This window comes from Myotis daubentonii, chromosome 17 (genome assembly GCF_963259705.1).
Source record: "Myotis daubentonii chromosome 17, mMyoDau2.1, whole genome shotgun sequence".
Lineage (NCBI taxonomy): Eukaryota > Metazoa > Chordata > Mammalia > Chiroptera > Vespertilionidae > Myotis > Myotis daubentonii.
Genome location: NC_081856.1, coordinates 50921882 through 51036629, shown reverse-complemented (window position 1 = coordinate 51036629; position 114748 = coordinate 50921882). Strand labels below are relative to the sequence as shown.

General features: G+C 46.2%; 3 protein-coding genes across 16 annotated transcripts in view; 1 reads left to right on the top strand and 2 right to left on the bottom strand.

Annotated features, from left to right (window-relative positions):
- Window positions 1-22055, bottom strand: part of TG (thyroglobulin) — a 153734-nt gene extending 131679 nt beyond the window's left edge. The window contains exons 1-14 of the mRNA XM_059672358.1: window positions 21989-22055; window positions 20671-20779; window positions 20283-20380; window positions 18696-18899; window positions 17512-17671; window positions 11864-11970; window positions 11007-11150; window positions 10330-10515; window positions 7976-9058; window positions 6752-7339; window positions 5377-5616; window positions 1883-2017; window positions 1476-1553; window positions 842-954 (exon numbers count right to left, since the gene is read on the bottom strand). Coding sequence (XP_059528341.1) covers window positions 842-954; window positions 1476-1553; window positions 1883-2017; window positions 5377-5616; window positions 6752-7339; window positions 7976-9058; window positions 10330-10515; window positions 11007-11150; window positions 11864-11970; window positions 17512-17671; window positions 18696-18899; window positions 20283-20380; window positions 20671-20779; window positions 21989-22055 — 3312 coding nt within the window. The remainder of the gene's footprint in view (window positions 1-841; window positions 955-1475; window positions 1554-1882; window positions 2018-5376; window positions 5617-6751; window positions 7340-7975; window positions 9059-10329; window positions 10516-11006; window positions 11151-11863; window positions 11971-17511; window positions 17672-18695; window positions 18900-20282; window positions 20381-20670; window positions 20780-21988) is intronic.
- Window positions 22056-28142: 6087 nt separating this feature from the next.
- PHF20L1 (PHD finger protein 20 like 1) lies at window positions 28143-83918 on the bottom strand. Of its 12 annotated transcripts, none has more exons than XM_059672330.1 (21): window positions 83625-83918; window positions 80998-81117; window positions 65966-66137; window positions 65740-65824; window positions 60770-60858; window positions 60477-60566; window positions 56196-56409; window positions 55502-55630; window positions 50310-50392; window positions 46606-46858; window positions 44472-44660; window positions 44002-44208; window positions 39028-39084; window positions 37767-37874; window positions 37083-37247; window positions 36291-36472; window positions 35293-35392; window positions 33839-34034; window positions 32478-32844; window positions 31080-31242; window positions 28143-29862 (listed from the first exon to the last, which is right to left on the bottom strand). In XM_059672330.1, exons 2-21 carry the CDS (start codon window positions 81078-81080, stop codon window positions 29720-29722), a joined length of 3075 nt encoding a protein of 1024 aa, XP_059528313.1. In that variant the 5' UTR covers window positions 81081-81117; window positions 83625-83918; the 3' UTR covers window positions 28143-29719. The 12 variants fall into 12 exon arrangements, with proteins under 12 accessions (XP_059528313.1, XP_059528312.1, XP_059528314.1 ...); XM_059672329.1 differs by having other exon boundaries at window positions 80998-81113; XM_059672331.1 differs by having other exon boundaries at window positions 55502-55627; window positions 80998-81113.
- Window positions 83919-90696: 6778 nt separating this feature from the next.
- On the top strand, window positions 90697-112808 carry TMEM71 (transmembrane protein 71). 3 transcript variants are annotated; one of them, XM_059672327.1, is made up of 12 exons: window positions 90697-90823; window positions 94733-94952; window positions 96431-96512; window positions 98152-98212; window positions 98511-98723; window positions 100452-100624; window positions 103741-103926; window positions 105942-106017; window positions 107875-107936; window positions 108025-108085; window positions 110195-110284; window positions 111655-112808. In XM_059672327.1, exons 3-11 carry the CDS (start codon window positions 96467-96469, stop codon window positions 110277-110279), a joined length of 963 nt encoding a protein of 320 aa, XP_059528310.1. In that variant the 5' UTR covers window positions 90697-90823; window positions 94733-94952; window positions 96431-96466; the 3' UTR covers window positions 110280-110284; window positions 111655-112808. The 3 variants fall into 3 exon arrangements, with proteins under 3 accessions (XP_059528310.1, XP_059528309.1, XP_059528311.1); XM_059672326.1 differs by lacking the exon at window positions 90697-90823 and having other exon boundaries at window positions 94644-94952; XM_059672328.1 differs by lacking the exons at window positions 90697-90823; window positions 110195-110284 and having other exon boundaries at window positions 94645-94952.
- Window positions 112809-114748: the final 1940 nt, after the last annotated feature.

Here is a 114748-nt window from a genome sequence, read left to right as displayed (position 1 = left end):
AACGACTTTGCAAAACGACTTTGCCCCGGTGCCTTTAGGAAAAGCACAGACACGTGTAAGTGACTTTTAAAGAGTTTTCATGAGTGATATTTCCTTGGGCCCTCAAAACAGCCTAGCACCGGGTAGGATAAAAACGTGGTCCAGTCCTATGATAAAAAACAAACAAAACAAAACAAAATAAAACTAAGGCCTAGAGAAGGTGGGTAAATGGCCCAAGGTCACCCAGCCAGACTCGGCCAGGACTCTAGCAACAATGCAGATCTAGAACTCCCTACAAGTTTTAAACAAAAATAAATGTATTTCCTGACTGATATGACTCAGTTGTTGAGCGTCAACCCAGGAATTAAGGGATCAAGGTTCGATTCCCGGTCAGGGCACATGCCCGGGTTGTGGGCTCGATCCCCCAGTGGGGAGCATGCAGGAGGCAGCCGATCAATAATTCCCTCTCATCATTGATGTTTCTATCTCCCTCTCTAAAAATCAATTTTAAAAAACAACATTAAAAACACACATACGCTGAAACCGGTTTGGCTCAGTGGATAGAGCGTCGGCCTGTGGACTGAAAGGTCCCAGGTTTGATTCCGGGCAAGGGCATGTACCTGGGTTGCAAGCATATCCCCAGTAGGAGATGTGCAGGAGGCAGCTGATCGATGTTTCTCTCTCATCGATGTTTCTAACTCTCTATCTCTCTCCCTTCTTCCTCTCTGTAAAAAATCAATAAAATATATTTAAAAAAAAAAAAAAAAACACACATACAAATGCATTGAACACTAGGAAAGCCACCCCCGGTCTGCAGAGAAGGCCTGCTCCTCCTCGGCCTCCCCAACTCACGGAGCCTCACCTCCAGGCAGGTTGGGATGAAGAGGTCGTCGGGGGAAGGGTCTCCCTGGGACCCGGCCTGTTTCCAGCTGGAGAGCAGCCCGCTGGCTCGCGCTCTCTCACAGGCGGAGGGGCCTGCGGGGAGAGAAAGGCTCTTTACAGGCTGCGTGGGCCCAAGGAGGGCGAGCAGAGAGCCCAGGCCCAGGCCGGCCGATGTCAGGGCCAGGGTCTGGGGGAGGGAGGCCGGCACAGAGAGCTGGAGTCTCGGCCGGCCGAGGAGCAGGCTGGGGCTCAGGGACAAAGGCCCAGGCGGAGACAGCATGGTCGAGGTGGAAAGTGGGCGGCTGATTTCCCGGGTCAGAAACTGGGGAGAGGCTGGGCTGCAGAACAGACGGGAGGTGGCTGTTGAAACCATGGAAGGAGGTGACACTGCACAGGGAGGGTGTGGGGGAGCCCAGGGCCCCGGCCTCTCCCTGCCCCTCTCCACCTGGGAAACTAGGCAGGGCCGAGGCCTGTGAGAGTCTTCCAGACGCAGGCGGGGACTTGGGAAACCGCGGGCTGGCTGCCCTCGGGGGCCGGCCCTCGGAACTCCCCTGATTGGGGCCCTGAGTGCCCACCACCAGGGTCAGGCAGGGGGATCCGTGGGCTCCACTTACACTGGGGGGCCTGGGAGGAGCGGGCAGTCAGCGAGGCCGGCACGTACTGTCCCTTCCCATCCACACACCAGCAGTTCCCTGGGAGAGACCACGGCCAGCGCTCAGGAGGCGCACAGGGCTCGCCTGCGGGTGTCTCACCAACAACCATCCATCTTTACGCTGCTGATGGCGCCAGAGGGTCCCCCACCGGTCCCCCTGCCCGACCTCGCTCACCACACGGGCCTTAGCACCCTAACCCCCCTGGCTCTCTGGCTGGCAGAGTCACCACTCCCATTTTATGGGTGAGTCCACCGGAGGCCAGGGAAAGAGGGCCCGGGAGTCCTGCTCACCTGCCCCCAGGGGGGCTCTTCCCACTAAATGAAAAGGGGGGTGCCCCTCGGCCTCCCACGGGGGCCCATCCCCCTCACCGGTCCCCGCGTGGCACTGCACGGGCTCCCAATTTCCAAACGCGTCACACTGGGGCACGTAGGGGCTGGACCGCAGGCGGGACGCTCCGGAGGAGGCAGCAGGGGAAGAGCGGCGACTCTGATAGAAGTCGAAGGCTGCGGGGGGGTTGGGGGGGGCGCAGAGGGTGAGGCCCCGCCTGGAAACGCCCGCAGCATGGGCGCTGCCACCGAGAAGGGGCATACGTCCCTGTTCCAACACAGGAGGCCTCCTTATCCACGTGACATACACGCCCACCCAAAACGAGACAGGGGCGCCTCCAACAGGGGGAGGCACTCGCCAGACTGTTCTTTACAAATAAAAATGCAATAAAAATGCAGGCCCGACTGGTGTGGCTCAGTGGTTGAGGGTTGACCTCTAAACCAAGAGGTCACGGTTCAATTCCCGGTCCGGGCACATGCCCAGGTTGCAAGCTCAATCCCCAGTGGAGGCATGCAAGAGGCAGCCAATTAATGACTCTCTCTCGTCATTGATGTGTGTGTGTGTGTATGTCTCTCTCTCTCCTTTCCTCTCTGAAATCAATTAAAAAAATTTCTTTTTAATTTAAAAAATAAAAATGCAGGCCCTGGCTAGTGTGACTCAGTTGGTTGGGCATCGTCTCATGAACCAAAAGGTCACCAGTTTGATCCCCAGTCAGGGCACAGGCCCGGGTTGCAGGCTCAATCCCCGGAAGAGGGCATGCAGGAAGCCATCGATCGATGTTCTGCTCTCACATCGATGTATCTCCCCCTCTCGCCCTCTCCCTTCTTCCGTCTCCAAAAATGAATAAAAATATTTGAAAACAAAAACACAGGCTGAAGTTTGAAGGAGTCTGCAATGCTCCTGCAATAACGTGCGTGTAATGTCAGTCAGGTCAATGAAGTGTCTTCTGTCATGAGAAAACAGCGGTAACAGATACATTGATTTCACATGTGCGGTGGCCCAGGCACAACCTCCGTGCATGCTTTCGTGGACTGAACCCTCACTCAGCCCTGGAAGAGAGGTCATGGTATTCCACTTCCGTGACCTGCAGATGGCCGCCCTGCCCATCGAGCCGCCCCAAGCTCAGCCTTCCTGCCCCTGCCTGCTGGCTCCCACAGCACCCCGCCAGGGCACCAGGCACTGTGCTTGTCATTGGGTGCAGGTCTGTCTCTCTCAAGGTAGAATGTACCCCCTTCCGTGCAAGGACTCAAGTTTATTTTGTACGTGGAGCAGTGCCTCCCTCATAGTAGGCACTCAAAAACTTGGTGAGTGAAAAAGAAGGAAATGCATGCATGAGAGAGGGAGGGGGGGAAGGGAGGTAAAGAGGGAAGAGAACAGCCGCCAGCCAGGGCAAGTGCAGCCCCAGGAGCAGAGACCGGCCTCACATGGGGGGAGGACCTTCTCCTGACTCGCCACCTTCAGAGATGGGCCATGGCTCCCCGAGCAGAACCTAACAGTCCTCAGGACACCACCCCCCATGGTCGGAACCCACTGGGAGACCGGGACCGCTCTGGTGCAGCGGACGGGACCCAGGAGTCTCCTAAGCTTCTGCCTCATTCCTGGCCGGCACCTCATGGCTGTGTGATCATGAGCCACTTGCCAACCTCTCTGAGCCTCAGTGTCCCCATCTGCGAAATGGGTCTAATACTTGACAGGGCAAGTGTGATATTTATATCAAAAGAGCTTCAGCACCCAGCTCATGCCAGGCACAGCTGTGGACCTTTCCTCCTACTGCCCTTCACTGAGGACACTGCTCTGCGGCCCTCCATCCCTCCTTGTCCTGGTTCTCCCAGCCTCACTCTTCAGGACCTGGAGGTCTGCACACACACACACACACACACACACACACGGAGCTCCCTCCCCTCTGCAGCAGGCCAGCCGCCTCTCCTCATCCGGAGGGATTCAGGGGAATGAGCAGCCCTGCCCCTTCCCGGGGACACTTCCTCTGTCTGAGCACCAGACACGAGAACGAAGATGCAGAGGGTGCGCTGCGTGGAGGGGATCCCCCTTAGCCCAGCTTCGGGAGAAAATGGCATCATCGCCATTCAAGGAACCAACAGCTTCCGAGCCCCTGCCTCCACTTCCCTCCCTGCCCAGAGTGGTCCCAGCTCCGGGCGAAGTCCCACTCCTCCACTCTCATTGCGTCAGATCCCAGGCCACAAAACGCTAAACGCTAAACGACTGGTTTCTTGGCCAAAGCAGAAGTCCTCGCGCCTCCACCTCTGAGGAACAGAGAAAGGAAGTGCAGGGCTTGGGGGCGGGAGGGGACCGAAGAGGAAGGAGGAGTGGGCAGAAGCAGGAAGGATGGTGAACCTGCACTAACGGGGCTCCTGCCATCTGCCAGGCAGTGTGCCAGGCCCATGATCGAAGGAAGAATAAGAGGAGACCTGTGCCTGGTCCTCCAAAGGAGAGGGCAGGGGCGGGGGAGCAGGAAACAGATGGACCATGGGAGGTTCTCGCCTCCTGTGGGGTCAGGAGAACGGAGGCAGCAGGCAGCCCAGGCTGGGCAGGCAGGAGTGGGTGCGCTCTGTCTCCCTCAGAGACTCGGATAGTGTCGGGGTGACCACTTTGCTGTGTGTGACCCAAGACCAGAAAACCCCAGACGGGGCGTCAGCTGAGTAATATGACCAGAGATGGGGGCTTAGGAGAGGCTTGGAGACGGGAACCTTTTGTCCCACTGAGGATGGCGTGGAGTCAGTGAGAGAGCGGGGGGGGGGGGGGCAGGGGACCCCACCAAGCTGGCTGCAGGGGGTGGAGGGCGAACAGGGGCTCTAGGATGAGACAGGGCTGCCTGGGGACCGGCTGGCGGGGCAAGAGGCGCAGGGCCAGACCCGCTGCTACACATCCAGGCTCTGCTAGTTATTCACGGGGGAGCCTGGGCCTGTGGCTTAACCTCGGACTCCGCATTTGAGAACATCGCAGATGGTGACTGCAGCGCCATTCTCACAGAACTGCTGGGGGGTCAGATGCAAGACTTAGCTGTCCACCGAGCACAGCACGTGCCTGACCAGGCAGGGGGAGTGTCTGGGAACCCTGAGCTGTTGCCAGGGGCGAGAGCACTACGGATGCTCTGAGCTTCTTTCTCGGTCACAGGCAGGTCACAGGCAGGTCACCGGCAGGGTCTGAGGGGCTCATAGGGGAAGGAGCCGACACCGGTAATGTTTCAGTGATGAGGGTGCCTCTCCTTCCCCCGTGGGGTGCTCCTAGATTCTTAGAAACGGAGGGGACTTGGAGCCGGCTAGGAGGGGAGCCTGAGTATGGGGGCTGGAGCCCCTCACCTTTAGCAAGAGCGCTTGGCTTCACGGGGCCTGCCGGTGGCGCTGGAGGGTGTGGGAGCATCTTGGAGAGTATGCACATCTGGCTTGGAAGGGCACCTCACAACCACCGCCTCTCCTTTCCCAGGAACCCACTGGCCTGGGGAAACCGAGGCCGCAAAGCCCACTCCAGCTCCTGCTCCCCCAAGAGATGGAACAAGAAACCATAGCGCGCCACTCACTGGACTGCGCTGCCAGGCGAAGGGCGTCCTCGCTGCCGCGCAGAAACTGCTGGGAGAAGGCCTCCCGGGGTGGGGAGCCGGGGGGCAGGCCGAGCTCCTCGTTGCTCAGCCGGATTCCTGTGGCCGCCAGCAAACTCTCCCCCAGAGGGAACCAGGAGCTGTTGGAAGCCAAGACCACCTCCTCCGAGTCTGCGATGAACTGCAGAGCACGCAGCTGAGCGTCGGCGCAGGAGCCGGGACCTGGGGAATGAAGACACTGCAGGTGGGTGTGCCCCACCTCTGGCTCCCTTGACCCCTCTGCAGTGTGCACACACACGTGCACGCACACACATGGATGCCTCAGCTGTTTCCTTCCCACCAGCTCCTTCCACAACCTGGAATGTTCTTTCCGTTTTGTCTCCACAATCTCATTCGCTCAGCATTGATGGGGGACCCACTATGGATGGAGGTGAATCATCGCTGGTGTCTGCTCCCCTCCAGGCTATGGACTAGGCGCAGGCCCTCAGACCAGCTCATTTAACCTAAGCCGCAGCCGACAGTGACGTGTTGACTTCGAGGGTTGGCCTTTCTCTAGAACTTGACATGTGAATGCCCAGGCAGGGCAGCTCTCGTCCACATCTCTGTTACCAAACCTTCTACAAGCCTAACTTCGGCCGACATCCAATATTCGGCTTTTCACGCTCCCCAGGAAGGTCTGGGCGATGCTGAGCGTTGCCTCAGGGACCGGAGAGACTGGATTGGACTTGAGCGGCTAGAACTACCTGTACCAGCAGCAAGGCTGGCTGGAGATTCTGCTTGGACAATAGCAGCGATGACACTGCCTGGGCGTTGCCTCCAGCTGCTGCTGGTAGGTCCATCGGGCAAAAGGCCTTTGGGTTTGACACTGACTCCGCCTTGTTCTGCTTGTGCCTCACACACACACGGCAGGCAGCTCTCTCCCAGGGCCCTGTCGTCGGCCTGGACCTACAGGCCTCGGCCAGCAGCTCTCCTATCGGTCCTCTCATTCACTCCCTCAAGCCCATTAAAAGCGCTGGAAGGCAGAAGCACCTGCTGAGGTCCCGAGCACCCAGCAGTGTCCTTGCAAGTAACAAGTCCATCATAAGAGGAGTTGGTTGGCCCTAGCCTGTTTGGCTCAGTGGGTAGAGCGTTGGCCTGAGGACTAAAGGGTCCTGGGTTTGATTCCAGTCAAGGGCACATGCCTGGGTCGCAGGCTGATCCCCAGTGCTGGGCTTGCAGGAGGCAGCCAGTCAATAATTCTTTCTCATCATTGATGTTTCTGTCGTTCTCTCCCTCTCCCTTTCTCTCTCTAAAATCAATTAAAAAATATATATTTTTTTAAAAGTACAAATTCAGTTCCTCCCAGGGTTGAACTCACATGCGGGGGCCTCGCCTGGCTCGGTCCGGGTGCCCTCCCGTTCTTGACCGGCTTCGTCCACACACCAGCAGGTCCGCAGGTCCAAGTGCGCCAGCGGGGCGCTGAAGTCCGAGTAGGGCCCTGGGTACCGGCGGAGCTGGCCGCGTAGGATCTGCCAGAAGAGGTAGGGCTCCAGGAGGACGTTGCCCCCGGGCCGGGTCCGGTTCCCGTCCAGCACGGCCGGTGGGACCTCGCCGAGGGAGGAGTACCTGGCCAGCCCGGGGAAGACGCCCTGCTGGCCGGCCTCGTACAGACTTTGCAGGAAGCGACGGAAGCTGCCGGAGGCTGCGTCTCTGTAGCTCAGGACCTTCGTGAGCAGTTCGGCCACCGTCGGCTCCCGGCCACTGCTGTCCCGGGCCTTCCACCGTTCGTACCACTCGAAGGCCTGCTCGGGGGGCCCGTCACACTGCACGGGACGCCACTGCCCGCGGGCGCTGCACTGCGGGATGTAGATGCTGGAGAGAGCGGGCGGCAAGCTGGAGCTGGAGACCAGGGTCCTCGCGGCCCCGAGGAAGGCGCGCTCGGCCCGCAGCTGACAGGGTGTGGGGCCTGGGGAGGAAAAGGAGCACAGTGTCAGGCGAAGGAGCCTGGTCAGCACAGGAGACCAAGGCAGAGCCCTTAAGTGTCCAGACTCCGTCTGAGCCCTTACACGGCCACAGGTCCCACCACCTGTGGACAGAGAGCACCCCCATCACTGCTCGGGGACTGTGGAGACCAGCTGTTGTCAACACTGGAGACAGCTATGGGGCAATTCCTTAAGGCCAAGGAAGTCTCCCTATTCATTTAATTGGTTAATGTTATCCAGAGTTTTCTGGCCCGGCCGGCGGGGCTCAGTGGTTGAGCATCAATCTTATGAACCAGGAGATCACAGTTCGATTCCCGGTCAGGACACATGTCTGGGTTGTGGGCTTGATCCCCAATGTGGGGTGTGCAGGAGGCAGCCTATCCGTGATTCTCTCTCAACATTGATGCTCCTATCTCTCTCTCCTTCTCCCAAATCAGTAAAAATATATATTTAAACAACAACAAACAGAGTTTTCTGGGCAATTTTTAAATTAACCAGGAAATTTGGCCTCTAACAGAGTGTGAGGCTTCGCTGTGACTGCATTCCTTTTTCTGCAATGCACTGTGTCAGGGCCCCCAGAGAGAACCGGAGACTATAGACGGAACACCCGACGGACTTACACTGCTGGGGTCGCCCCGGTGCACTTTGAGTTCCAGGAATGGCCTGACCCTCCTCGTCCACACAGTAGCATTCAGAGTCGAAGCACTGAACGGGTAAGAAGTGCCCCTGGCGGGTACAGGAAGGCACGGACAGACTGGAGCCTGCGGGCTGGCTGCCCACGAGGCTTAGCCTCCGAGCCCTTTGCTTCTCACACTCCGTGGGGCACCGTGGCCGTCCACCTCTCACCCTGGAGCTGGGCAGTTCTGTGCCCTGGGAGTCCACACACCAGCACTCTCCGGCCAAGCACTGGACATCCTCGTAGCTTCCTTCCGCCGTGCATGACGGGACAAAAAGGCCGCCGGGTGTCAGCTCACAGCCCTGGGAGTTGAGCACCATTCCCATCACGTCACCCAAGTCCCTGGCTATGTCTTCCGGCACGGACACCGCGTGCTGCAGGAACAGAAGGAATTCCGGAAGGTCCAGGAGAGAAGCGAGGGATTTCAGGGCATTTTGGTTCTCTTGCACATTGACCTCAAAGCCAAAGCTGCCCACAATTGTCTTATTCATAGCCCTGCCTTCCTTCGCGGGTCCGGGCGTTTCCACAGCAGGATTCGAATCCAGTCCCGCAGAGAGGAGTTTGGCTTGATTGACAAGTCCTCCTCCGCCCTGGAAGCCTGGGAGGCCGAGTCGCTGGAAAAACTGACTGAAGTTAAAGCTGCCTCTTGTGCCAAGGGCTCCCGACAAGTTAAACTGGCCGACGTTCGCCAAAAATCTCCCCCCAAAGAGGTTCTGCTGCAGGCGCTTTGGGTTGGCGGTAAACTGAAGGGCAAGACGAGCCAGCTCGCGGGAGGGGAAAAGCCCTCGGACGGCTTCTGGGAGGAGACTCCCTGCGGCGGGAAACGGTGGGTTCTGCCCCTCGATGAGGGAGCGGAGGATCCCCGAGTCCACAAAGAGCTGCTTGATGGCGGGCAGGCAGGGCAGGGCCCCTCCGGCTCCTCTCCGGGGGGTCACGAAGGAGCCCTGCAGGCTGAGGTCGCCCGAGGGCCAGAAGCGGAGCCTGGACAGGGCCCGCCGCCTCTCGGAGGAGCAGGACCCGGCGCCAGCTGCACGGGGCGAGCAGAGGAAACGGGGTTAGCATCACCAGCCCCTGGGCAGCCCCTCGGAGCCCCCCGCTAGCACAATGTCAGAACATTCAGCCCAGGACGCCTACCCCTTTTCCCCTCCGTCCTTTTATTTTTAGCTTTCGCTCCGAGCCGCGTCCAGGGAGGCCCCTTTGGGGAACGAGTTTTGCAGCGGACACGCCTTCCTCTCCTGGCCCTCCCTGGCGGGCGACCCCCCGCTGAGGGAAGTCTCTAGGCATCGGCCCACTTTCCGAAAACCCGCCGCACACATGCACCAGCATCCTGGGCTGGAACGTCTCCCTCCTCCCTCGCCCCTCATTCACGTCCACCTGGAGCCGTGGAACTTGATCTCGTGGGGAGAGAGGGTGTTGGGGATGTGATTAGTTGAGATGAAGTCCCACAGGATTAGAGAGGGCCCTGCATCAATGGCTGGTCTCCTGCCCAGAAGGACACGTGATGAGATGGACAGACACACAGGAAGAAGCCACGCGAGGGCAGAGACTGGGAGAGCGCAGCCGGCTGGGGCTGAGGCCTCACGAGGACGGGCAGGAAGGATGCTTCCTGGGCACCGTTAGCGAGAGCGCAGCCCTGCCGACCCCTGGGTCTCCGCCTTCCAGCCTCCAGGACTGAGAGAGAGTAAGTGTCTGTTGTTTAAGCCCCCCAGTGTGTGGTCAATGGGGGCAGCAGCCCTAGGCGGCAGGTACACCAACCAATTCCTATTTTTAATGCAGCCGGTTTCCGGCACACTCGTGCTGGAACCCTGCGTGGACTGAGCGCTTCATTATCTGCTCTTCGTGCGGCCGCCTAATTCTTCTCTGTGGGTAGCCTCGTCTCGGCTGGCTAGCATATAGTCTCTTTGAGGATAAAAAGCCTATTTAAGTGCTGTTAGTATTCCCTACAATAAACATTTTTCTACGCTGCAATATGTACTATTATGCGATGTCGTAGGAGAGATGATCGGTCCTGTAATGTAATAGAACGATGCACGCTTGGCAAACCCACTTCGCACACCTTCTTCTAGGTTTCTTGACCTTCCTTCGAAATTACTCATTAAATAGTGATCAACTCAGGCAACACCGTGCGTGGCCGGTCATTCTATCTGAATACCCTAGGATGACCGCAATCATGTTTAGAAGAGTTAGTGTAAATTCGAATTCCAGTGTCTCGGTTACGTCCTGGAGCGGGTGGTCTGGAGAAATGAAGTAGTAGGACCCGAGGAGACCCCAACAGGGCACCCTCGATGGGAGACCCACCGCAAGGCAGCGCCGCGTCCTGCCGCCGAGTCCCCGGGACCTCCTTGCCCTGGGCATCCGCACACCAGCACGGGCCTCCCCTCTGGCACTGCGCCGCCTCGAAGTCCCCGTTTCGGTGGCAGCTCGGGACGTAGGCGTGACCGAAGTCGGTCGCTGTGAACCGCTCCACTTCACACTTTGTGGGGCCTGGAGGAAATCCACGGGGGAGAGAAGACAGGCAACAGCCCCTGGTGGGCGCACAGCACGCATTCTGCTTGCTGGTGACATTCACACCTCCCATACTCTGCAGGAACAGCCATGTGACTACAGCCACGGAGACCACAGCCACGGAGACCTCAGCCACAGGGACTGCAGCCACAGAGACCTCGGCCACAGAAACTGCAGCCACGGGGACCTCAGCCACAGGGACTATAGCCACGGAGACCTCAGCCACAGGGACTGCAGCCACAGGGGCCATAGCCATGGAGGCCTCAGCCACAGGGACCACAGCAACAGGGAGCACAGCCACAGAAATTGCAGCCACAGGGACCACAGCCACAGAGACCTAGGCCACAGGGACCACAGCCACGGAGACCTCAGCCACAGAAACTGCAGCCAGGGAGACCGCAGCCACTTTCAGACCCCAGAGCTTCCCTTCCAGCAGCAGCGGGGGCATCTGTCGCCTGCTGGTGACTCACATCGGAACCTGCCAGAAAGGACGAGCTGAAGGGCGAGGAAGCGTCTCTGCAGGATCCGGTACAGGGTGGTGTCCGTGAAGGTGGGCGCGAGGGCCAGGCCGGCGAAAACGGTGTCGTAAATGTCATCGAGCAGCAGCTCCAGACCTGAGCAGAGACAGTGTCAAGGTGCAGCTTCCTTCCCAGAAGGGGTCCTGATCTCGCCACGTACATGGGTAGGAAGAGGACCTGAGCTGCCCTGGCCGGTCGCTCAGTGGTTAGAGAGTCGCCTGCAGACCGAAGGGTCGCAAGTTCGATTCCCGGTCAAGGGCGCATTCCTTGAGTTACAGGCCCGATCCTTGGCCTGCCCGGTCAGGCCCATGCGGGAGGCAACCAATGGATGGGTGTTTCTTTCTCCCCCTCCTCTCTCTCCCTTCCATTCTCTCTAAAATCCGGGTGAGGATTTAAAAAAAAAAAAGAGGACCAGACTAGAGCCTTCATCGGCATCAAGTGGGCACCAGACCTGAACCAGCCCTTACTGGTTCCTAAGCCAGGGCTGTGGGTACCACTGTGCAGGCTGCTCACACCCAAGGAGCCTGATGCGAGAGAGGAGAGGGCAGCCCATCTGCTCCTCCACTGGCCCCGCGCAGAGCTGCCTCTGCCAGGAGGGGGCGCCTCTCCCGTGCCCACAACGGGCCCCGCGGGCCAGAGCAGCGTGCTCAGAGCACCATGCCGGAAGGCTTGCTAGCCGTGCCCCTCGGACACAGGGCAGCCTGGCCGGGGCGCAGGCCGCACGGCTCCCTCCGCTCTGCCGGTAAGGAGGTGGAGGCCTCGGGCCTGGCGATGCCACCCGCCCCTGGGATGGCCTGAGGCGCGCTCACCTGTCTCAGCCAGTTCCCGCCCTTGACTGTCGGCGCAGTAACAGTACCCGGACACCTCCGGGAACCTCCTCCGGAAGGCGCTGAACGTCAGGAAAGCATCTGGAAACCTGAAGGGGCAGGACATGGACGGTCACCGTTTCTTAAAAGGCAACGCATGGCGAACAGATGCGGGAAAAGGCGCCTCTGATCATTCATCTCGTGCCATGGGCTCCGGGCTTCCTGCGGGAGTGTGTGTCTTTCCTAAATCGGTGTTACCGGCCTGAGCTGTGCCTAGCTGTCCTCTACCCACTGGCCGTCTTCCTCACTCGTGGCACTCGACCGATTTACACCCGAGCCCGTGTCTCGCAGCATCGGGCGGAACACAGGTAACGCACGTGGCCTGAACGCGTCCCCTCCTAGAACATAACTCTAGAGGCACAAGGCCCAGCTGCCGTGCACACATGTGGCACAGGGCGATGACATCATCTGGGAGATCAAACAGCCTCAGGCCTTCAGGGTCTGTCGAGAGCTTGTCAGGGAGCCAGATCCCCCCACAGGAAGTTCCTGAGCAGGCCATTTCCCAGGCCCGCAGTTTGCAAAAACGCAAAATCAATCTGACATCACTCACGAGGGCAAGACGACCCTTTCCGAAGGCTGAGGAAAAGCGTACGTAACTCACGTCTGACCTGGCGACTGCTACGGGGCTAACTGGCTGCGTTCCCACCGGGACGTCATCTGAGACGCCGGTGATGCAAAGCCACAGGCAGGGGTCCCTCCCATAGTCAGTGACTTAGCAACCGGAGGGCTTGCTGCTAGGCAATGCTGAGGGGTTCGTCGTACATCCCAGGGAGCGGGTCCCCGAGGCCCGAGTCTGATGTGCTTCCACCTGTGCCTGGGAATCTATCCCTAAACCGTCAGCACCCAGAGCCTGCAGCTGTGGCTTCAGCCTAGCAATCTACTGAAGCCACATCCGTGCCCGGGGATCGGAAAATGACGAGTAAATCGGAGTCAACCCCCTCAATGGATGTGTACGTAACATCGCGTGAAAAGGGTAGAGTGCGCAGTGGCCTGTACATACACCCGCTGGGATGGGCATGGAAACGAGCCAGGCCTGGGAGGCGATGTATTGTGCAGAATCTGCTCGCAGCCTGGACGGTAATTTGAATGGATAGGAATATGCAAAAAAAGCCTAGGAAAGTGCTACAGAATTATGGATTTGTTCCATGTTGTCGGTCTGTGATTGTGCGTGTGTTATAGACATCATAGAAGTTAGAAACAAAAGACTGCTACAGTTCGTGAGTTATGCTTAATAGAAACTGAACGCTCACTTTGCCCAGCTGGAGGTGTATAATAAAAGCTCATTCTTTGGAACCTGGGACGATTCCATTCTCAAAGGGCTTTTCGTAGCATAAGCATGACTTGCGTTCATTCAGCCACTGCTCTGTAAAAAATGATCTGCAAAACGTCAAATACATCAACTTGCTCATACGCGAGGATATTGGGATTCAGAGTAAAGAAGGATCGGTTCAAGGTCACCCGGCCACGACCAGGGGCCACGGACCCTCGTCCACTGCTAAGGCTTGTTCAACAACGGCAGCGCATCGGATGGAGAGCTGCCACTGCGACAGGGCAGGGTCCTGAGGGCGCCCTGCCTGCTCTGCATTCGTGTCCGAATGTAAGTTCAAGTAAGTGCAAGCTCTGAATCTTCCCTGAGTTCCTTCTCCTGAAATCCGATTGGATAGGCAACCCGATGTCAGAACCGGTACCACCATCTGTGAATGTGGGACTCCTCCTGCAGCACAATCATCGTCACTATTGGCTGCTTCTGCCAGTGTCACTGGCAGGGTCTTTGAGCCATCTTCATCCCACCCAGGGCCCCAGGGCCTCGGCCACGCGTTCACCTCCCTCTCACGGATCCCCCACCCTTCTCTGCCACCCCAAAGAAAAGCCAAACTCACCCTGCACTGGCCCTCGCCCTCGCCCTCCCTCTCTCTTCCTCCACCAAGTCCTGTGGCTTTCACCTAGTAAACACTCCTCCAAACACGCTGCGTCTCTCCACCCTCCTCTCTGTCAGCCCCTCTAGCCCAAGTCATCCCCGCTCTCCTGGTCCAGTCCCCGAGCCCCCAAACTCCCAGAGTCGCCTCCCAGCACCCACTCTGCTTTGCCCCAATCCCAGTCCATTTTTTTCTAAGTCCAACTACAATGGTTATTAAGATATTCCCACCCGCCACCCCAGGCTCAAAATCCGTGGTGCAATAGTGGGGAGGAGCATATTTATACGGCAGAAAGCGCCCCCTGCTTATCTGAATTGAGGTATAACTGGCCATCTGTGCTTTTTTATCTGGCAACCCTGGGTGCCAAGTCTAGACTTTCCATGTGGCCTCCCTGGCTCCTGCCACTGAGCCCTGGGGAGTCGCTGGGCCCAGGGCGGCTTATCAGAAAATTCCTGAATATGGCTGGGCTTCCAGTAACCAACTACCTGACCCTTCCCATGACCTTCCTAAATCAAACGCACTCTGAGACTACATGCTTGCTTACAAAAAAGAACGGATCCCATTTCAGGAGTACGTTTTGTTTTGTTTGTCTTAAACAATGGCTGCTTAGTCCTGAACTTTTGCATTTAACTCGACTGCCCTCTTGTGGAAGGAGCTGTGAATTGCGCCTCAAAGTGGCACCAGCGAAGTTCTCGGATGCAGGGAGTGTAAACCTACATTGTAAGCCTACTGTGTGCCAGGCTCTATGCCACGCCCTGTAGGGGAAATAGATGGATCGAGGTTGTGTGGGAGAGTAAAAGAAGCCAGACTGGCCGTGCTTCTTAGAGGGAGTTCCTGAACCTCTGGTGTTTCAATTCCTCATGTGTACGCTAGAGACCATGAACATCCGTCCGATTTTCCTTGTAAGGATTAAAGCGGGCTGAAGGATGTCAATTCCCTGTGTGAGGCAAGCACCCACTTGAACTTGAACTGAGCACGCACTGGTTTGCACCAATGAGCATCACTAAATCAGACTCTGTGGAGATGCTTACATGCGCACAGGCAGGCCACTCCCTGGGCCTGCGTGGGGGTGGGAACCTAATCTACATTTGCTGAAGTTGGCTTATACACTATTAATTCCCTAGAAAGGCATCATATGTATAGTTTCCCAGTGGTTTCACAGACGAGGCTTCATGGGGTCTTCGCCGCGCCCGAGGAAGCAGGGAGCTGTCCCCATTTTACAGATGGGGAGACTGAGGCTCCGAGAGGGTGAGGGACTAGGTCACTTTGCCAAACACTGTCAGAGTCCGAAGGAGGGTCACCAGGACAAATGCTACGGGGCCAGGCAGGCATTGCAGGCGGATGGGGCAGGCAGCGCGAACACCGGGAGCCCCGGAGGGTGCGTGCTCCGTCCAAAAGCAGCGTTTCCGGGCCGTTTCCCGGTGCCGCGGGAGAACGCACACAGCCCCCCCCACCTTGTGCCTCAGAATCAGGAACTCGGAATTTCGCATGTCAGGTTGAACAAGTGAAACTGCTGGTGTTCAGCTATTTTTACCTACACGAACAGAAACTTGAGGGTTCAACTTAAAACTCCCCAGTTCTTCAATTACCCTGCAGCTCCCACAAGCCCAGCCCGTGGGGCAGCTCCCACCACAGCACAGCCCGAGGCCCCCCCTCTCACACAGGGAAAGAAACGGGGTGTTTGGAGGACAGCCACATAGAGGCTCGCTCCTCCAAGAGAATTCCCACCAGTATTCTCAGCCTAATATGCTGTTATTTTTACTCTAGTCCCCCCTGATCGCTGGGGGCTACGTCCCAAGACCTCCAGGGGATGCCTGAAACCACAGAGTGGCAAACCCTATCTCTATACCATTTAGACTGCTTTTTCCTACACAGACACACCTGTGATAAAGTTTAAATGCTGAAGCAGGCACAGAAAGCAGCGAGTAATGAAGTGGGACAACTGTACCGATACACTGCGGTCACCTTCTCCTTCAAGGGAGCCCTTGCCGACCTCTCCGGGGCGGGCCTGGACCGCCAGCATCACTGCTCTTACGCTTTGGGACCGTTAATAAATAAAATCGGGGTGACTTGCCACCAGCCACCAGGACACCACGACAGGGTATCGATCTGATAGCCAATGTGGCTCCTAGGTGCCCGCGGGCAGAGCAGCAACGGCGCGGCGACGCTGGACGCAGGGCTGAGTCACGTCCGAGTGGACTGCGAGACTTCCTCACGTGACCCAGAGCGCCCTGCAATTTGCAACGTGTGAATTGTTGACTTCTGGAATTCCGCATTTCATATTTTTTGGACTGTGGTGGACCGAGAGTTATTGTTTTGTTTTGTGTTAATCCTCCCCTGAGGATATTTTCCCATTGATTTTTAGAGAGTGGAAGGGAGGGGGAGAGACAGAGAGAAACATCCATGTGAGAGAGACACATTGATTGGTTGCCTCCCCATGGAGCCTGCCACCGAGGTATGTGCCCTTGCCCAGAATCGAACCCAGGACCCTTCAGTCCATGGGCCCACACTCTACCCACTGAGCCAAACTGGCCAGGGCGGACCTCGAGTAACTGAGACCTCAGAAAGCAAAGCTTCGGATAAGGAGGGTTGGCGGCATTCAGAACGGCCCAACTCTCCCCCCTCGGCCCTCCTCCCCCCCCCCCCCCCCCGCCGGGGCCTTCACAAGAATGGGCAGGTGATCTGATGACTTGGCCGAGAGCCACCCTGCGCCTCCCTTTTGAGGTTGGCTATTTACGTCTTTAAACTTACTTGTAAGCACATGCATAGACAATTCACAGAAAAGCATAGGCATGACCATGCCCGTGCTTCTCACAGCACCGTCTGCCGTGGCTGCTGATCCCTCCCCACGGGAGCCGGCCCGCCGTGCCTGTGTCTCCACCCAGCTCGCGCCCATTCACATCACGCCCTGTGCCGCCCGGTGCTCCACAGCCACAGGAAAACCATCCATGCAGAGGTGCCCATGAAAGGAACTGAATCAGCCTGGTCAGCGACTCAGCGGTGGAGCGTGGACCTATGAACCAGGACGGCACAGTTCGGTTCCAGGTCAGGGCGCACGACCGGGTTGCGGGCTCCATCCCCAGTAGGGGGTGTGCAGGAGGCAGCCGGTCAATGATTCTCTCTTCATTGATGTTTCTATCTCTCTCTCTCTCTCTCTCTCTCTCTCTCTCTCTCCCCCTTCATCTCTGAAATCAATAAAAAAAATAAATATAAATAAATAAATAAAAACTAAGTCCTACCCTGCAATCCGTACCCTGTACCTTGTAGCGTGCGCATGCTACTCTGCAGAACCCTCAACCCTTGAGCTGGCGCAGTTCCGATGCGTTCTGCTCAACGCCGCATAAACATTTACGGTGGGGACCGCGGGGGGCTCAGTCACTTTGTTCCCAGGTTTCTGCTCCGATGGAAACAGATGCAGGAGACCTCCTAGTACCTGTGTCCTCACCTTCTGGTGTTTTTACTCCCGCGGGCTGGCTGGGCCCAAGGGTTCATGCGTTTTAATTGGCATAGCGGCTGCCAGCTTGCTTTGTCACAATGCGGCCGCCCTTCAGATGTCCTTCCACAGCGCAGGAACCCCGGCCTGCCTCTCTGATTCCCACCAGGCCGAGTGCACGACACCGCGCAGCACCGGCAACCAGGTGAGCGACGGGCGCGCCCGAGGCCGGCTCCCCTTACCTGTTGTAACCGTGGACCAGGTTGAAGACCATCATGTCCGTGGTGTTGACAAACTTGCACTGCACGGGCAGAAACCCGCCGTCCGAAGAACACTGCGGGGGCGACTTGTCCCCCACTCCGTGCAGAAGGCGGCGGTTCCTGATCTCACAGCTCCTGGGACCTAGACGTTTCCAAGGAGAAATGCTCATGTCTCCTGTATGAGCAGGTGCATGTGCCTCTGCAGTCCACAGGCCCAGAGTCACGCACCCACGTGCCAGCTGAGACCCAGACAGGGACCCAGGTCACCGAGATCCCCCGATGCTCCTGAGCACCCGCCAGGGGGTACTGATCCCCCACCACCACGTGAAACATTAGACCAGCGGTTCTCAACCTTCTGGCCCTTTAAATACAGTTCCTCATGTTGTGACCCAACCATAAAATTATTTTCGTTGCTACTTCATAGCTGTCATGTTGCTACTGTGATGAATCGTCATGTAAATATCTGATATGCAGGATGGTCTTAGGCGACCCCTGTGAAAGGGTCGTTCGACCGCCAAAGGGGTCGCGACCCACAGGTTGAGAACCGCTGCCTTAGACAGAATCAGCAGGGCCCGGCTGGTGGGCTCCGCGGTTGAGCATCAACCTAGGAACCAAGAGGTGGCTGGTTCCACCCCCAGTCAGGGCCCGTGCCCAGGTTGCGGCTCGATCCCCGTGGGGGATGTGCAGGAGGCAGCCGATGATGTTGCTCTCTCATCGTTGTTTCTGTCTCTCTAACCCTCTCCCTTCTTCTCTCTATACACATCAATAAAAACATATTTTAACAAAATAAAATTATAAGCGTGGAACAGACTCGAACCTCAGAGGGAAGGTGGCGGAGGTGTTTGGGTGGGAAGTGATCAACCGAAAACCTTGGATGCTTACATGCAGAGCCCACGGACTCAGACAATCGGGTGGTGAAGGCCTGGGGCATGGGCAGGGCAGGCTAGAAAAGGTCAATAGGAGTGGAGGGAGAGGAGGCATATGTAATACTTTCAACAATAAAGATTTTAAAAGATAATAATAAATAAAGGCCATTAGACATTTTATAAAAATAAGAAGTCGTAAGAGCGTCCCTAAATGCTTTCATCTCTGCACCGAGGGCCGGGCCCTCTGCCCTTGTCCCGTGGGGAGAGCACACCCCCTCCCCGGGGAGCCTGGGGACTTACATCTCGTGGGCCTGCCCCGCTGGCGGGTCCCGTACACCTCCATGCCCTCCGTGTCCACACACCAGCACTGCTCCCGCCGCACGTCACACTGCACCGGCGCGTACTCCCCCGAACCCTGGCACTGAGGGAGGGAGGAGGCGGCCGTGCCGTTGAGGTAGCCGCTCAGCAAGACCTGCTGCCGGTGCAGCTGGCAGAAGGACAGGCCTGTGGGCGAGGCCAGCGTCAGGTCTCAGCCCAGACTTCCCGGCCTCCCAGAGGTGGCACAGGCCGTGGATGCTCAGCGTGCTGGGGGCAGGCTCAGGACCAGCGTGTCCACCTCTGTCCCGGGATTCCTTCCAGCATCCTGCGGCCGAGGCCGGGAAGGGCAGGCTGCCCCCTGCCCGTCGGTCTCCCGGACACCCCGCCGCCTGGTGCTGCAGAGGTGGGTGTGGATGGGGTACAGGCCTGGCTGTGGACAGGGCTTGTCTCCGTCTGAATCGCCCCGCGTGCTTGCTGTGCAGCCTGGGGGCAGCCGCTTCCCACTCTGTGCCTCCCTCTCCTCATCGATAGACTTATCAGAAAGTCCGTGTGCCTTCCTCAGCGAGAGGAGGAGGAGTGACAGAACGATGCCTGCCCCTACCGACCATCCCTGTGCGCCGGGGGTTGTACACGTGTGTTAACCCTCACACCCCCGTGAGGCTGATCCTAGGTTCCCGTGGGGCGTGGGGCGTGGGGCCTGGCCAGTGCCATCCAGGGAGTGTCAGGAGCCAGCCTGCTCCCCAGCCAGCGGGCCGGCCCCGAAAGGCCAGCGCCCGAGTCCCAGCTCTCCTCCCCGACAGGATCGCTGGTCCTAGACTCAATCTCACCGTTTAAAGATGACCTCAAAAGACTGTTTAATTAAATTTAAAGAAGAAAAAACAAACCCCTAGCTGTTTTGGCTCAGTGGATAAAGCATCAGCCCACCAGATGAAGGGCTGTGGGTTCAGTTCCGGTCAAGGGCACGTACCTGGGTCGCAGGCTCAATCCCCAGCCCTGATCCCTTGATGTGCGGGAGGCAACCCATCGATGTGTCGCTCTCACATCGATGTTTCTCTCTGTCTCTCCCCCTTCCTTCTACTCTCTCTAAAAATTAACGGAAAAATATCCTTGGGCGAGGACTAGCTAACGAACTAACTAAATGTGGCCAGCTTAAGCTGATCTTTGTTTTAGGCTTAACTCAGTCATGCCCCAACGGGGGCTGTTAATTTGAGTTCTCATCGTAGTCGCTATTTTAACAGGGAAGCTGTTCCCCGAGCCTCAAATCTCAGAAACACTCAGTGAGGCGCGTTTGGGCTGCCCGAGCTGCTCTCGGGGTCACAGCCTGGAATGTCTGTGCACAGCGGGTCCCAGGCCCAGGCCCTGGCACAGGGGGACTCCGCACCCACTTGCTCACCCAGTGCTTTGATGGTCCCACATGATGCACAGGAGGCCTCACGCCAGGAGCACCAGCAGCCCAGAGGGACACGGGCCTGGTCACCTGCCACGCCCAGAGCTCTTTCCCAGGTGTGTGTGGCCCTAGCCAGGCCCCCCCTTCCCATCGGACACCCCGTCACCCCCTTGCACACTTACACGCCACGGGCCGCCCGGGCTGCCTGCTGCCAGCCACCTCCCTGCCGTCGGCGCCCACACACCAGCAGGAGCGGCCGTCACTCCGGCACTGGACGGTCCTGAGGCGGGAGACACCGGCATGGACACATGAGGGCTCCCGAAGCCGCACCCAGCTCCCTTCCCTCGGCCTCCCATCTCCCCGGCTGTGATGAGTGTGATGAGGGAGAGAGGGAGTGGGGGTGAGTAGGGAGCGGGGGTCGGGGGGTGATGGGAAGGCAAGTTCTCCTCTCCTGGCTCGCTGACCCCTGCAGCCTCGTCACCCATGCTCTAGCCCCAGGAGGAGGAGGAGGTGGTTTTTAAGGCCCTCTGGACCCTGCGCGTCCACGCGGCGGAGGGAGGGAGCCCTTACTGGAAGCTGCCGTCCTCGGCGCACTGGGGCACGTGGTCAGCTCGCTCCCCGAAGGCCCTGGCCCTCTGCAGCTCGCAGGGACGGAGCGGCTGGGCGTCCACCTGGTACTCTGCGGAGAGGGGCGCGTCAGCGCGTGGCCTGGACTCCGGAACCAGGACAGGTCCCGTAGGCACAGGGTCTTATTTCTGGCATCACCACCAACCATGAGGTCCCAACCCACAATTTTTCAACTGATCACACTTTTCCAAGTATGACAGGAGCTCATTTAATTCTCAACATAAACCTGGGAGGGGCGGAGGGGGTGGAATCTCCATTCTGTCCATGTGACACTAAGGCCGGGCGGGGAAAGGGACCTGCTCAGGGCCACAGAGCTGCCGAGAGAAGGGTTCAGGGCAAACCGTGGACTGCACTCTCCCCCCCACCCCCCAGCCGGGGTCAGGTTTGGCGGAACACCAGCGAGGGGGTGCCGTCGAATTATCAAGGCCTCCCTGCAGACAGAGCACCCCGGGCACAGAGTAGAAATAGGAATTAGTGGATGAGTCTCGCGTGTCTTGTTTGCATTGAGACACATGAAACATGCAAGGCCTCACTCGGAAATCGCATCAGGAGGCAAGTGCCACCTCTTCCTTTCCGGCGAGGAAACGGGAGCCTAGACGCACCCAGAGTCACACAGGAAGTGGCGGAGCCTCGCCCAGGACGCAGGTGCATGCCCCCCACGGGTAGGTTTCACACTCCCTGCTGACTGCCCCACACCTGATGACCTGGCCCTCGAGACAGCTAAGAAATAAAACGCTGTCCCTGTCGAAAGCTTGCTAACGGCGGCTCGGCCGGCGTGGCTCAGGGGCTGAGCATCAGCCTATGAACCAGGAGGTTATGGTTCCATTCCTGGTCAGGGCACCTGCCCGGGTTGCGAGCTCAATCCACTGTGTGGGGTGTGCAGGAGGCAGCCGATCCATGATTCTCTCTCACTACTGCTGTTTCTATCTCTGTCTCCCTCTCCCTTCCTCTCTGAAATCATAAAAATACATTTTTACAAAATTCGCTAACAGCGTGGGGTGCGGGGAGTTAGAATTAGATTAGGAAGATGGCGTTTCCCATCTCCTGGGCACCAATCATGAGCTAAGTGACCTTAGACAGTTGAGACCTCCTCTCAGAACCCCTGTCTCTTCATCTAGAAAGGAAAAAGCAAATAAGTGACCTGGGGACACTGCAGGGATTAATGAGACCAAGGATGTGCAAAGGCCCTGGGGCAGAGCCTGGCTGGCTGAGGGGCTCTGGCCTCCTCCTGCTGCTCCATGGCCTCGGGTGGGGAACTCACCAAAGATGTTGGCTGACACCAGGCAGGCGGAGGCCAGCAGGCCGAAGATCCACAGGGCCAGCGCCATCCTGGGCCCTTCAGGGGGTGAAGGGGGAGAGGCGCTCTGCCCCAGGGCTCTGGCCAGGGAGCCTTTATGGAGCTGCTGTGCCCACTGCCCCGCCCACGGGCACTCAGGAGAGCAGCGCCACCCTGTCTCCTCTGCTGCGCACAAGGGCTCCTCCACCCGCGTCTGCTCCCCGAGGACACTCGTGTGGCCAGTCGGGGGTGAGAGTCTTGCTGAGGACATGGGGGTGCAGAAGAGGGTTGGGTGGCTTCCAAGTTCATCTTTACACAGAAAAGACGAAGCTCGGGGCTTTGTTGGCCACAGGCTCAGGCCCACAGGGAGAAAGCAATCCCCCTTCCTTGCTTCCATCCCCCATCCTTCCTTCCTTCCCTCCTTCCCTCCTTCCCTCCTTCCCTCCTTCCCTCCTTCTCTCCTTCCCTCCTTCCCTCTTCCCTCCTTCCCTCCTTCCCTCTTCCCTCCTTCCCTCCTTCCCTCCTTCCCTCCTTCCCTCCTTCCCTCTTCCCTCCTTCCCTCTTCCCTCTTCCCTCCTTCCCTCCTTCCCTCTTCCCTCCTTCCCTCCTTCCCTCCTTCCCTCCTTCCCTCTTCCCTCCTTCCCTCCTTCCCTCTTCCCTCCTTCCCTCCTTCCCTCTTCCCTCCTTCCCTCCTTCCCTCTTCCCTCCTTCCCTCTTCCCTCTTCCCTCCTTCCCTCCTTCCCTCTTCCCTCCTTCCCTCCTTCCCTCCTTCCCTCCTTCCCTCCTTCCCTCCTTCCCTCCTTCCCTCTTCCCTCCTTCCCTCCTTCCCTCCTTCCCTCCTTCCCTCCTTCCCTCTTCCCTCTTCCCTCCTTCCCTCCTTCCCTCTTCCCTCCTTCCCTCCTTCCCTCTTCCCTCCTTCCCTCCTTCCCTCTTCCCTCCTTCCCTCTTCCCTCTTCCCTCCTTCCCTCCTTCCCTCTTCCCTCCTTCCCTCCTTCCCTCCTTCCCTCCTTCCCTCTTCCCTCCTTCCCTCCTTCCCTCCTTCCCTCCTTCCCTCCTTCCCTCCTTCCCTCCTTCCCTCCTTCCCTCCTTCCCTCCTTCCCTCTACCAGTGTTTGTTTAGAGCCCATCAGTAGCAGACAGGAGCCAGGCAGTGAGGGGATGGCAGAGAACAAAACAGGCACAATCAGTAGCATAGGATGACCCGCCGGCGTGGCTCAGTGGTTGAGCGTTTACCTATGAACCAGGAGGCCATGGTCCGATTCCTGGTCACAGTCAGGGCACAGGCCCGGGTTGTGGGCTCGATCCCCAGTGTGGGGTGTGCAGGAGGCAGCCGATCAATGACCCTCTCTCACCATTCATGTTTCTATCTCTCGCTCCCTCTACCTGCCTCTCTGAAATCTATAAAAATATGTATTTTTTTTAAAAACACAGTATTTGTATATATAACTACTCAGTGTTGGTTACTATCTCATTTTTGTGTTTGTGATACAAACCACGGAAAGTAAAACTCAACAGTTATTTTAACTGACAGCGTGTGGCCTTAAAAACAGGTGAGAAGCCCTGCTCTGCACATCCTGCCTGAGGAATCGCACCAGCCCACGGCTCCAACATCTCTGGCTCCAGCTCCAGCTCCAGCTCCAGCTCCAGCTCCAGCCCCAGCCCCAGCCCCAGCTCCAGCCCCAGCTCCAGCTCCAGCTCCAGCCCCAGCTCCAGCACCAGCTCCAGCACCAGCTCCAGCACCAGCACCAGCACCAGCTCCAGCTCCAGCACCAGCACCAGCACCAGCACCAGCTCCAGCTCCAGCTCCAGCCCCAGCACCACCAGCCCCAGCTCCAGCTCCAGCCCCAGCCCCAGCACCAGCTCCAGCCCCAGCACCACCAGCCCCAGCTCCAGCTCCAGCCCCAGCCCCAGCACCAGCTCCAGCACCAACGCCAGCGCCAGCTCCAGCACCAACGCCAGCACCAGCACCAGCACCAGCTCCAGCCAGACTTGTCTGTCAAGCTTCTGGCCCACGCCACCTGGATGCTCCACAGATACCTGACATCCCACCTGTCCCACATGCTCCTCCTCGACATGCTACTGCTGTCCAGTAGCAAACCTGAGCGCGTCCTGAACCTCCGCCCTCCCCCTCATCAGCCTCCGATCCTACAGCGAGCCCGCACTCCATCCCTCGGGCACGGGCCCTCTCCTACACCCTCGCTGCCCCTGCCTCCTCGGCCCCCCAGCCTGACCAGCTGACCAGCACAGCCTCCCCCTGTCCTCCCCACGCCCGCCCTAGCCCTGGCCAGGCTGCTTCTCAGCTGTAGGGGTGGCGGATAGAGACACACGTCTTGTGAGTCAGAAGCACGGATGGGTCTTGGCGACCACTCCACCTGGGGAGTGGGCATAGTAAAGAATGAGGCATGGACTTAGATCAGCGGTTCTCAAACCCCCTTTGGGGGTTGAACGACCCTTTCACAGGGGTCGCCTAAAACCATCAGAAAACACATATATAATTACATATTGTTTTTGTGATTAATCACTATGCTTTAATTATGTTCAATTTGTAACAATGAAAATACATCCTGCATATCAGATATTTACGTGACGATTCATAACAGTAGCAAAATTACAGTGATGACGTAGCAACAAAAATAATTTTATGGTTGGGGGTCACCACAACATGAGGAACTGTACTAAAGGGTCGCGGCATGAGGAAGGTTGAGAACCACTGACTTAGATGGCTGGAGAGGCTGTAAAGAAGGCGCATGAGGAAGGGCCCCCCCCCCGCCCCCCGCCCCAGCGGCCCCTGCCGCCCCTGTATGGGAAGTTAGCCCCGGGCTGTGGGAGCAGCGCTGTCCTCACTGTCAGGACGGAGCATCACAGCTGATGGGACAGCCTCCCAGGGCGCACGTGCAGAGCGGGCCCCGCCTGTGCCCAGTCATCCTCGCTGGCCCGGCCCGGGAAGCGACAATGGCGTCAGCGCCTCCTGCCGGGCCAGGCGCTCCGCTCCACCGGGTTTGGTGCCTGGGGGACCCTGGAACTGGGGGCAGTGAGCTGAGGCCACTGCAGACCCCCCTGGAGAGGGCGAGGCCCAGGGGGCTGTGAAGGTGAGCCCTCGGGGCCGGAGCTGCGGGCAGACTGGGCACAAGGGCACGAGGAGAGGTGCTTCTCTCCGCCCAGGCAGCAGAGCGTGAGCCGGAGCCACGCCAGCACGGCCTCCGCACCCCGAGACCTCGCTCATCGTGACTCAGCTCCTTGTCCCCAGTGCCCGCTGCTGGGCAGGCTCCCCACCGACCCTGCCACCTCCCCTCTCCTTGGCCCCAAACACAACCACTCAACCTCCTCTCCCACCCCCTTCCTTCCCCAAGACTGGGGGCTGTGCCTAAGGGGCGCCTCCTGGAGATGGGGGGCGGGGGGTTACTGGAGAGCCAGTGGGACACAGGGGAGGAGATGCTTTGAGACATCAGGTGTCACTGTCTCTGACCCCATCGGCCGTCACCCACCCGAGACCCACCGAGCCTCCTGCCCTCGCAGCCCAGCCAGGCCCTGCGAGACGGTGTCTCCCCAAGTCCCACCCGGGAACTCACGGCCACACACACTCTCCTTGTCTGGGTTGTGGGCAACCATGGCCGTCCTGGTGCTGGACTCTGCTTCCAGAAGGTGGACACACACTCCCCTCTGCCTGCCGAGCACAGCGGGACCCCGGACACTGCAGACAAAGAGACAGAGGCTGAGCAGTGGAGACCAGAGCAACCACGTGGCAGCAAGTGCCCTGGACTTCGTTTTGCCTCGTGTGTCTCAGACCGGGCACTGGAGAAACAGCAATCTAGAAAATTCCAAAAAGCTTAGGTCCCGAGCCCTGCGCCAGGGTGGCGACCGGCTGCGTGAGGAGAGGAGCTGTCACATGGCTGGGCAGCCCCTCTCGCTGTGGGGTCCTGGAGGCCCAGTGGGGAGCCTGGACGTCCACCCCTCCTGGTGGTGACAATAGGTGCCTCTCTCCCTTCCTAGCGGGTGGTGTCTGGAGGGGCCTGGGGACAGGCAGGACAGCCACCACGTCCCAGCAGTCACTAAAGGTCACATGGGAGCCTAAACCCCACCCCAACCAGCGGGAACCAGGGCCTGTCCCCTCCAGGTGTCAGCAGAGGCGGGGCTAGAACCTGGATTCCTACCTCCCTCCCGCCCCCCGCAGCAATGAGGGGGTGCCCTTCCCGCACCGCAGTGCGCTGTCAGTTCTATGGAAACGGAGGGTTTAAATGAGAACCAGGATTTCTTAGCACAACACCCACGTCCAGGCTGTGACGAAATCACTCACCTTACCAAGAAGCAGGAGAACAGCACCTTGAAGCGCCAGCTAAGTCAGAGGCCGTGGGTAACACGCACGATACACAGCACGGAGCGGGCCGCGGTCAGTGGCCAGGTAATCCTCTAGCCTGGAAGAGGCTGTTTTCGTTTTGTTGGTTTTTCTTCCAGAATCAACTGGACTTATTTTTTTAATTATTTTTATTGTTGATAATATTACAGATTATCTCCCGTTTTCCCTCCCCTTGCCCCCCTCCTCCCAGCCCTTAACCCCCCCGCCTCCCCCCGGCTTCACCACCTTATGTGTCCATGGGCTATGCCGTGTATAAGGGGTTTGGTTTGTCTCTTCTCATCCCCCAACCCCACATCGAGGTGTCAGTCTGTCCCATGCCTCCCCGCTTCCGGTCTTATTTTGTGGGTCAGTTCATTGTGTTCACTAGATTCCACAGGTAAGTGAGCGCGGGCTAGGTCTTTCTCAGACTGGCTTGTTTCACTCGGCATCATATTGGAAGGGGCCGTTTTGATGAATGAGAATGAACAGTTAACATGCCAGTAGTGATACTTCCGTGACCCGGTTTTTATGAAGAACGGTGGACACCGTGGGACTGGGAAGCAGAAAGACACCGGCCCGTTTTGAGGGCCGGGCACACCCAGTGATGAAACGGAGACGGGGAAGAGAGAGTTTCAAGCGGGCGCTGGGGTGACTGTCAGCAGAGAGGTCGGCAGATCCGGGGGCTGCGGGGAACGGGCCGCGAGTGGAACATGCGGAACAGGAGCATCCGAGAGGAAGCGTGTGCGAATGAGTGTGGAAAAGGGGACTTGGCCTGAGATGACGAGAACCAAGAGCCGCGGAGAAAGAGGGCACTGCCCGGGTGTGAAGAGAGCAGCTCAGCAGGCCCACACACCAGGGTGAGGAGGCACGGGCTGGTTCTCAGCCTCACACCGAGGATGGCCGCTCCCCGCGAGGCTCACCCCTTCCTGGCTGGGTCGCAGTGAAACGTTGCCGGGCCAGTATTTAAGCAGATGTGCTTTTTACAAGACTGAACACCAGTTCATCTGGAACTTCTCACAAGAGACTTACACCCTCCTAACCAAGGAACGCTCAGCCACTACTTGCTGAAAGGCTTCCATCAATCCTTGATACGCTGCATCGAATGGATATGTATACAGAAGTGATTTGACATATTGACTTCAAAAAGTCTAAATTTAAAAATTCATTCTTCCAATCCACTTACACAGAAGCAGAGCAAAATTTCAGCCACCTAATTATCTATCAATGGAACTTCCAGTTTGCTGGCTGCTGACAAACCAAGTGGTCTCATTTGAAGACACCACAAGAACAAGACGCATTAACACAGCCAGGCACTGAGAGGGTGCGTTAGGCACACAAGGGTTTCTCTGACTGGGACAAGAATCCAGGGGCCACCCCAGGCACTCATAGGCTAAGGAGGCTTTGCACCATTGTTGAGAAAAAGGATATAAATTCACTGTCCAGGATGTACCCATAAAAGGGAAAAGATGAGAGCTCTTGTTTTTAAGCACAAATGAAAGGTACAGTATCAATCTTGAAATACATTCGCAAATTTACCCCACACATGGAATACAGGCACGTTATTTTTACTTTAATATGCAAGTTTAAGCAACTCTCCACAGTGTCACCTCTACGGAAGCTGCCACCTCAGTGGGTCTGATGAAGCTACTGTCGCAGGGACACCCAGGACTGTGTTGTCTGCTGGACTTGGCGCCTGTGTCAGGCTCAGAACCTCAAGGGCAAGACAGTGCTAATGACTGCGCCGCAAGTTCTTCTCGTCTTCACATCAAAACACAGGCCGCAAAGAGGCGAGCGGGAGCCGCCAGGTATGTGGCATCGTTTTAATAAAGTGTTTTACATACAGTACCTTACATATAGAACAGTGTGTTTGCAAATTTAAATAACATCTGAATGTACAGTGGCATGAATTCTTATCAAAGATAAATTCAAGTTTCCTGTCTCTCAGTTCTGAATGCACGTATACAGACCGCGAGAACTGATCCACAGAACGAGGCATAAAATATTCAAGTGTCATGTCATCAAACAGCCTCCTCTGAACAGCCTTTCCCCCCCTTTTTAAAAGAGTTTCAAAACCTGTACATACATATTTAATTTTTAAAAACAGTCTGTTAAAAGGTAACATTTCATGTTAACCACCAACCCTTATAGTCTATGGTAATAAAACTAGATATGCGTAGATATAAATATGTGTGGGCTATGTACATATGTACGCCGAGGGTTTGCTTCAAACAAGCGTCCACGCGGCCGCATCCCTGCGCGAGCGAGTGCAGGCGCACAGAGCACTGCGGGCAGGACCGGGCTCGGAGCCCAGCAAGAGCTGACACAGCAACTTAGTTGCCTTTGGTTTCCGAAACGGGTCCATCTGTGATCAAAGTGAAAAGTTCTGAGTGCGCATGTATTTTTTAAAAATAAAATTCATCTTCAGAAACGCAGCTTCTCCAGGATCCCACTACCAGCAGTCGGGAGCCCCTGCCAGGCCGTCCGGGTCGCTCCCTGCCTCGGTCCGCGGAGGGTATTCCCGTTGCTTTTCTGAAGGAAACACTGAGCAGTCGGATGAGTCGGTGCGAAGCCTGCACGCTGCAATCGCCTGTATGTGTCACAGGCAGGGCAGTGGCACGCACGCTTCCGAAGGCCTGATGGCACCTGTAAGACTTGGGGGGCAACCCCCATGACACCTAAAATCCTCCTTGCGGCCACATCATCCGCATTTGGCACACGGACCCTTCTGCAACCCTTTTGTTTTCAATGAGCTTAGTGCCCGCCATAGACTCCAGTTCCCTGGTGTTTGCCTTTAGAAGTCCATTGGAGTGAGGTGCGAATTCCACACCTGTCCTCCCGTCAGTTTTCCGATCAAGGACATTCCTCACCTAAGAAACAGCTCATGATCCTAAAAGTAGAAACACTCTGTTTCCAGGCAGCTGGGTCAACTGCAGAGAAGACAGCTCTCACGGCAACTTACAGAACTTGGGTTTCCTCTACATTTTTTTTTTTTTTTGGCCAAATGCTGGTTTATAAACAAGGATCTTCCTACTACAAACTATATAGATACACCATATCTCTTTCTACGGTGTCTTGAGTTTTATGTAATCAACTACTCAAAAACCCTGCCCATTCAATTCCCTCAGTAGAGCCCATTCCACTTCCACTGATCTTGGCAATATCATTGTAGCTTGCTCATAAATTGATTTTCACATTAGCATCCTTGATAAAGTTGTTCTCCATTCCCTTTTCAAGGTGCCAGGCTATGATGTCACAAATCAGGAAGTGACCAAACAGCCCTGTGCTGTTACTATCTACCCAGCAGCCACGTGGGCAGTGAACACCACCCCACTGGAGAGCGCCCCGCCCTCTCCCCCAGGCTTGGCGGTCACAGGGAGCGCAGCGTCATACGGAGCACAGCGTGGCTATCTGCTGCACCTTGCCCATGTCCATCAGCAGCTGCTTGAGGTGGCGCTTCAGTTGGGGCAATCTTGTGAGAGGGTCGGGCGGCTCCAGCTCCCCTGTGAAATCCAGCCAGCTCTCCAGAACTGAAAGAGAGAACCAACACATGTGAATGCAACTAGAAGAACAGCCAGAACTGGTATCATGAGAAGGCTGCAAACGTGATGGAGACGGTTCACTTCCCTTTTCGAGGAGGCCGATATGCACAGCCACTCAGCAGCCTTTATATCTTACCCCACAAGGGCTCAAGCCTCTCTTGGTAAGCTTAAACTACTGCGATTTTAGGTAATTTCTCTCTTTATATATGTTTAAATTAACTATTTTTTTATAAAAATATATTTTTGATTTCAGAAAGAAAGGGAGAGGGAGAGAGAGGTAGAAACATCAATGATGGGAGAGAATCACTGATTGGCTGCTTCCTGCATGTCCCCATCTGGGGAGGAGCCTGCAACTCAAGTATGTGTCCTTGACCAGAATCAAACCCGGGACCCTTCAGTCCCCAGGCAGATGCTCTATCCACTGAGCAAAACCGGCTAGGGCAAATTACCTCCATCTTGAATGTCTCTTTTTACTCTCTCATGGAATAGAGAGAAAAAAGAAAATGTGACACTTTCCCTTATTATTATTAATAAAAATTGTAGAATGCAAATTCATTGCATTCTGCCTGGATGCTTAGTATGTTTATGTGTTTTTAAAAAGTAATGACAACATAGAATTGAAAAGGACACAGAAATTGCCACCTTCTTTCCTTTGTTAAAAACGAACTTCTGATTAGAGTAGCTGAGTTTCCCTTAAAATGAAGTAGAGACAGTTTAAGCCTAAATGAATAGTTACTGTGAGCAGGCACAGGGCAATATTTCATAAACATCCACCTGAAGAAAACAGAACACAAACCCTAAGATTATACAGTCACATTGTCCCAAGCTTGGAGACTGCCCACGCCAGCTGTGTAAGCACATGTAGAGGGAGTGAGGGAGTCCCCTCAGCATGGCCAGCACCTGCAGTCTCCACCCCACAATTTGAGAAGCTTTAAACAGCTCTAGCTCTCAGTGATTAGAGCATCGGCCCAAGGCCTGCAGGGTCCTGGGTTCGATTCCGGTCAAAGGGCATGTACCTCAGTGGCGGGCTCTCTCTCACATCAATGTTTCTCTCTCTCTCTCTCTCTGTCTCTCCCTCTCCCTTCTACTCTCTTTAAAAAAATAGAATATTCTCAAATGAGGATTAACAACAACAAAAAAGCCTAAAACAACGTCTTCATAATTACATACTGTAGTAACTGCATTTTAGTTCTTCCTTAAATTACCATCAACTTCTTTTTCTATGAGATCCATCCTGCTGGTGACTTCATTCTGCACGTTCTCGATGTGCGTAAGGAGGTTGAGCTGCCACTGCAGATGTGCGTCTCCTGGGTCTTCGGAGCCCTTTTTATCATTATAAACAAATACCATATTCTTTTCGGCTGGATTCTTCACCAAAACACCATTGAAAAAAACAAAGAGTTGGATGTAATGTACCATCATAAAGAAAAAGATAGATTAAAAACCTCATCACCCACAAAGGTCAGCGAAATCCAATCAAACTCCTAGACTATTCTTAAGGAATTCTAGCCCATAATCAAATGACAGCTGATGGTCCATAAGAGCAGACATGTCTGCTCCATCTCCCCACAATGCCTAGCAGCACAGTGCTACACAGGATCAAAGGTACTAAAACTCGATAAACAAATGAACTCGCTAAGACAGTCTATAATTAGAATGTCCAGCTAATTCAGACTGACCCCTCCCTCAATTCATCTTAACTGATGACACACACAGATGGCCGGCAAAAAGCAATGATGGAAAAATCAAGAAAGTTGGCAAAGACCAGTATAAAGTCTAATTAACTGCAGGCGGGACTGGACTGATGCAGTGAAATCAATGAGGCAAGGGAAAGAGAAAACTCTTAAAAACTTAAGTGCAAACTGCTTGGTGCACACACACCAAACCTGAACTCAGAAATAACCCATTTCACAAACGGGATATTAATTTGACAACATAATTTAGCAAAAGTTTTATGAAACGCAAGCTTCCCAAATTCAGTCAAATATGTATTTATGGTGATTACTTGATAAAGGGAGCCAGACAATGAAGCACTAACTTGAAAGTGGCATTGCGAATTAAAACTTGATTTTGTAAAGATGAAGACACATCCCTGACAATCCCCATCAATAGAAGGTTTATAGACGTTCACTGGACACAGAGCTCTAGGAATTCAACTTACCGCATTAATGGAGCTGATATGTCTATACAAATATGCTAACATTTTTAAAAAGAGGATTAAAGTGCCACCCTTTATCTTACACATAAAAAAGACAAATTCTATTAAAATATATACACACCCATGTGCATGTTCCTGTTCTCACACAGACATTTCCATTGGGAATAGAATGTGGTTCATGTTTTTGTGGGTATCTAGGTGTGCTTATAAAACTGAAACTTTCGTTAGGGCAAAAGTTTACTGAAATAGTACAATTCTGAATTCGGGGATAATTAAGCGTCCAAAAGGCCCGTGTTTTCTCGTAGAGAAAGCGGAACTTGTCTTTCCCCTCAGGAGGCACTGCGGCCTCGGAACTGTGAGCGAGCTCTGGGACTCAGGCGGGCCTTTTCTTTCCCTGTGCTGACCGAGCACATGCTCCATCACAGACACGGGGGACTAGCCCTACCTGTGCAGGTGCCCCATCTGCTCTCCCCGGGCACTGCGCACGGCGTCTCTCCCTCAGGTACAGTTCCTGTTCTTCCTCACAACTGCTGACCTCATCCTCCTCGGAGCTCCCGGGGTCGGCGAGAGCTCTGCGGTCCGGGCCGGAGCTCGGCGGCTTCTGGTAGCTGTGCTCGCTGGTGATGTAGGTTCCTTCCACTTTCGGGGGCGCCTGGGGTGGCTCCTTGTGGTTCTGCACATGGTGTTTCTTTTCTTCAGGAGTAACTGTGTCTTGCACTATTACTTTTTTCTCTGCCCCTGCAACGACTTGATCTTGGTCTTTCCGCTTCCCAGAACAGGCCCAGAGATGAAGGTCAGGATGGTGTTTATTCCTTAAAACAAAGTGGAGAAACAGCAATTAAAAAAAAACACAACCTAGCAACAAGCACAATGCATAAGTTTCACCATCAGAATGACGCAGCCAGCCTGGTGATGCTGCCTTCTGTGCGCGGAGTGCCTCCCTCAGGCCGCCTGACTCCCGGCTAACCAACTAGGGAACCGGGTTAGGAGGAGGTCGGAACTCAAGACAAAAGCAACGATATTCTGTAGGTTGATCTGCCCCAGTATTTCACCCAAAATTTGAATTCTCACAATTAGATAGAAATAGTACTCAGGGGGAAAAGTAACAATGAATTTAATTCTGTTAATATATCGACTTCTTTTTCTACAGGATTTTCACTATACTATTTTTGCATTGTATGATATGAAAAACTTTTATGTGAGCATATTTTAAAATCTTTATTCAATCAAAAAGTGATACTTGCCCAGGATGAAATCTTCTGACTACGGCTGTGGACAGAGTGAAACCCTTGCCACACACTCCCATGTACCCAAGGTGCGGTCCCCCAGGCTTTCCCTGCACACACAGAATTCTTTCAAAACAGCCCAGCGTGCACCTTCTCTTCTTACACACGCAGAGCTCTCACCACCTGCCTTCCTCGAATGTCACATGCCTGGCCATCCTGCATGTCAGTACCTACAGGTTTCCTTATTTTCAGCCTAGCGGCTAAGCAGTACCACTGTACACGGTCTAATCACCCAGCCAACTCCCCACCGACAGGCGTGTGTATCTTTACACACGGGTGGGAATGTGTCAGCCAGACAACACTCTAGCTATGGACCTGCTGAGTACTATATGCACATCTTTACTTTGATAGGTACTGTCCACGTAACCACATCCAAGACGTTATTAATCTCTCCTCTTTTTAAGTTACAATTTATTCAGTAACGATTCTGCCTTCTGCTGGTCTGAACCTTCACAAGGCCACGCGGTGTGGTCTGCATTAGGCTTTCCACTAAACGGGGCCAGCCCGGTCAGCGACTCACTTGAGGATGCCGATCTTCAGCTGCAGGCCGTGCAGGACCTCCGTGACGCCGTAGACGTCAGCAAGCAGGTGGTGTGTGGACACGATCTTTTTGGCATTAAGGTGAGAATAATTCTCCTTCACGAACGACAGCCCGCACATCCTCCCATTGTTCAGCCAGTCCTTGTCGTGGCGGTACTTGGCGCTCCACCTCTGCCCTATAGAGGGAGCGGGCATTCATCACCAAAGGTCCCACGCCTCAGGTGTCTGTTCAGCTGCCACCCTCACATCCTCAGTGAGCAGGGCGAGCTCCAGAGTGAAGACAGACTGCAAAGGGCACGGGGCTCTGAGGGCGGGCCCGGGAGGACTCCCTGCCCCCTGAGGACAGGCTCCATTAGGAGTGGCGGCCGCAGAGGGCCCAGCGGAGGGACCCTGGCGTGCACTGCTTTCCACTTTGCATCATCTGCCATCTGCCCTCTGAAAAGGCTGAGGGCCGGACAGAAATGAGACAGGGACACCTGTTGTTCACTCACCTGTTGTGACCTGGATACGAGAGAGAGTCCTAGACAAGGACTAGGGACCCCTGCCCATGGCTGAGATCTGCAGAACCCTACGGAATCCTGTACTCTTGATGTCCACAGGAACTATACCCCACTATTAGTTGTGTGTCTGTGTCCCCACTACACTATAAGGAAGAGGAGGTGTCATTAGAATCAGTCAGCTGACCTCTCCCCGGTGCCTCACAGACAGAAGGCATGTGTAAATGCTGCTGAATGAATGGACAAATGTCTGCATTCATGTCCGCCTGCTTCTTCACTTACTGCATTTTTTTGATAGACATGAAAACAATTCATTAGCCTCCTTTTGAAGCATGCAGTGCGCTTCTGCCTGGGAAACGGAGAGCACAGACAGAGCAGAAGTGCTCCTCTGAGAGCCCGGAGGAGGAAGGCCTCTGTGGACAGCACCGAGCGGCTCCGGGGGAGCAGGTCTGCATCTCAGTCCTGCCACGTCTAGTCTGTCCTTGTGCCCAAGGATTCCACCTTCTGTGCCCAAGCTGCCTCCTCATGAAATAAAGGGACCACACGTGATCATCTGAGATCCCATCTGCTCTGAAAGTGGTTGGGTGTATAGCTCTACGAGGAACGTGACAAAACCAGGGCAGCAGAGTAAGTTCAGGACAGCCTCCACTTGAGAGCCAGGCGTGGCCTGCTCAGCAGTGCCCAGGAGCACAGGAAGGGGCATGTTCTGCTCCAGGAAAAAGGTGAACCGCCCTTCCAGCACGGCAGTACCATGTGGATGGACTTATGGAAATGTCTTTGCCTAAGTCATTCATATAAAAACTACTTGAAAATCTTATACAGAAGCAGAGTCTGAGTGGCAAGGAAGGAGCAGCGTCCTGTGCAGCTGTCTCCCTGTGGATTCATCACAAGACCTGTGGATGTGGGGAGTGTGGGGCGTCGTGGGTGGGTGTCTTACCGGGAGGGTCGCGGCAGACGTAGCAAGTGTACTGCTCCGGGATGCTCTCCTCCAGCAGCCCCAGGCACACGCTGTGCTGCCAGCACAGACACTCGTCGCACTGCGGGACAGAGGAGCCATCATGCGGGCCTGCCACCCACAAGGGTCCTCCCGCAGCCCTCCTCCACACAGCAAAGCCAGTGAGCGCTGAAGACGAATCTCATTTTGGAAACAGTCAACTATTTCAGGAACTTCCTCTGGTTGCACCCATTAAAATGTGCTCTGATAAATTACTTGATTCATTAAAAAGTCATAAACCTATTTCTCTCATCTATTTTCCACTGATTTTTAGGTAATTACATGTTTTAAACTCTTAAAAATAGCTTATTAAAGTGCAGAAAAAAATTTTTAAAGGCAGGTTTATAGCAATGCCTGTAACAATAATCTCTTAAAGTACCAACTGTAAATCTGTAGTTTTCTTATGTGAGAAAACTACTGAAAAGGGGGAGAAAAAAGGAGATTACTATTTTTATTCCTGAACTAACATCTCCAAATCTCCCGTGTCATCACAAAGCGTGTGCTATGCCTCTCTTTTCTCTTAAAGATGCTCTGCCCGCAGGGAGAGGCCATCTGTCCTCTAATCTTGAGGGCCAGTGGGATTTTGTTTCCACGGCTGCCTGGTGAAGGGAGACACACAATGTAGATCACAACAGGGATGCAGACCAGCAAGAGAAGGGCTAGGTCCGCCGTCAGTGTGGATGCTCACCCATCCGAATGGCTCCTGAAATGAACTGCAGCTTGAGGGCCGCGCACTAAACACCCTGGCAAAGGGGGAGAGTCTGTCTAAGAAAGTCTCTTCTCTGGGGAAGAGACGTCCCAGTCACTACTGCTGCGTGTGCACATCACGCTGCGTTAGACACCTCTGCCTCCCGCAGCACAGTGAGGAGAGAGAACACAGAAGTGCGGTGCACTGAGGAGCCCTGAAATCACTCACGCTTCCCGCGGGGAAGGCAGCTCACCTGGATCATGAAGCCATTCTCCTCGTCCATTTCACAAATGCATCGCACGATTTCATTAAGAGCATCGTCTTCATCCTGAGATTCCTCAAAGTTGGTGGAGTCGAAGTCCTGATTGTACTCATCCCCACTCAGAAGCAAGCTCTCTGTGGAAGAGTCATCTAGGAACTCCACGTCGGTCAAGTCTAGACACACAGAAAGGGATCTCAGCACAGGCTTCCAGTTCCGTGGGACGGGATCACGCTACTACACACTGAGCAAGCAATGCTTTTTCTCGTACACTGATGTGTTTCTCTCTCTTTTCCTTCCTCTCTCTAAAATTCTTTTACAAAAGAATTCAAAGTCCATTTTTAAGACTAATATAAACATTTGGAGAAAAAGCATGATCTTTGGAGTTAAGATCAACCTTGGTTGGAGTTTTAATTCTAACACCAACTAACCCAAAAATCTGCTTGATTTCCAAGTCTCTGCCTGTCTGCCTATGCAATGTGGATCAGAAAAGCTACTTTATAAGCTGGTAGTGAAGAATATGAAAATAGATGTAAAAACACCTGCAGAAAAGCAGAATATGATAGAAACTAATAGTTTCTTCCTACCATCTGACCTACTACTAAGTATAAAGTCAATTTTACTTTATATGCTTTAAAAAGTAGCTCAAACTTCCAATGTTGACATTTCCATTTAGTTTATAGAACTTTTCAAACTGTGCTCAGACAGGCCTTCAATAAAGAATGTTCTACCCTCAGATCTACATTTTAAGAACCTGAGACTTGTTTTAAGCATTAGTTCACATACTTTCACCGCTGAGATCCACTGACAGAATCGCCCTGGGGTACTGATACGTGGTGTTCTTCTCCGTAAACATGCTGCGCAGAGCCAGGGAGGGCCCCGAAGGCCGAGTCAGCGGGGAGCAGCACCTTTCTAGAAATTCTAGGGAGCTGTCTTCATAGTCTGAATAGTCTGCAATACAAGACACACAAAGGAACAGTAGTGCCCAGTAATCAGGAAGAGGTACTATAAAGATAATGAGGTCAGGTTTCAGACACATAATGATCACACCACCACTTCCTCTTCCCACCCACGCCTCGCTAGATGATTCTGCGTCTCATTGCCTGGGTTTGGCAGGCTACCCAGTAGACTGTCACTGGTTTTCTCACTGTTTTCTGAAAGCTGAATCAAGGCACTATGAGATTCTAGATTGAGAATAACTCCTTCAGTCCGCTCAAGGGTGCCTGTCAGGTTATCTAGTCCGCCATAAGGTGGGAATGGAAGTCTCCAACTGTTGCAAAGATTAATTTACAAACCACTTAATTTATAAACCTAGCTCCTATTTTCGAAATTATCTAGACAAAGGAAAGCTACAGGAACTTCTCAGTTCTCATCCACATAGGGATCTTGTCCTACCTCCATTTTGGTAAAAGAAGAGAGAAAAGTTGAAAAAAAAAAAAAAAAAGGCAACCGCCATTTTAATATACTTACCATGCTGCTTAGATTTCTTTTTCTTTTTCTTCTTCTTCTTCTGCTTTGGTTTGTAGTGATCTTTGTCTCTCTTCTCTCTTCTTTCTTTATCCTTTTCTTTTCTCTTACCTAAATGACAAGAGAGAGAGAGTCAGGAATCAGCCTGCTCCTGAGTGGTTCCTTTGCGGTTAACCTAAAAGCAGCATTTACGTTTGAATCAGCTATTCCAGTCACCTGCCCAGAGTGATGGGTTCAATTAAACTGTTCCTGTCCTGAGTCTGGAGCTCCTGATGAGCTTATTGGACTATAAGAGGGGGTCTTCATTAGCAGTGCTGAGAATCCCAACTCCTGACACCTTGAAGTTAACACAGACAGTAGTTAACATCTTTAAACGAGGAATATAACTCAGCTTCCTGATGTGGCAAGAAATAAGCTCCGCAATTTCAGACCGTCTGAGGAGACTCAGCATTTCCATGGATGATTTAATAAAAATATATTAGAAGATTAAAGAAAACTTGATGATCTCTTTACTTTGGAAAAATAAGAGAGATTAAACCAACCCATAAATAATTCCTTCAGTCTTCAATACTTCCCCAGTGTGTACAAGAATGAAAACTAAAAATCACACAAAAAAATGTATTTCATTAAACTTACTTTTCCTAAAATTTCCTTTTACCCAATCGTGTACTTTAAAGAAAATAAATGGAAGTTAAAGCAGTATCCTAGAATATTTTATTTAAAATTAATCCATCACAGATATTCAACTATTGTTCCAACTCAGAAAGGGTTAGTCTGCGATTTATCATCCAGGTTTAATCAACTCTCAGTGACCACAACCCAGTAGCTAAACTGTAGAGTATTTAAGACTGTCATCGTTATTCCAAAACTTTTAGACATTATAGCACAGCTGCTAGAAAAGACAGCATAAAACTTAGTAACTTTTTTATATGGTAGTTTAAAGAAGATAGCCTGGGAAAAATGACTATTTGATTTCAAAGTATCAACAACATTCAATGGCAGCTTATTTTTAAATAGCCACAGCTTTAAAGATGTTTAAACACACAGTTCTGAGAAAGCCTTAAAGTCCATTGACAAAAATACACACAATCTGTAAGATAGGCATGAAAGACATCCTGCACCTGGAGATGACCACCACCAGTAAAGGCCCAGACATCGCTCACGCCTTAAGGAGCACTACCGGGAAAGAGCCAGGGACACACCAAGTCCCCCCACTGCCAAGCCATTTAGTCTTTTGCGTAAAGATTTTACTTTCTGTTCATACCAAATGCTGTGGAGCTTTTTTCTTCCAATTTCACTTTTTTTTCTGTTTTCGATATTCCTGCAGGTTTAGGGGGAAAATACGTAAGTTTAGTCAGAGAGGGTTAAAAGTATAAAACAGTGTTTTAAATTACAATTGATCACCAAGAACTCTACATAAGACTCTTTTCCCCTGGAAGTCTCCATGATTTTAGTGCCTGAACTAGTAACAAAAACACAGGACTTCTTACTTTGAAGAACTGGTAAGTTAAGGGGGATTTTTGCTCCTCAGACTACCAGACTAAACTCGTGGTTCCACTGTTAGCTTCTGGCCTGGAGCCATTCATCCAGTCTCTGCACTTCAGCTCCTTACCTGCCTAACAGGAACCAGAGTATCTACTCTGTGTTGTTGCCAGGACTATGTGTCAAGTGTGTAATATGCTTAGACCACCCCCTCCTCTGTGGTGGGGTAATCATTGGAGCCTACGTCATTTCTAGAATAACTATGGGTCTAAATATGAAGAAATATGATAAGCTAACTGCACGAGGCAATCAGTGGAGATCCACTGCGGCCCAGCGCTGGGCAACTCAGATGCTGAAATGCGCCTGTGGCAGGTCCATGTGGCATCTCTGCTTCCGTGGCAGTTCTGACATAAGTACTAGTCAGCTCATCCAGGAAAACAGTAAACTTATTAAAGCATACTGGTTTTCAACAACCTATATGAAATTTCAACTAATATTTAAACTCCGTTGCCTACAAACCTGTCTTTGAATGTAATCATAAATGTGGTGTTACATAATGATAAAAGCCAAAGTGGAATTATTGTACAAGTTGTTTTTGGTCTTTATCTAAATGTAAATACAAAGGCTTATTGACACATAAAAATATTCAATCTTAATGACATTTCAGTTTTACTAATTGTTCAAAATACATTTAAACCAATATGCACCCCAATAATTGTAGCAGACACAGACACATTTACTCAACCTTCTAACTCACAGTCAACCATTCCCAGTGCTTACATGTGTCTGGATTAATCTAAGAAAAGTACAACAGTACATTTAAAATACAATTCCAGTTCATTAAATCACGCTTTAACATCATTACTTACAAGTTCTATTTTTGAATAATTTCAATACAGTATCAAAAAAGCTAGCATTTTATCTTCAACTATCTATAATAATAAAAGCATAATATGCTAATTAGACCAGATGTCCTTCCGGACAACCTTCCAGACGAAGTCAGGGCTGTGAGGGAAGCCAGGGCCGGCAGCCAGGGGAAGGAAGGCCCACTCTTACACGAATTTCATGCATCGGCGGGCCTCCAGTTTTATATAATTTAATTTAACACAATAAAAATATAAAAATACCACTCAACTTGAATTAATTTAATAAAGCTCTAATAAGTTAAGTTTCATATTAAGTCAGAATATTGACGATCTCCATGACAAAAAATAAAACGGTCATTAGAGCTAAGAGAAATACAATTAAATTTCCTTATTACCAAGACTGAACAAATGCATCACTTCCTTTCACTAATTACTGTTCGCTGACTACTAACAACAACACCATGAAAATTCTACAACTTTGATGCAGTCTTCTTAAAGTTGACGAGGCATGCGCAGTGCAAACCACAAGAGCTGTGCTTGCTAAGCCCCCTGGTCGCAGACACCTGCAGAAGCAGCCCTGGATCACGCCAGTGCCTGCAGCCCCTGGTTCCCTGAAGCATCGCCTCTGGGGTGAAAGGTGGGGCAGGGATGGCATCCCCTGGGCTGGTTCAAAGAGGAGGAACTACTGAGAGGGCTGCCTTTATGGGCTGCAACGTGCGAGATCCCTCAGGTACTTGGAAAACAAACCGGTTATGAACCGCTGCTCAGAACACAGGTCAGGACAGCATGCAAATCATTGAGGTTTTCATGCAAGTCACATGGCTCACAGGGTTTTTAATCAAAAGGTGTCCAATTAGAATGAGACCTGAATTCCATTACTTCCATCAAAAAATAAAAAATGAAAGGGGTAATAGAAATAAATTCGAATTCCTCCTACCCTGCATTCAAACACTGTGTTCAAACCTCTAATAAATGGACTTTCAGTCATTAGCATTTAAAACCATGCATAGCCTTGATTTAAACAACTAAATCACCAGCCATCGCCCATACGCAAAAGATCCTCACTTTTCAACAAATTTACAAATTCATTGTATTACAAACCTACACTCCTCTCTCCCTTTCACTTTTCTAGAAAACGGTCCTACTACTCTTTCTCAAACAGCTACTTATAATACTTAAAAAGTAGAAGAGTTACTATGCCTTTCCTCCATCCCAGTACATTTTAACCATCAGAAAAACAAGAACCACACTCCAATGGTAATTAGGCATATTTCCACAAATTTGTAAGACATTCTGGAAAAAAAAAAGATGAGGTCAATACTCCAATTAGAAGCTAAAGCACCTGAATCAAGGATGTGCATGCACAATCACTACTTAGACATTTCAGGACATTTAAGCTGGCTAACACACCTCTTAGTTATTGCAGAGCTATGTATACTGGTTTATCTTTCTGTCTTATTACTGTATCTATATAGATACTAGAGGCTCGGTGCACGAATTTGTGCACGGGTGGGGTCCCTCTGGGTGGCCTGCAGGGATCAGGCTGAAACCCGCAGTCCAACGCCACCTGCATGTGCCTGCTGCAGGCTCGCACCCAATCAGTCCCGATAGGGAGAGGCTTGCGCTGCCACAGCAGCACTTGCCAGCCATGAGCCCTGCATCAGGTGCTCTCCCAAGGGGAGTGGCCTATGGGATCAAGCTGAAACTGGCTCTCCAACATCCTCTGAGGGTCCCGGATTGTAAGAGGGCACAGGCCAGGCTTAGAGACCCCACCAGTGCACGATGCACGATTGGGCCAGGGAGGGACCGTAGGAGGGCTCTAGGGAGTATCCGGCCCATCTCACTCAGTCCCAATCAGCCAGATCCCAGCAGCAAGCTAACCTACCAGTTGGAGCATCTGCCCCCTGGTGGTCAGTGGACGTCATAGCAACTGGTTGATCAGACTGACCATCTGCCCCTTGGTGGTCAGTGCACATCATAGCAAGCAGTTGAGCAGCCTTAGCATATCATTAGCATATTATGCTTTGATTGGTTGTTCAGTTCTGCTGTTTGGCCTATTTGCATATTACCCTTTTATTACCCTATCTAATAAAGAGGGAATATGCTAATTGACTGCCCCACCCACAAAGATGGCAGCGCCCATAGCCAATAAGGAGGGAATATACTAATAGACTGCCACACCCTCAAAGATGGCAGGGCCTACAGCCACAAGATGGCCGGCAGGGGAGGGCAGTTGTGGGAGATGAAGCCACCAGGGGAGGGCAGTTAGGGGTGACCAGGCCAGCAGAAGAGGGCAATTGGGGGCAACCAGGCCAGCAGGGGAGGGCAATTGGGGGCAACCAGGCCTGCAGGGGAGGGCAGTTGGGGGGGACCAGGCCCCAGAAGCAACACACCCAGTGGCCTGCTTTAGATCACCCCCCATTTAGCTCCACAAAGGACACGCCCAAAGGGTAGACTCCTCAGGCACCAGAGTCCTGCTAAAGTAAATCCACTCCATGGGGCCAGCCCCTGCACACTAGCTAGAGTCACAGCCAGTCCTCACCGCCAGTCAGCCTGAGGGTCAATGTCACCCACGATATGCCAACAGCAATCAAGGCTCAACTAGGGCACACAACCCACACAAAGAACACCCTGGAGCACCAACTCAGGTGACTAGGGCGTCTGCACCACTGAACACACTGAGGTCCACACCAAGACACATCATAGTTAAAATGCCAAAGGTTAAAGACCAAGCAGCAGGAAAAAAGCAGTTGGTTATGTACAGAAACAAATTCCTAAGACTTCCGGCTGATTGGCCAACAGAAACTCTGTAGCCAGAGGAACTGGCAAGGAATATTCCAAGTGATGAAAAGCAAGGACCTGCCACCAAGATTACTCTACTCAGCAAAGCTACGTTTTAGAATTGAAGGAAAGATAAAGAGCTTCCAAAATAAGGAAAAGCAGATGGAGTCCATCACCATCAAACCAGTATTATAGGAAATTGTAAAGGTATTTATTTAAGAAGAAAAATAAAAATTAAAAATAGGAATAATAAAATGGAAATAACTACATTCCTACCAATAATTACTTTAAATGTAAATGGATTAAATGATCCAATCAAAAGACACTGGGTGGCTGAATGGATAAGAAAACAAGACCCAAGTGCCTACTATATAGATGACTGTATAAAGATGTGGTACATACATACAATGAAATATACTCAGCCATAAAAAATAAAATCTTACCATCTGCACTACATGAACAGACCTGGAGGGTATTATGTTAATTGAAATAAATCAGTCAGAGAAGACAAATACCATATGATTTTAGTAATAGTGGAAATCTAAAAAACAAAATAAATGAATAAATAAAACAGAAACACACTCATAGATATAGAGAACTGATGATTGCCAGTGGACAGGGGTTAGGAGGGGGTTAAAAAGGTGAAGGGATTAGAAGTTCCAATTGGCAATTACAAAACAGTCATGGGAATGTAAAGTACAACACAGGGGTATAAAGTCAATGATATTGTAATATTTATGCATGGTGCCAGGTAACTACTAGACTTACAGTGGGTATTGCTTCATAAGTTATATAAATGTCTAATCACTATTCTGTACACCTGAAACTAATATAAAATTGAATGTCAACTGTAATTGAAAAATTTTAAGAAAATTAAAATTAGAAAGAAAAAGAAATCGAGAGAGGCAGGGAGAAGCAGATTAAAGTGACAAAGTAAGAAATATGTCCGGGGCATATGATAGCATATGATGGCACAAAAGAACTTTAAACAGAGAGAGAGACCCTATCTCCCACAGACATTACATAAAAGTGTTTTTTAAGAGAATTACATATGCCAATGTTTACAGCCTATAAATGCAAGCCTAGCTGCTCATAAAATGAACTGTTACCTGAGGCTGTCGGGGCTCCTCTTCCGTCAGGTACTGCTCTGGAAGAAGGATTTGTGAGCATCTGCGTATCTTCCTTGTCTGCCCTGGCACACTCATTATGGTAAGAGGGATCTGGAGCTAGCGGTGCTGTGACTTCCAAACCACGACTTAAGTCAAGAGGGAGACAGGGTCCCAGCTTCTCAAGCGACAAATGTGCAACATCAGGCACTACACAAAATACAGAATGTGATAGAATATTAACACCGATAAACTGGCTCAGTTCATATCCACGTGGATTTAAATGTTACGTGAGCTAAACAATGCCTGGCACAAAGCAGCACTCCGTAACTATTTGTAGAATACACGAAGTTCTTAAAAGTCCAAAAGACGTAAGAAAGAAGAAGCAGAAACTTCTTCGTATTTTAAGTCTTTGTCTCTTAGTACTTTATCTTCCTTTACGTGTGGCTCTGTAGGAAATCAATATACATTACCCTCTGGTACTGAGGTCGCCTGCTGACTCTGAGCACTGATGGAGAAGACTCTGCCATCAGCGGCTGGAGAGGGAGGAGACACCTTTTCTCCTGAATCATCAGGCACGGGCAAGGTGGCCAGGCGCTGCGATCTTCTCCTCCGCTCGCTATGCTTGGAAGGTCTAGGGGGGCTCACAGACTGTGGAGAACCTAGAAAAAAATCTTCAATGTTCACGAAGCAGACACATGCCGGGTTCATCTTATAATATTTGAGATAAGTGGGAAAAGGCATTATATACTGCCCTCTGATGCTGTAAGGTATCCACAAGGAACGGCATGTTCCGAAGGTAATCAAAGGCAAAAAGTGTGCCCTCACAAAGAGTTCATCACAACTTCTAAAAGCAAAGCCTACTAGTATCAAAAGAAGAGAACAGGGAACATAAATTTCAGGTAGCGTCCCCACAGGACAGACTACAGTTAATTCTCTAATTGTAGATTGTCGTGTTAGTTGCCATTTTTCCTTTGGGAAAATCGTCTCTGTACAGCCAAAGATTAAAAAATATATATCCCTTCTGCTACATTACAAATCTAGAAACTCTATGGGGGAAAAGAGGCAGGGGCATGGGTGACAAATATCGGACATGCATCGTAGTTAGTGCTTTACTTGCCAAAGTAAAAAAAAAAAAAAAAATGTAAATAATTTCATCCCACCCTCATTCCCCTAAATGGATTTTTATAAGCATATATTTGGGCCTGATTCATTAAAAAAAATTGAACAGAGCTTTAATACCTCTTATGGGGAAATAATCAAGATCTTAAAATGACCCTACTCTTGCCCTTCTGTGTTTTGTTTTTAATAACTTGGTGAGTCATATAAGCAAGCATCTTCTAGCTAAATAACACAAGTTTGAAAATTCCTTTTTGCAACCTTTAATTTTCTTCCTTTGATATGGCATGTAAACGCTTGGTTATTTCCAACAGGCAGGATTACATAAGGCCAGTACAGTCACATTAATTTATGAGGAAATAAGTGGTCTAAAGAGGTTGATGCTTTGGGTATTCAAAAGTAATTTTACAAAAATTGAAATAAAAAAGGTGATAATTTAATAAAATTCAATTGCTGCCACATTGTGGTTATAATACCAAAATACAAAACAATTTCAAAATGAAATACTTAATGTCATGTGACATTGTTGCCACTACTAACATTATTTCATGCTAAGTGCTATAATGAGGAAACATTTGAGTTTTTCTGTTCCCATCCTTTCTACCCATTTATTAAAAAGAACAAAATCAAAACAAAAAAGTGTAAAAGATGGATAAATGTGGCTTAGTAGAAAATATGGCAACTGAATGGAAGAGGAGAGTAATGTATTTGGTTGAAACAGTCTTCTCAATGCCAACATTTTCAATTATTGCAGAAGAATCCGAAGGGAAGCATGTAATGCTCACTTACTAATCAGGGACTAATTCACTGGAAATGGTCCTTTACCAAGTGACTTCCCAGGGTAACTGGTTTTCATATTTTTCTAACTTCTAATACCAAACTCATATGAGCAAGAGTCAGCACAAATGTCTTACCTACAGCCAAACCCGTGTTGAAAGGCTATTTTTAAAAAGGCTAAATTAACTCTTGAACGATTAATGGTATTAGAACAGTAAAACCTTTAAAAATAAGATCAAAAACTATTCTTCTTTCATTAGTAATAACTGAAATTTGCACTCTAACTACTAGAATAAGAATGAACAAAATGAACTGCAGACGGGGACCCTGAAAGTGGGGACACCTACATCTATCCATAAGAATAGTCTTAGGACTTCAGGAAAAAGACTGGCCATGGGTCTTCTATGTTGTTTTTTGTAATGAATCAGGCCTCTCGTTGTACTTGGATTATTAGTTGAAGAGGATCAAGCTAGAGTGGAATTTGCGGTATTACAGGGTAAGGTTTCTCAACCAGCAGTAGTCTCTGAACAATACATCCGTCAGAAATGTCTACAGTTTGTGCCCCTGAAATAGTTGCAAGCTTCCCTATCATAGCCACTTAAGTCTGAATGTTTAAAAAGCAACCTCATAGAAATACAATATATCTACAACCAAACTGTTTTCCAGGTATCTTATAGGATAAGGAACTATTTCTTAAAAATCTGTGCTCACTAGTTTTATTTATCACTGAAGAAGAGAGCTGAGATACAAGCGTCAGATCCTCGACTTGTGTTAACTCTGGGGGAAGTGGTGATTTAGGGGGCTTTAGACACCCAGAAGGATCTCCAGATTCATGTTTGCATTTCTTGCTGCGAGCCTTCCCTGAAGACAAGGTTGAGGATAACAGTGCAGGTTTCTGAGTGTTGGCAGAACTGATAATGTCAGCTTCATTTTTTTTCTGACTTTGAGGTTTAGGTGAAATCGCCTGAATAAATAATAAAAAATTGATATTTTTATTTTGGTTTCTTCATTTTTGTTCTTGCACTCTATTTTGACTGTTAAGCAACTTTAGTATCCAAAAACATTGTTAAGCAACATATAACATTTCTATTACAAATGAAAAACCAAAAAGAACCCCACAAATTATTAACTAAAAGTTGAATAGGTTGTCTTTAAAGGGATGCTGTCAACTTTGTCTAAATTTGGCTTTAAAAAATGTATTATTCGTAATCTCAGAATATAAAAATGTGATCTTACTGGACAAATATTTTCAGTATTAAACTGAAATATACATCTTTTGAAGCCATAATTCCCAATGACATTCATAATAATTAAGTAAATAAACAGCATTTTCATGTCTTAGAGCATTAAAGAAATTCATTTAAACCTTTGACTTTCAGGTGTTTTCTTATAATTTCCTTTATTAAGTTGAATGTAGAAGTCTAAGTGGACAGTTTCCCTTTAAAGAAAGATCTCAACAGGAAAACAATGATCAAATTAACGAAACATTATCTTTAACTCATTTTAGTGCTGAAAGCTAGAGTTTCATAAGCATAATGCATCATGAAATCAAAGCCACCAGCAGTACAGAGTTAAAAGACTAAAAACAATACAAAACAAGCCAACAACAACAAAAAAAAACCAAGGAGTAAAACCAAGTGTAAGTTAAAAACATTGGATTTAAAAACAAAATACGTCGCATTCTTAGATGAGAGTTTTTACCTTCTTCCTGCCAACTGATACTTTTAAAAAAGAATTGGAACTTTGTCAGTTCTTTATTTGGCAATACAATGTCCTACCTGTGTAAAAATGTATGTGAATGTGTCCATTGATAACAGAAAATAGCCACATTGGATGGATTTGTAATCTGTGGTGTTAGAATGCTGTACTGTATTTCATTTTGATATTCTTATGAGAATATAAGATACACTTTTTAAATATCTACACTCAGATAGGCCTCTATAAAAAATCAAGTTGCTAGCACTCTGAACAATGTACTTGTCCCTCAGAAACTTTCAACTTCCATGTCTTTTGTGAGGGATGACCATCGGACCTGTGTCTGCAGTTTTCCAGAATATGAAAGATCATTGCTGGGGACCAAACAGCGTTCTGTTCCCATTAAAATACAAGGCACTCACATTTTGGTGGGAAAAAGTGTCTATTTGGCATTAAGTAGGACAGCTTTGAACGCTCTGGATGGCATGGTGGACAAACCACATAAAAGGGCTGGTGTCAAGTGTCCCATTTATTTGTCATCATTTCTACTCTTGAATTTACTCATTACACATGTGTGTAAGTGCACATGAATCATTTGCAAAGGTACTCCATAAATGGAAAGGGTCCCTAAGTTTATCATAAAAGGTGTTGCCAGAAAAGTAATTAGAGCCATTACTTGTAAATAAACAATTTTATTATTCATCTTCACATATGTGAGAGACATCACTACAGCATCCATTACTCTCGAGTTACAAAGTTATAAAACAAGATTTTAAAACTTAAATTAGTATCTTGATAAGGTGCTTAACTTCTAAACAAGGACAAATTAACATTTTAAAAACTTACTTAATTATGCATCTAATGCAGGTTTTATCCAAAAGTAAATATAACATAACAATTCCCTAATACAATTAAATAATCTGTAATTAATAATCTGAGAATTGGGGTTCAAGATCACAGAGTTTGAATGTTTTTAATGTAAATAAAATAAACCCATTATTAGCATAGTAAATTTTGACTGTAGGCCTGTTATAAGTTTATGTCATTGTGATACTATTTTACTCATTAGAAAAACAGAGGTTAGCGAGAATCAATGCCTCTCCTTTAGCCTGCTGTTGATACCAACTAAGACGTAATTGAGAATTTTATAACTCGGCTTTTTTACTTTGAAGCAGGACAAACAGCATAAAAAGAATTTGGTTCCAAATATTTTCACATTGAAACCAACCTGAATAACAAATTAAAAAATGAGGGAATAGTATTACGTTCCTTAAAAACCTTAAACAATGTACAATGTTCTCATTAATGATTATTGGTCTCTTTGTTACAAAACTGGCAAGAACTCTCAAAATTTTTTAAGTTATGCAACCAGAAACAGCCGAGTCACTCCATTTTTCTTTCTTTTTTTACTCAATTTCAAAATGTTGGTTTCTGTTCTTCCTTTTGAAATGGGCGCTGCCCTCTACACTAACCTCCACGTATAAGTGATTTTCACATTCACCTCAGCAGGACTGTGCATAACAAAAGATTGACATTGTAATGAATTTTCCAGAAACATTTTATTACCCAAATCCCTGATTTATTGCATTCTGAGAATACTATAAACAGTGGTGAAAATACAAAATGATGTTATATTTGGGATGTTGAATATAGTAATACACAGTAAAAAAAAGTCACTTAAAATTTGGTTGATATACTGACAATAACGGCAAAGACTTAACCGTTTGATGATCACAGAAAATCAGAAGGTGTAACTTGCTGACATATGAATCAATTTTAAAAACTGTTCATGTAATACAACATTAATGGAGGCACCAAAACAATGCATTGTTATCAAATCAGGCCTAAAATAACCCTGAAAAACTCAATACAATATCAATTAAATTTGGATTCTTTTTCTGAACAATAAGAGCAAAAGATACTCATTTTAAAGTCTTCTTTATTAGGCTACTAATAAAGAAAATTAAAGTAATACAAAAAGGACATATTAAAACTACATTAAGGCTCAGATTTTAAACCAGGAGAACCAAGGAGATCCAGTTATGGCTATGACTGTGTTCTGACAGTCTAACAGTGCCCAAGAAGTTAAGCCCTTGGAGGATGTAAGAGCATGCAGGTCATTATGTACAGGGACTGTGGGGACCTGAAGGCAGCCAAGGCAAAAATCTAGCAACCGCAACCTTCACTTTTAAATTCCTCTATTAGGTGGTTTAAAGACAGACCCATAATAGTTTTTTAAAATTCTTTTTTTGTAGTTATTAAAATATACATCCTAGCAAAAAAGATATGGCTCATTGATCAATTCGTAAAACACATAGTCAGTCTAACACCACCAATCGTTACAATATAAAAGAAACTTCTTACAAAAGAAGCTTTATTAGATGTCCGAAACCCTGTTTTAACTCACAAATGGAAAGTATTTGTGTAAGGGTCTTTTTGTAAGCTGGTCAAAGGGATCCAGCTGGAAACTTATACCCTGGGAGGCCTGTCTCCAGGCCTTCAAATGTTGGAGACAAAGGCTTTAATGTCAGTCTATAGAAAATAAACGTGAAGTCTGTAGTTTGTACGCCTCAGAGAAGGCAGAGTTAAAAATATAGCAATTAATTAGCTTCCTATTCCCTTATCTGACCGAAAGGGCAATTTCAATTACGTGGATATTATAGCTCCGTGATCATTCCAGTTGGGAACCTTGAAAAAAATCAAATGCTACCATTTCATACCTGCTCCAGCATTGGAGCCGTTTCACTGTAGTCTTCCTTTTTTTCAGCACCATCCACCCCAACAGCTTTGGATGCCAACAAACCTTGAGAAAAATTGTACAGAAATTGCTTATTAGAAAAAATGTTGACTTTCACCCTAATTAACTTCACAAAATTTTAGCAATTGTGAAATCCCCCATACTTTTCAATATATAGGAAGTATTCACAAAAGGTTACCTGTCAAAAATACAAACATCCTTAATAATGACTCAAAGGAATGAATCAGAATTTGAAAGTTGGTTACATAATTAGTTTTAGATATTACTCCTAAAGATACCCTTAAAGCACTACACACATACATTTATTCTGTAAAAAATGTCTTCCTCTGATATATGAACTTACCTAATATTACAGCCCCATTCTACAAATGATCAAATAATTTGGGAATTCCAATTTTCTCCAATGCATACCACTAAATCTCAATTTTGGAAGTCAGAATATTTTAACTGGAGTTAATATAATTAACTTTAAAAGGCAGTGAGCCCTAACTGGTTAGGCTCACTGGATAGAGTGTTGGCCTGCGGACTGAAGGGTCCCAGGTTCGATTCCGGTCAAGGGCATGTACCTTGGTTGCAGGCACATCCCCAGTAGGGGGGTGTGCAGGAGGCAGCTGGTCGATGTTTCTCTCTCATCGATGTTTCTAACTCTCTATCCCTCTCCCTTCCTCTCTGTAAAAAACCAATAAAATATATTTTTTAAAAAAAAAGACAGTGAAACTCTGCTTTTAATTTATAAATTAAAGGCATTTACTTGGCAAGTACCTTCAAGGAAGCCAAGTTTATGAAAAGCATGTATTTGTTTTTGCCTATGGCCACCAGATACAGAAAAGGTCACCAAAAATCATTTCTGTGTCACTTCAAAGTTGGCCACACAAAATCTTTGCTTCAAAGGATGTGCAACAATCAGAAACCTAATAGTAAGCTTACTACAACTGTACCACGTTTTACTGAAACTGTCTACGGCACACTGAACAGGAGGGAAAGATGCCCCCAAATGTCACAGAACTCAAGTTGGCCAGAAGGCAGCATTTCCTGACGTTTCCAGATAACTGCCAAAATGTTAGGAATCTAAGTAAGAATTCAAATGCTAAAATTGTATTCTTAAAGTAATACTGCAGCCAAGTGTTAAACTAGGCAAAAAAGCACCTTTTTTACTGGAAAGTTGAATATCTAGCACTCGGAATTGTACTTTAAAACAGAAAAGGCGAAATATAAAATTATGCTGTGGCTACATCAATGATTGGTGTCAGAACTGGTATTTGATCCAGTGTGATATAACAAACCATATAGCATTTGCTCAAGTCACACAATATCAGGTATAGATTTAAATGGGAGAAAACATAATATATAAATAATTTTATAAAAATAGTCTATGAACCATAAATTCAATCCTAATTATATTAATGTAACTTCTGAACATATTTTTAGGTTGCTGAAAAAGATGTAGCATGATGTAGTTCTTTAACATTTAAAACCACATTCACTAGGGGTTTCTTCTCTAGCTAGTATTTTTGAGAATCAATAATACTAAAAATAGAAATAATTAGAGACATGAGTTCTTATACTACTTCTTCGAAGGGCTGGTCAAACAGGATAGATATCTGCTACTCAATTTCTTAAATATATCTTACATTTTGCTTCCTTTCAGACCAGTGGTGGGAATACCTTTTTAAATCTTGTCAATAGATGGACTAGATCACAAACTACAAAATTAAAAATAAGGTACTACATGTTTAGAAAAACAAAATAATTCAGTCCCACTCTGTGAATTTAAGTTGCAATATTATAAACCCAATTAATGAAAAGCAATTCCCACTTAATGGTTTGTGAAGGAAAAATAAAGCTTTGTAATGTTCTTACAGAAAGCAATGGGGCACTTCATGAAAAAAACCTAAGATTAGATTAGAAAATATAATACTTGGTATCTAGTGAATTCAAGTCTCAAATATGATCAATAAAAAGTTTTTCATATTTATATCATGCCATCTTACAAAAGAGTGACAGCTATAAACAATAACGGGGACAAAAAATAAAATCTGTGCTTGAGGAGAGGACTCTGGCTACTGCTGCCAGAGATGAAGTCCACAATCCATTACCTGGCCCTAATGTTCTGGGGAGAAATGCAATCTCCTCAGGAAATGAGAACTGGAAGGACACGGATACAAATGAAATTAATTCTAGTTCTTTGTAGATGTGTATTATCAACATATTACTAATAGGGCCTCCCCCAGAAGAATGTATCTAGAGAGTATCTTAACAAAATGAATGCTTAAGAAATTATTTAAATATCAAATAGAAGCAGAATATCACACACTCATGAGAACTACATCATGCTACATTGTAACTCACAAAGTTACAATTTCTCAGTTCTCTGCACTTCATCTCTAAAGCACATAGTTGGTCTCTTGCTGCCACCAGGAATGAGCAGCAGAGACCAGAGATCCCGCAACAGCAAAGGGAAGGGCGAGAGCAGAGTACTCTCTAAGTGTGTGGCCCATGCTTCATCCAGGATTCCAAAACCCAATATCCTTCCTGGTAGTAAAAATCAAATATTGCTGATATTATTATCAATAATAACATATTACTGGCCAATTCAAACTTCTGGGTTTTTTAAATTCTTCGTAAGATTCCTTAAGTTGCCCAAACAAATCTAAGCTGGCTGAACTTCTAGGCACTCCTAGAACTATTAGAAACAGATACACCAACTGCTGACATTTCTTCTACTCTACTGACAACCTGTATTTTAAAATCTATTCAAATTTGCTGGCAGTTTGCTTGAAATTATGTCCGAAAGTCTGGACTCCTGATTCTTTCTGTAAAACTTTCTATTCCAGATCAGTATACATGAAGTCTGTAGTGTCCATATGGCACGTTACATAATGAAAAGCAAAACTCTAGAAAAACATCTATCACTGTGCAACCATCATTTCAAGGTTCTACTTATTTGGAAACTTACGAAAAAAGCCATCCTATACCATTCCCTACATAGAAATCAGGTTTAGAATCTCTGGAGGGTGTATATATGGGAAAGAATATGAGTGAATAAATAAATACATGAATTAAATGTATCCAGTGGCTGGTCCACTCAGTTCTAGCTTGGACTATTTTAAAAACAGTGGGGAAATCATCAGAACAGGCTGAGACGCTGCTATAGTCGCAGTCCTATTCCGCTCAGCAGCAAAGGGAAGAAGGACAAGTATAAGTGAGCTTGATAAATATAAATGCACCGTAATTCCATTGCAGAAATCGCCATTTTCCAATTAGTTTTCATCTGTTTTCATGGTCTACAAGCGAAACTTACTGTACAGAGGCAAGCTTGAGTTTTACTCTTCAAAGACAACCGTATAATGTCTATTGTCTGTTTGCATGATATAGCTGTACCGTGACTCAGAAATAGATGCAGAGAGATGAACTATTCAAAAGATCATCATACATTTCAATCCTCTGAATAAAAGGAAAAAATTATAATGGGTTCACATTCTAAAACCTTATGCTTTTCTACCGCTGCCAAACTATCACGTGCTCATCTGAGACTCTCAGGGGCAGAGAAGACAAATCCCTCCACAGAGGGCACGGGGGCTATTACACTCCGGTATTAGAATTCCTTGAGGCACATGGTGAACTGTTCCTCCCACTCCCCACTGTCTTTTCAAGGTCATGCAGAAGTAATGCATCATTGTGGAAGGAGCTGGTTTTGTTTTATTTTTTCTTTAAGTGTTGAGCTTGAACTTCTCAGTAAGGCACAGGCATGAGCACGCTGACTGAAAATCAAGTCAGGTCATCAGACTGTAGGAAAACTCGGCACTGGGAGGCTGGCGGCCGCATCAGCTCCGTGTCACTGCATCATCCTAGATCGTGGCTCCTCCGGCAGCGCTGCTCCCATCTCGGGGACCCACGGGTTGGAAGTATTATTCTACTTCGGCCCCGGTGCACAGCACTAGGGTCCGTTACTATAACGCAAAACTGAAGTCTCAAGTTGCCATCATAACCATCACCTGGATAACATTTTATTCTGGCTTTCTCCAAAGTTAATAGTTTCTAAAGAAAAGGTGGAATGAGTGAGCTTATTTTTAAATATTTCCTGTCCTGGGACCAAGTATACCCTTTATCAGAGAAAGGCTCAAAAATCATATTCACAATGGGAAGCCTAAGGAAGTCTCACCTGTTGAAGTCAATGATATTACTTCTATGTGCACTGTAACAAAACAGTGGTTCTAAAGACCCTCAGCTCCAGAGCCACCGAGGGCTTCCACTCTTCAGAGCATGGACAGATGTTACATTTATTCCTGAATCTGACAAGGAAACCCAGCTTCTTCAAATTATTTAAAAGAATATCAACAAATAAAGGTTAAAGAGCTTTATTAAGTCAAAGGCTCTAAAACCATTCTGTCCTTAAAATAAGAACATAAGACTGAATAAAGTATTTTAACTGCCTTTTAACAAATACCCACAAAAGTTACATATGTTTACAACCTCTTTTAAAGACGACAGTCATTGGGCTGAATGGGCCTCAGAAGGGATGGGGCCTAGCACGACTGGCCCCAATTCTAGGACTTAAATCCCTCCTTCTATGAACACTATCCAGGCCAGGTTTCCAGTATTTTTCATCGCTCTAACACTCCACTTCCTAAATTACAACAAAGCATGGAGAAATAGGACCAGATTCTAGAGACCAACCGGAACATAAGGATAGAAACCTTAAAAACGTACAGATACTTTTACATTGGAAATTAACAGCTTCAGTGTTCACCTTTCCAACCACATACGGTGCCATGTTTAATGAGACTGATGGAGTAAGAATGTAAAATATTTAGAACCTCAGACAGTATGTCACCACAGGCTGACAAAAGCAGGCAATTCAATTCTTATGGAACTACTCCTACCATCAAGGTGATCTGAAGACTGGGATTTGGTAACTTTGATCCTATGGACCCTCACAACACCCCTGTGAGGTAGGTAGAAGACAGGTGATCGCTTCACATTACACAACACAAAAAGCTGCCAGTTTTGAAAAAAGCTGACCTTGAAGAACCAGAGAGGAGCTGTCTTTCTAATTAACCAGTTATGTTACCCCAAAAGATACTCGGCTTTATTACAAACAAACCTCTGTAAGATCAAGCCCGCCAACCCCCCAAAAGAATCATTGTAGTTTACCAGTGATCTTGTTAAGCCGAGCTCTCTTTGCCTGAAACGAGTTGCCTTGATTATTTTTCCTCTTGTTTGACAATGTGCTCTCTGGCTGTGGAAAGACCATCTTTGGAACGTTCTCTACATGAAGTCCTACTTTTAACAGAACACATATATGAGGGTTTATATAGCATCCAAAGTTAAAACACACCATTTTTTAAAAATAAATAGCAAAAATGCTCTGCACTGAATTTTAATCTAATGCTTAACATAAAACTTAAAAAAAAAAAAACACCCACAAATCTCCACAGATTGACATATTAGAAATAAAAACTACTAAGCAGTTATTCTTCAGGAAAGACAAGCAGGAAGAGAATGACTGGCTGCATTTTCCATATTATATATTGAGATACTTGCAGAAGTATTTAAGATTTTTTAGAAACATAAAACAAATAAAAACCCAAACACCTACTACCAATAAGTTACAAATCAAAATCTTAACTCATTTCTATTCAAGAATATTGAGGGCATCCATTATCAAGTACCCATGTTAGACCACTAATTTTCAAATCTGTAAAATGCTAAAAGTTAACCACCATACTGTGCTGGGGGAAAGGCCTAATAATTTAACTATATGTTCAAATTATAGGTAGCCAAGGGGCTTGATTTGTTCATTATTCACTAGGTGACGAAGGACTAAATGTAAGAACATGTTTTATACCAAATGTATCACTAGACGTGGGCAGATCTTCCTTCTTCTCAACTTCTGGAGTGGCTACAGAAGCTGGAGTTTCTTCCTTCTTTGAAGGAACTTTAAACCATTTCCGCTCATCCTTCTCTTTCTCTTTATTGCTGTTAGCGCTCGTTCGAGGTTTGTTCCCTGTTTTATTCTTGGCTGCGGCTGCAGCAGCTGCTTTGACTAAAGCTATCCAATCCTCCAAAGGAAAAACACAAGACATGTGAAGCATTAAACATTAATCAAAATTTAATTACACTAATGAGTAAAAACATCTATCACATTTTCAAAGCTACCTTCACACGCAAATTTAAAAATCTACTTAACTGTATTTATAAGGTACATCAACATGGTAGATTACAGAATAATTGAACGGTTTAGTTGGGTTTACAACTTTATATAGAATAGCAAAATATTCAATAACAAAAAAAAAATGTTCCTTTGGTATATTTTCTCAGGAATAAAATCTAAAATAACAAGAAACCTATGACAAATATGGAATACTACATGACATTTTGCCTTAGTACTTCAGGGTTTAAACGTGAAATTACAATTCTTTTCTGTAATCTAACAGACCATAAAAGAAATGAGAAAAATGCTTAAGTGGCAATTCTGCAAAGATTAAAATAAATGTATTTTATTGAGTAGTGTTCCTTATTAAGACGAATGTTCCACTCAAAGTATGGTCAATTTCATAGCAATCAAGGTGTGATTTTATTAACGTTTAAAGCTTTCAAAGTTCAGACACCAACTTATTACAGCAGCTTTATATTACTAGTGAACTTTTTTAAAAGAGCTACTTGACTTGACCAAAGTAAAGTCCACACGCTCAGGCTCCAGATTCATTTCTCTTCCTCTACAACTTCCTGGGCCTGTGTTAGCTGCCATCTTCTGAGATGCAAATATTTATTTTTCCTGTATTTGTTGTTTGTTGCTAAATAATTTTGTTCTTTTATTTTTAACTAAAAATGCTTATAATGGGAAATATGGAAAGATGTAAAGAAGTGGTACTAATATCTAAATTTTCGCAATCAAAAATTATTTTTTTTTTAAAAAAGGACTATTTGTAATATCTCTAGAGAGTTAATCCTTCCTCTGAGGACTGCTAAGTTGTCAACGAGACCAGTTCAGATTCAACCCAAATGGGTAATTAAATTCTTAGTCTAAGCAACCAAAAACAATTTCACAGCATCAAATGCATTTAACAGGAATTATACAAAATAGGTCATTAGCAATTCAAGTTGATGGCTGCTCAGTCTTGAAAATACATGGTGAGGGCAATAAGCCATTATAGACAAACAAACAAAATCGAGGTCCCTATCTCCCGCCTGACTGAGATGAACTGAGAACAGCACGGGACTGTACCTAGCATATTCATTCACCAATATTTTACTGGCTACCCCCCCACACACGTGCTGGGAAGCATGCTAAGTACTCAGCAGCTGCTGCCTGAAAGCCTCAGGAACACATGGGCCCTGGAGTGACCACATCCTTTCCTACCTGGAAAACACCAGCAGGCGTTTAGCTTTCCCAGTATTTAAACTATGTCCCCAGCACATACCTCATTAGAAAGCGAATTAGGACAAAATTGTGAAATAGAGGTTTATGTTTCTAGTTAAAAAAACAGATGTACCAGAACTGCCCAACCCATTTTACCTAGGACCACCCTTGGTTGGGGTCCCGTCCATAAGAAATTGACGGGCAAATAAAATGAACCAGCAGACAGTGTGACAACAGAGACAGTAGAGTTATGAATAAACCAACGGCCCTGGGAGGACAAAAAGGGTTAATTCTGACTGAAGAGGAAGGCTAGTGGAAGGCGACAGGAAAAGTGATGCCGGTTGAACCCTGAAGTGGACTCTGCTGGGAATGGGGCGGCGGAAAAGAAAACGGGCACCCCACGCAGAAGGGAAGCCACGGCACACACACAGCACGGCACAGAGCGCACAGGAGGCGGAAGAGGGGTCTAGGGCCAGACTGAGCTGCGATGCGAAGCTGAGCCTTGGGAGTGACAGTGAAGCAGCAGAGAAAGAAAGCACCAGCCGGGAGGGAAGGAGGCTGAAAGACAGAGCCACAGCGAAAGCAGACACCAGAGTCAGTGCGACCAGACAAGCAGAGAAAGTGCTATCCCAGCAGAGAGCGCGTGTTTGCAGACTTACTAAGGGCGGGTCATTTAATTTGGGGCTCCACACTGTGGGGAAAACTTTAAGTTGTTCGAGAAATGCTGAAAAACGCCAGGATGCAATCCATCCCCAGTGGTTTTCCATCTCCAGTAAAGAGAAAAACTAGGAGAAATCGAAATTCAAGTTGTTCCTTTTAAAACTGAAAGCAGAGCTGAAAAGGGGTTCCTGATCCTATGACGTGTGAATCATGGGATCACTGCGGTTCTGTGATTAAGGAATTCTCTCGTTATTTTGCTCTTCTGGTTTTAAATGGGAAAGATTCACTATCAGAAATAACTGGAGTGATCTTTCCATGATCAGAACTAACGATGTGTTCTGAAGTTCTCTGCAGACACCGTGAAGGAGGGGCGCGAGGCCGCTGGGGCCAGCATGTCCGAAAGCAGGCCTGAGCTCGGAGGCACCACACATGATGGCTGAGTGAGTTTAAGTGAGTCGCTAAGTTCTCTAAGTTCGGAACTCCTCAGCTGTGAGACAGAACCATCAGCATATCTACGTCAAAGAATCTGCCACAAAATACCCAATAAAGTAATGTATGAAAAGTAGGTTTAAAAAATAGTAAGAAGACTGAAAGAGCCAGCCAATCCTGAACACTAGTGAGTTACATGTAAATTCTTTATCAATACCCACTGAAGAAGAAAAAATTATACGAGAGAAAAACCTAGAGAAAGCTTAGGGATGGGCATTTACATAGTGCATTTATTTGCTAGTTTAGTAAAAGAAATTGTATTGAATATCTTCCTAAGGAATTCTCAAAGTATTCAACATGCGAAGAGAATACGCAAGGTTGGATTCTCTCAGCATTGCCCATACATCTGATTTAGCAAATTCCCTTGACGAAAACAAGTCAAAAACTTGTTGGGAAAATGACTCCTAAAACAAGATAATTTTATTAAAAACAATTCTACAACTATTTTAATGTGCTTGTTATTTAAAATTATGAAGAAAAATTAAAGAAAATATACTGCTACCAATATTTTCTTTCAGAACTTTGTATTTTGGCATTTATTTTAATATTAACTTGCATCATGATGTGACTAAAATACTTACTTCAACTAAATATCCAGTACATTCATTCAGTTAATTTTTACAACTTGCAATTTTGTCGCAAACCAAATTGGTTCAATGTTTCTTTGGGGGAAAATAAAGTTTAAGGGCTAGGGCCATCTCACAAACTTTTAAATAACCAGAATGAAAAAAAAGAGTAGTTAAAAAAAAAAAAAATGAGCGCGAGAGAATTTTAATTAAATATGTATATATTGAGTACGTTCACATTTACTCCATGTTTCTATGTAGTAACCAAGAAATCACACCACTGAGTGCTTAGAAGAACATTTTATTTATACATACAAGTAGAAAGACACAAAGCAATTTACTGATCAAAGCATTTCCATTTTAAATTGCATTTCATATTAATTGAAGAAAAAAATCTGCTAGCTGATCATTTCAAAAGCAAAATTTTGAAAACCAGGTGATTAACACAATCTCACTTCTAAGAAGATATCACAAATCATTTTTAACGTGTTGGTCTACGTCTGCAGATGACCACATGTACACCCCTGAGGGGAGCTGACCAGGTGATTTCAATGCGTTTCAGGACATTTTTCACTCATGGCATGGAACAAATATGTAGCATAAAAGGTACTTCCATATTAGACATTGTCACAGCCTACTTTCAATTTCTTAAAAATTAATTGTAGGTCCAGGTGCTGAAAAACCCAAATAACAGCAGAACTTAAAAGAAAATACTTTAAACTTCTACTGGCACCTTTTCTTCCCAGTATTTCAGGAAACAGTCAACCAATGGACTCCTGGTTTTAATTCTCCTTCAGAGGCTTACCGCGCATCCTTGCTGTGAGCAGGGCCAAGCCATGTAACACACTGCTCACAGCATGACTCAGAGAGCCCTGCCCGAAACAGCCTACAGAATGTCAGGTAAGCGCCTTTTAACAAGACTAATGACTATGGTTCATAGAAGGAAAGGAGAAGATACGAAACTCAATATAAAATTGTATATGAAAATTTAACTTTCTAAATGATACTATATACCAGGAAAAACAAAACGAAGTTAAAAAAAGGCACTTACCTCACTTCCCATAGACTGGTTACACGATCCAGCTGGGTCGATAGGACAACACCAGCTTAGTGGATGCTGGGATTTCACCTGGAACAGAAACTAGTGACCTATAACTTTAGCAGATCTAAAGCCAAAGGAGCAAAAATCAAGTGTATAATTTACATTCTAACTTCTTTTTCTTGCTGCTATTTGGGGCTATCAGCACATAATCCTACAATTAGTTCACTTTAAATAGATATATGTATATTTTGATCAGTCACCATTCCAGAAGACATCCCTTTGGGAACGCTGAACACTCTTACCTGCCCCTTAGCATCCTCGGGCATGGCTTTAATGTGCATCCTTTTTAAACAACGAATTACTCCATCATAAAACTGAACTGTGAATGTTCCTGCAATAGGAGCAAGCCAGTCATTAGAAAACATAATTCCATCTTACAACAACACATGAAATCTAACAAGTAATGCCTGACAGAAATAAGTATCTGTGCTCGTCATGACTGCGAACATACTACCAAGTTCAGAACTCTGTCAAGTTTATTACGCTTATTTTCTCTTCCCCTCTAATAACACCTCTGCTTTCCCTTTGAAAAGTACACAAATTGAATCCTGATAAGTTAGTTGCATGTAATTCTCATTTTTACTGAAGGACTGTCAAATTTACTTTGTAATAAATATATGTTTAAAGAATGTTAGATGTGTTATACTTGGGCTAAAACCATTATTTACAAAAATGTAAAATATTTCTATAAACATTGCTCTCTTTCAGTCTCTTTCCAATGAACAGACAAAAAGATGTGATATGTGAAAAAGCCATTTTCTCAGGAAATAATCATTTCTTTGGCAACAATGAAGTAGCAAGTAAGAATTACAGTTATAGGCTTTTAAGCTAGAAAATACCCTACAGATCCCTGACATAAAAGCCCTCCAGTTCAGATTAACCCTGTAGCCTCCGGGGGCCAAATGCTCATCCCGTGTCAGCTTCGCAGCAGCACCGCCATAACCCCAGCCCCAGGCCTCTCCCACTGCCGCGTCCGCTCCTAAGGACCCCAGGTTCGTCTGCATGTTACAACGCACACTGACTTCTTGTAACAGACTACATGCTTACAAGCCAATAAAAGTCAGTACTATTAGAAAACATAGAAATTCCAGTAGTTTCCTATCATTTCCTGTACAAGTGAGAGATGAGTGCCACTTTTAAGTGAGCAGACAGACACTTGGCCTTTATAAAAGAAATAATAAACAATAAGTGTGATAATTGGTATTACTGGCTTTGAAGCTGGCACAAAGCCAATGACATATATGTGCAAAGATTTTTTTAAAATATAATTTGAATTTCATATCCTCCTATAATTAGCATAATGCACAATATTGCAGATATAAAGATCTAAACCCAAGTTATGAAAAAAAGCTGGTCAGTTAATAGCAAGGAGATAAAGACGGAAAATTCTGAGCATGCCACACCCACGTTCACCTTACACTACCTCCTCCTGTACCTGTCCTCTTCCGTCTTCAACATGGCATTCCCGTTCCCGATGAGAGCAGGCTCCTCCGTACATGACTGTGCACCCCGCTCCTCCCCTGCGTGACTCGCACCGTCCCCTCTGCTGTACGCCTCCCCCTTTCCTAACTCCAGCCCACTCTTCACGCATCAGCCCCTCAAATCCCACCCTCCTAGGAAAATACCCTTGACCGCTGTCTACACTGATGTGTCTCCTCTTTAAGACACATTACAAACACTCAGGAAGTCCACATCTGTTTAGATCTGTGAAGCCTTTACAGTGAATAGAGGGCTTCCTTTTGCCTTTTTTTCCTTTTTCCTTTTTTTGGGAGGTGAAGGAGCAGGCTTATCCAGCACGTGGGGCTACAGAAATCACAAAATAAGTTCATCTAGGGGAGATTTTCTTTTTCTTTTTTTTAAAGGCTTTTCAACATTTTGTTTTTAATTACAAAAGTACTATTTAAAACATCAAATAATACAGAAATGTGAAAGGAGAAAGTTAAAGTTTCCGTCTTCTCAGGGTTATTAATTAGTAATGACTTAATAATTTGGTATGTACCCTTAAAGATCTTTTTCAAAGCATGTATGTGTGTATACACGAGTATATAGGTTTTTGGGTTTTTACGTGTTCTACAATTCTCCTGTTTTAAATATATTTTATTGATTTTTTACAGAGAGGAAGGAAGAGGGATAGAGAGTTAGAAACATCGATGAGAGAGAAACACCGATCAGCTGCCTCCTGCATACCTCCTACTGGGGATATGCCCGCAACCAAGGTACATGCCCTTGACCAGAATCGAACCTGGGACCTTTCAGTCCATAAGCCGACGTTCTATCCACTGAGCCAAACTGGTCAGGGCTACAATTCTCTTTTTAATGTCATTTGTAAACCATAGTTCATTTAGGATCTTCTGTTGTAGATATTCTGGTCCTAAATTTGCCAATGTGATTTTCTTCAAAGAAGATAAGTCAGGTTTATCTTAAGTTTGAATGGCTCAGCCCATCCCTTGCTCCCAAGAGAAGGGCGGCTCCGAGCCCTGGGCAGCTCCCACTGGCTGTTGAGAGAGATCCTACCTAGTCATCATTTTTCATTCCCTTGCTTTTACTTTTGTTTTTAAATTTAAATTTTATTATTGACACTATTGTAGATGTCTCCCATTTCCCCTCTTTGCCCATTCTACCCAGCCCCTGCCTCCCCTCCATTTGGCCCACCTCACACTGCTGTCTGTCCATGGGCTAACCCTTTCACCTTCCTTTATCCAGTACTCTCCTCCCCTCTGACATGTGTCCATCTGTCCCAGGTATCCATCCCTCTGGTTCTATATTGTTCGTCACTTTATTTTGTTCACTAGATGCCACATATTAGAGAGATCATATGTCTTTCTCTGACTGGCTTATTTCTCTTAGCAAAATCATCTTACCCATGCTGTCACAAAGGGAAGAGTTCCTTCTTTTTTACAGTTGTGTAGTATTCCATTGTATAAATGCACCACAGCTATTTTATCCACTCATTTACTGATGGGCACTTGGGCTGTTTCCAGATCTTGGCTATTATAAATAACGCTGCTATGAACTCAGGAGTGCATATATTCTTTCTGATTGGTGTTTTGGATTCTTAGGATATATACCCAGAAGTGGGATCACTGGGTCAAAAGGCAGCAATGATTTTTTAAAATATATTTTTATTAATTTCAGAGAGGAAGGGAGAGGGGGAGAGAGATAGAAACATCAATGATGAGAGAGAATCATTGATTGGCTGCCTCCTGCACACCTGACACTGGAGATCGAGCCTGCAACCCAGGCTTGTGCCCTGACCGGGAATGGAACCATGACCTACTGGTTCGTAGGTTGATGCTCAACCACTGAACCACACCAGCCGGGTGGCAGCAATGATTTAAAAAAATAAATAAATTATATCTGCCAATGCTTTTCTAAGGTCTCACTTAAACTGCTCCTAAAATAGCAGAAACTGCAATCTGTATCATCACTCTTCCACTAATGTGAGCTGAACTTTTTATAGCACATGCCCACGGACAAGGAGTATGTTGTAGGTGTGTGTATGCATGCACTTGGGTATGCATATCCCCGGGGAGCTTTAAGCATGGAAGGAAGATCCCAAGGCTCACCACACTCAAAGAAACCGCTCTTAGTTAAATAAGCATAGTCTAAGTTTACTACGTTTTGTCTTGTTTTGGGTGGACACCATTATCCAACAGGACTGATTCACTACTTCTCCCTTTCCGTCCACAAATTGTTATTGACTGCGTCCTCCGCACTGGGCTCTGTACTTGACCCCTGAGGAGCCCACGTGTGTAAGACATGGGAACATGAGCCCGGCAACAGAGCTCTCCAGAAGCCTAAGTACACAGTGCAATAAAGGCCCCACTAGAGAAGGAGAAGGAACCCACAAAACTGCGATGTCCCCTCAACTCTTCCTGTGGAAAGGTGATGAAATGAAATCAGAGCCATGTTTGTTACTTTAACTCATTAAGACAATACATTGGAATAAGACCTTTGTAAAGTTATAATCATAAATTCTAGCTAGATGACTATGACTTACTTTTTCACGCCTAACATTAATATATCTTTTTAAACGTTCTCCTCTTTTATCTTCTCTTACCTATTTTTTCTCGTTTATTGTTAGTTTAAAACCTCAGCTTAAATCTCTTCCATCATTCCCATCACCGCCAAATAAAATTCCAATTTACTTCTATTTTTTCAGTTCTAATTCTTTAGCAAGATTACAAGACACATATACCTATCCTTGCTTCTCTCTCCAGCCTCTTCCCCTGCTACCCTCTCCCCGTAAAGGAACCCTCCACTCCAGTCACGTCAGAGACCAGTTCCCAACAGCGCATGCTTCGTCTTTTCTTTCGCATGCACCATTTCTTCCGCCAGAAAGGCCTTTTCGTTCCCTCTGTAACTGGCTTCCTTGCTTGCCTTTCAAATCCAGTTGAAAGGAAGTGTCCCCTTACTTAGATTAAATGCCCTTCTTGCAAAGAAGCTGTCACACAATGTGTGCTTCTTTAGTAAAAATAATGAGTGGTCAAGTTTAAGAAATAATTGTAACAGAAAAACTAATGTACTACCGACTTGAAAGATCTACTTACAAGTATTTCACAACTGTTTTAAAGGCTATTTTTAAATAAGAAATTAAAAAAATAAGTATATTTCCAATAATGATTTAAATATTCTCATTCCTTTTCAAATTAATCACTCTATGAGTTCTGTTTTTTAAATTCATTATCTTTACAACAAACTTACTGGGTCTTATGACACACTACCACACCTGATTTCTGGGTTATTTTCAACATTTCTGATCATCTCAGTAACTTTTGCTCAGTATCAATATTAGATACTACAAAAGGCTGTTAGGAAAATTAACCCTCAATTATCTATAAAAATTAAGAAAAATGGTACAAGGGAAAGAAGGAATAAAGGAAAGCCTCAAACTGAAGTTCCATAGTCTTTCCTAAGCAAATATTGCAGAGTATTTCACTTCCAAGTTGAACTGATCTGAATTTCCCTCTAACTCTTCATCACTCTCTGGTTGAGATGAGCATCTAAAATTAGCTTAGACAACAAATGGAAAACAGAGAAATTGAAATAAAAAGCATACAACTTAAGCCTATGAACTGAAAACTGAAAAAATTTTACCAACTATATTTACCTCTACTAATTTAAACAGCTTATTTAGGCATTAAAGTTAGCAGCATAGTTAAAATGCTACTGTTAATCCCATCTTAAATCTCAGATCACTTCGGATACATACCTTCTTTGTTAATTGCTTCGATCTTGGCAGGGTAATAGCGACAGTCTGTCCACCGAGCCAGAACTTCTTCTCCGGCTTTAAAATCCTAGTTTAAACAACTTTTCAGATCAATACCATGTATAATAAATAAGTGTTTCCTTAATAAAAACAAGCTTCTGCAAACTTTAACAGAATTCCTTTTAAATAGATGACTACACATCTAGCAAATGAAGAGCTTGCTACTTACAAAGAAATCCTCCTCATCCTTCAGGCCTTCCTTTCTCAGCGAGGGCCTCTCCAGGGGCCGCAGTCTATTGCTATCCCAGTAAATCCACTCGTCATAGCGATGACTCCAGCGCTCAAAATGGACCAACATCTTGCCCTCCTCATAGTCGATTTTTTCAATTCGTGATGGATACCTCAAAAATAAAGAGAAAATTCTTACCTTTGTTTACACACAGTATTAAAAAGTATGAACTACCACTTACTGTTAAAACCTCAAACCAAACAACGTGTCCATATTTTTAAACTATTGAACCAACAAAGTTTCCTTTCTTATTTTTGTCTTTTTTTAAAAATGATTGTTCTCAATACCTAATGAAATAAACACTGTGATAAATTCCCAGTGGAGCCTTAAACATATTCCTACTTTTGACCCAATAATTCCAATTCTAGAACTATAATATACAAAACATTTACCATAACAAAGAAATGTAAAATCATCTAAAAGCATGGTTAGAAAAACTGAAGACTATCAATAGCTATCCAAACAATGGTATAGCCACTGGTTGGAATATTACAGGATTTAAATGGGATGTTTACAAAGAATTTTTCTATGCATTCCAATATTTTCTAATGAGAATCAATGATGGTGGAGAAAGCTCAGTTAAATCTTAAATTTAAAAATATAAAAATGACATCCATTGTTCTGCTTCACATGTGATGCTTCTCCTACAACTGCTTTCAAAGCAGAAATTAGTTAACTCAATACTTTTAAAAAAGAAAACTGCTTCATCATTCCTAATGTACTCTATTAAATGTTCATAGATGACTCAATTTTTTTAAAAAAAAGACCATTAAATAAACTTAAGAACTCAAAAATAGCACATGGTAGATGATTCAGCCATAATAGTTGGTCTTATTTTTGGTAGTTTGTTATAAATCTGAAATTTTCTTTTCCCTCTGGAGAATTAACTTTAAATATGAAGCATGAGAGAAATTCAGAAATTGACTACTCCCTGCTTACAGACCACTCATGCGAGTCAAAGCTTCTATGCACTTTGTGGGCTGACTCATTCTCTGTAGAGCCTGTTCCCCCACTTGGTTTAATACTGGACGGCTTGGCGTTTCCGCAGACACTGCTCTGTCAAACATTCATGCTTTTGCCCATTGTTTTCTCTGCCTCACCCTAAGCAACCCTTCCACTTCCTCTGTACACTCATCATTCCACACTTGGGTGAACGTGTAAGCACTTGCATGAAGACTTCCCCGACTCTCTCCCCGGTGCTCATAGCACCCATCTCATCACAAAAAGTCATACTTTTTAATACTGTGTGTAACTTTTAGGTTCCTAAAGCACGTGCTGTGCAGCATTTGCTGGTCTTGCGACACTAACATGTGACACACAAAAAGGATCCTGTGGTCAAACAAGCTAAGAAAATATTGGATGTTAAAAAGTTAAACTGCTTTCTAATTGAAAGACTTCTTGATCCCGTTAACAGATGGAGATAAAGCATTTACTATTATCCACAGAATAATTCTTAACATGTCTTGGGTAGGGAGAGTGTAGGGAACATGATGTAAGAAGCCGATCTGGCCTGTGAGCTTCGGGAATAACTGAGGCACATCCACCTTGTATCCCACAGCACCCAGGAGAGTGACAGACACAGCCAGCCACTCAGGAAATGCAGAGCATGTGCAGGAAAAGACAGTGCATATTTCTTCAGAACTAAGAAGGCCGCTGCCCCCATTACAACCTGAAGTTGGCTCGTACTCTGGGTCTTTTGGGGAGTGGGTTGGGTGAGGAAATACTTTGTTAGAGAAAGGAATAAGAATGGACACAGCGATGTGCCCATTTAGAAACGGTGCTCTACTGCTAATCGCCGGCAGTGCTGCTCTGATTTGTTTGTTTTTGCTGCTCTGGTTTTTGAAAATACAAAAACTGTCAATAGCATTAAGGGAAGCCAGGAATTTCATTTCTTTTTCAACATTCACTAACCACTTAACTTCTATAAAGAGATTTTCTATCAGTTATAAAAACTGATATATTTCTCCCCAAACATAGAAGCCTCTAATTTCACATATTATCACATCTTTTAAATTTTGAGTAAAAAATGAGGGGCTTGTTCTTAGGTTCCTTCACATTCTAAATGTACCCAACCCATATACTTGAAACATTTCTCAAAGTGAGATGAGTAGCAGAAACAGAGGCAGGCGTTATCTTTATTGTCACAATACGATTCAATTCAGTGAGATCAGAATCTGAGTTCAAATAATTTAAACCTGGACTGCATTTTTAAGTAACTTATAGTTTTCCGAAAGTACTTCAAGTTCTATTGGCTGAGAGGATGCTAGATGCAACCACCAGACTAAAACTTAAACCCGGGGAACTTCTTCAGGATAATTAACACGTTATACTCTTTAGAAAGTAAACATCTAGAGTTATGTAAACTTTGGATGAAGGCCAAGAATTAAGTAACACAAATACCCAAGATATTCTATTTTAATTTTTATAATGTCTACTAATCTAACTTTGAATCTTAAACAGGTGTCATAAATAATACTATTAGCAAGAAGTTCCAAATTTCTGTTCGTTCATTCAACATACCCTTGGGGATCTATTAAGATTAAGGCACTTGTGAGGCACTGCTGGTAGGGAAAAAGAAACATCAACTCCTACCTTCCAGGAGCTTAGCTCAGAGACAGAGAGGAGAATCAGAATCTGTACTGAGAATCGATTTGTGTCCAGCTCTATGTTCTTTCCAGTGAGTGTCAACTGTTCTTTATATACCCTATCTCACTGGATCCTGGTACCCACCCACGGTATAGATAACACAGTCCCCATCTAACAGCTGAAGATGAAGAATGCCTAATACCCGCAGTAGAGTATTCAAAACCAACTGGCACAAAAGCCTATAGAAGAAATGGGATAAGGCCTGTATCAAAGTGATTATATTATACATGGTCAACTGGTAAGTATATACAAAAATTGTATATAAGATGTTAGAAACTGGAAGGTTCACTAAAGGTCCTTGGGAGACACTGTTTATGTTGCTCTTGGTGGGGGACTTGTAGGATTTATACTTAATAAATATTGTGCAAACAAAGGTCAAGGGTATACACAGAGCATACCCCAATTATTCACTCTGTTCATTTACTTAAAATCATGATGTGGCCCTAGCTGGTTTGGCTCAGTGGATAGAGTGTCGGCCTGCAGACTAAAGGGTCCCAGGTTGTATTTCAGTCAAGAGCACATGCCCAGGTTGTGGGTTCGATTCCCAGTAGGGGGCATGCAGGAGGCAGCCGATCAATGATTCTCTCTCATCACTGATGTTTCTATCTCTCTCTCCCTCTCCCTTCCTCTCTGAAATCAATAAAAATATATTTAAAAAAAAACAAAAAAAAACACACGATGTGGCTCAAGTTTGACAATAGGCCAAGACAATGAGGATTCAGAGACAAGTCCAGACCTCAAGGATCTCATGATCAGAGATTGAATGGGCACTTCATAAAGCCAGTGGCTAGACTATATGGTAAGCAGTAAGATAACTATAGAAAATTGTGGGACTCAGATTGAACTGGTTAACTAGGTTCAAGCTAAAGGGGTCTGAAATAGCAAATTAATAAAATGATCCTTTATTCTACAAACAGGGAATTTCATAAAGTTTGTACTTCATTTGGTGATCAATTACACCCTAGAAAAAAAAGTCCTAACATCAAGATCATTGCTACCTGTTAAAAAATGCAAAAAATGGCCATTTAACATATTATTTTACACAGTGAAATGATTTCCCTGTTCTAGCATATGGCCATAGTAATAATGCTTTGATACACAAAGTGAACGAAAAATACTGTTGAACAAATGTATGCACAAATGCCACTCATCTTGAATTACAGCATTATTTTGATGCACCCTTTATGTTTTACAATAATTTAAGTGTGAATGGAACATAAGATTTTTCGTACTGAATTTGGACGAGGTGGTGATAATGTTTCTACTTTGTCATTTTGTAAAGCCTGGATCATGGAAAGCTGCTCAGGATAGCGATGAGGCAGAGTCCCAGACATTTATGAAAGGTCTGAGAAGTGGACGACAGGTTTCAGAGTTAACTATTTGTATGCCATAGGCATCTGTAGACATAAGCGGCAGAACTTTTTTCATTAAATTCAAAATATCATGGCAGTTAACCGGTTAAGACAATTAGCAATAGGAAGAAAACACCATGGTTGGCATCTCTCAAGAGTTCAGAAGAAAGAGATGGAGAGAAGGCAACTTCACCAGAAGTATGAGTCCTCAAAGCCAAAATTCCACATGGAGCTCTCTTAACCCTTAGCATGTTTCTGCAAAATACCACAAAATTCCACTATCTACTCTATTTTAATCCCACTTTGAAATCCATGTATTGCTTAAATAATATTCACTTGTGCAGAAAATGAGGAACTGTCTCCACTGCTCTGGGTCCACCTCACTCTCATGTCATTTGCACTTGAATCCTAGAGAACAGTTGACTCTCAGCCAACTTTACAAGAAAAATGACCCACCCTAAAATTGGTCTTTCTCATTTATTAGACTGAATGGAAAGGGACAGCACTCAGAAACACCTAGAAGACTTTATAAAGGTTCTTGCTGAATTTAATAAAAGTTCCATACATACAATTGTACTACTGTAATCTCTTAATTGGTTTCTTGGATCACTCAGGTCAGTCTTCTAAAGAGCAAGAAACCAACATGGAAATGAGATCACAGACGAATTCCCATACTGCCGCACACAGTGAGCTGTTTTACACGGGCAGGTCCTGACCACCCGACAGACAAAATGCTGTGTGTGGTATAGACGTGTAGGATGGATGATTCTTTTGAGGTGGGGATTCCCAATTTGAATCAGATTTTCAAAGGGGTTTATGATCAAAAAGGAAAATAGTCTGGAAGGCAAAATCATCTATTAACACTCTAACTACGATGTGCCATTATCCTTGGAAAGAAGAAATACATGATGGGCATGTAACTACGCCAGAACCATAGTCTAATAGATTTTTTTAAATCCCTTTATAGTCAATGTAGTTACAGTGAAACAAACTTTATCTGAATTTAGGGAACTCATTCTGATTTGTCATCTAGTTTGTTACATCCAAATTTTTACCTCTATTGGTAAAGAAAGTCAACCATAATGAAATGACACAGGAAATCCTTGATATACTTATGACCTAGGATTTCCTGCAGTTAAGCAAAAGAAAAGAGTTGTTAACTACTCACTGATAGGTTACAATCCACTGAGCAAGGCCAGACAATATTGGATATCCATCAGGATTCACTTGGAGATTTAGCTAATCATTTAAATAAATGCCATAATAATAAAAAAAAAGGCAAAGTATTTTTCAAAATTGCCCCCAATAAATTATTCAAATTATGTTTTTAATAAGTCATTTTATTTTAAGATAGTAAAATTTCTAATTTGTATAACTTTAAAAACTGACACTTTCTCTTTCATTCCATTTACTCAGCAAACACTGTCTCTAATTCACTATGTACCAGACACTAAAAAGTAGGACTAAAGCTACAAATAAGACATTATTCCAATCAACCAAATTCAGGAGGGAAGGAAGAGAAAGAGAGAGCCAAACAAGTTAATGCAGACACAATATAATGCAATGCCTAGCACAATAAAGATCTATTACAGTAGCACAGAGAGTACAGAAATTAGACTTTCTCCTAGAGAAAGTAGTTCTTTGATTTTCAAAGAATGAAGTAACTTGAAATCTGACAAACATAATCTAAATGTTAGCAGAATCTTAAAGGAGTTAGGATTAACATCTCAAAACAGTTTTGTGTAGAGTAACTTCGTAATAAAAAAAACTAACATGGTGTCATACAAAAGACTAAAACATATTAGAAAAGCTAAAAACAGAGAGATAAGAACTTCCTTACATATGACTGTTATGAGGATTATTTGCCAAATAATAAAAATTAACGTAGAATATAATCCAAAACAAACATACTATCCTTATAACTTAGTAACCTTCTAAAAGGTTAGCTTCCTAGGAGCACTTTAAATTTACATTATACTCTGTAATTTTCAAAAGTGTTTTCTCACTCATTAATTATAAATAAAATAACAATGTCACCGAATATTGTTATAATATTTTTGAATGAACTGCCTTTAGATAACGCACGTTGTTTACACCTTAGAACACACTGAAAACAAAAATGTTTTGATTAATTCAAACTCTGTATTCCAAAATGAAGTAGAGATACAAATGAATCTAGACTTTCAAGAGCATTCAGATGATAACATATCAAAATCACATCTTCTCCAATACTGAATAGCAAGTCTCATCACATTATCCCTCAGTTCCTCTTCTCAGAGCCAATCATCCCCTAGGACACCCATCCAGGACAACCTTGCCAGAGGCGCGCTTCCTGCCTGTCACAGCCTCGGCAGCAGATACCGGGTAAGAGCAGAGCTGGCTGTGTCTTTTCCTTTAGAAGCTGTGGCAGCCACCTTTCAAATTAAGGTTTCATTTCAGATCACTGGATTTAAACTCCTATTTCCCCTCTACCTCAGTACCTGAACCTCCTGCCTTGTCTGCATTCATTCATACCACCAGGTCTAACCAATCAAAAGACCTACACCAGAGCCTTTATAATCAATTTTATAAAAAATTCCTTTCCTACTCTACCAAAAAATGCCACCAGTATTTTACTCAGCATTTATGTACATCATATAATTTGTTCAGACTAATGTGACCAAACTCATTATTTAGTTTTGTCATAAAACTCGAAACTCCAGCAGGGTGCAGTCCAACCAGTGTTATTTAATATTTAGCACTTAAAATATTATTTTACTGCTATAGCACCAGATGTTATATGCCTACTGATTATAGCCTTAAGAATTTACACTGACTCCTCTCCCACTAGATTCTACTTTCTTAGAATAACTAATGCTCATGCTATTACCATTATTAAAGCTAACATGTATTAAGTGCCTACCGCATGGCAGAAACCATGACAGGCTCTCAATATGCATTGCCTTGCTTAATCCTCAAAGGACCCCAAGTTGGGTAATGCCATTTCCCAGGTATGAAAAGGAGGTCACAGAGGACCTGAAAGGTTAAGAAACTGAGGTCTGTCTGTCTGTCTGTCCTGAAACACTGCTTTCCATTGGATATGTAATCTGCATCTCGCAACTGAGACTCTTCAGCTCCTATCACACTTACTGCAATGTTTCAATGGGGGCTTTTACCAACAGCTACTGAAAACAAGTAACAACATCAAACTACATTACGTTTATTTTTTCTTGAAAATGTAATCTTCTGCTTTTGATACAAATAAAATTCCTAAAATTGGTTTTGTTAGCCCAACGAGTATAAAAAACAAATGTTATTATATTGTACAAAATAAGTATGCAAAAGTAGCTTAACTTTTATGATGTTTGAAAATTGTCATAATATAAACTTAAAAATTAAGATAGGAAATCTAGGATGATGTTACAAAACTAAGAAAAACACTTAGTGACTTTAAAAATGTTAAATTTGCCACCTAGCATGGCAAATTATGCTCAGTTTTCAAGCAATAAGTCACAATTCATTTGCCATAATTTTCTCCAATGGTGATCAGATTTCACATCCCCAGAACTTTGGGGGTCATTCTTTACCAACCCACCAATTTGCAATAAACTTTGCTGGGCAACTTTTGTGAATGACAGGGGCCAGGGCTTTATATATGTGATTTCATGTAAGTACCTTATACTTGAGTACCTTACCATATCAATTTCTAATTTAATTTTTTAAAAAAATTGTATGTGCTGACTGATGACCTCTGAGAGGTAGCGGTCAATAGTTCTTCAAATATAAAGTCATATAAAAATACTAAAAAGCCGGGACTCATGAAGAATAGCAAAGCTAAGCTGCCTTTTCAATATCATGTTAATGTTTTAAATTATACTACTGACATTTAAAATGTAAAACTAGTATTTTTCTTCCACAGTTAAAATAAATCATTTAACAACAAAATTAAATACCCTTAAGAATCTACAGATAACAGTCTGTCTACTCGGTAAAACTAGACTTGCAAACCTTTTTAGTAAAGCAACCATGATAGATAAGTTATTTCCCAACTAATGGCTTTAATCAACTCCCCACCACAGAATAAAGCATTACATACTGCAATGTGACAAGTGTAAAACCTCCAAATACATAATATTCAGGAGGAATGATGTAATAGGGAGTTGGATACCTGTTGATATGTGATGGTTGAGCTTCAACCAAATGTCAGATAAGCAAATAAAACTGTCTTATATCTTGACCCAATCTGTGCCATTACATGAACACACATATACACACACACAAACCACAGCACAATAAGCCTGCGGTTTTCTAGACTTTACACTGTTACACAGTTATGAGGAAATCGTCGGCTTGAAGATTGGATTCTAAGGTAAGCTTGGGAGGAAGGCTCTAGGACAGCCAGACCTGAAAGTAACCTGCCTTTGCAGAAGTGCTATAATTCCAGGGAATGAGAGTGACATGGCATCCTGGATCCTCAGGGCCCTTCTACACACCAGAAACATGCATGTCACTAGCGCAAGTCAGGAACTACGATGGCCTGTGAACACTGAGCCCATCTGCTCCTGGAGCCGAGGCTCAAAGCTCCAAGGCATCTATATGAGAAGCAAAGAGGTGTCACTAGACTTGAAGCAAAAGAACCTGCAAGACTTGGATCTTTTGGCCATATCACCTGGAATAAAACAGTAACATCTCAGAACCTCAAACCTGTCAAGGGCCTAAACCACAACCATCCAGCCAGGTGGGACTGCAGATTGCAGAAAGAGGAGCAAGAACACTGAAGCAAAGTATATGTAGGTCAATATATCTGATTTTATTGAAAAACAGCAAAAACAGATTTCTGAATCGTATCATTTTGCAATGTACTTACATTTTATTTCCTCTAACATAAAGAATTAAAAGCAGACTATAAATCCTGATATTTCATTGCTATTCAGATCAAAAACTTGATCTTCAGGTTCATAATTCTGTATAGTTTAGAACAGTGGTTCTCATATGTGCTCCCCAGACCAGCAACATCAGCATAACCTGGAAACTTGTCCGAAATGCAAATAATTGGGCTCCCTCAGACCTACTCAATCAGAAGCTGTGGGTGTCAAGCCCTGGGACCCTGCAATCTTTGCTCAACAAGCCCTCCAGGTGATTCTGATGGAGACTAAAGTCTAAGAATCACTGCTAGACTTCACCAGAACCACTTCAAAACTTCAGTGTCAATGAACCTTATAAGAGAAGCAATTTGTTAATAAATTGGTACCACATAGAAAGTTAGTGAGCTGAAGTGTCCTATTGGACAAATATTCTTTTTTAAACCAATAGTTATGACTCCAAGTAATTTCAAAATTAAACAATTAATGGAAAAACATTTAAAAGAGTGACAGAGCTGGTTGGATAAAGGGTAAGCACCTGCCCAATACCACTAGACTCCAAATAGTTCAAACCTCTAAATCTCTGTTCCAAAATATATTCACCTTTCTCCACTTATTGCAACTCATTTTCTCTTCTAGTGACCAGCAATTCTGAACAAACTATGTATGACTCCTACCCCTTGCCTTGCTTACTTCTGCCTCAAGTCTGTTACATATCTATGTAAGATATAGAAACCTGCCATCACTTCATCACTGAACAGGTGGAAAGCAGACTTTAAAACTGTAAGTTTCTAATTCAAGGGAACCGGAAGGTCATCTACTAAGTCATGGCCTCATTTTAAGGACATTAAAGCAGAAAGTACTCTCCAAAGTCACCCAGTTCATGGCAGAGCATTTAGAAGCCACATTTCTGACTTCCGGTTAAATTAACTTGTATTTCTAATCTTGCTGCTAACCTTTTTCGTAGGGAGAAGAAAGGAGAACTTTATCTTTAAAAGTTATGGGGCTTTCTTTTGTGGAAATTTTAAAATTGAAGAACACAAGTGCTTGTGCACGGGTATAGGCCTGCTTGATGACTAAAACTGAAAGTTCCCTTAGATCTTAAGTTTCAAAATGTGTGACTTTATAAATGTAAACCACCTCAGGATTTAAGAAGAAATCTTGTTCATTTCAATTTGAAGTTCTCTGCAGCAAGGGTCCTTAATCTGGAATCCATCGATAAGTTTTCTAGGAGCACCATAATATACAATTATTTTCGTGTATAAATGTGACTCTACAGTTTTCTGAGTCTATAGCTGAAATTAGGTTCTCTAAGGTAGCTAGTGGCTCAAAATAAGAATCAATACTTTTCAAGTGTACAGACATTTAGGAAAACCCAATTTACAAAAAGACAAAATTTTATTCATATTAGAAAAAGGATCTCTATTTAAAAAGTATTCACCTAAGGTTTCTACAAGTTTCAAACTTACCTCATATAATTAAAACATGACTTCAGGTTTTAAACTTGGTTCACATACTACTTTCAAGAGCCTTCTTATCCACATACAGACTGTACAACTTGTCTCTACGATGTTTCCTTTTGAATAGCTAAATCCAATTAGGAAAAAGCAACACTTTCCGTTCAGAAAACAGTACTCTTATTTAAATTAGAAGGTATTTGAACTTGATACAATCTAAATTTCCTCAACTTTCCCACTCTATTAAAATTCTGTTCATGAACATTTTAAAAACTCACATTTGCAACTGTTCCATACAGTTCAAAAAAACTCCAAATGTATGGAAACAGTATTTGCCAATTCAAATTTATACTGTTCTACCAAACTCTGATACTTGGAGACATCTCCACATTTTTTAATCTTTCATTTTCCTTTTCTTTAGATCTAGAACAGAACTAAATAAAAATGTACCCAAAAAAGTCAGAAGAGCATAACTCATCTGAATGTTTTAAACTGACTCCATGTCTCATTTCTTTCGGGAGTAACGCCAGAGCATACAACTTGACTTGTTCCATAATTAAGTCACTTGCCATAGAGTAACTATTTTCATTTCAATCAAAAGACAAAGTTAAACCAGTAGTCAAATCAGTACAATTTAAACACTCTTCAAAATGATTACGTACTTTAATATTTGCAAGGGTGTTTTGTAAACTATAAAACTATGCAGAAACTAAGATCTTATCATCACCTCAAAAACATGGAGTATAAGCCCTAGCTGGTTTGGCTCAGTGTATGAGAGCATTGGACTGCAGAATGGAAGGTCCCGGGGTAGATCCCCAGGAGGGGGCGTGCAGGAGGCAACTGATCAATGATCCTCTCTCGTCATTGATGTTTCTATCTCTCGCACCCTCTCTCTTCCTCTCTGAAATCAGTAAAAATATATTTAAAACAAAAAACACATGGAGTATAGTTTGTTGCAATGAAATACTTTTCCCTTTACATTTCAGGCCATTCTCATGTCAAAACAAAGCTACACTGAAAAACATCCCCAAAGAATTATTTTTCAACTCTCCCTCTGCCCATGCTTTATAATTATGTATTATTTTGTAGAATCTGAAGCAAATTTAAACACATTATTTTATCTGATCCCTAAAATAATCCTGAGTAAATGCCAGTAATACTGCTTTATTTTACTGATAGGTCAACCAAGTTCAAGGGCTTACCCATATTTACAGGATCAGAAATATGACAGTTTGAATTTGAACCTGCCTCTTTTGTCCTTAGAATCCACTTAAAATGTCTCCAATATAACTCCAACTCAGAACTTTCCTTTCCCCAAATATAATTCTGTAACAACAACCTGTGTCCATGTTCATTCTTGTGATGCTGTATTAATGAGATTATAAAATTGTCAAAGTTTGGATGTTCAGAGGTAGTGATGGAGGTAAGGTAGAAAATGCTGATGGTATTAGCTGTAAACATTAGCATATTATAAGTCTTTTAAAGTCTTTCAAAGGATTATTAAGAAAGAAATGAAATGTTTTAAGTAAAACTACAAAATTTTTAAAAATTAAAGTAACCCACACTACTACGTAGGAGTTAGGGTTAGTGAGTACCGAGGAAATCCAAGTGTGGAAAACCACACACTGGCCCTGAAGAAGACTGGCTTCTCACAGGGCTTCCTCGGGACCTGCATTCATTAGTATCAGTAACTAGTCAGACCACCAATGAGTTCTCTCAGGTAACTCTAAGGTTACTTTGAAAACAAGTAATAAATCATTACTTAAACATGTAGAGTGTATTTTTCAAGGCTGAAGTATCTTTATGAACTTTAAAGAATGTGGAATATGGTTTACTCAAGCAGTAATTATGCACTTTTCCTACAAAGACTACACTGAGTCTTTCTATTAAACCAAAATGGGAACTTAACCTCCAGTTTATTCGCCCATTAAATTGAGAGGGTATCCTTTTATTTATAGGGCACACAGTAAAATTGTTTTCCTTTTTTATACAGGAAAAAACTGTTACACATAGGCCAAATTCACATTTTGGGTGCTCAACTATCACAACTTTCCCTCTGCATTTCTCTTTAAAAGGTAATGTGTCAACATGTGATGTTACATCCTTAACAATAGTCAGTAATACTTATCATAAATGTCTCAAGTGCAAAGACAGCAGTATTTTCATTCCTGCTCCTCCCTCCCTGTCCAATGACTATAAGAGACTTTCCGATTGAATGAATGACAGTGGAAGACTAAGCACTCAATATGGATGCAACAGGAGAGAATATGAAAGAAAGTAGGTAAGGAGGGGTGGGAGAGAAAAGAGAATTATTTCAGTATATTTTCAGGGATTAACTATTTTGCCTTCACAAGAATATCAAAGTTTTTCAACACTCAACCCTTCCACTCTTTTACCTGATATTAAAGCAAAAATTTGTAAAATTTACATGAAATACAGAATGGGACAATATGAATAAAGTTTATCTCATTTGGAAATAAAATCAGTTGGGTCTCACTGAACTTCTTTTGTGCCTCACAGAAAACTCAGTAAATCTTAGCAATTAATCACTGTCCTATGATAAAGCACTGTAATACTGTATCATAGGGTCACCCAAGCCTAACAAGTTCTTGAGACTACTGATATTAATAAGCAAAGTCACAATAGGAAAATTATTTTTTCAATTACCTAGAATATGCATATACAATACTCTTAATTATTTTTAAATTAAGGCATCAACTGTAGCAGTATGCTAAAATGTTCATATAAATAAGCTCATAAAAATCAAGCTGATGACAAGTTTTAATAATTATCACATGTAATTATTTTGGCTAAAGTCTACTTACTTTAAAGAGGCCATTATTATTTGGGTCATTAAAATTAAATCTAAACTTAATTAATGAATACATATGCATGTTACCACCCTACATAAGCACTTAGAAATTTCATGGTGAGATGCATAAGACAATGAAAATATTTAAGCTACGATTTTCATTTGTTCTCTGAAATTCCAAATACTCTAAAAGTACACTCAGGCTTGACTTTTAAAGTGATTCTTTTTTATAACCTTTTTACTTTAACTACTGAATTATCAATTTAACAACTGTTAAATAAAAAAAAAATTTCACCACTTAAAGTGAATTTCTTACTAATATCAAAGTTAATTATGCTAATATCCCTGAAAGTCACTAAGAAAACTAATAAACTGTGTGTTTCTCCAAAACTGTTAGTTCAATTACAAATTGGTCAGTTTGGAAGCCTAAGAAAATATATTACTATGAATCAACTAGTAATTTAAAAAGTCAGTAACTTAAAAAAAGAATTTAACACCAAAGAAGTAAGAAGTAACATTTCTCATACTCTTGTATCAGATTCAGAAGTGTGCCTTCCTAGTAAAAAGCTTCTTTTGCTCACGACAGCCCATGGCTAACTAAGCCGGCATGCTTGGCTGCAGGTCTGACGCAGTGGTTCTCAATCAGGAGCGTGTGTGGAGATGATTTTTAGGACCAGGCGGGATGCTACTGCCTGCTTCCCAGGTGCTGCCCAAAGCCCCTACTGAGAACTACTGTGTACACCCGCCACCTCATGAGAGTAACAATTGTGTCCCCTACAAAGGAGTAACCACTGAGGTGTAGCTGGAAGGCATGGGGCCATACAGCTGTGCCTTCCCACCTCAAACTGCAGTTTCAAACGGTCCCACAGCAGCGTTCATTAGGCTGGGGGTCAGGGACATGTGGAGAGTTCTAACGCCAGATGCTAAGAGACGGAAGTCTCAGGCTGGTCCAGAGTCAAATATCACAACACAAAATTTTCTCCACCTGCCATTGCCAACGCAGGAAGCTGACTGAATACAAATCAATCAAAAGCACATCTACGATGCCCACTGTGTTCTGAAGGGAATTGTAGTGAGAGAAAATGTCAACAAGTCTGGTAGACAGACCTGGACCTGCTAAATGGCTAGCTAGATCCTCATCAGAACCACAGGATTCCAGAGGGGCAGAGGCAGCACCACCCCAGGAGAGGAACCCCTCCAATGCCCCTCCCAGGGTAGGGGCTGAGAATGGCGCCGAGAGACACCGCCCCAGAGAGCAGTAGAGGCCAGCTAAGTGGAATAAGGAGAGAGGACCCTCGTTACTCCTGCTGTGGTCCCTTCTCTGCTTTCCAGGTGGCTGCTTTATCTCATGTAACTCATTTTCCCCACGCCATGATGAGGGGTATGTTGAGGTGTTTGAATTCACCACTTCTCACAGATGGCCAGAGGAAGGGGAAAGAAAGGTGGTTTGGCTTTTAGGTGGGCCAGTGAACAATGACTATGCTAACCATCAACAAATACTGGCATTTGAAAGTGTTATCCCAAACCTGGGAAGCTGGTTATCTGGATTAATCCCCTCCTCCCACCACAATACAGCTCCAGTTAACTACACAGGGGTACTGACACTCTCTTTATATCTCATGTCCTCCACACTCATCTGCAGTTCCCAAACACCTAAAATGCTCTGACTAAAATGATCTGACTAGCAACAGTATTTAGATGCTAAACCTGCAAAGTCTGAAGAGCAGGCAAACTAAAAACCAGTGTGTACACATATTCAAAATATGACTACACTAGTGTTCCCGCCACGGTCAGAACAGCGATGAACCCACATATGCAAGACTACAGGCACGTGCTTCAGGTCAAGAGCTCCGATTTTCCATACCATTTTTGTAAGTAGTCCAGTGCCTCCAACCGAGCCCCAATCTCAAAAGTGATTCCAGGACGATTTGGGGGCTTTTTACTCATCTTGAGATACTATTCTTCAGTATTCGCTTCTCACTACCTCAAGAAAGGAAAAAAAGTTAGATTCTGATGCATAAAATGCATAAGGAATTAAACAAAAATTTAAAAACATTACAGTAACTGCCAAATTTTTAAGAAATTTGAATGATGATTATCAATATCTCTAGGTAGAGTACTGTGCAACTTACAGGCAATCTTAAAAATGGATTAAGAAAAAGACATTACACCTAAAACCTATTAGTTCGTGTTGACCAATGTCACCTCAATCAATTTAATACATACTAAAAATAAAAATTTAAAAAAGGACATTAACAAGATAACTACTTAAAAAGAATAGATGGGCATTAAAACTAACTAATGGCTACCATGCTTTAAATTGTAGCTTGGAAAATATCCAGGAAAACTCTGCAGAGTAATGACTGAAAATGTTTTCCTGGCTTTGAAAAATCAAGACAGTTGAGTGTCCTGGAATATGACTAATGAGATTCTTGAGCACAAGTTAACCACATTTTTCAGCAAGTGTTTACTGAGTGCCTTGTAACACGAAAGGCTTCTGATAAGACCCTGGGGGACACACAAAGATGGAAGCAGCAGTGAACACGCTCCTCCGCCGTGAAGACTGGCCATTCCCCCTGTGATTAGGGCATCTCATTCCCTATGACCCTCTCTCTACCTTGGTAGCAAATGATTCAATAATTTTAACTTAACATATAAAGTTGCAAAGGAAATTTTTTCCTTGTACTTCACTGAATTCAATGAGCCACAATGATGAGGAATTTTTTCTAACTCTGAGAATTCATTTCTACAATATTTCAATATAGGCAGGGCCTCTGTCGACTTCAATATTGACAATAAGTGGTTGTAACGTTCAAACAAACACTACAAAGGAGTAGCTATCTCTCTATCCTCTCTAGACCGCTGGCAGGTGGACTATTCTCCTCTGGCCCCGATGGCCACCGGCACTGAGGCAGCCTCTTTTCCGCTAAGGACCTGGTGCCTGAGTGATGTAAGGGCATTTTAAGGCAGCCTTCCCAAGAGATAACAGGTAGTCAGGAATGCAAAGGGATCCCTAAAGCCTTTCTGGATATTCAGAATGGCTAATATGACAGTGCTCCCTCCCAGTTTAAAAAGGAAAACACACAAATATGCAATCATTTTAATAGTTTGGTCACAATTCAAAAGGGACCATCCCTAACAATAAACACAGACTTACAGAGACAGAGAACAGACTGACAGCTGTCAAAGGGAAAGGGGTGGGTGGGCTGGGTGAAAATGGTGAAGGGAGTATGCAAAAAAAAAAAAAAAATCCATCAAACAAACTTAAAAACAGACAACAGTATTGTGATTACCAGAGAGAAAGGGGGGGGTGAGGGGAGGTAGAAGAGGGTTCAGGGGGGACAAATGGTGGTAGAAGACTGGACTTGGGGTGGTGATGTATAACAGAATTGTACACCTGAAACCTATACAATTTTATTAGCCAAATGTCACCCCAATAAATTCAATAGAAATTAAATTTTTAAAAATAAAAAAATGAATAAAACCATCTGTCCTTTTTGAAAAAAATCTGATAGATAAGGGGAAAAACCAACACCAATAGTTGCCATTTAAATAGATAAAATCAAACTTAAATACTCATGACTGGGGAGGGTAGTAATATCATCCAGCCATGACAGCAGCAAAGATTGGTGCATTCATGTTCACAGGAAACGCGGCCAGGAGTTTATTTGTTGTAAAGGGAACAAAAATAAGACTATCTTAATAGAGGTCTCGTCAGTTTGCAGCCTATCAGGCAGCTCCCCAAATGCCGGTGCAAAAATCGAATCAGCCTTTCCTGCTGTTGGGCACAGGCAGAGCTAGCTTGGGGGCTCACTGACATCCTCCAACTCAAAACCCCCGAGAAGTAACCGAGTCGAGACGTGTAACTCCCCGGGATACTTCCGCGCGAGTGACCGGAAAGGCCAGATGGCCTTCTCCTCGGGTGGACCGGGGAGGATGAGGAGGGGTTTGAATGAAGGAAAAAGTCGGACAAAGTCAAACGGGTCTATGGGGCGGGAGGACTTGGAGCAAAGAGAGAAAGCGGGGCAGGGAGAACGGGGAGGAGGGGAAAGAGGAAGAAAGGAGTGGCAAAAAGTGAGAGCGGCTTAGCTGCGGGAGATGACCACTGGGCGGGGAGGGAAAATGAGCAAGAAGATGCAACACCTGCAGAGTGCGGCGAGGGTCAGGGAATGGCCGCGGGGCCCCGAAAAAGAAAAAAAAAAGAAAGAAAAAAGGTGGGGAGCGATGCGGGGCGGGAGGAGGGTGGCAGGAGACGGACAGGAAAGGCTCCGACGGCGCAGGCGAGACGGAGCCGCCTCCAGGTTTGACAGCCGCCCGGCCCACGGCGGGGGGGAGGGAGGAGGGGGAAGGAGCGGCGGCGCCCAGACAATAGGGGCGGCGAGTGACGGGGAGGACGCGGGAGGGAGCGGGCCGGAGGGACACCCGCGTGGGGAGTCCCGGGCGGCCAGGCGGGGCCCCTCCTGCCCAGCTGCCGCCGCCGCCGCCTCTTACCGACTCGGCCTCCTGTCCGCACAGCAGCCGGGCCGTCCGGGGCCGAGCCGGGCACGAGCAGGGCGGCCAGCCCGGGCCTCCGCCACCGCCTCCGCCTCCGCCCAGGCGGCGCCGGGGAGCGAGCAGGAGCGAAGCGAACTGGAGCCTCGGGGACGGGTCGCGCCGAGGTCGCGCGGGAGGAAGCCGGTCTGAGCCCTCACGCCCGCTCGCTGTCCGCTGCCATCGCCGCCGCCGCTGCCGCCGCCGCCGCCGGCCAGCCCAGACGCGACGCCGGTCCCGGCGACGTCAGCCGCCCGCGACGCCCCGGAAGGGGCCTGGGCGCGTCACGTGGCTCGCGAGGGTTGGGCCCGGGCCGCGCCGCCGATTGGAGGGCCGCCTGGGGGGGGCGGGGCTTCGCGGCAGTTGGCTGGCGGCGGGTGGGCGGGGCCCTGGTGAGCGGAGGGAGGAACGCGAGCTGGGGGAGCCCATTGGCGGTTGGCAAGGGTTTGACCTTTGAGCCATCAGCGGGGAGCCTGTTGAATGTTATTAGTATCGATTTGATGGGAGCCAGGTCCCCACAACTCCTCGTGCCCGCACCCTGCGCAAACTCCTGAAATGCACTGCACGCTTTCTGAGATACCCACCCCGTTCACATTAAAATAGAGCAGATGGTTACTGTTATAAAGTCAGTAAGCCTCTGTTGAATGAATCCTTGCAGCAGGCGCTGTGCTGTTAGTACATCACATGACAACCCCAATCACAATTGTTTGCTCCCCATAGTGCAGAGATCCTTGCGCTACAAAAGGCAGATGTTACTAAGACGTGTGTGTGTGTGTGTGTGTGTGTGTGTTTGTGTGTGTGATTTCCCCACGACGACACAGCTAATGATGGCAGAACTACTCCGATTGAATATCCACCATGTCCCAAACTGGTCAATAGGTACAAGAAAAAGTGTTTCCACCGTAGGGGAAACCAACAAATGAATACATTCAAAGCAATATTGGAATGAAGCGTCTTTTTTCTCTCTCTTTCCAGTGTGCCACTCCAACTCTCAAGCTTTCTAAATGCAACATTGCATACAAATAACACTTGTATTTATCATGCTTTGCAGTGTGGAATTAAAATAGCAAAGAAGCTCTCTTTAAGCTTCAATTATGGTGGATTTTGGAAAGTTAAACAACCGTATTCATATCCTTTTATTCAATAGACATTCATTCATCACTATGTTGCTAATAGGTCCTGAGCTAGACTGAGCATGGCAGTATGTAGAAAATATATAAATAAGAGAATGTCTGGTGGACATTTCTCCTCTTGTATGGTTGCCCAGCATCTGCACTCCCTTTCCATGTTTGGGAAATTTCACATCATACTTGTCATCAGTGTAATACACCATGTATTTCCAGAATCTTCTGGACACATAACAGGATTTTATGTTCCATTCTCCTTAGAATTATGTATAATCATTTGATTTACTTTGGCTAATAAAATAAATTGGAAGTGAGCTTTGTCATGTCCAGCTGGTAATGTAAAGGCCAGTTCACCAAGCTATCTGTCTCTGGTATAGTGAAAAGCAAATTTTGAGATGGTGTCTGCTCCAGCAGCCCAGATTATAGACAGATTATGTGTCTGTCTATAGATGAGCCCAGAACCAACTGCTTACCTCAACTGATATAGTATAAGGAAAAATAAATAAATATGTGTTGGTTTAAGCTATTGATATTTGGGTGGTTGGTTGTTGCCCAACATAAGCTATCTTAACTGACAGATACACCCACCTTGGAGTCTTAAAGGCAGAGTCAGCTTTGCACTGAATAAGATGACAATGTTAGAAACTCACATTTCTAGTCTCCATTGCAGAGAAAGGGCTGTTTCCAGTGATACTAATTAGACTGTCTTGCTGAGGAGTGTGTATCAGGAGCTGCTAGTGATGCTCAATGTAAGGAAAGTTTTCTCCAGCAGCTTGGCCGTACCAGTGACCGATATCTGCCTTTCAACCTCGAGTTAACTAACTGAACCCTGGCGGAATCTCTGCTGACCCACCGGCCAGTAAGTGAGGGAAGAAAAAAAAATCTGTTGCTATACATCACTGCAAAGCTAAGGCTGTTTGTAATTGAAGTAAAATACATACATAAAGGATAACATAGACCCCTCCACGCCCCACTGCTTTTTGAGAATCCATCAATCTACCCTGAAGAGATGATTCCTCCATTTTAACTGGAACTTAACCAGGGTCCCCTCAAATAATTCAACTTGAAAAAAGAACAGGAAATCATCGAGTAAATGATTTCTGGCTGAGTGTATTATATAGCGAGTGTTCCCAATGGAATTAGAGGCCACTTTGAGAGCGGGGGTCCGTGTGTATGTTTAGTTGTCATGTGACTGATGAGGGACCAGGGCTGCTAGCCATGATGAAATGCACAATACAGTCCCATATCTTTAAGAACTAACCCCAGGTCATACATGACTTTTGAATGTCCCTCCAGACATTCAAAATAGGTAAAAAAAAAAAAAAAAAAAACTGTTTATAATCATCTGAGCCTAGAACTCGGTTTTACACATAAGCATGAAGTATTTTTGCAAGGTTTTAATATACACTCAATTTCCCAGGGATGGAGCTACTGTGAAATATGAGAGGAGACTGTCCTTTTTATAAACATTACCAAGAGTTTATCGCATTCTTAAAAACCATGTCACCAATGGCAAAGCTCCTCATAGTTTTGAGGCACTATTAGAAGTCGCCTGTATCACTGCATTTGTAACTTTAACATTCAGGCTAAACCTAAATTTAGGTCCCAAGCACCTGACCACTGTATTATGTCCCTTGTGAGTCATGACCAAACACTTATGTATTAAAATATATACTATTTTTATTATGAATTATTTCTATAAGTTGTGTTCATATTTTATCATTATGTCATTTATGAATTTTAAAAAACAGACATGTATAGCTTATTTAGATCGTCTATGAATTTAATTTCAGAAAAGTGTAGAGGGTATTTCAGAAAAATGGGGACATTAAGTCTGATAAAACCGATTAACTCATGTAGGCTATCATGGCCTCTTTTGACCATGCAGAATCAAAGTTCAGGTTCAAGGCCAGGTTACAAGATATAGGAAAGTCTAGCGATGACCCCCTGAACCATGCAGTGAAGCTATGTATTGCTATGTCCCCTCTTCTCTCTCCCACCCACGCACGCCTCATCCAGATGGCTAATGTTAGCCATCAGTCACTCACTCCGTCTCCGAATATAGAAAGAAAGAACATACAGCTGTGTTTGAGCAGAACCAAACGAGCACTTACGGCAAATTATCTTGAAACAACGGTTCTTAGGCAGAAAGCACTGAACTAAATTCCAACGTTAAAATATGGATATGGAACCATAGTATCTCCTGGAATATTTAACAACTGTATATAACTATTTTAAAGGGGGGGGTCACTCCTAGATACAGGTATCCCCTGATTACATAGAAAACACAACAAAGCTCTCGATATGTGTGCTGCTTTAATATTTATAATGAGCATCAGTGAAGTAAATCAAAGCAACTCTAAGTTTGAGCTTTGTTTGTTTTTAAATAAACTAGGTTAGTAAAAACCTAACCTCTTATAACAGACACCTTTGGCTCATTGCTCAATTGCAGGTGCTTAACAGTCTTTAAAAGTGCACTAGCATCACTGCCTGCACTGGCCAAAGACTTTCCTAGTCTTGTCTCTCGGTCACCATATCCCTTTATCAACTGACCAGAAGTGATCATTGTTCCAGAATGAATGGGTTGGACCTCTAGGCTATGAATGAACCTGAGAGGGAGTATTGTCTCTCCGGTAAGTCCATACAGCATCCTGGTCCCATTTCCAATGTGTTTCTCATTATGGTTTCTGGCTTTATATTCTGCGTTCCTAGGATGAGTTAATTCTAAGGATGATGGGAATGGTATAGCAACTTTGTTTTATTTATTTAGTTATTTAGTTATTTATTTTCCTGGAAGTGTATATGTTATTCAGAAGCTACTGGGTTTCTAAGATTTTTTTTAAGGATTTTAGACTTGACAATAATGATTTGAAGATATCAGTTTCTGCTAATAAAGGCCATAAAATAGAAATATGTGCACGTGTGTGTGTGTGTGTGTGTGTGTGTGTGTGTGTGTGTTTGGCTCAGCCAAAGCTTGTAAATGTAGCAAGAGGCCTGAATGACACAAAATTTATTTTTTGTGCAGATTGCCCTGAAGCAATGGAGTCACCGTAAAATATCTCATCCAAGCCTGGAAAACTGAGGAGTGGAAGGAAGTCTGTTCATAATTACACTAGGAAAACAGGTACATCCCTGGGCAGTCCCCGGGCCACTGAGACATAGGACCATGCTGCCTGAACCAGGATGAAGTATTACAGACAAGTCAGGTAAAGATGAAAACCCACTGAGTATGGATCAACTCTTGACTCCTCAGAGGATTTCACCCTTTGGGAGATCAGGACCAAGAAGGGCTCTGTCCGCTACTCTGTGGATACCTGGCACCTCCTTAGATTTTCATTGGTACCTGTTATCTCTCCCATGAACTACACCAGTGTTTCTCAAGTGTTGTTCCATCAATCAATCAATCATCTGTAATAGACCCACCTGGGCTGTTTGTTAAAATGCGAGTTCCTGCCCGGCTGGCGTGGCTCAGTGGTTGAGTGTTGATCTATGAACCAGGTCACAGTTTGATTCCCAGTCAGGACCTGGCCCGGTTGTGGGCTAGATCCCCAGTGGGGGGCATGCAGGTAGCAGCCAATCAATGGTTCTCTCTCATCATTGATATTTCTATCTCTCTCTCCCTTTCCCTTCCTCTCTGAAATCAATAAAAATATATTTTAAAAATAAAATAAAATGGGAGTTCCTGGGCCCTAACCTGTATCTTGGGTTTGGAGACTGGAAATCTGTACTGTAAAAGCCATTTAAAATGATTATTATGTACAGGAAAGTTTCAGAACACCTGTTAGGAGAATTTTGGTTGTCTGTGGCTGAAATTCAATGCAAACAGACTTAAGAGGGAATTTATGTTTGTGGAATTAAGATGGAGAAGGGAATGAGTCTGACTTCTGGGGCTGTTTGATTCAGAGATCAAATTATAACATCTTCCACGCTGCTTCCTTTGGGGTGGCTTAATTCCTGGGCTCCTCACTGGGGCCCCCAGCAGCTTCAGGCTTTTCATTCCAATCGCCTGATGAACATAAAAACAAGTCCTACAAGTCATGCTCTCATTGGCCTAAATTAAGTCCGGTGCCCTGATTGTCATGGATCTGAGTCCGGGCCCCCATAGGACAAGTGAGAGTGGAGACTGGCCGAAACCTCATGGACTGAGAGATGGGAATGGGTGGGCCCTGTAAAGAAAACTGGGGTGCTGGTATTTGAAAGAAAGAGAATTGAAGCCGGACAACAAAAACAACTAAGATTCATTGCAACTGACTTACGCTAACTGTAAGTCCAAATCACAAGTGACAGCCACCCAGCAAAGCTATGAGTACTCTTCCTGGTTTTCTAGAAAGGCAAGCCAAATGGAGACAAAGCTAGTGAGTGGCTGACTTAACATTCACATCTCTGATTCCTTTTTATGTTCCTTAGGTGTCTGTTTTTAGAGGCAGCCTCTACAATGCAGAAACCTCTGCAGTGAATTGTTAAAACCAGGGGGTTGGTGGGGTGGGCAACAGAACATAGCTGGTGTACAAATGAACAGCAACCAAATAGTCGATACTTTCAACCTCTTTGGGATCATTAGCTTCCTTGGGAATGGAGCTGGCTGAAATTCAGTGGCATGCCTGCATGCATTCTCCCATCATTCACTTACTTGTTTATTCATTCAACAAACTTGTATTGAGGTTCTGCCGAATGCTAGAAAATGGGCGATGCAGAGAGAACAGGAAGAAAAATCAGAGTAGGTATCCAATTCTAAGGGGACTTGCTCTGATGGGAAGGTGGGTACAGAATCAACCAGGTACAACAGAAAGCTAAATATTAATCAACATGAAATAGAGAAGCTGTTGCTCTAGCCGGTTTGGCTCAATGGCTAGAGCATCAGCCTTCGGACTGAGGGATCCCGGGTTTGATTCTGGTCAAAGGCACATGCCTGGGTTGCGGGCTCAATCCCCAGTAGGCGGCATGCAGGAGGCAGCTGATCAATGATTCTCTCTCATCACTGATGTTTCTATCTCTCCCTTCCTCTCTGAAATCAATAAAAATATATTTAAAGAAAAGAAAAGAAAAGAAATAGAGATACTGTCCTGTAGGGGGTGTGCTCATTCTGACTCAGCAAATCTAGGGAGACTGCATACAGGAAGTGGCATTTGAAACATGTTTTGAAGAATGAGTATGCTTCAAATAAGAGTTCTATGCAGACTCCAAAACTATTATTTGTCCCATAGTTCTATATCGTTTTGATTCAGGCTCTGACAAATAAAAAAACAAAATCATTCCATTTCTTTCCCACAAACATTGACTGAACATCTGTAAAGTGCCAAGTACAGTGCTCAGGCCTAAGGAGCACAGCAATGAAGAGGCTTAATTCCTGATCAGAAGGCACTTAGCAGTGTGGTCAAGCAGACCAGCCTAGCAACAGGTCATTTTGACACAGTGAAGTTATCAAAGATGAAAATGATAAGCAGCATACAGGATGAGCAGGGGCAGAATATGTGCTCCAACTAGTCACTTGGATTGTCTAAGGGCCTGGCTCCTGGTCAGTGCCAGGGAACACTACCAGCTTCTCCAAGGCCACTGCCTGACATTCGAATGGAACAACTGCCCCTGTGGGGAAGGGAAGAGGGCCAGCAGGGGGCAGAGAGTGTGGTAGCAGGGGCGTTGCCACAGTCGTGGTTTTGCCATAGTAGAAACATTGAGGCAACACAACCCTGTGGTCAGGTCTTGGGTTACTTCCTCCTTTGTATTTTTGCACAACGTTCCACAGAGCCAGTGTCACCAGGCTGAGGGTAAACACCCTTTGATTTTCATCATTTCTTTCCTTTTTTTTTTGTTTGTAACAATAGGTCTCATGAAGATCATAGGGAACTATACATTTGAAAGGAATAAAGACATTAACTTGCTTCTTGCCACTGTTTTTTTTTTTAATAGCAACCTAAAACAAGAAAGCATATTGGAACCAGCGATTTGGAATAGGACCAGGAGTTGTAAAGAAGACCTGACACTATTACCAGTGTTCCTGGGATAGACACTTCTCTGATTCTCCTTTCCTCACAGGTAAGTGAGAATTTCACACACCATCCCCAGCACCTGGGTAAACAGCCCTGCTAGCACCTCCCAAACTGAGAGCAATAGGTGCTTTTTTTTAAAAAAAAAAAAAAAAAAAAAAGATTTTTTAAATTGATTTTTAGAGAGAAAGGATGGGAGGGAGAGAGAGAGAGAGTGAGAGGTGCAACAGGGAAACATCTATTTGCTGCCTCCTGCACGCCCCCAATTGGGAATCATGCCCAAAACTAGGGCATGTGCCCTTGACCTAGAAGAGTACGGACAACCTTTTGATGCACAAGAGGACACCCAACCAACTGAGCCACACCAGCCACAGTGGAAGATGGGAATTTTAAATCTACAGAGTTGTTTTTAGAATTAAATTAGATAGGACAAGCTTTACATGTTTTTTAAAATTATAATTGACATGCAAATGCCAGGAACTTCCCAACATTCCTTTCTCACCTTTCACAGGGACCAATGCGTCTAGTCATTGTTGCCTCTGAGGTCAGACCCAGTTTCTCTCTTTATTGATTCCACAAACACAGACATTTTCTGAGGACTTACTTTGTGTCAAGCCCTGTTTGCTTCTGAGGATTAAAGAGATGAGTAAGACACTGTACTTGTCATCAAGAATTTAACTTCTATTAAGACTTTATTCTAGGGTTCTCACTAGCTAATCAATCTCTCTCGATCCTCCTCCTCTTCCCTACCCATCATTTCTCAGTCTGTCTCTCTCCATCCATCTCTCTTTCTCTCTCTGCCAAAAAAAAACAAAACAAACAAACAAACAAAAAAAAACCATTATTCCCACTGCAATTCAAATATGAACCCTGAGCAAACAGGAAGGACATAATCTGAAGCATTTTTGAGAGACAGGAATTCCAGTAACAAGAAATACTGTGTAAACCCGAAATAGACACATTAGCAACAAAGGAAGTTTGAGATCATCGATGATAAGAAAATCCAATGTAAAGTCAAATAATAGAAGTACTGCAATGAATCTAAGTGGAAATTGCAGATTCTAAAAATCAAAAGGAAACCAGTAGAGATGTCATTCTTCTTTCATTCTCCGGACATGAGATACTCCGGTACTATTACAAGGAAAACTAAAGTGTGCCAGTTTCGATAAATCCATATCTATCCTGGCTTGCCATTTCTCTGATTTGTCTTTTCTTAGTATACAACTCAAAACTAAAATATTATGTTCTCCAAATATTTATATATAAATCCCCATCCCTACCCTGCCATTACCTACAGACAAAATAGCCCCCGGTATCATTCTGATCTTACAATCTGTTTGAAAATTCTTCCCAGACTGTGCCAATGAATTACTCATATCACACATGACAAATACCCAAGAAATGGGTAGTCAAGGCGCCAGAAACATAGGTATGTTTCCAAAAAATGTAGGTGTGAGTATTGGCACAGGTAATTGATTAGAATCAAATAGATAAAAAGTTGTTGACTGGTTTAGACCAGCCAGAGACATGCGAGTTTGGTATCCAAGAAATGATGACAATTCAAGGCTTTAAAGATCTCTTCACTTTCTGATTTCAAGGGACAGAGAGTAGACTGAGGTGTGCGGGCATCGGCAGAGTAGAGCATCTTGAAGAAATCAGAATGAGTTCCCCCTCCACGAGAAGACAGCAGCCAAGGCTGGAAGGAGAAAGATGAGAAATAAAAGAATGGGAGGAACAGAAAGAGGAGGAGAAGGTGGAGAACTATAAATTACAAGAAAGAGGGCCCCAGCCTCCCAGAACATCGGTAGTGTAGAATGGCTATCTGATAAACCTAGGCCAATGTGACTAAACACAGTCTTGAATAAACGTGCCTGTAGTCTAATGATGACACTAACACAGCAGACACACACTGACCAAGTAGCCTGGAATAATAGATGGCTCCGAAGGTAATGTGTTAGGACTATGTATTATTAGTTATCTATTGTTGTATAAAAAGTTACCCCAAAACTTGGGGTCTTAAAACACCACTGATGATCGAACAGTGTCCGTGGGGCAGAAATCTGGGCATCACTAAACCGGCTGCTCTGCTTTCGTGTGTTTCACAGGAGGTGATCACAGTGTTAGCTGGGGCTGGTGGCTGCATTCCTGTTTATTTTCTTTTGTTGTTGTTGATCCTCACCTGAAGATATATTTTCCTTTTTTTATGTATTTTTATTGATTTCAGAGAGGAAGAGAGAGGGAGAGAGAGATTGAAATATCAATGATGAGAATCATTGATCGGCTGCCTCCTGCACACCCACTACTGGAAACTGAGCCTGCAACCCAGGCATGTGCCCTTGATTAGAATCAAACCCGGCACCCTTCAGTCCCCCGGTCAATGCTCTATCCACTGAGCCAAACCAGCCAGGGCAGGATATATTTCCCATTGACTTTTAGGGAGAGTGGAAGAGAGAGGGGAAGACAGAGAGAAACATCAATGTGAGAGAAACACAGCAATTGGTTGCCTCCTGCACGAGCCCCAACCAGGGCCTGGGCCAGGGAGGAGCCTGCAATCAAGGCCCTTTAGTCCGCAGGCCGACACTCTATCCACTGAGCCAAGCCGACTAGGGCTGCATTCCTGGCTATTAAGCTGAGGGCCTCAGTGCCTTACAGGCATTTGAGACAGCCATCAGGTCCTTGCCATGCAGGCTTCTCCAACATGGCAGCTTGTGTCATCAGAGTGTGCAAACCAAGAAGGTAACAGAGGGTCTAGCAAGACAGAAGCCGCAGTCTTCTGTAGCCTCATCATGGTAAGTTACAACCCACCACTTTTGTCTTATTCATTCAGGAGAAGTCAGCTTCAGCCCACCTTCAAGGCGGAGGTTGGGGGTGGGGTTAGAGGGGAGGTGGGAGCGGTTATTCAAGGATCCTTGAAGGCCATCTTTGAAAGCTGCCTACCACAGGCTGGACAGGCTCTCCTAACAAGATCCTGCTTGTGGCATCACCTTAGGAGGAAAGGGAACCCAAGGGAAAAAATGAGATGAACCTTTCTGCCAGGCTGACCCACGGGGGCCTCCAAAGTTGGTTTACAGGAAACGAGTAAGGAACCCATCCTGCATATCTGAGCTGAGGACTCACTTCTTTCTCATTCCTTTTCTCTCATTTCATTCTCCAAGCCATCCTTTGAAATATACATCATCACATGTATCATTGAGAAAGCTGCAGCTCCAACAGGTTAAGTCACAGATCTATGGAGGACAGAGTTTGCATCGCAGTCTCTGTAGCTCCCACACCCACACTGTTCCCATGACCCCATGCGCCTCAGTGTTGCTGGAATGTGTATTTTTCTTGGATCGCTTGCAACAGCAGAGATCTGCAGGGTCCACCAAGATCCAGTTCTTTGAGCGCTACTAAAATATACATACAGAATGCAAACTAAGATATAGGATGCGAACTGCCACCCGTACAGTTTCCTGTAAAGCCCAGCGTTTGCTGGATTAACCTATTCCCAGTGCTGACATTCCCCCAGATCAAGCTCCTGGTAGTCAACGGCATTCTGAATGTCATAGCATCAGTGCGTTATCACCAATAAATTGTATTGATTGGAACAAAGCACTGGTATGCAGCGATTCATACTGAAAACGGCCAGAAGATGAGCCGCAGGAAGTGTGGCTTGTCTGAGTTTTTCTTATGCTCACGCAGCTGGGGGTGCCCAGTGAGCTCAGAAAAGCGTCTCCCTGGTGACCTGATGTACACACACACACACACACACACACACACACACACACACACACCGTGGCTGGCCCAGGAGACAATCTTGAGTCTCCACCATGCTCCCCAGCGAGACTGTCACTCAGCCCAACAGGAAGTGTGACCTCATCCTGCTGCTCAGCCCCTGGTTTCGCAGGCTGCTTTTGAACGAAAACAAGAACAGTTTGAAGGCAGACTTTCCCAAGAACTACATGCTCTTCTGTTCTAGGAAACAGCCAAAGGAACCAGAGGCGGCTGAGGACGAAATCCTGCAAATGCCTGCACCTGCACCGTGCGGGCATCGCCGAGAAGGAGGGGAAGGTGGGGTTTCCCCTCATCAGGCGACCTCTGCACCTGTTGACAGCCCGGCATTCGTCCGTTGCAGCTGAAGAGCGGCTACATCCTGGGTTTCTCCGCTGACCGTCTTGCTCGGGAGGCTTCGTCTTTCAGTAACTATTTTGTTATCTGTCAATTGGAAAGAAAGACAGGGAGCTCCCTTTGGAAAGGATGTGTGTGGGCAAATTACTTTCCCAAACAGATCTGTCGCTTTGAGGGAACTGGTAGACGGGATCTGTTTCTTGAGAAGTTTGAGAGCTGTTTACTGGCGTCTTCTTCCCAGTTACTAACACTCGCTTAACTGTTCACGTGCTGCTGTTGCTGCCATGGGTACTCGCAGGGTACGGCTGCAGGACCTTGCTTTCGGCTGCAGGACACGTCAGCTCCGAACTGAACTGAGTGCTTGGGGGAAGCTAATACAGGGTCACTGGGGCTGGACGTAGTCATATGACAGTGATCAAAAGTCAAAGGACCAGGGGCATGCTACTCCACTACCGTGAGACACAACTATTCTACATCCCAAGCAAGTGAGCTCTCTGAATGTGTGCTTTGATTTCAAAAGCATGCAAGGCGTGCCAGGCGGTCCTCCTGACTTATCTGAAGGTCTGGATAAGCCACGGTCAATGTTTTCCAACAGGTTTTGCATATAATTTACTGGAAGAATCCACCTAGAGCTACAGAATTATCCTGGGTCAATGCTGTGTGTCACGGCTACAAAAACAACGCATTGCTAAGTTATCACATTTTTTAAATGTGGATGGAGGTGGCGATTCAGAAAAGCATTCAGACCTGCATTAGAAAGCTGTTAGGACAGTGATACCGACACAGCCTAATAGTTAACAGAAGGTAGATCTATGTGGTGGGTTGGTAAATGGTCATGGTGGACATCATGTGCGCCCTTGGGGATGTGTTTAAGTGGTAATTGCGAATGCACAGAGTATGGCCTCAGAAACTGAGTGTTGAAATCTGCCCAGTGCTGGACTATTTTTAGTGCAATTCTGCTTACGGTGCCCAGGAATGTCCCGGCTGAGAGCAAGTACAAAAGACCACCGGCCCTCTCTGTGACTACCTGTCAGTGGTCCAAGGTGTCGGATGAGGGGCAGACACCAATCCCATGCATTACTTGAAACTTGATAATGAGATGGATGTGTTGTGGATGATGACAATATAAATGAGTTTATTTAGAAAGCTCTAGGACCAATCTTTTTTGTTGTTGTTCAGATTTAAAAAAAAAAGTATTGTTGATACTATTACAGATGTCCTCCCATGTTCTTAATCAAATAACTCATTTTTATTATTTTTATTTTGCTGACAAGTCACCCTTTGCAAGTCTAGCTTTCCCCCAAGAAAAGGTTGATCTTATTTACAGGAAGACATCATTTAGATGCGCTGAGCAAGACAATGGAGAATGTAGAGCAGGGACAACCCCAGGGGTCCTTCAATCCGGTCCCCTGCCTCCCACCCAATATCTCTGCCTTATTTCAGTATACACATCCGACCAGTGCAATTAGTAGATGCCATCTGTTTGGGCATCACTTTTCTATTTTTAACATATAGTCCACCTTTTTTTTTTTTTTAATGTCTTTTGCAGGAAATCTGTGAAGTTTGAACAAGCAGCCTTCCCAAGATGTACCGAACATCTCGACTGATGTCAACACCGGTGGCAAGTCAATGTGGGCGAATTGCGACACGCAATTATCTTCTGAATGATTAGACTTCTTTGAGCCGTTTCCTTGCTTTGATTTTGCTGATACTCGTACCATTAACCATCTGTCAGGAGCTTGTGCTTCTGAAATGCCAGTGTTCACGTTGGCAATGATTTTGACTTCATCTCTTTCCTTGAGGGAAATGTGATATTTTTTTTTTTCTTTTAGTAGAAAAAAAAAAGTCATCAGTTTTTTTTAGATGCCTGTGCATAAATATGAAAGGAGATTGTTTATCCGCTACTATTAAGATGCAAAACTGTTTGTCTATTTAAAAAAACACACACACAACACACTGAATGATTTTGATAGCTACTTGCAGAAAACAAGGGCGTAACTTGTTAAAACGGTAGTGGTTTCGAGTTTCTTCCTTCCTCTTGTTTTTTTCTCCCCAAAACCTGCTTCCAACCCTCCCTCACACACCTACTATTTTCTCTCTTTTTAATTTTATTAACGTTATTGGGGTGATGTTGGTTAACAGGATCATGTAGGTTTCAAGTGTAGATTTCTGTGATGCATGATCTGTATATGGCACTCTGTGCCCCCCCCCCCAAATCAAACCTTCTTCCGTCACCATATCTTAGTCCCCCTCCACGCCCCCATCTCCCCACCTGCTTCCCTCTGGCTACCACCACCCTGCTGTCTGTGCCCATGAGTTTCAGTTTTAATATATCCCACTTATGAATGAAATCATATGATTCTTAGCTTTCTCTGACTGACTTATTTCGCTTAACACGATGTTCTCAAGGTCCATCCATGTTGTCACAAATGGCAGTATTTTGTCCTTACTTGTGGGGGAGTCATATTGCCAGTGTATGTGTACCACATCTTCAGTTCATAGCTCAGCCAGGCCAGCCAAACGTCTCAATTCCTCTCGCTGCTTAGCTATTAATGGTCAGTAATGGGATCAAGTTTCGCCGAGCCTGTCGAGTAGAAGTGCTCACGGCATTTCTGTATGATACGAAATTCTGAGTTTAGGATATCAGTGAAACTACAACGTTCCCCAGTGGAAATCCATGGCCATGCTTTTGCTTACCTGGAACAAATGGATGGATGCCTTTGCTTCTTAATTAAGAATACTTCCTACATTAGAAGATCTTTTATGTGAAACCAAACGTTATTGTTTTCCCTCCACGAAAGCCTTTGCTCATTTTTGTACAATGCAAGTGCCTGAAAGTGCGCTGTTGAGAGAACTCCAGGGCAGATGATCGATCCCTCAGAAATACTGAGTCGGCTAAAACAGCCAGCGCATGGGGCAATTGGTTTTGGTTTTCTCCAGCTCCACACGAGATGCTGTCTCCCTGCTTTTCATGGGTCAGTTGGATGCTGATGACGTATTATTGCCTCATCCTGCCCCCAGGGGCCTCTAAAGGAGTGTTGAGCAGGAGAAGGCACAGGAGACAGAAGCCCCCACACTATTCTGGCTTCCCGTGGGGACCTGGTGACGGGTTGTGTTAGAGCCCATTCGCTGGATGGCTGCCCCAGCTGGAGTCTCCACAGGGGCCAGGACGTCAGCTATTGGCACCTTCCCATTCGCGCCGCCACTGTTTGTAGCGTGGGTGCTGGTGAGGGTGATGAACGTCTACTTCTCTCTCCTTGGCTTGTGCAGGTTCCTCCGGGTCCGAGAGAGAATCTGCTGGAGAGCTGTCTCCCACGTGCGTTTTCCCAAGGTATTCCATGGGGCCCTTTACAAGAAAAATCCATCAAATTCTCCTCCTGGAGGCACTATTTTGTTGTGTTCCTGGTTTAAAAACAAGAAGGTTTAAGACTTACTTGCCTTGTTTCATTGATTTTATTCTTTAGATTCCACATAGAAGTGAAATCATGGTATTTGTCTTTTTCAGGCCGACTTGTTTCACTTAGCGTAATACTTTCCAGGTCCATCCATGCCGTCGTAAGTGGTCAGACTTCATTCCTTTTTTGTGGCCAAGTAATCTTCCATTGTGTGTGTCCTTCTTCCCTCTTCAGCTTTGCCTGTGATTTCCTGGCTGGTGACGGTTCCTTTGACTGCTGCTCCCTAGATCCCCTGACAGGCTCCTACCTTCCCTGTCGCCGAAGTCCCAGGCTCCTCACCAACGGCTACTACATTTGGACAGAGGACAGTTTCCTCTGCGACAGAGATGGCAACATCACACTGAGCCCATCCCAGACCAGTGTGATGTACAGGGAGAACTCAGTTAGGTAAGTAGGAAATATTACATGGAAAAATCAAAAGTCCCATCCAGCCATCATTCATTCATTCATTCATTCGCCCATTCAGCGTTCACTTATAAGGAGCCCATTCCCTCTCCAGACTCTGGAAGCACAAAGGCTAACCAGGGGCAGGTAGAGCAGACAGGTAAGTAACAGAAGCAGTGATCTGATGCAGGCGCCGGGGTAGAAGTCTGAATGGGGAGGTATCAGGGGAACAGGGAGAAGGCCGATTTTACCTGGGGGGACAGGCTAAAACAACCTTCCTAGAGACTGTGATGAGAGTCTTGAGAGATGCAGACGTCCATTAAAATAGAAGCGGAAAAGGAGACTTCCGAAGAGAGTTCTGAGAGACTCCGATGCAAAGTGGGGAATGCAAGTAGTTTGGTGGAAATACAGCTCAGGGTCAGAGGGCTGGTCTGCAAGAGAGAAGACGGGGCGCAGAAGCAGGGGCTGCGTGGAGGGGGTCGCGTTCCAGGCTAAGCAGATAAACAGGAACCATGGACAGACTGTCCGATTTCTCCATAGCAGGACAACACTGGTTACAAGGTAGAGGACGGATTGTTGGGACTGTGCATGTGTGAGTAGCCAAAGTCTTTCAGAAAGACAGACAGTCACGTCACCCCTTCCCCTTGACACACTTCAGCGATCTCCCTTTGCTCGAACATCCAATTCCAACTCCTTCACATAACATCCCAGGTTCTTCATGACCAGCCTTCTTACCTTCCTAGCCTCCTTTCCTAGCAGGATCCAGTATGGGACCTTCTTGTGCTTCACTGAACAGGCCAGACCATCCTGATCAGCTCAGAGCTCGCCTCCCTCACAAACCTCCCCGGACTCCCGATGCGCCGTGGCCCCCCTCTGCTCCGACATCTGCTGCCCTCGGCCAGCGGCCCTGGTTCATCTGTCAGGGCACCCTCCCCTCCGTAGCGCAGTCACAGAGCAGAGATGATGGAGCCGGGCCGCCTGGGTCTGCCTCTCAGCTATGACCCCAGACAAGTTACTCAACCTCTTTGTGCTTCGTTTTCTTGATTGGAAAAATGGGGTAACCATGGTGCCTACCTCGCGGGGCCATTCTGAGGATGGCGTGAGTTACTACACGTAAGCCACTAGGAAAGACGCCTGGCGCAGAATGAGCTCAGTGAAAGCCTTAGCTGCAGCGGCACTGTTCTTGTCTTCTCCCATACTAGCTTGTATACCGCTGGTACCCACGGTTTTGTCTTTTATTTTATTTGTTAATCCTTACCCGAGGATACTTTTCCATTGATTTTTAAGGAGAGTGGGAGAGAGAGGGAGAGACGGAGAGAGAGACATTGATGTGAGAGAAACACATTGATTGGTTGCCTCCTGCACGAGACCCAACCAGGGCCTGGGGCCGGGCGGGAACCAGCAACTGAGGTACATGCCCTTGACCGGACTCGAACCTGGGACCCTTTAGTCCGCAGGCCAACGCTCTGTCCACTGAGCCAGACCTGCTCGGGCCCCAGGTTCTGTCTTTTATCTTGGCACCCTTCACTTCGATCCCAGCGCCTGGCACAGCCGGGAACGGCAGGAACTTCTGTGGAACGAATCAAGGGAACAAGTACAATGAGCGAGCTTCGTGGACCCGAATGGGAGAGAGGGGCTCTGTTCCTCAACGCACTCCCACTAGATCCTCTGTCTCGAACCTGGGGGTGACCGCTCTTCATTTCCCACCGTGCTGCTTTCCTTTCTCTCCAGGATATTTAGGAAGAAAAAGAGGATCCGCAGCCCTTTCCCTTCTCTCCTCCGCCTCGGGGCCTCTAGATCCTGGCTGCGGGGAAGCATCTTCGCTGATGCCCACTCGTCCCCGGGCGAGGCCAGCTGGCTGGAGGGCGCCGGCAGCCTGGACGCGCAGCCTTGCAGCGACAGTGGTGAGTCCGCCCCTCCTTTCCCTAGTGGGACAGCTCCGAGTGGGCGCCGCAACGCCTGGTCCTGGACCAATGTCAGGTCCGGGGACCACAGTCATTTGGGCAGAGAGGATGGGCCACATTTTAAAAATTCACCTACAGCTCTCTCCCCACTACTCATATGATCCAAATACATATGTGTCCATGTCCTGCAAGATAGCCCAGAATTTACATGCCTAAATTATCAAGCTGATAAAACCTGGAAAATACATGCGCATCTCCACGGTGTCCTTTCTGCACGGGCTGTGGGTGGAGGAAGAATGCTGGAGTCGGAGTTCAGGTCCTCGTTTGGGCACATGTGATAGTTACTTAACTTGGCCAAATCTCAGTTTCCTCGTTTTTAAACAAGATATGTAGGCATAGTGTGATAATAATATATTTATATATTATCATATATATCAGTATATGATACTAATATATGACATAGTCCTATTGAAATATATGCTGTATGTATATATTAGATATACCATACATTATATAATATTATTCACGTTATGTAATATATTATACATATAATATGTACACATATGCACATAAAACATAGTAATGGAAACTCAAAGCATATTTTAATATTAAAAGGAACAATAAATATCAGGCATCATTCAATGCTGGATGCTCAGGAATTTGTAGTTATAATTACTTTTATTAGTGGGAAGGAAACAATGGGTATTTATCGGGACAATTAGAGGAAAATACTACATGTCTAGGGGTAAGCAGGCTCCGGGATATGGCAAAGCTCAGGAATCTGGTGCTTGGAGGCCCGGAGTTTGGGAATCGCTGTTCTGAAGGCAGTGCTTCCCAGATCTGGGAATTCACATCTCGTTTTCCCATGGCTGCCTCTTCAAAATGTGTCCAAACAATTTTAAAGCAATTGGACCACAGCAGCGCCGCACATGCTTGAGGCACCTTGTTAAAAACCCTCAAGGTTTCCTAATATCTTCTAAGTATAGCGAATCAAACCGCCCCCTCCGAAATCCGTGACTCGTCAGCCGGGGTGCACACGGGGCTCGGAGATCTCTCAGCTCAGCTGTCAACTGTGATCAGCGCTCCCCAGGCCCCGTGGCTCTGATCAGCAATTTCTTTTTCTCTGAAAATGTAGCCTAGTTAGAAATACTCAAGAATTCAAAATTAAGTTGTTTTGCTGTTTTCTCTGGGCAATGGATGCAATCAAAACTCACTTCCCCTCATTTTCTCTTGCTTCATTTTTCAGGCTAAAAGAATTTTTTTTTTTTTTGTCGTTGCCTATTTTGTTGATCCTCAGTTCACCCCTTTCACAGCTGTGTCGAGACCCCTCCCCTCATTAGTTGCAATTCATTCTTCAGGCAGCTCCCTGGACCCCAGGACTGTGATGGGGGATGCTTTCCCGGAGGAGGCCCCTGAGTTACACTGAAATGGGTTGAGGACTCAGGCAGGGAGGACTGGGCGGGACTTCCCGCTCTGTGTCTGCCAGTCCTGAGACAGAAAGGCAAGTTGGCCTGAGGCAGGCTGCCCAGCTGGAGGTCTGCGGTTTTCTTGGGAGCTCATTCTTGCCTCTCCGTGAATATCCTCGCTGGGAGCTTCTGTGTGTGGCTTTGTGCTTCCTTCAGTAGCCGGCAGCAATGCCTACGGTACAGGCGGAGGGTATGGACATGGGCTGGGAAGAAACAGGTCCAGACTTCTAAACAGAAGTAAATGACGCCAGACCAGCCGGCAAACAGGATGGAATGAATATCTTCAAATCTAACACGAGAGAGCTAATCGCCTAAACGTTTCTGCGTTAGGACCCTTTCATTTACTATGAAGGGCGGAGGAAAAATTAAATATCAGTTGGAGGCAAAACATGTGTTTTAAGAGATGAAAAATCCTTGACCATTTTTTAATGCTAAGATTTTCTTTGTGTGGCTTCCCTCCTTAATGTCATCTTTTCTTTAAAAAATCCCGTGTAGGATTTCCAGAGTTCCAGGTAGGATACAGTTTTCTATTTCATCCAACTCTCAGTGGCAGTGGTACGAGCTCAGAGGGCAGCCTTGGGCACTAGCGCAGGTCACTTTTCACAGCCGTGGCAGCCTCACCCACATCTTTCCCTATCTTCATTAGGTGCCACTCATGACTGTATAATCAGCCATGAGAGTTCCCAGTTCCTTCTGATGTCCGCCTTAACTTGACCACTTAGCCTCTTCTCTTCATTAAGGAGCTTTGTGGAGGTCTGATGGTATTATGGAGGACTGTACATGTTTAATGTATCTAATTCAGTGAGTTCCGGACATATGCAAACACCCATGGCACCGTCCCCATCATCCAGGTGACATCCAACACATCTAGGAGTTTCCTGGAGTCCCCCTTGTGGTTTGTTTTGGTTTCTTTGATTTTTGTAGTAAGAGCGTTCAGCGTAAGAGCTACTCTGCTGACAAGTTCTGCGGAGCATAAAATACCGTGTTGTTGACTAGGGCACCCTGCCCTATACCAGCAGATCCCCGGGGTCTTCTCTGGGGATGACCCTTGCATGCAGCCTCAGTCTTTCCCTCCGCTGTTATCTTCTCGGTCACTGGCCCTGCAGACACCCCGGGACAGCAATCAAAGCCGAGAATCCTTTCTGATGGTTCATGATTTCTTACAGAGCCCCCTGGCTGTGTATCACATATTATAACCACGTTCTTTGCCAAAAAAAATGCACAGAGGCCTGCCTGGGGTGCCGCCCTCACTCAGACAAGCCATCGCTTCGGTGCCTGTGGCGTACATTCCAGACTCCTCAGCCGGAGTCCAACCCTGTGACCCGCCTCCAGTCTGGGTTCCCAGCTTCACGCTCCCCGGGCTCCCCTGGGTCACGTGGGCCCTGTTCTCACCCCACTGGCCCTGGCACCCGTCACCCGACTGTCATGCCCCGGCCTTCGCAGGTCTCTGTGCTGAAGACCCTCCTCTCAGCGTTCAAGGAGGATGGCAGCTGGAGGTGCCCTCTCCTCTAGGGGGTCCATGTCCCGTCCTACTCCAGTGGCATCACTCCTATGATGGTCACTAGCTACAGTGCACTGAGAGTCGCTGAACACGCACACACGCGGGCACACACGTGTGCATACACGCTTACGGAGCCTCTGCCCTTCCAGGCGGTGATTTTGACTGTGCGCTGACTGATGACTGGGCGTCGGAGCGGCTGGAGGCAGAGTCCGTGGCAGCCTCCTCCCCGGGCCACATTACGCCTGAGACTCCCGGAGGAGACTCCCTCCGCGGGGCCCTGCAGCCCCGGGGGGTGGCTGCGGAGCATCTCCAACGGGGCATTTTGGATCATTCAAGTGAGTTTTTAAAAAATCTTTGCCACACCCAAATAATCCTTCCTCGCAGGGCCTGAGAACGGCGTAGAGGTAGGTGACTACCACACACGGAGGGGGGGAGGATCTGGGGGGCTGCGGCCCCGGGGGACGCATTCACAGAGGGGGTGACTGCCTCTGGGTGGCACCTTAGAGCAGTGGTTCTCAACCTTCTGGCCCTTTAAATACAGGTCCTCATGTTGTGACCCAACCATAAAATTATTTTCGTTGCTACTTCATAACTGTCATGCTGCTACTGTGATGAATCGTCATGTAAATATCTGATATGCAGGATGGTCTTAGGCGACCCCTGTGAAAGGGTCGTTCGACTGCCAAAGGGGTTGCGACCCATAGATTGAGAACCGCTGGCATAGAGGCCTTGGAGGGACTGGGTCGGCAGTGTTTTATTTGGTTGGTTGGTTGTTGTTGTTTTAAATACGTTTTTATTGATTTCAGAGAGGAAGGGAGAGGGAGAGATAGAGAAACATCAGTGATGAGAGAGAATCATGGATCGGCTGCCTCCTGCCCACCCCACACTGGGGATCGAGCCCGCAACCCCGGCCTGTGCCCTGATGGGGAATCGAACCATGACCTCCTGGTTCATAGGTCCACGCTCAATCACTGAGCCACGCCGGCCGGCCAGGCTTGTTTTCTAAAAACCCTGAAGACATTTGGCAAAATGTTAAACTTTATTAAATGTGGGTAGTGCATACACAGGTGTCTGTTATTCTATCTTCATACTTTGCTTTGTATTTGACACATTCCATATGAGGAAAAAAGAAAAGGGGGGGAAAAGTGTCCTTTCACGCTATGTCCCTGGCAAGGAAAAGTCCCACGATGGAAAGCTACCGGGGTTCCCCGCTGGGAGCCAGTCTGGGATAGACTCAGCAAGCACATCCCTTAGTCTGTGGTTTGCTAACATCGTATTATTCACGTTTCCACGCGGTGCCACGTGGAGCCTCGGGCATCGGTTCCCAAAGTTCAACGCCCGGCTCCCCACCTGTCAGCTGGGCCTCAGGGACAGCCCACCTGGCCTCTGAAAGGCGACCTTTTCCTCTGTCAGCGGAGATCCTCAGCGTCCCGCCTGATAGTGACGAACAGCATGCGGGGGAAGCACTGAGCATCATGTGTCCTGTGTGCTAACCCTGAGCGTGGGGCTTTGCAGCACTTGGCAAATAGGCTGGGGCTTGTCCACACTCTCCTGTACCTCTTCCCATGGTGGTCCTCAAACGGCTCTGGTTCCTTTTAGGTGATTAAAACGCTACTCAGAGTTCTGGTTGGTTCAACCCATGCTGATCACGGCTGTAGAATCTGCCGTCTTTCCCCCTGTGGCTCAACAGCAAATATGCTGTTGATAGCAAAGGGTTTTGCAAGGCCAGGCGGCTCACTGATAAACGCTCCTTTTTTGCCCTTTAGAGACGCCCCGTGGGCAAGTTGCAAATTCTCTTTCCCATCCCGGTCTCAGGCAAAACATTGTGTTCTGGGTGGATGGGGCTTTTTCAGTCTTGGCTCCGGCCCCTCATTGCTGTGTGACCGTGGACACATTTCATCATTCCTCTCGTCTTGGTCTCCTCATTTTCAGAACTTTGGGTAATGGTTCCTACCTCCTAGGTCTGTTGTGTTGATTGAACGAACCGGTGCACGAGAGCTCTGGGAGTGACGCGGCACTCCCCACATGTCGGCAGCTTCAGAGCTCGGGTTTGGACGTCCGCATACAGTCTACAAACCCTTCCCCCAACATCGACGTAAAAGGCGGGCCCCAAATTCTTTATGGAGCATGATCATTTATTTTTAATGGTAGGAAAAAAAATGATTGGCAGAATTTTTCTAGCCTTTGATGATTTTATCTTGTTACTTCTGACAAGTTGTTTGGGATGACACATCTGAAAACTTGCTTCCTGGTTGGTGTGTAGGAGAGAAGTTTTACTATGACTCCGCTGTTCCGAGATTGTTTAACCAGCAATGCCTTCTAATTCATTTATGTCTATTTTTCCTGTTAGAAACCAGTTCGTTGGGAGAGATCTCCTTTCAGACAGTTCTGCTTGCTGCATGCTTGGCCATATCTGCATGTGCAAGGTAATTCCGATTCTAGCTTCGTGCGGTGGTGATTCATAATGAATGAAGCTGTCATTGATGGATGATTCACTTGCTTTATTCCACAAAGCATTTCCAGGTAGCTCTGTGGTCGGGATGTTATCTTTGTCTCTCCCTGATAAATGCTCCCTCCTCCCATCATCTCCCAAAGCATACAAAAGCCAGGGTATCTTGCTAGAAATTGGAGGTTACTATGTGTCATCCTTCGTTTAAGTCCTCTGTGACTCTTGGTTACAAATTCAGACCAAGTACCTCTGCCTGGAGTTCAAGGGCACTTAAAGTTCCCACTAGGGGACTGGGAATACCGTTCCCATTGTATTTTCATGTCCTAACATAAAGGCTCTGTTCCAGGGATCTGTACGCAGCATCTCAGAGCACATAATGCCCTCGCCCGATTAAAGGCAGGATTCTGTCCTACCCCCTGTCAAGCATGTCCTTCCTGTCCTTCTCTCGCCCGAGTCTCCAGGCCAGTGATCACATCCCTTCTGTGCTGAGCCCACTCGTGCCCCAGTGCCTTTGCACTTGCTGTTTGCTCTGTTGTCTAGTACAGTCTTTCCCTGAAAGCCTCATAATGTATGTCTTTCTGGAATCTGTTCCAACGTCACATCATCAGGGAGCCCTCCCCTGACCATTCTCCATCACACAGACCTCACTTTACTTTTCTTTAGAGCACTTATTAAATGTTCATGTGTATAAGTGCTAATGACTTATTTCTCCCTATAAGAATGGGAACTCCGCGAGAGCTGAGACATGGCATGTCTCTCTCACTACTGCATCCCCAGCCCCAGGGGCTCATCAGTATTTGCTGAGTCAGCGATGGAGCGGGGAATGGCACAGTCCTGGGGTCCTCGCAAGTGCTACTTGCTCTCCCCTCTTGAGGTTCAAGTGCCTCATGTCACGTAGGGGAGTTGTGTTTTTCTTTCTTTTTATTTTTTTCTTTGGTTTTTAAATATATTTTACTGATTTTTTACATCCCTTGAGTGTGAGCTGCATTTAGATACTTGCTTCAGGTGGTTGAGTTTTTTATATTTTCCCTTCTCCTTTGTACATATTTGTAATCTCTTTCAATAACTCATAGTTTGAACACAAAAACCATGAAGACATTATTCTCTAAAAAGAAACCCACCCCGTGCCACAGACGTTCAGCAGATTGGCAAAACCCCAGATGTTTCGCAGACTTTTGGGGCGGGGTTGGGAAGCAGGGGGCACTTCGACTTTCTCCTTTGTTTTTCTTCTAGAAGTTTCAGGCTTCTGTGGTTTCCATTTCAGTCTCTGACTCATTTTGAGTCAAGGAGTGATGTACATGTGCAGGCTCATTCTTTGCATGTGGATATACAATTTTTTCAATACCATTGGTTGCTTTTGCAACTCTGCTAAAAATCACTCAACCCTCTCTGTATGCATCTTGTTCTGAGCTGTCTCTCCTCTGCCATTGATCCTTATTTCTATCCTTTGTCAATACAACACTATCTCTATTACTATAGTTTTTTAAAAATGTTTTTATTGATTTTCGAAAGAGTGGAAGAAGGAGAGGGAGAGAGAGAGAGAGAGAGAGAGAGAGAGAGAGAGAGAGAGAGAGAGAATATCTTTGGTTGGCTGCCTCCTGCATGCTCCCTACTGGGGATCGAGCCTGCAACCTGGGCGTGTACCCTAAACGGGATTCGAACTGGAGACCTTTTGGTGCATGAGACGACACCCAACCAACTGGGCCACACTGGCCGGGACCCTGTAGTTTCATAGTAAATGTTGGCCCCATACATCTATAGTCGGTCTGAAAGGACCTCTCACGTGTCGGCAACGCACGGTTTCTCCGCTGACCCAGCCGTCTTGTCGGTGCAGGTGGCTGCTGGGAGGACTGGTAGCCAGTGTCTTCGCGTGCTCCTTGACCATCACGATTGCCTGTAAGTCACCGTGTCCCGAGTGGCCGCTCTGATTCCTGGGCTCCCGTCCAATGTCGGTCATTCTGATGTATTTTCTCTCCCATCCAAGATGTTGCCAAGTCCCTGCTGCTCAGCCTCGCCAGCTACTTCAACGCCGGCCCCTGCGCTCGGTGAGTGCTGCCTCGTTACCCTCGTCTGCGCAAAGGTGACCGTGAGCCGCGGTCCCAGATCCCTCTGGCCTGCGTGATGACGGCGAGGGCCGTCCGGGAAAGGCCCTGGCTGCCCGTCCCGACGAAGGCTTCCTCTTGCCACTAACATCTGACAGTCTTAGCCTGTCTTTAAAGCCTTGCATCAAATAGGTAGTTAATTTTTAAGGCAGCAGGACTTAGGACGTGATGTGAACTTTAATTTTTAAATAGTTCTAAAGGGCTTTAGTAGAGCCATAGCCCTGCACTTTAAACATACATCCTGTGAGGAAGCCTTTTTTCTTAGTGTTTCCCCAATAACTGGCACCCTGCCCGGGAAATGATCCCGGTGACCAATGCCGATGTCCCTGCCACCCCTCAGGCAGGGGACCATCGCCCTGGCTGCTGGCTGCAGGCTCAGCACATTCAGAGTGTGGCTGGGACAAGGGAGTTGAAGTGGGGGGAGGGGGGGGAGGCTCGCAGAATGTCAAACAGCCTGCGAAGCCCCATTCCTTGAAGATGGATGTGTTAATTACCTTCCCTTCAGCATGCAGCCTGAGTGGAGCCAAATCCCGGGGCTGCAGCCTGAGGCCTGCATTCAAATGCGCCCGCTGGCCTTTGCTCTCCACGCTTCCTGGCCCTGTTCACAGGATCGCGGTTAATTCTGTGATCACAGCGAGGCTGAGAGAGATTTATTTTGTTGAGAGCTCCAGCCGATATTGATTTCCTGGCACTTTAAGCGATGCTTCCCCTGAGTCTCCTGGCATTCCAGGTTTCTGGGTGCAGGCGCTCATACGGCTAAGTTTTGTCTAATCTGATAGTTAGGAAACTGGGTCCTGAGGTTATATGAGAAGCCCTTGCTCTTCAGCCTGGTAAATGAATGGCATTTGTTTAAAGCTCTTCTAAGGTACCCTCCCCCCTCCCCTGGCTGTGGTCGCTCTCCACCTCATGGGGCATTAGCTGCGGGTCTGCTTGTGAGCTGGGAGGTCGGTATGTTAGTCAGGACTGGCCTGGCCGAAAGACAATGCCTGAACTGAAGAATCCACCGGAGGAGTCATTGCATAGCCCAGCTTTCAGAAGGGAAGGCATTCCTGCTTGTCAGATGGTGCCACCTGCGTACACCCCTTCTCTGTGGGTTTTAAGATGAACGTGTACAGTTAACTGAACCCCTCTCGAGAGTCGGCGGGCGGGGGGGCGGGGGCTGGTTTAAAGAGCAGATGCATGCAACCTGATGCCGGGCCTCCCGACTCCAGATGTCTGCGGGGAGGTCTCCACCTCCAGCAGCCTCTCCAGGTCACTCTGCACATTGACTGCGAACTTCATGGAAAGATGTTTGTAAGACCCCAGCGTGGCATCACGGAGCCTCCGAAGTCTCTCTTCAGGACTTACGTGCTCTGTGCGGTGCTGGGTGCCCAGCTCTGCTCAGCAGGCATTTATGGTCTCATTCAGGGTCACACACTGGCACTAGGTGCCAGGGTTGCGTGCAGGGCCCTGAGAATGCAAAGGTGGGAACCTTTTCCTGACCAGGGCCACGTGGATATTTAGAACATCATTCGGGGGCCATACAAAATTATCAACTTAAAAGCTAGCCTGGCTGTGTTTGGTCAAACCTTTCATTAACTCACCCCCAGTGCCTTGGCAGGGCCCGACCACATGATTTCACAGGCCTCACGGGGCCTCGGGCCAGACCTTCCCCACCCCTGGTAGAAGGACGTGGAAAGGGCATGGTGGAGTGGGAATCTGGGAAGTGCAAGCACAGAGTTAGCACAGAGGCTGTGGGAACCCCAGGAGGGAGGTCCCCCCAGACCAGGAAGGGGGGAGCGGGGAGTAAGGGCAGGAAGGCTTCCGGAAGAGCCCGCGTCTGACCTGCAGGCATCAGGTCACTTCCTGCTCGGAGGGCACCTCCCGCTGTTCTGAGCTAATTTGTTCTCCTCCCAAAAGTAATTAGATCAGAACAAGGACCATGATTCCTTCTGAAACACCCTCATCTCCAGCCTCATTTCTGCAGTCAGAGCCCTTCTTTGGTTACTTGTGTGCACATTTTAACTTGCTCTCTCGCTCTCTCTCCATTTCTACCAATTCCCGGCCCACCAGGCGTCATCCACACACGCTCTTGCCTTTAAGACCTATGAAAACAAGGACTTCTGACTTCACTTCTGTATCCATCTCAACGCCTTGAAAATGGTACCTACGCCATAAATATTCATCACACTGAATGTCTTTGCTGCATCATTTCTTAAAGTACTTTATAGCCAAGGGCTCTGTGCCTATACGGTATAGATCAGCCGTGGGCAAACTACGGCCCGCGGGCCGAATCCGGCCCTTTTGAAATGAATAAAACTATTGAAACAAAAGACCGTACCCTTTTATGTAATGATGTTTACTTTGAATTTATATTAGTTCACACAAACACTCCATCCATGCTTTTGTTCCGGCCCTCCGGTCCAGTTTAAGAACCCATTGTGGCCCTCGAGTCAAAAAGTCTGCCCACCCCTGGTATAGATTTTGCAACCCCCTCCCTCGCACAGAAACATCTCCTGAAACTAATGAGCCAAAGAGTGGTTATTACCATCAGGAGTCAAGAGTGACTCATTAGTCTGTTCCAAGAATCAAGGGCGAGGATCTGAGGGGGTGGAGGGCAGGCTGGGAACCCAGTTCCGCAGACACTGATGGAGGAGCCCTCCCACCTGCCCTGTACTCTACATAAGTCAGATTAGTGCCGATTCCTGAGCACTTTATGCTTCTCAAGTCAAGCCCTTGTCTTACCGTAATGCAATTCTTACTCAACTGGCTTCTTTGTTAAATTTAAAGTCTGAGTTTGGGCCCTGGCCCAGTAGCTCACTTGGTTGGATCATCGTCCCAATATTGAACCCACCAAAGTTATGGATTCAATCTCTGGTCAGGGCACATACAAGAGTCGACCAATGAATACATACATAAGTGGAACAACAAATCGATGCCTCTGTCTCTCTCTGTCTCTCTCTCTCTCTCTCTGAAAAGAAATAAAATAAAAAATAAAGTCTGTGAGTTTGGGGACTGTCTATATTGTCCACCATTGGCCAGAGTGTCCCTTTCAAATGAAGGTCATCACAGGTACCCCCACCTGCCAGTCTGCCAGTGATGTGGCCAGTCTGCCAACGTATGGCTTCAGGGTAGCAAAATGGGTAACCTCTGTTCTCTCTACGCTGACATGCAGGGAGGCAGTTGGCGAATGAATGAACAAACTTTAGGGAGTAGAAATATGGGAAAACCCCAGTTTTCCCACACAGGCATTTCAGTTGTAGACTGGGTCGGGTGAGTAAACAATATGAAATGGTCATTAACTAACTAACTAACTAACTAATGAGCTGGGAGGAGGAGCCAAAACCTCTAGAGCCTGTCAGAGGGAAGAAAGAGAACTGCTAAGGAAAAAAAAAAAAGTTGCTGGATGCTGCAGCTCTGCTTTCCTGGTTGTCATTTAAGCTAGTGTGCACGTGTGTGCACAGTGACTATACACCGCGCTTCCTGTGTGTGGGGATGAATTATGCATTTCCTGTCTCCTTTCTCTGATCTAGGTTTGCCAAAATTTGACAGCCATTCAGGAGTGCCTGTGATGAATGTCTTCAATCTGAATCTCCGGAAATTGTCCCATTTCCAGTCTGCTTGGAATCAACTGCTTTACTGGAAGGGAGTGAGCGACTGGATACTTGAGAAAAGCCATTTTCATTGGGTTATGTGTTGTGCTTTTTTAAAAATCCCCAGTTTTGCCCTCGTAAAACTGTACTATGTTTGTGAAAACAATATTAATTCATCTTTCTGTTGCAAATACTGGCAGTGGAGAAGGGAAGCACTGGGAAATGTGATAGAGGACATGCCACCCAGGGAAACATTGTCCTATTACTCCCTGAGGCGTGGTGCTCACACATTAATTATCAACAGGGGATTTCATGGGGAGCTTGCAACAATGCCGATTCCTGGGCCTGCCCACACGGGCCCACCCTCTGCTCAGCTGCTTTAGCTGAATAATGAAAGCGAGTTTATAGAACCAACACCCACATGAACGTAATTAAATGCAGCTTATACCGTGTAGAAAACATCAGTATTTTTGCTAAAGGAGTGGCTCAGTATTGGGTGATGACTATAGATGACGGCTGATGGAAAAGGGGCAGGACAGAGCCTTTTTTTTTTTGGAAGGTACATTCTTCTTTTAATTTTTGTTTTAGATTGAATTTATTGGGATGACATTGGTTGATGAAATTATTTGGGTTTTAGGTGTGCAATTCTATAACACATCATCTGTGTATAGTACTGTGTGTTCACCACCCCAAGGTCAAGTTGGAGGGTATATTCTTATTTTGAACCATTTTCTTTACCAAGTTTTCACCCTTCTTGGTACCTTTCATTAAAATTGCTCTTACAATAAAAACACAGAAAAATTGCTCTAGGGCAAAATAAAGGCAAAACCCCAGAGTGCTTTGAAAGATGAAACGACGGTGCTGTTACAAAACCAATGAGGGGGCCGCCAAGGTGCTCCCTCTCCACCCCTCCTGCCTGGGCCATGTTCCCAAATGTGTTCACATGGGTTCTATATGGTATTCTCTGTCTAGAAACTTCTGTGGAGAAATTTGTCTTTGCTTAAAATGGCAATGTCAAAATATCACTGTTATGTCATTTGTATTTTGGGTTGAAAATATATATTAATAATAAATGGAGTCATCAGCAAAATTGAGCAGCATGAGCAATCATGGAGGAAAGAGGTTCATTGACCACTGTGTGAGTTTCTTATATCTGCTGTAACAAATGACCACAAACCAGTGGCTTACACCCCACGGGTCATGGGTTCATGGTTTCACATTTCTGGATGTCAGAAGCTACGATCAAGGCCTTGGCAACATGCTTTTCCTTCCAGAGCCTCCTGTCTTTGGTCAGGCCCTTCCCTGGAGGCAATGCCCTCCCCTGCCTGTCCCTCTTGGAGACCCCTCATTCTACTCGAGTCCCCTCGGCTCTCACTGCCACTTGAGCCCCCCAGGGTCATTCAGAGACTCCCTTTCCTCTCTGCTCCTGTGCCCTTGGTCACAAGTCCTTTAGGACATTTCAAAGAGACTTCGTTTAAAAGCTCTTTTTAAAAAATTTTATTTTTATTGATTTCAGAGAGGAGGGGAGAAGGAAAGAGAGATAGAAACATCAATGATGAGAGAGAATCATTGATCGGCTGCCTCCTGCACGCCCCACACTGGGGATCAAGCCTGCAACTCGAGCATGTGCCCTAACGGGGAATCGAACCATGACTTCCTGGTTCATAGGTCAATGCTCAACCACTGAGCCACATCGGCCAAGTGAGACAGTAATTCTTACTTGTTTTTCCAGATGGCAACCTCCTTGACTTCCCGCTTCCACCACCCCCCGCCCCCCCCCCCCACACACACACAACATACCAAGGCTACAACATTCACAGGGCTACATACCAAGCACTGTCTGGTCCAGTTTAGGGCCTTTGCTGGCACAGGCTTCTATAGCGGTAACCAGTTCCTGGGTAGAGCTGCCATTTTGGTGAAGCCCCTACTATGTGCCAGATGCTTTATCTGCCCTATCCATAATCCACCCCAACGATTACTTCCTGTCTTAGCTGCCCCTACAGGCGAAACCAGATAATAATGCCGGATGTGGGGCAGGCACCCTCCTGCCCCCTGTAACCATGCCCTTGGCTGTACACAGGCTCCAAGCCCGCCTGCTCACCTGCCTCAGGCAGGGAGTGCTGTCCCTTCTCTCACCGCCAGGAGTGAGGCTCAGTCGCCCGACCCACCTGCATGCGGGGGCTGGGAAAGGCGGGAAGGGGGTGGGTCATTTTAAAGATGAAGAAGGAACATCTCAGAGAGAATGTGTCACTTGCACATCCCCCTGTCGTTAAGGCTCCTGTGCGGTTTCCTGCATCCTCACCCCAGCCCGCAGCGCTTCCCCAGGTAAAATCTATTGTGGTGACTTCACCAACAACTCAGATCCAGAATAGTCCGCCTGTGCGACAGGGGATGCCAGTCGCCTCGCCCCGCCCCCCCCAACCCCCCTGAAAAGGAATCCCGCTATTGCTCACACAGTACAGCAGAGCAGACACCTGCCAACTTGGCACGCTTGGCATCCAGGCCACAGCTCCCTACCAGGGCCTTGATGAAGGTCTGATCGTGTATTTTTTAAAACTCTAGCCCGCTGTGATGGCTGTCCCCCCCTCCATCTGCCCCATGCGGGGCGACATCGGCTCCAGCTGCGAGCTACACCTGCTAGAGCGCCAGCCGGTGCCCTGGGGGTGCGGGCAGGTTAGCAGGCGGATGCCCAAATCTGGCCACTGCCTGCAAAAATCTTCGGATCCTTCTGTAGCCATAACAGAAATAAAAACAAAGGAGAGGAAACGCAGGGTGGGATGGGTGGGAACAGAGACTCATTTTCAATGAAAAAAAGTCACTTTGTAGTTCTGGCCTTGAGTGATCCGCTGGGGGTAGAGAGCCGACACTCTGTGCCGGAGGCTCCATCTTTTTCTCCTTTTTTTTTTTTTTTTTTTTTTGTAAAAGGAAAAATTTAGGACCACATTCCAGAGCCTTCTACCTTCCTCATCTTCCTTGATTTTTTTCCCAGGTGGTCACATCCTTTGAACGCTAGCACCACAGTGGCCTGGGGCTG

Excerpts from the sequence above, each read along its gene's own strand:
- PHF20L1 (XM_059672330.1), bottom strand. The coding sequence starts at position 81,080 with ATGAGTAAAAAGCCCCCAAATCGTCCTGGAATCACTTTTGAGATTGGG. Across the intron at positions 50,393-55,501 it reads TCGGCTTAACAAGATCACTG|GTTTGTTGGCATCCAAAGCT; the intron begins GTAAACTACAAT and ends ATTTTTCTCAAG. Across the intron at positions 35,393-36,290 it reads AGAATGGCTTCATGATCCAG|TGCGACGAGTGTCTGTGCTG; the intron begins GTGAGCTGCCTT and ends TCTGTCCCGCAG.
- TMEM71 (XM_059672327.1), top strand. The coding sequence starts at position 96,467 with ATGTACCGAACATCTCGACTGATGTCAACACCGGTGGCAAGTCAAT. Across the intron at positions 100,625-103,740 it reads GCAGCCTTGCAGCGACAGTG|GCGGTGATTTTGACTGTGCG; the intron begins GTGAGTCCGCCC and ends CTGCCCTTCCAG. Across the intron at positions 106,018-107,874 it reads GCCATATCTGCATGTGCAAG|GTGGCTGCTGGGAGGACTGG; the intron begins GTAATTCCGATT and ends TTGTCGGTGCAG.